The 114,555-nt window shown below is 37.5% G+C and overlaps 12 protein-coding genes and 1 long non-coding RNA gene across 16 annotated transcripts; 7 read left to right on the plus strand and 6 right to left on the minus strand.

The window, feature by feature from the left end:
* Window positions 1–634: 634 nt before the first annotated feature.
* Window positions 635–11,971, plus strand: LOC130710211 (RNA polymerase II C-terminal domain phosphatase-like 1). The gene is made up of 17 exons (XM_057559392.1): window positions 635–1,434; window positions 2,119–2,589; window positions 2,978–3,188; window positions 3,430–3,587; window positions 3,695–3,765; window positions 3,971–4,076; window positions 4,226–4,309; window positions 4,406–4,975; window positions 5,075–5,132; window positions 5,585–5,715; window positions 5,843–5,896; window positions 7,387–7,483; window positions 8,080–8,315; window positions 8,422–8,511; window positions 10,679–10,744; window positions 10,859–10,932; window positions 11,192–11,971. The coding sequence occupies exons 1-17, from the start codon at window positions 1,153–1,155 to the stop codon at window positions 11,298–11,300; spliced, it is 2,868 nt and encodes a 955-aa protein (XP_057415375.1). The 5' UTR covers window positions 635–1,152; the 3' UTR covers window positions 11,301–11,971.
* A 1,714-nt stretch (window positions 11,972–13,685) lies between these two features.
* On the plus strand, window positions 13,686–17,026 carry LOC130711825 (clathrin light chain 1-like). The gene is made up of 3 exons (XM_057561585.1): window positions 13,686–14,101; window positions 15,978–16,131; window positions 16,346–17,026. Exons 1-3 carry the CDS (start codon window positions 13,785–13,787, stop codon window positions 16,775–16,777), a joined length of 903 nt encoding a protein of 300 aa, XP_057417568.1. The 5' UTR covers window positions 13,686–13,784; the 3' UTR covers window positions 16,778–17,026.
* Window positions 17,027–17,890: 864 nt separating this feature from the next.
* LOC130712114 (uncharacterized) lies at window positions 17,891–19,124 on the plus strand. The gene is made up of 2 exons (XR_009010855.1): window positions 17,891–18,728; window positions 18,804–19,124. It is a non-coding gene; the product is annotated as an uncharacterized LOC130712114 (long non-coding RNA).
* A 2,084-nt stretch (window positions 19,125–21,208) lies between these two features.
* LOC130712191 (SNF2 domain-containing protein CLASSY 1-like) lies at window positions 21,209–26,585 on the minus strand. The gene is made up of 9 exons (XM_057562029.1): window positions 26,553–26,585; window positions 26,297–26,405; window positions 25,775–26,058; window positions 24,347–25,400; window positions 24,019–24,284; window positions 23,742–23,876; window positions 23,291–23,357; window positions 21,692–23,209; window positions 21,209–21,552 (listed from the first exon to the last, which is right to left on the minus strand). The coding sequence occupies exons 1-9, from the start codon at window positions 26,583–26,585 to the stop codon at window positions 21,209–21,211; spliced, it is 3,810 nt and encodes a 1,269-aa protein (XP_057418012.1).
* Window positions 26,586–35,522: 8,937 nt separating this feature from the next.
* LOC130711621 (cold-responsive protein kinase 1-like) lies at window positions 35,523–40,712 on the minus strand. The gene is made up of 7 exons (XM_057561316.1): window positions 40,385–40,712; window positions 39,664–39,774; window positions 39,092–39,204; window positions 37,911–38,121; window positions 37,573–37,810; window positions 36,765–36,915; window positions 35,523–36,161 (listed from the first exon to the last, which is right to left on the minus strand). Exons 2-7 carry the CDS (start codon window positions 39,737–39,739, stop codon window positions 35,847–35,849), a joined length of 1,104 nt encoding a protein of 367 aa, XP_057417299.1. The 5' UTR covers window positions 39,740–39,774; window positions 40,385–40,712; the 3' UTR covers window positions 35,523–35,846.
* A 5,472-nt stretch (window positions 40,713–46,184) lies between these two features.
* Window positions 46,185–70,359, plus strand: LOC130711611 (mediator of RNA polymerase II transcription subunit 16-like). The gene is made up of 17 exons (XM_057561301.1): window positions 46,185–46,876; window positions 47,354–47,422; window positions 50,737–50,825; window positions 50,980–51,092; window positions 51,280–51,381; window positions 57,512–57,602; window positions 58,784–59,377; window positions 62,188–62,806; window positions 62,968–63,047; window positions 63,463–63,545; window positions 64,393–64,629; window positions 65,274–65,445; window positions 66,040–66,542; window positions 66,670–66,846; window positions 67,212–67,586; window positions 68,609–69,037; window positions 69,928–70,359. The coding sequence occupies exons 1-16, from the start codon at window positions 46,614–46,616 to the stop codon at window positions 68,753–68,755; spliced, it is 3,714 nt and encodes a 1,237-aa protein (XP_057417284.1). The 5' UTR covers window positions 46,185–46,613; the 3' UTR covers window positions 68,756–69,037; window positions 69,928–70,359.
* A 1,239-nt stretch (window positions 70,360–71,598) lies between these two features.
* On the plus strand, window positions 71,599–79,011 carry LOC130711618 (uncharacterized). The gene is made up of 12 exons (XM_057561314.1): window positions 71,599–71,938; window positions 72,027–72,111; window positions 73,135–73,265; window positions 73,352–73,454; window positions 73,609–73,623; window positions 75,414–75,559; window positions 75,711–75,906; window positions 76,270–76,344; window positions 76,598–76,714; window positions 76,903–76,947; window positions 78,273–78,371; window positions 78,513–79,011. Exons 1-12 carry the CDS (start codon window positions 71,634–71,636, stop codon window positions 78,531–78,533), a joined length of 1,338 nt encoding a protein of 445 aa, XP_057417297.1. The 5' UTR covers window positions 71,599–71,633; the 3' UTR covers window positions 78,534–79,011.
* Window positions 79,012–79,253: 242 nt separating this feature from the next.
* LOC130711623 (stem-specific protein TSJT1-like) lies at window positions 79,254–81,401 on the minus strand. Of its 3 annotated transcripts, none has more exons than XM_057561322.1 (5): window positions 81,335–81,401; window positions 80,850–81,189; window positions 80,520–80,760; window positions 80,295–80,415; window positions 79,254–79,864 (listed from the first exon to the last, which is right to left on the minus strand). In XM_057561322.1, the coding sequence occupies exons 1-5, from the start codon at window positions 81,384–81,386 to the stop codon at window positions 79,677–79,679; spliced, it is 942 nt and encodes a 313-aa protein (XP_057417305.1). In that variant the 5' UTR covers window positions 81,387–81,401; the 3' UTR covers window positions 79,254–79,676. The 3 variants fall into 3 exon arrangements, with proteins under 3 accessions (XP_057417305.1, XP_057417303.1, XP_057417304.1); XM_057561321.1 differs by having other exon boundaries at window positions 79,258–79,864; window positions 80,850–81,178; window positions 81,305–81,341; XM_057561320.1 differs by lacking the exon at window positions 81,335–81,401 and having other exon boundaries at window positions 79,256–79,864; window positions 80,850–81,255.
* Window positions 81,402–82,958: 1,557 nt separating this feature from the next.
* On the minus strand, window positions 82,959–85,619 carry LOC130711626 (uncharacterized). Its single transcript, XM_057561325.1, has 4 exons — window positions 83,500–85,619; window positions 83,319–83,420; window positions 83,173–83,238; window positions 82,959–83,082 (listed from the first exon to the last, which is right to left on the minus strand). The coding sequence occupies exons 1-4, from the start codon at window positions 83,860–83,862 to the stop codon at window positions 83,023–83,025; spliced, it is 591 nt and encodes a 196-aa protein (XP_057417308.1). The 5' UTR covers window positions 83,863–85,619; the 3' UTR covers window positions 82,959–83,022.
* LOC130712192 (PKS-NRPS hybrid synthetase cheA-like) lies at window positions 85,045–87,487 on the minus strand. Its single transcript, XM_057562030.1, has 3 exons — window positions 87,347–87,487; window positions 86,080–87,257; window positions 85,045–85,945 (listed from the first exon to the last, which is right to left on the minus strand). The coding sequence occupies exons 1-3, from the start codon at window positions 87,485–87,487 to the stop codon at window positions 85,045–85,047; spliced, it is 2,220 nt and encodes a 739-aa protein (XP_057418013.1).
* Window positions 87,488–87,629: 142 nt separating this feature from the next.
* LOC130711624 (uncharacterized) lies at window positions 87,630–89,408 on the minus strand. Its single transcript, XM_057561323.1, has 2 exons — window positions 88,846–89,408; window positions 87,630–88,752 (listed from the first exon to the last, which is right to left on the minus strand). The coding sequence occupies exons 1-2, from the start codon at window positions 89,389–89,391 to the stop codon at window positions 88,447–88,449; spliced, it is 852 nt and encodes a 283-aa protein (XP_057417306.1). The 5' UTR covers window positions 89,392–89,408; the 3' UTR covers window positions 87,630–88,446.
* Window positions 89,409–89,441: 33 nt separating this feature from the next.
* Window positions 89,442–95,285, plus strand: LOC130711622 (uncharacterized). Of its 2 annotated transcripts, XM_057561319.1 has the most exons (9): window positions 89,442–91,786; window positions 92,897–93,126; window positions 93,220–93,452; window positions 93,552–93,770; window positions 93,864–93,956; window positions 94,034–94,138; window positions 94,223–94,519; window positions 94,889–94,961; window positions 95,112–95,285. In XM_057561319.1, exons 3-9 carry the CDS (start codon window positions 93,249–93,251, stop codon window positions 95,123–95,125), a joined length of 1,005 nt encoding a protein of 334 aa, XP_057417302.1. In that variant the 5' UTR covers window positions 89,442–91,786; window positions 92,897–93,126; window positions 93,220–93,248; the 3' UTR covers window positions 95,126–95,285. The 2 variants fall into 2 exon arrangements, with proteins under 2 accessions (XP_057417302.1, XP_057417300.1); XM_057561317.1 differs by lacking the exon at window positions 95,112–95,285 and having other exon boundaries at window positions 94,889–95,098.
* Window positions 95,286–110,421: 15,136 nt separating this feature from the next.
* Window positions 110,422–113,993, plus strand: LOC130711625 (E3 ubiquitin-protein ligase AIRP2-like). Its single transcript, XM_057561324.1, has 5 exons — window positions 110,422–110,726; window positions 111,333–111,483; window positions 111,578–111,644; window positions 111,742–111,976; window positions 113,441–113,993. Exons 1-5 carry the CDS (start codon window positions 110,644–110,646, stop codon window positions 113,649–113,651), a joined length of 747 nt encoding a protein of 248 aa, XP_057417307.1. The 5' UTR covers window positions 110,422–110,643; the 3' UTR covers window positions 113,652–113,993.
* The last annotated feature ends 562 nt before the right edge of the window (window positions 113,994–114,555 follow it).

Consider the following 114,555-nt stretch of genomic DNA (forward strand, 5'->3'; position numbering starts at 1 on the left):
GCCCCGTCTTACTTAAATAAATGTGAATCACATATACTAAACCATGAAGACTTAAAGTAAGTTATTATTATTTTTTAAATAGGAAGATAAAAGTAGCTTGTCGGAATGAGATGTGTGATTAACAAATATCCTATTAATAAATAAAAATTTAATACTAACAATAAAGTTAAATAAATAAATAAGGTTTGAAAAAAAAAAGCTTTTCTTTGATTTTACGAGAGTTTCGTTCCCGCACTTTGATTGTATGAGAGTTTCGTTCATGCCCTTTACCGTTGTGTAATTATTTTCTATGATTGTACTTTCCTTCATGTAACCCAAAAATAAACAAATAAGTATGTCTTGTTTTAGTTTTAGTTCCTTTGTTAAGTGGTTAGCTATTTGCTAACTTAACTTTCTCCCTTGCACTTGATTGAAAGTACTTCCTATTATATATCATTTTCGTATATCTAAAAAAACTTGTTAAAGAGAAGAAATAAATTTTTTAGAATATATATATATATATATTTTTGAAATTAGAATATATATTTAAAATTGAGGAAAAGGGAAACTACATATATATTTATTTTTGGCACTAAACTAACGAATTTGAAAAAATTAACCTTATCTTACACATTATTTTATAGCAGTGGCTTACGCATTAGGCTGCATCAGTACTGTTTTTTTGACCTTTCGTTTTCTGGATCTAGGGTTTCTCCTGTGACGACTCTTCTCTTCAAATTCTCAATCATCATCATCATCTTCTTCTTCTCACGTTCCCAATCTTCAAACCCTAGAAACCACCGCCACCAGAAATCAAAACAACCATCTCCGGCAACCACCGCATCGGAGATTCACGATCCCGCCGCAAACCCTGCAACTGTTAGGGTTCCGACCTTGCATAGTACTACTTGTTTTTTCCCAAATCACCGTCACCATCACCTTCAAATCACGGATCTAAAACAAAATGGCCTAAATTTTCATTTTCATTTTTGGTTATATACATACACACATGTTTCTGTTCCTGGTAATGCAAAAATCAGATGAATCTTAAACCGATCTTGACTAGTGTGATTATGATGAACACTTTTTCCCCTACTTGTTGTTGTTGATGAAATTCCAATTCCAATTTCAAAGACTTTGTGTTTGAAGGTGGGAACAAGAAAAATTTAAAGAATGTATAAATCGGTGGTTTATCAAGGGGAGGTGGTGTTGGGTGAGGTTGATATATACCCAGAAGTGACCAACAACTTCAACTACAACAAGAACCACCTGGATGATGATTTGATGATGAAGGAAATCAGAATAAGCAACTTCTCCCAACCCAGTGAGAGGTGTCTCCCACTTGCTGTGCTTCACACTGTTACCTCATGTGGTGTTTGCTTCAAAATGGAGTCAAAGACACAGCAGCAGGATGGCCTCTTTCACTTGCACTCCTTGTGTATCAGAGAGAACAAGGTATATAGCAGCAGAAAATTGAGAAATTAATAATAAAAAGAACCTTCTAAAACCCTATCTTCCAATCAATATGAATGAATCACTCTGGACTTAATCTAAAAGAACTTCACTTGAAACTTGTGTGTTAATATTGCCAGAATTTTTTTAATAATTTGCCTGAACTTAACTTAATCTGCTGTTTTGAACCCCAGTTAGATGGTGAAGGAACTGGCTAATTGGCCACTTAACAGATACCCTGTACTCAGCATTCCTTCTAAACTGAACTGAGTTTCATGATTTTTTGAGAAGACAATTTTATGACAGACTCTTGTTTGGTTGTAGGTTGAGAAGTAAGTGGTGATAGTGTGCTGCTGGTTAGGGTTTTAGCTGATCATAATAAAATCTTAAAATTTATTGGACATTCCAGTTGCTAACTTGCTGTGTATAGTGCAGTGAAATGTTTTATCTAACTCTAACTTGAACATAATAGTTGATTTGCCTGACATGTATCATTATTGAGAAGAGTTGTTTGGTTGTTTATGATGTCATGGTAGCCTCCACTTGCTTACACAATACATTGTTTCTTATATGGATTGGCTATTCAATGCCTATCGCTTAAATTTTGTATAGTTATCAGTTACCTTTTTTTCTGTCCTCAAATTTCTTACTGGATTTTAACAATGGTCACGATATTGGCCCTTGCAGACTGCCGTTATGCCACTTCGTGGGGAAGAATTACATTTGGTCGCAATGCATTCGAGAAATGATGATAGACCATGTTTCTGGGGATTTATTGTTGCTGTGGGGCTTTACGATTCGTGCCTTGTGATGTTAAATCTTAGATGTTTGGGTATAGTGTTTGATCTGGATGAAACACTTATTGTAGCAAACACAATGCGCTCATTTGAGGATAGAATTGATGCACTCCAGAGAAAAATAAACTATGAGGTAGATCCACAACGAATTTCTGGCATGCAGGCAGAGATCAAGCGTTACCTAGATGACAAGAGTATATTGAAGCAATATGCTGAAAATGATCTGGTTGTTGATAATGGGAAAGTGATAAAAGTTCAGTCTGAGATTGTTCCAGCATTATCGGACAGTCATCAGGCTATAGTTCGACCCCTGATAAGGTTGCAAGAAAAGAACATTATTTTGACACGTATCAATCCGCAGGTATATAATTTTTTGTGTATCCAATCATTGAGTTGTTTGTATCACATCTGCCTCATCCCAGGGCTGTGTATTTTCTTGACTAGGTTTATTATTCTGCTGCAGTCTTTTTATCAAATGATATTTCATATTTCTAGTTATTGACTGATTTCTCTATTGGATCAAGTAAACACTTGAGTCTTTTCATCCTTCCTTGTACTGTTTTTTGGAAGAGTGAGTAATGGGATTTTCACATTACATTGCTTTATATATTCTGTGCGTGAATGTTCTATTTGATGGTGTTGCCATAAACTTTTAATCTTATGTTTTATCTATCTCCTCAAGCATATATAAGCAGATGGGCTTGCCAAATCATTAGTCTAACAAGAACTATATTTTTTTTCTTCTAAAGATTCGTGATACAAGTGTTCTTGTGAGGTTGAGACCTGCATGGGAAGATCTTCGGAGCTACCTGACTGCCAGAGGGCGTAAGCGATTTGAGGTTTATGTTTGCACAATGGCTGAGAGGGACTATGCACTAGAAATGTGGAGACTTCTTGATCCAGATTCAAATTTGATAAATTCTAAAGAACTATTAGCTCGCATTGTATGTGTTAAGTCTGGTAAGTTGCATGGCTGTTTTCCTATTCTACTAGTTTTTATTTATTATTCCATGATAAACTATATATTTGGAAGGTGCCCCTATAAGAGGCAGAATGTGAGGATGAAGACTGATTATATTTCAAAGTTCACCCATCTGAGTTTGATGCTTTATTTTTATCCTATGCCACATGCCTGTGTTTCTTCTGCTGCTGTTTCACTTACTTGTAATGCTTCTTTTGTGTTTCAATAATATTCTTATAGGTTTGAAAAAGTCATTGTTCAATGTCTTCCAAGATGGCTCCTGCCATCCAAAGATGGCGTTAGTAATTGATGATCGCTTGAAAGTATGGGATGAGAAAGATCAACCTCGTGTGCATGTTGTCCCTGCATTTGCTCCATACTATGCTCCTCAAGCTGAAGTAAATTTGCTTTCATACATAGCTGGAAGCCCAATGCTCTTAGTTGCTTGAATCGAATTTCAGCCCTTTTTAGTGATATAAACTGACTAAACTTTTTTGGCTTGCAGGCAAGTAATACTGTCCCTGTCTTGTGTGTTGCAAGAAATGTTGCTTGCAATGTTAGGGGTGGCTTCTTTAAGTAAGTTTAAACCTTTTAAAAGTTACTTTGAATACTTTTTTGCACATCTGAAAGAAAGAGGAGTACAAAAATTCACTCATTTTCCTTGAGAATCTCTATTGAATAGTTAGAGGTTGATTTGTGAGCAGTTTAATCTCCTATTGGTATAAGGACTATTACTAAATAGGATTTTTGGACCTGATTATACCTTCTGTTTCGGTGCCAGGGAATTCGATGACGGTCTTTTACCAAAGATTTCTCTAATTGCATATGAAGATGATATCAAAGCTATACCTCCTGCTCCTGATGTGAGCAATTATCTAGTTCAAGAGGTTAGTGCATGTCTATCTCCAAGCATACACGTTATTGCTTTTAATTTAGTGGGGATATACTGTGTTGAAATTTAAAGAGAACGTGTATAATTTAATTTGCTGTCATATGAATGTGTGTGTTTAACTATTTGTGTTCTACGGCTACTCAGGATGATGGATCTGTTTCCAATGGAAACAGAGAGCCTTTAATGTTTGATGGCATGGCAGATGCTGAGGTAGAAAGAAAATTAAAGGTAGCAACCTAAATCTGAATGAAAATATGAGAACTATGATTTATGATTAAACATGAAGCATTTGTTAACTTTTTTTGTGACTATACTTGGTGCTAGGATGCAATATCAGTCGCCTCTGTTATGCCTGTGACAACGGCTAATCTAGATCCCAGACTTACTTCTTCTCTTCAATACACAATGGTGTCCTCTGGTTCAGTCCCCCCTCCAACAGCTCAAGCACCTATGGTGCAACTTTCCCATGTCCAATTCCCACAACCTACGTCTCTAGTAAAGGCACTGGAATCCAGCTTGCATAGCTCTCCTGCTAGAGAAGAAGGTGAAGTACCTGAATCAGAACTAGACCCAGATACCAGGCGCAGGCTTCTCATATTGCAACATGGACAAGATACAAGGGATCATGCATCTAGCGAGCCTCCATTTCCCATGAGACATCCTGTACCAGTTGCCACTCCTCGTGTGCCATCACGTGGGGGGTGGTTTCCTGCAGAAGAGGAGATTGGTTCACAGCCACTGAACCGGGTAGTGCCTAGAGAGTTTCCTGTAGATTCTGGTCCATTGCGTATTGAGAAGCACCGGCCTCATCACCCCCCATTTTTCTCTAAGGTTGACAGTTCTATTTCATCTGATAGAATCCTCCATGAGAGCCATCAAAGATTGCCGAAGGAGGTAATGGGCGTGTTTCAGTATTATTGAATATTTCACAAAGCGGGTCAACTTTTGGCTTATTTAGTGAGTTAATTTTACTATAAGATAATTTCCTTGCAGATGTATCATAGAGATGACCGCCCAAGATTGAGCCATAATAGTTTTCATTCATTATCTGGTAAGCCAAAGAACTTTTTGCTACTTGTTGGGTTGTTTGTCTTCAGTCTCTTCCCCAAGTATTCTCTTCTCATGTATTAATGGTGTTAGCTGCAGTTTGGCTCTGAAAATGTTTAGTTTGAGTGAGCTTTTCATTAAGTTAATTCCATTGTGAATCAAGATGATATTTTTATAGCTTTTATTCAAGTTAGTTCCATGGTGAATCAAGATGACTTTTCAGTTTGGCTCTGAAAATGTTTAGTTTGAGTGCACATCTATATTTTGTCTTTCCTTCATTTACTTTTCACTGGACATAAACATTCAAAAAAACTTCATATAACTTGAAAATGTTTTCTCATGGGCTAGTATTTGTTTCAACACTTTGCTTTGGTGTTCATAAAAAATGTGTTTTTTTCAGTTCACTTTGTTTTGGTGTTATCATTAAGATGATAATATCTGATGGTTCTTTCATAGGTGATGACATCCCCTTCAGTAGATCATCTTCCAGCCACAGGGATGTTGACTCTGAATCTGGTCATTCTGTATTGCATGCGGATGCTCCTGCTGTAGTTTTACAGGATATTGCACTAAAGTGTGGAACTAAGGTGAGTTGAGATATGTCTGTCTGCAAGAAAATAGTTAGATGACATCACATCCTTACATAGATTCATATCTCAATGTCATGTTTGATGTTTCTTTACATTTTGTACCCAATTGCCTTGGTTTGAACAGGTGGCATTTACATCATCTTTGGTTGCTAGCACAGAACTACAGTTCTCCGTTGAGGTATCTTTCATTGTGTGCAGCAAGACTTAACCATTCCTAGTTGAATATGTTTGCATGGATTTGTGTAAACTATTTTTCTATAGGAATATGAATTAGACTGACTTTTATTCATTAGGGATAATTTTTTTTCTGAATCCGTGAAACTACTATATGTGATATGGTAGTCAAATCGAGATGTGTATATCGTGTGTATCGGACCACCCTAATTTCTGATGAATCGTATCGTAAGATACAGATTCAAAAAAATTAAGTCATAAATTAATAGTAAATTGGTATATCATATAAGTGTACACAAACACAAGCCATATGAAGAAAAATAGTTGTAGGTTACACAAAGTTCAAGTGTTCAACCCCTCTAAAAATTTCACTAAAATAGAGAATATTTAGTCTTTAATAAAGATTTATTATAATGATTTAATTAGATAATAAATAGTCTTATCTTGGGTTTATTATAATGATTTAATTAGATGATACGAAATGGTGGGTTTATTATTATAATGATACGGAATGATGTTGATTGAATTATTATAATGATACTAAACGGTGGGTTTATTAAAGACCCATTAATTCATCGAAAAATTAAAGACCCACTAATTCATCGAAAAATTAAAGACCCACTCACTAAAATAGTCTTCATTTAAGACCCACTCACCCACTGTTTCGGAAACTATGAAACGGTGGGGAAACGAAACAGTTCTAAAAAAACTGCAGAAAAAGGCATCTCATGCTCGCAGTGTCTTCTCGGAACGAATTGGACGATACAACGGGGCGAAACGATACATGCGATACAGTTTAGGATTCCGACACAAAAAGATATAGAACGCCGATTTGCATGGTTAAACGATGCATATCGCAATGTGCATAGCACGATACTTGCGATACTAACTACCATGATTTATTTTTTTAACAAGTTTAATTAGCTGGGAAAATTGAATTTGTCCTACTAAAAGGTAGACTATAAATGGTAGACTATATCCAATATTTGACTGTCATAATAAACTCAGTGTTGGGTGCGTTAATGAGTAAATATGGAACTGCCATTATGATTGATTTTTCTGGAAAAGCAAACCTAGAAATTTAATACGATCTTTAGGTTGTAGGTTGAAAGCTGATTCATCTTGCTTCCTTAAGAGTGGTGTCACTTGTTGAAATATGTTTTCCATTCTATTTATTAGGAATTTATTGATATGCCTTTATTAGAGTATAAGGCAGTTATGCTTTGTATAAACTCAAAGTTTGTTATGAGTCTGTTATAGTTAGTTGCGGTTGTTGTTAACCCTGGTTAGCCAGCTGTCAACTCTAGTTAGTTCAGTTAGAACTATGGTTAGTCCAGATAGCTTGTTTAGCAAGCTACTCTCTCAAGTATAAATACTGAGAATCACTCTTGTAATCATACCTTTGATTCAATGATAATTTCTATTCAGTTTTTCAGTTTCTGTTTAGGTTCTCAACAGCCTTGGTCAACCCATAACTTTAATTTTTATTTACAGGCATGGTTTTCAGGAAAAAAGATTGGTCATGGATTTGGCAAAACTAGAAAAGAAGCTCAAGATAAGGCTGCTGAGGATTCTATCAAACATTTGGCGGGTGAGACACTATTTTTTTTTTAATTTGTGGCTTGCTACAGCCTTAAATAGCACTGTTTACAACAACACCATAGTGAACAATGTTCTAGGATAAACCATTTAAATCTAAATACTCCCCTGTCCCCATTTATAAGTCATTTTTTCCTAATTCTCTAGGATTAAGAAAAGTAGTTGCTACTTGCTAGTAATAAATTTGTAAAAAGTTTTGTTAACTTTCCTAGATTACCCATGATTTCTGTCTCCAATTTTTTTTTCAAAAGCACATATTCTCTTTCATATTAAATGAGGGTAAGTTTGGAAAAAAAGTATTTAATGTTTCATTGATATTATAAAGTGACTTATAATTTGGGAAAAACAAAACACTCAAAAAGTGGGTATGTTTGGGCCGCTTCATATGGGTATGTTTGTTTTAGCTAGGAATGGTTAGATTCTGGGGAACATGCCACACCATCTAAAATCTATTCAATAATTTAATGGATTATTTTTGACACCCCCGCATTGCTTGCTGATGTTATTTTGGAATCGCATATTTCCCTTTCCTTTTATCAAAAAAATTGTTTCATTATTAAATTTTGACCTTTCTGAATGTTTTTGAAGATATATATTTGTCTCGCGGTAAGGATGAACTTGGTTCCACTTATGGTGATGTGGGTGGGATTCCCAATCCAAGTGACAATGGTTACATGGGTAATGGTAGTTCTCTTGGTAATCAGCCATTGCCTAAAGAGGTGTCAGTCTCGTTTTCAACTGCATCAGATCCATCAAGGGCTTTAGATCCTAGGTTGGAGGTCTCAAAGAGGTCAATGGGTTCAATCTCCGCCCTCAAAGAGTTGGTAAGATTTTTAATAAATTGACTGAGCTATTTCTCCCATCATATTCTGTGTCAAGTGGAAATTTGTGTTATTAATATGCTCTAACTTACTCATTCAATTTCTTCAGTGCATGACGGAGGGTCTTGGTGTCAGTTTTCTATCTTTACCGGCTCCAGCGTCAACAAATTCTGTTCAGAAAGATGAAGTGCATGCACAGGTTGGTTATCAAATGCTTCGGTAGTCTGAACGAATAGAGTTGAGTTAAAAAATGAAATCTTCAATAAATTGCAGGATGATTATACCTCCTTTGTGAACTTAGGCTTGTTTGCTTCTGTGTTATAGATATCCCTTCCTTTGAAGGACAGGTTTACATAGACATATTGCTGATGCTTTTACTTTTGTCTTTATTTTTGGTCTGTAATGCAGTTTGGTGCCTCCAGGATGAAATATCAGAATTTATGTCGCTTTCCCTTGTATTTGGGGTTGTTAGGAATTAAATAAAAAAGATGAAAATGGAAATATTCTGTATTATTTATCTATTCAGGCCTGATAATGCCTGATAATAGAATCAAGTCCTGAGGCACTTTAGAAAAGAAAACAGGACATATAATTCCTTAGGTACTTTGAGAGGCCTAGTTAGTTACAGCTCCCTAATTAGTTCCAACTACCCTCCCACCTATAATATCTCTATCGGTTGCATTGCCCTTCTCACTCCCCCCCAGGCATTGCCACTGGCCTTAGTTATAAATTTTCTCTCTCTCTCTCTCTCTCTCTCTGGTTTGATAAGGTGCATCCCACCTTTTATCCTTCCTTACACACACTTCAGTGATAGTAGGCCTCTTTGGGTCCGTGTCATCTCTCCCTCCTTCAACCAGCACCTTGTCACCAAGGTGAAAATCAAGGAAATTCACCTGGAAGTCATATAAGGCTTCCCCCGAGTTCTCCCATGCTGGTTGTGGCTGTCACTTCACCAAAGCCTCTGTGTCCCTTTGCTTTGTTGTCCTGACAGCCAACACTTCTTCATGGATGGCCTTAAGCTCCATATCAAACTAAGAAAGAAGGTAAAGGTTGACAGGGGCCATCAGCAGTGAGTGATTTCTTGAGTAATGAAACATGGATTGGAACACAGAGTGGACTTGGCTGCTGGCTCGTAACTGCAGCCTATAAACCCTTGGACTCAGTTTCTCAATGATCTTGTAGGGACCACAAAATATGGGGCTTAACTTCTGATTTATTCTCTTGGCCATGCTCCTCGGCTTATAAGGCTGAATCTTCAAATATACCTTGTCTCCTACCACAATGAACATCTCTTCTGTGTTTGTTGGCCTCTTGGCTCATTCTGATTTGAGCTGTAGCCAATTGCTCCTTCACTTCACCACAATCTCCATTTTGCGACTCCCCAGAATCTGAGATAGAAACACCGTATCATTTCGAGACCGGGATTGTGACTGACCTCACTCCTCTTGCGTCCGGCTTCTGACAATCTCAATCAACTTCGACGTTCTGGTGAGCGCTCCCTCATTTGCTCACAATCTCTTTGACGAAGCAATTGCCCGATTTCTTCCTTCAAGTTATTCATCGCAATATGAATCATGACTGATTCTCAGCTCCCATCTCCAGTAAGTTCTTCTCCAAACTATCAACTCTGATTTCCATGAACGCACATGTAGCTACCATATGAGCTCCTTTGGAACCAGGTGCTCTGATGCCAAAAAGTTAGGTATTAAAGAAATAAGATGAAATTGGAAATATTCTGTCCTATTTATGTATTCATGACTGATAAATAATAGAATAAAGTCTTAAGGTATAGTAGTTTTTACAACACATGCTCTGGAAAAGAAAACATGAACTATAATTCCTTGCCTAAACTCTCCTAAGAGTCCAGCTCTTAATTAGTTCCAGCCCAACCTCCTGACCCTCTCCCCTCTAATATCTTTTCGATTGTGTTTCCCTTCTCACCCATCCCCCCTCCCCAATTCACACGCACTGCCACTGGCAGTTAGTTACAAATTCTCTCTTGGGTCTCATAAGCCCCTTGTTGCCCTCTTTACATATCCTTAGTGATTTTGGGCCTCTTTGGGTTCATTTCAGTGGTTTACGTTTCTTATATTTTTGAGGTGGGAAGTTGAAGGTTGGGTGTTGGATGGAAATTCTCTTTTACTATGTCTATATGGAATCTGGGCTCATGAGTCAGTTTTAAAAGTAGTAATTTTGTTTACAGCGTACTATTAGCTATTGGACTTATTAACGAAGACAAGACTTCTCTCTCATAATACTAATTTTTTTTGTCTCTTTTATCCCTGCACTTTTTGTAGTTCTGGAATTATTCTTATCTCTTTGCCCCTCAAACACAAGCTCTGTTAAATATTTTTTCTCTATTTCAGGTTGAAATTGATGGTCAGGTCTTTGGTAAAGGGATTGGATTGACATGGGATGAGGCTAAAATGCAGGTATATATTCTGTAATGATGAAATGTAATTTATGGATGTTTATGTTTTATTCCTTGAATTTGATTAACTTTGTCACGTATGATATTGGAGCACTAAGATGCATTCTTACTTCAGGCTGCCGAAAAGGCACTTGGAAGCCTAAGAACAATGTATGGTCAAAGTATTCAGAGACGGCAGAGTTCTCCCAGGTAACTTTGATTAGCTTTTATTTACATGTTTTGTTGCATATTGGGTGGACTTCAGTCTCTACTCTCCCATGCGTCGTGCTTTCTTGATTTGGCATGTGGTGGTTTGCATTCACGTAAATTAGCAGCTAGCTCCATCTCCACTAGCTACTAATGGTGATGATCTGCCATGTATTTAGCTATATACTGTTACTGCCCCTTTCAGTTTTTTCCTTGTAGTGACTTTTTTCTGACTGGTCATTATTTTTCCTATGTGAATCAGGCCACTTCAGGGAATGTCAAATAAACGTTTGAAGCAAGAATATCCCCGAACTCTGCAACGGATTCCCTCTTCTGCGAGATATCCTAGGAATGCTCCGCCAATTCCATGACAAGAGTAACGGGTTTTTTCAATCACGCTTACTGGTATAATTGTTGTTGAGCCATGTATATATTACTATTTCAACAAATGTGGAGAATGGCCGTGGAGATGGACCATTTCCACTCAAGTGGGTGCTTGGCCTCAATCTCATTGTCACCGTGCTCAGAGCCAAAATAGAGATCACCCACTGTTTGTACCAATGTAATACCATCATTGAAGTGGCATAAAAAATACCGGTCAAAGACAAGATGGAAATGCTTTGAAACCGGTTCACAAGACAAGATGATGAGGAAAGTCCCGTGCTTAGTTCCATTTCTGTGGTTTGTATACATGATGATGCAGCATAGTCAAGAGTAACCAAACCTATTGGAATTGAGAGTTGATTCAGCGTTTTTTTTAACTAAAGTGATGTACAACCATTCAGTATAGGTCCCCCTTTTTTATTAATGCATTGAAGTCGGGTTTCGGGTTTCAGGAACCTTTCCGGCCATAGTTTTTCATTTGACTAATTCTATCGCCCTGCGACCCTTTGAAGACACTGTTATTACTGGTGTCTGAGGTTGGAGGATTTGCACAGGGTTGTAACTCATTGAAGATGTAATACAACTTCTCAATTGTGATTATGTGTCCATTTTTTCTCCTGGTGAGAGTTGTGCAATATATATAAGTGCATGAACCAGAGCGCGGCTGTAAAAGTTGTGGGGGGGAAAATATGATAGGATAATATACATTTTTTTATTACAATTATAATATATCATATATATTTTTAGTATTTAGCTGACAATCTCTGGTTCCTCGCCTTACCACTGTGCTGTCACAGACAAGCCTTGCCCTTGTCTTGCCCTGTGCTAGCTTGTTTAGGCCAGATTTGTTTTGTGCTTTTGATGACTTTTTGGTTGGCGAGGAGGATGAGCTTTGGTATTTAAGAAAGGAGAAGTCTTTCTCCTCCGTCTTCTCTGGTGTAGGTGCGACGGCGTTTGTCGCGTGGTTTTTGGTTGGTGGGTTGTTCTTGGTGGTTCTTTGTTGTTGTTTTTTACGGCGAAAGTGGTGTTTGCTGGGTGAGGTGTTGTTCGGGGTTCGGGGTGGTTGCTGGTGGAGTGCATTTTGGTTGGCTAGTTGTTCTCCTTTTCTCTTGAAGATCGTTGAGGCGATGATTCCCTTTCGGCCTCTGTGTTTTTGGCTTCTTGCAGATTTTGGTTGTTGGTGCTCCGTGGCGGGTGCTACTTAGGTCTTGGGGGGATTGGGTGGATGTGTTGGAGATATGGTTAGTGCTTTGCTCGTCTGGTCGTTGTATTGTTGCTAGTTTTTTATTTTTTTATTTCTAGTTCTTTAGGCTTTGGGTCTCAACTCTATGGTGGTTGTTTGGATGTTGCACTGTCGCAATTTGCACGTTTGGGTTGGTTCTCCATCTTGTAGGTGTCGTGCGACTGATAGGATCTCATTCGATTGAATCTACTGTTGTTTTTCAACTTCAATAGAGACCTCTCCAAGTTGTGTGCTCGTCATCGGTTGTTGGTTTGATTTGACATTGCTTGTAGGTTTTTAGATGTTTTTGGGGGATTGCCACCTTCACCTCAAGAGGTGCAGAGACAGCCTCCTCAGATGCCAAAGAGTAGCTCAAAGTCGCGGAAGAACTCGTAGCAGTCAGAGTCACCCGAGGTCCACAAGTGTCATCCACAGGGGATTAGACCAACGCAGGGATCTCCACACACGCTTAGCTGAGATTGGGGTATCATATTCATCAAAGCAAGCCTCCTCAATCTGTCCATAGTAGGTCAGACGTTGGTTTGACGATAGTAGTCTCAAGCATCTCGCGAATCCGCGTCGATGAGCTCAAACTCGATCGACTCTGAGGGCCATACCGTTCTTCACCCCCAATCATCATCTTCATCCTGAATCATCTTAGTTCAAAACCTTCTTTCAAAACTCAAAAACTCAAATTAAACACAAATGGAACACAATCTTAAACTTAATCATACAACCTTGTCATTTATTCATTTTTCCATTGGTTGAAAACATCAAACTCAACCACCACGTTTTGGGACATGATTTTTCATATCTGTGATCCAGATTTGAAGCGACTAGATGTCAATGAACCCTAAAATATATTTTCCTCTCACAGTCTCTTAACCTCTTTTCCTCCTCGGTGTTATCAACAACGAAATCTGGAGCGACGGTTTTTTCTCGTAGAGGTCATGGATCGTATAAATCCACTAAGAGATTGTGAGTTTTAGGGAGGAATTGTGGTGGCTGATGACAAAAAAACATAATTATGCCAAACTAAATAATAAACAATTACTATTAATAAACAAGTTTTGCTGATTTTCTCTTCTCGAGATTAATTTCTATTTTATTCGTTTAATTTTCACCGTTAAGTATTTAAAATGTCAAAAAGAAACAACGCAGAGTGCTCTCTCTATCTCTCTCAACTTTCAAAGCGTTTTCCTAGAGAGAGAAACTCATTTCTAGAGAGAGAGTGAAAAACCACTGAACCATGTCCTTCGCCGTCGACGACCTCAACTTCGACGCCGCAGACGACACCTTCTCCGGATACGGAGGCTACTCCAGCTTCCCCGGCGACGATGCCCCCGTCGAACACTCAACAACGGCGGCACCAGAGTCGCCGGATATCTTCGGCTTCAGCGATCCAAATCCGAATTACTCTCAGTCTCCCTTTGAACCAGAGCACGTAGTGGAGAACGGTGATGAAAACGGCTACGATGATGGAGTTTTCGTCTCCGACGGGCCTGTGCTTCCGCCGCCTGGCGATATGGAGCCGGAGGAAGGTTACGCTCTTCGGGAGTGGCGCCGGTGAGTGTTTCAGATTGCTATTCTCTCTGGTTTTTGTTTGTGCTTTGTGAATTTGTCAGATCTTGTATGAATCTGCTTAGATCTATGGTGATTTTGCTTTCATTCATCAATTCAACGTGCTTGATTGATCCCAATGTTTGAGATTTAGTGTGATTCCATATACTCTATGATTTTTGTGTGGTGGTGACTGGTTTAGAGGGTGAATTCAGTTGTTGGATGCCTGCTTGGACTGAGCTGATTTTTTGGACTTGGTAGGATCTGTATTCTATGCACATTTTCATGGAGATGTTCTACTGACTATTGAGTGTTCCATCTTCCATGATCATCTATTTTCCTTAGTTATACTTAGATCAAGGAAGCAATTTACTAGTAATAATCAGATGATTGAAAAAGATTGACTAGGATTGCATAAAATCTTCGTGATCCTGAGCACATTTCTTGGAATATACGACACACATATTCCGCGTGCTTTTTGAATTGTATAGTTGGCCGAGTCTATTTTTTCTTCCTTTAATTTTGGGATCATGAAGGTTAGCTCAAGTGGTAAGAGCTAGGGACATAAGAGTTTGGGGGGTAAAGGGTGAAGGGTCCAGGGTCCAGGGTTCGAACCCTGAGGATGACTAATTTACTAACAACTAACATTTGCCTATAAAAAAAAATTACTTAGAAAAGTAGCTGTTTCGTGGGGTACCCTACCCCTGTCACAAACTTCATGTTGTATTTTACAATTTTGTTCACCAATTTAAATGTTTATTTTACTAATACAGAGATAAGAATATTGCAATAATTACATAACTATTTGCTTTTTGTTGTTTTTATAATGACTCGTGTTAGCTTATATTATAGTATTGATTATCTCGTTTGATTTAAGATTTGTGTTTTTTAGTAATTTTAAATTAAGTTTATATGTTCCATTACGGCTATGATGTGTCCTATATATTTTTTTAAATCAGTCATATCTTTGTAAACGTGTCTTGACTCTTGAAATCATACCCGTGCTCTCTAGATAGTAAATATTGGACAACTTGGTAATGTGCATATAAGCATATTCATGTTGTATTCTGCATTAAATTAAACCTTAGGTTAGGTAGTTTTACAATGTTCTCACCCTGAATTTTAATCAATTTGCTCTTTGTACATCATGCACTGAGCACCTGATATATACAAAATGACTAATTAATGTTGTGTTGATTCATATACTGCGGAATTCAAGCTTTCCTCTAATATCTGGTAGCCAATACCAAAATGAGGATTCTTGTGCCGATAAATGGTTCATGACTTATGCAGGCTATACTTAGGTAAAATTTCCCCTATTTTTATTATTTTTGAACTTTTCTCTATCTTTTTGAAAAATACATTAATATTTCATCACCTACTTTCACTTCCAAGTTACTGCTGTCATAGCTTCTTAATTATGCCAAACGCCCAAACCTATTTATTTTCTGTTTGCTATCATATGCGTAAATAACATGAATTTGAAGTTGATCATGAATCAATAAAATTAGAGGACCAGAAATGAGTTGTGGTGGCGCCTGTTTTTTTAGAACTATAGGCATCAAATGTGCTTCAGTTTGCATCTTTTAGATTTGCAATCTGTACCCAAGGCTAGAGTAGAGAAATATAGGTGGTGCATAATTGCATAAAAGATAATCAGTATAGTGTATAATTAAATGCTATTATTACAATGTATCCAAAAAAATGTTAATGTGACCAGTAATACAAACCCCTGCTTGTTTCATTTCCTGAGGCAAAATTATTCTTGAACCTAGACAGTTGGACAATAAATTTTGCAGTCTGATCTTTTGCCAACTAATATTTAAGATCAATTGCGTGTTTGCTGAACTCAGTTGTCAACAAAAATCAATATGTTATGCAGTCAAAATGCCATTCAGCTAGAGGAGAAGGAGAAAAGGGAAAAAGAAATGAGACTAAAGATTATTGAGGAAGCTGAGGATTATAAGGTGGCTTTCTATGAGAAAAGGAAGCTTAACGTTGAGTCTAACAAGGTTCAAAACAGAGAAAGGGAGAAGGTAAGATATACAGGTATCAGTGCATCACATTACTTAGCATGTTTGGAACAACTTATTTTTTCACATAATCAATTCTGCCGCCTAGAAGCTTCTTCCCAGAATTGATTTTGGCTTCAGAATAAATTATATATGAATTTCCAAACATGCTATTATTATCTTAAAATAATTTCTTTCTTTTATTAACTCTCAGAAATGATCTTTGTTTGTGGAGCAGTTATACTTAGCCAATCAGGAGAAATTCCACAAAGAGGCTGACAAAAATTACTGGAAAGCAATTGGGGAGATCATTCCTCGTGAGGTTGCCAACATTGAGAAGAGAAGAGGCAAAAAGGATCAGGAGAAAAAGCCATCAATTACAGTCATCCACGGCCCGAAGCCTGGCAAACCCACTGATCTTTCTAGGATGAGGCAGATATTGTTAAAGCTGAAACACACACCACCCGCTCACATGATTCCTCCTCCTCCTCCTCCTGCACCTGCTAAAGACTCCAAGGATAAGGATGGAAAAGAAACAGCAAGTAAACCAAATGGAACTGCACCAGAAGGTGCACCTGAATCACAACCAAGGGATGCTGCCACCAATGACAGTACTACAGATTTACCCCAGAAAGAAGCTCCTGCCACTGAGGAGCAGTCTGCTACATAGTTTCTCTCTGTCTATCATCCTTAAGCTCACAATTTTTCTCCTTCTGCTATCTGTTTCCCCTGCAGTCTTTACGGATCTTTTTGTCATGCTATTAGTTTCTATGGGTTTTTGAGTTTTCATTTTATTTCCAGCATTAAGGTTTTGTATCAATTATTAAATCTGTCATTGACTAGTATGACCTTGGAAATTAAAATGTTCATGGGTTTTAATCCCTCTAAAAATAAGAAAGAGTATTTGTTTATATTTTTACATTTATGGTTTAGGGTTCATTCCCTTTGTCAGTTAGTTTTTTTTCTTCCCATTCCAAGTTGCAATTAGGTGGATGAACAGTTTCTCGAATCTCTTCCATTCCATTGTATTTGTACTAGTGTGTTTACCGGTGACTTGCATAGGGGGATTTTATTTTTTGATTTTATCCATGATGATTGATATTGAAGAAACAGTAGTTCCACGGAAACGAAGATAAGACTTTCGTGATTGAAATATATGATTAAATTATTATTCGCAATAATTGGGACATGGACTCAAATTTTCAATAGATTGTGCGTTTTTGTTAAACATGCTAATAATCACCCTTCTTGTTTAATCTCTATGGTATTCCTCTTTTGCACCTGATGATTTTTTTCGAACTCATGCACGTCGTTATAGACGGTGAGGATCCCCTATCACATCTGCTAGACAAATAAAATATGGTAGAATGCAAATAATTTTATAGATGTATACAGTTTTAGTTTGAAATCTCATCAACTAACAGAGTTTGATCTGAATCACTGAATATTATATCGAAAATAGGAACAAATGAATAGGGACCCTTAGTGATGAAAACGTCGGTAAAGGTTTGAACAACTTAACCAAACTCAAAATTTATCTTGTGAGCACGAGACGTTGTGCGAATATCAAAACTGCTATCACCAATAGTGAAATATGATAGCAGGTACACTCAAACCTCAACTAACAAAGGTCGAAACTATAAACATGAGTCATCCGCACTGTGTCATGAATCTTGTCGCCCTATAGATTGAGAACATGTAAGTGAACATGATAGACATAAAAAAATTAAACCAACATCGAATCGAATAGATATAACGATTTTGAAACAACATTGAAGTCGAACCTTGGCCTCCATTAGAACCAACTCTATCGAATTAGGAAGTTTTAAACCATTGAAATTTGGAGTCAACCACAACCGCACTACCTTCACAATAACCTTCCACACATCCTTTTCCTTTGAAATGGAAGAGACATCGTCAACACTAAGACCGTCATGACAATTTTTAGATTGAATAGTGATAGATGGATGCACATCCGGAAGAGTGAATCATTTTTTCTTTTGTACTATTATTTCTTTTGTTTTTTCCAGTTACTTTTTTCTAATTTTAAGAATCATATTTTTAAGGCTTAATACATCATAAGACCCCTGAATTTGTAAAAAAAACTCAACCACCAGATCTGAAACCGAAACCGAAACCAAGCCATGCCGACAGATGGGTAGATCGAACCAAGCGAAAAAGGTGGTGCCTTTGTGAGGATGAGACCTTCTTGAGCAGCAAATCTGGGTTAATCATGTGGACCTTCTTTATCTTGTTCGTTGTTCCAGATCAAAGAGAGCGGCCGTGAGTTTGACACCTTAGCCTACGCCAATCACCACGCCGTCATCTCTTACTTCTGGGGTGTGGGTTTTCTGGGGTTGGGAGTGGGTTTATGGGTTTGGTGTTTTTTTTTGGTGGGGATGGGTTTATGGGGGCTCGATTTGTGCATAGATTTTCTGGGTTGTGTGAATTTGATGACCAGATCTGTTAGGTGAGGATGGAGGCGAACCAGTTCTGTTTCCTCGACGGCGACGGCGACGGCGTTAGGCGGCGGAGAAGGCGAAGCAGGTCCATTCCATTCCATTCCTTCGCTTCCCCTTCCCTTTCCATGTTCATACAACGCCTCCTATCTCGTAACCATGGTACTCTTCTCTTCAACTCGTTTCATTCACATCTCTTATGCATCATTGTTGTGTGACCCTGCTCCGTTTTTGCAGACCAAGAGAACAAAGAAGGCTGGCATCGTTGGAAAATACAATGTGTATTGCTTTTTTTTGTTGTTGTTAGCTCATGCTGATTATTGATGTATATAAGCTTGAGTTTCCAGAGGAATGATTGTTCCATTTCATTCTTATTGATAAGTATTGCTAGAACACTTTTTGTGTACGCACTTTGATAAAAGATGTTAACTTTTCCCCTTCTGCATTCTTTGATGAAATGAACAAATTTCAGTCTTTTACATGTGATGATTAGTTTCACAGCTTCCTTTTGTTGTTTGCTGCTACTGCAAAAATAAGAATATATGTCTGGATTTAAGATTTTTGTTATTGTTTCTGGGTTTGAAGGTATGGTTTTCTGGGTTTTTGTCCTTAAGTATGGGTTTGGGATTTCAGAGCTTTTGCAGATTTTTTTTTTTTTAAATAAAATGTAACCCAAATAAGAGAAGATGGAGTTTTTTCCATGGAAGAATGAAGATGCAGATGGGTTGATGATGGCAAAGTGAGGATGAGTTGGATTGAGTTAGATTTTTAGATTTAGGTTTTTATTTACATTAGAGATTTTATTAAGTTTTTATTTTTTATTTATGCTTTAATATATGAGTTGGATTTAAAAAATTAAGTTTTAGAAATTTTTTCAATTAAAAAATTTGAAAATGCCACGTGGAAAAGCTGAGTAGGCTAAAATTAAAGCCACTTCAGCATCAGGCACACTTTGTCCTTAATTGAATTAAAAAAAAATTATTAGGGACCCAATTTGATGCGAAAATTTTCCAGGCCCTGAAATTAATTCCCTTTACAAATTCAGGGACCTTCTGATGTATTAAGCCTATTTTTAAATAATATGCACATACGGAAGAGTTATTAATAAATAAAAATAATATCATTTAAAGTTTTCGAAAGTATTTTTTCTATTATAATTGTTACTGAACATAATTATTTCATTAAATAATTTTAATACTTAATATATTTTATATAAAAATATTACTTATTTTCATTTTAAGAGTAATCAAAAAAGAAGGGTATGGGAGCTTATATGTATGAGAAGATAATGAAATGGAATCTACCTGTAGCTCTCACAATAACAAGGAAGTAGTGGACAACCTATGCTTGATGGTTAGTGATAAACATATATTTTGTAGGATTTTCCTATCTGTATGATGCCTAATTAATTGTTGCATTACTTTTATATAACCATAGACTTCCTAGCTAGTAAGATACATCCCTAGTAAGATATTTTATTCCCAAGCAAACCATACACTTTGGATATCGACCCACATACCATAAAGATTACATTCACATAGAGCCAATGGGGAGGAAGGTATTTCTTAATATTTGAATCTTTCACCCTAACCGTAAGGAAAATGTGATACTGAATGTGTAGGAGGATTGAGGAACCATAAGAGCTCGAGAACCTAACATGGCCTCATGAGGAGCAACATGCGCTACTAGTTCACCAGCCAGATTTGCAGCATGTTGTGTAGGTTAGAGGTGAGGCATGTATATCTTATTTAATATGTTCCATCTCAAAATAAAGTTCAAATAAACAATGGCTTCAGATGAAAGGTTGTTCCATTTCGAGGAAGAATGGACTCCGTGAGTTGATGGAAATAAAATAATCTATCTAATGATATATCACAAAAAAACAGATAGATATTCCACAATAAAAATTCTTTTACTAGCGAAACAAATACCACAATACTAACTTGTTCAACATGGATTTCAAAATAAAACATGAAGGTGATTAATTTTTTCCCTCTTAGGAAATGCATTGCAATACATAATAAAACAAGAAATGATTGGCTATGTATCCATAAGCAAGCTAGCTTTTTAAGAAGTGACATGACACCTTTGTTGCAGCTCCGTCTGCTGTCCAAGCTTTGTGAATGATCCTGTAAGGTAGTATAGTATTAATATTTACAAAGAGTTTGAATAAATTAAATTACTTAGTTATTTGGTGTCTAAGTCTCAATTTATATCAGACAACAAAGTAAAAGAAAACTATGAATACAATTCGTTCTATTTCAACATCAGTATATGACAATCCGTAGCTTCTAAGTACCCCAAAAGAATAGCTTTAGGTTCATGATTGATATCAAACAAGATGCATTTTTTCACGTGAAAACACATTTTAAAACAACATATATGATTATTTTTTAAAACATTGAATATGCTTACATGTGATCTAGTGGAAACATTACACAATACACTGGTAGAATTGGAAGTCCTAACCCAAAATTTAGATACAGATTAATAAGTGTAGGTATAAATTAAATTTCAAAAATACTTTATTTTTACACCACCAACGATAGACTTTTAATTTTAACAAGAGAAAATTTGAGATATGTAAATACTAGCTAATCACACAAGATTTGATATGGAAGAAGAGTAAATACATACCTGGTTCATAAGTTTGTCGAGGCCTTTTCATTCTTCACAATTTGATGGATTGATTTATACTTATCCACCTCAGCCATTTCTCTCAGCACATCATCTTCAATTTTCTGTGCTTGCCATTTGGACGGGTCCTCCACAAAATCCTCACTGAAAATCATCCTGGAAACCCAATCTTTCCAATTGGTTTTCTTATATTTATCCTCTTCAAATGACCCTGCAACTAATAGCTGATAAACATAAACGACTTTTTCTTGACCAGGACGGAAAGCCCGTGCAATAGCTTGCTTTGTTTTGGACGGATTCCACTCTGAGTCCAAGAAAATCACACGTGAAGCTGCTGTCAGACTAATACCTGTTAACATCATGTTTATTTAGTATTTTAATTGAATATTTATATAATTTTTATGAGTTAATCTAATATAAATAGAGGAAAAATTAACTTCATATGTGCAGTGAAATAATAGAATTTATCATTTTCTATTTAGCAATACCTTCTGCGCAAGCGCTGATTGAAGCGAGGAGAACCTTTGAGGCTCCACGACGGTCCTCAAACTTATCAATGACTTTGCCGCGCTCAAAAAGCTCTTGTTCTCCATGAAGTGTCAAGATTTCTACTCCCAATTTCCACTTGAAGTACGTCTCAAACAACTCTAGAAGCAGCCACATTGGTGCAAGGTTGCGACAAAAGATAATAACTTTCTCCTTCATCTTGACCACGCGGAAGACAAGACTCATAACAAATTTCACCTTTGATCCTATTTTCATATCAATCTTACATTTCTCTAGCTGCTCCAAATGGCTCGAAGTGAAAAAATTTTTGGCACATCTGGTTGTTGAGATCAGCCATGGATGTATTGACACAAGGGTTATGAGAAACTCTACCTCAAGAGGGTACCCTCCGCTTCGGTTCATTTTCTTCTGTAGTTTCTGCAAGATTTCACTCTGCTTCTCAGTATTATTCATCAGCAAAGTATAGATTTGTAAACCAGGTAATATACTATCCGCATTCCCGCTATCATAAACATCAATAAAACCACTTGTGATTTTCTTCAACATATTAAGACCCATCATCTTCTCCTCAACATTTTCATTACCTGCATCAATTTTCACTGTAATTTTATCCATGAAGAATTTCCTAGCCCGTGACTCGACTAAATGAGGAGCTTTTTTTTCTGCTTCACTCTTCATATATTTTGGATCTAACTCTTGCAGAACTTCATGAACAAACCTTGGTCTTGCCAAGGAAAGTGTGTTAAAATACTCACCAAAATTGTTCTGAAATAATGTGCCAGAGAGGAGTATTCTCAGTTTTGTATTTACTTTCATCAACCATTTCCTCAAATTCGATTTTGTGCTTCTCGGATTGTGCCCTTCATCCAACACAAGAATCCCAGGGCTTTCCCTCAAGGCTTTAGCCATGTACTTTCTGTGTTCATACTTTGAATTATCATTCATTAATGATAAAAATGAAGTGTAGCCCATGACCAAAACACTAGGGTGTGCATGCCAGTTTTGAATCTTTTCCAAGCAATCCATAGTGTGTTTTACATCCTCATTCGGATTTGGAATTCCAGGAAGAGCAAATGAGTTTTCACTGAAATTTCTCTGGCTTCTACGACTGTGAATTAGATGCACTGGCATTGGAAAATTCCACTTGATAAACTCTTGGTACCAAGTGTAAAGTGTGGTTTTTGGAGCAAGGATTAAGGGTTTCTTGTTTGGGAATAACTTCAAATAGCTAATAAGAAATGAAATTGTGAGGAATGTTTTTCCAGCTCCAGGAGCATGAGATATCACACAACCTCCTTTGTTTTCAGATTGTGCTTCCATATGGGTTGGGTTCATGGACCCTGCAATGTTTTGCCAAAGAAACTCAAAAGCTTTCTTTTGGTGGAGGTGCATTTTTTCTCTAAGTTCAGGAATGAATCCCCACACACTTTCATTTTCAATAGATATAGGCTCATCACAAGTAACATTAGTAAGAAGCAAAGGGAGATCATTATCATTATCATCACCCTTTGGAGCATCATCAACATTTTGCTGATCATCAGACTTTGGTTTATCATTAGCATCTGACTTTTGTTTATCATTAGCCTCTGGCTTTGGTTCTTCATCATTGCATTGCCTATCCTTGTGTCGTCGTGATCGACGTTCCGCCTGCCAATATGAACAAGAATTTTTAGATGAAGAGTGTTTGTATCCACTTCATATAATAATTTATAAATAAATATTTATAAGTTAATCGAATCCCCAACCACATGCTTACATATAAGCACTTATATCTACTAAAAGCTCTTTTGAATTCATTATTTAATGTATTTTGAAAATAATATTATGAATAAACTATTGTTGTTTAGTAAGCATTTGTTGATCTAAAAAGTCATTTAAAAAAAATGATCTAAAAATTTGGTTGATTCTTTTTATGTAAATGGACCCAAAATATCTTACCAAATCAAGAAAATGTTGACAATTGGAGATGAATTTTAAACAGTATTAAAGAAACCACATGGAGATTCAGATAAAGTTTTGAGGTTCACTTACAAAGGATGGCATGATGTATCTTATCTCTTCCTTCACAAAGCCGCATCTATGACAATAAATTCCAAGTTGCTCATCTAATCTATAATCATGCTCACAAGTTCTGGTAGTCTCTTCCTTAGTTGGAGCACTTGAATCCTGGTTTAATAAATTGAACAAAGAATTAAGTTCTACTCACACTCTTAAATAAGTGCAAATGGAATGGATTAGAAAGAAATAGGAAGAAAAAAATATTAAGAGATGTGATTGAAAGAGAAGAGACATATAGAAGTTGTTACACCTCCGTTTGTTCTTGAAGAAAACCTTCTATCATTGCATCATCCATTTCCCTCCATAACATTTCGATTTCAGAAACTTCTTCCTTCACCTGCTCTTCTCTTTGAGTTTTCTCAGTTTCCTTGCCTTTGCCAAAGTTGATTGTTTCCTTCCATTTTTCAGTAATAGGTGCTTCTTCTATTGCTAGTAATTTATCCATATCCTTTAAATATGAATCTATCATTTCCTTGGATGCATTTACATCTAAGGTCCTACGTCTCCGAGCTCGTTCTTCATCGTTATCTTCCTCATTATTTCTATTTTTAAAAAATCTGAACGACGTCGCCTCTTACGTTCTTCTCCTCTTTTAGAATTCAGCCCATCCCATTTGGGTTCCAGATCCACCATCATATCATCCGAGTCAAACAAATCCTTCCTCTGATACTTCTTACCGCTTCTGAGATTATAATAACGAAATGAAGAGGTTTCTCCGATCACTTTTTCATTGCCACTGAGCTTAATATTGCACATGCCAGCATCACCATTGTTCTTTGATCCCCAAATATCATGAAAGTGGGAAGAACTTTCACCACTCTCTTGGAGAATTCGGGGTTCAAGAGCATCTAAACCAATTTTTTCATGAGCTAGAAAAACAGAAATTGGTTTAAGATGTTCCTTTTCTATGACATCAGCATCACAACTCACCTTTGTATCAACCTTTTGAACACTAGTTTCAACATCCTCTTCAAAAGTGTAATTCACTGGTGCCAACTTTTCATCATTTTCCCCTGTGTTCATCTTGGATTTCCCAGTTCGATTTACGAAACCTGAACCAACATCACAATAGCCCAAGTAACGTTCAGGTTCCTTGATTCGACGTGTCGAGCGTCGTAATGGTGGAAACACTTCTGCTTCATTATTTTGCACAAAAGGGACAATGCTCATAGTGTCAAGTTCAAAAATAGAGGACTGTGACATACGACCTTTGAGTTTGAAGTTCATAGCTATTATGTGAAAATCAGAATACCTTGTATCAGTTCCCATGATTTGGTAGAGAATCTTGTTTTGCAAAGATCTCACACAAAAGCACATGTTCTTGATAAGTGATATAGAAGCTAGACAGGAAATGTCGCCAACAAATTTTCCTAAGGACAACCTTGTTTGTTGTCTGCTGATGTAGTCTTCAGACGAGTCCCACCGGAATGGTTGATCTTCGAGGCTTTTACGTCCAAGCTTTTGAAGGATGAAAATTTGATTTAATCCAACTACTTGGACATCCTTACTCAAAGTATTTTTGTATGACCCAAAGGAACCTTGATTTGTATAAAATCTTACATGATACACACATGAGCATTCATGATTGTGGGGTTTCCTCTCAATGGAATTTATTTTTGCATCAGCCCACACCTACAATTAAAAAATTGAGACTATATCAAATTTAAGATTCCACAAACTAGGATTTGGGTCACTTACGAATCCCTAAATTCACCTGGTCATCATACCTGAATTATATGGTTAAAATTGGTTAGCTCATATTTTTCATCATGTCAATTGTAGACATGTCTAAAATTTAACTCGTACGATCCAGGTCAGATGACTCACATTTGGTGAATACATGAATGTAGGGATTCTTGATTGTAGGGAACTCATGTCCCATAAACCACATCTCTTAATTTAATGGATATCATTAATACATGCCAAGAGATGTGAAAAAAAAATATCAAGAAAAGCCAAAATGACCATCTAATAGATGCACGCAAATACCAATTGTCTCCACTTACCGGATTGGAATTTGATTGATTTGAATCATCACTACTTTGAAAGTTTGATAGCGCACACACATCAATCCCACTTCGTAAGAAGGATGCACAATCAGATAAAGTAGCTTTCCTTGACCTTATTCGCATGTCTGCAAAAGTAGTTATCTCTGACTTTGGTCGCATGTCTGAAAAACATTTATCTATAGCTATCTCTTGTTTGTCCATAAAATGTAAGATCACCATTCCCGATTCAACTTTAATGAGCTCCACGGGTTTCCATGAGCCAAACGCAAAAGCCTCAAATGCTGTTCAGAGTAAAGAATTTGAGCAAGTTAATATGTTTTAAAAACTGTCCAAGTGTGTTTATGGAAAAATTTGGTACACACTATAGAAAGTAAAAAGTTAGTTATCATTCAATAAAGTACATATTTTTCAATATTATAAAATTGATTTTGTATTCTATTGGTATTTAATTTTTATATAATTTTTTCCTTTTCTTTTTTCTATAGTGATGCATCAACCAAAATAAGAGGAAAAACTTACGGTAAACATTTAATGGATGATTCCCTTGATGAAAGTATCTTTTTCTAGGCGCCCTTGAATTTGACTCTAACAGATAACAAGTGTCCATTCGATCTTGTATGATGTTTATCTGCATTATAGGTGATTAAAGAAACAAATATAAGTCCACAAACTCCAATTTAAGACAAAGTCTTCATTATGTTTGCATAGTAAGCATGCTAAATCTTGGAAGCTACGGATATAAATCATAGCATTATAAATATCTTCCAAGATTTACCTGGCAACCAACATGAAAATGTATTGCTTTCATTAATGTTCATTTATAAATTATGTTCACCGATAGAACCATTGTCCCTAGAAGATGATGGAAAATTTAATAAAAACTATGAGAACGCTATAATTCATTTGATTTGTGTCCAAACACAACGTTTTAAAATAGATGGGGAAGGTGATAAACAAAACCATGTTTAGTTGTTTCTTTTTCCTTAAAAACCTACCTTTTTACATTAATATAAGAAAGAAGTATGTCGTCAAACTATAAAAAAAATCATTATTCAACCCCAAATTCGATCGTACAAAGAAAAATGTAGAAATTGAGGGAGAGAATGAGAGATATGATAGCCGATGTGATAATGAGAGAAAGTGAGATGTTATAAGGAAGTTTTTTTGGATACATCGAAAAGATAAATTACACATTGCAGGGATTTAATCTCAGACCTTCCCCTCCCAATCCACATGTCCCCTTACTCTTACCACTTAAGCTATCATTCGAGGACTGACAAGGAAGATTAAGTGAGTCTAAAGTCTCAAACCCCTTATCAAATAAGTGTCATTTGCATAAGTAAAAAAATCTCCCAAAATAAATTATTTAAATGCTCAATACTTTTAGAATGAAAATGAATGCATTTTGAAAACAGGTCCCATGGACAACCAGAACCTCAAGGTCTTCTTTTCTAAAACCATAACAAGTAAAAAGTTTTCAAATTTTCGACCGGTTGAGGTCGATCAACGAAATGATCAAGGCAACATTATGAATTAACATTTCAAATGAAGAGCTTAGGCAAGCAAATATGTGGAAATTCCTAACAAAAATAATAGGACACACTAAATTGGGGACAATCTTTACCTGAAAATCGCAACTCAAACTGTGTGCTAGATCTCAAGAAGAAGCAATGTTGCGTTCAAGGAATAACAGAAAAAGAGAGAAGCAAAATATGGGAGAAATCAATTTAGTTCAAACCAAAGGCTTGAATGCAAGGAAAAATAGGGGGTCTTAAATATATGCCTCAAAATTATGGTGCGTTTATTAGGAAAAAAGGTGGTCAGTGAAAATCTTCATGAGTAAATGGTAGGAATTGAATGAGAACCTCAATTTTCAACACTCATTACTCAACAATTACTAACACATTTAATACGAATAGTAAATACATATTTTTCTATGAAATTATCTTCATAATTTTTAATAACAAATAATATAAGGTAAGTTTAAATATGTTGTTCCCGTTTAAAACAGCAGCCATGCCCCCCTCTTTACTGTCAATTAAATTATGCCAAGTGTAATAGGCTGCCATGTCATCTGGTAGCTTAGCAAGTCTTGTATTTCACATTTTGGTCCCTTTACTTCTTAAAAATTTTATTTTATCCCCCAGCTAATATTATGTTTTAATTTGTTTTTTTGAATTTTGAAATATCTGATTTAATCTAAATTCTTATTAACTTTCAACTAAATAAGTCATGAACCCTAATTCCTAATTCTCATAAACTGAATGAACCCTAATCCCTAATTTTCATCTCACTAGCCACCTCGTCGGTGTAGCTTCAGCGGCGGCTGACCACCTCCGCCCTTCCCCTGGTGGTGCGGCCACCTTCGCAATCCAACCGAGGTCGATTTGCTTCCATCGCGATTTGTTCCATTGCTAATGCAGGAGACCAAGGGTTTGCAATGGAAGAGATGAATCGATGAACCCTAGCCGTTTTTTACCTGGGGGCTGTGGTTTTGGTTCGAACAGTTTTTTTTGGACAAAAACAGAGGACGAATTAAGTGAGAGGGAGAGGGTCTAGTTGAATCATTCGTTGCTTTGCCTTAATTCGAAGCAAAATCACTTATGGAGGTGGTTTGGTTTGCTGTGATGTGGTCGTTGTGGATCGGAAGGAATAATTTGATTTTTAGAAATTCTACAGTGGAGGTAGAGAGGATTGTTGAGAGGGTGCAGCTCTGTTCTGGGAATTGGCTGGTTTGCAATTCTTTGTCTCAAGGATCCTGTTAGAGTGGATATCCAGCCCAATTCTTTGTCTCAAGGATGCTGGATGATCTTCGTTCCTGTGGCTTCGTTCCTGGGAAACCCTCGACTATGTCCTTAATCGATGTAAAGTAAACACTCCAAAGTGCTATAAGGCAGCCCTCGACTAAGTCCTTAATCAATATAAAGCAATCACTACAAAGTGCTATGGGGCAACCCTGGTTTATGTCCTTAATCAATATAAAGAAATTATTATAAAGTGTTATAGAGCAACCCTTGACTAAGTCCTTAATCGATGTAACGAAATCACTACAAAGTGCTATAGAGAAGCCCTCGACTATGTCCTTAATCGATATAAAGCACTACAAAGTGCTATAGGCAACCTTCGACTATGTCCTTAATCGATATAAAACAATCACTACAAAGTGCTATAGGAAAACCCTCGACTATGTCCTTAATCGATATAAAGTGATCACTCGAAGGTGCAATTAACAAGATGATTTTAATTTATTAATGGTAACAGAAGTATAATATAATATATGTAATTAACTAGTGGTTTACATTCGAAATGAAGTTCATTGGCTTAGTGGTAAGTTCCTTCCTTTATCAATGTTGTGACTCGAGTTCAAACCTCATATGGGTATGTTTTTTTGTATTTATAAACAAATAATAATACTTTTGATTTTGGTTAAAACTTAAAATGTGGGCACCAGTTAGAAAAGTAAAAATCTTACTTCAGTCGAGATTCGAACACAAGACATCAAATACACCAATTACTTTGCCTACCACTAGGCTACATAATAAGATGTCAAAAAATAGCGTTAATATATATTGTTTAAAATCAATAACTTTTATAAGACCTCTATTGATACAGTATGATATAGAAAAGTGCAACTCTCGATTAAAACCTTAATTGATATAAAGCGATGATTCTATGTTCCATAGGAAAATCTTGACTTATACCTTAATCGATATAAAGAGATGACTCTATGTTATATAGAGCAATATTGACTTAGACATTAATCGATATAAAGCGATAACTATGTTCTATAGAGGAATCTTTTACTTAGACCTTAAACGATATTTAACCATGACTATAAGTGTTATAGGGCAACTAAGACCTCCATCAATATAGTACGATTAAGAAAAGTGCAACCCTCAATTAAGACCTTAATCAATATAAAACGATGAATATATGTTCTATAGGGCAATATTGACTTATACCTTAATCGATATAAAGTGATGACTCTATGTTATATAGAGCAATCTTGACTTAGATATTAATCGATATAAAGCGATGACTCCATGTTCTATAGAGAAATCTTGACTTTGACCTTAATCGATATATAGCAATGACTATAAGTGTTATAGGACAACTAAGACCTCAATCGATATTGTATGATTAAGGAAAGTGCAACCTTCGATTAAGACCTTAGTCGATATAAAACGACGACTCTATGTTCTTTAGGTCAATCTTGACTTAGACCTTAATCGAAATATAGCAATGACTATAAGTGCTATAGGACAATATTGACTTCGATCTTAATCGATATATAGCAATGACTATAAGTGTTATAGGGCGATATTGACTTATACCTTAACCGCAATGACTTTAAGCTCCATTTAACTTATTATAAAATTGACCTAAAAGAATTTAAAAAACTCAAAATAGAATTAGGAGATTATTTTAAAAAGTTATTTTTTTTTTGAAAAGATTTTCAAAAGTTATACTTGAAGATTATTTTATATTTATCTTTTTTTTAAAGTATTTTATATTTATCATAAAAGAAGAATATTTTTTAAAAAAACTTTATTAATACATTTTAACTTCACCTTCTTATCCTAACAAAGCACACTCTTTCTATCTTATCCTAACAAAGCACACTCTTTCTAGAACTGGGAAAAAAAATAGTAAAATGGTAAAATAACAAAAAAACTGCTACAGGTTGGACTTGAAGCTTTGACCTGTAGACAAATTGAAAAGCATGATACCACTGGGACATGAAACACTTCCAGTCTTATCTGCACCCTAAATATATATATATATATATATATCTTATAATTTAACTCGCAATAAAATGTTAAAATAATTTAAAAAACCGTAGCAGTGCGGACTTGAGCCTGGGACCTGTAGACTAATTTGAAAGCGACCTACTACTTCTGGAACACGACCATGTTTGTACGTTCAATCGCACCCTTTGTAATTTATTATATAAATTTGATGTTAACGAAGATGAAGAACCCAGGATGAATAACCCGACGGCGGCGAGACCACGAAGAAGACGAACGAAGGATATGCATAACGCGTCATCTGGGCGAAGAAGATGATGAACACAAGCGGTGAAGAGAGAGCAAGACGATGATGATGAACACGAGTGTTTGTTGGATGAAATAGACGAAGAACACAAGCGGTGAAGAGACGGCGCGGCGGCGATGCAAAGATGATGAACACTACGGCCAGATGAAAGGGATGAAGAACATTGTTGAAGATTGGGATCCGATTGAAACACAGGCGGTGAAGAGAGGCGCGACGGCGACACGAATTTGATGAACAGGTGCGGCGGTGATGATTGAAGTTGCAGAGATTGGAAATTTTGATTTTAGGGTTCTGAAAGATTATCCCCAAATTTAGATTTTTCAGATTTACTATTTTTTGGCTAATTAAATTAATATCTGATTAAAAGGAAATTATATACTATTATATTAATTTATATAGTTGGGGGACCAAACTCTGATTTTTATTGAGTTGAGATGACATGGCACCCACTTACACATGGCTTGCACACATTGGGCAAAACACAAACAACATTCCTGCCCTCCCTCAAAAACCATCATGTAAAAGTCTGCCATAATATAATGTACAGTGTTGGTTTCATTTTTATATATTGAATATTTTTATTTATTAATTATTATTTAAATGCTAAATCAGTACATTTGAAATTTATTTATCTAGATAACCATTAATGTTGGGAAAAGAAGTCATATAAATTCTTAACAAATATATGTAAAGTAAACTTGACCAATAATATTAAATTCTATAAATAATTAATTTAAATGATAATCTTAAAGAATGAATCTTTCATAAATAATAATTTTAAATAATAGAAAAATATAATATGTTTTAAATATTTATTTTAGTAAATTTATATTTATATTTATTGCAATACCTATAACTGTGTGTTACACTGGTGTGTGTTTATTTTTCATTTTTAAAATACTTTTTTATAAATGCATATATAGTTATAGTTCAAATTTATGAATGATTTATTTAGGAATAAAATTTCGAAATCAAATTTAGTTGTATTGAGATATTAAATCAAATAACTTAATACTAAGAAGAACTTTTAATTAATTTTTATGATTGTTTTTTGTTCAATATAATAGTGATTAATAATTTGGAAAAGTTATACAAATGATAAATATAAGTGTGTTAAAAAATTAATTTTATTGTTAATAATTAATATTTTATAGGTTTAAATTATTATTAATTATTTTTTAATTAATTTTCTTTCTCAATAAATTCATGATAAATTATATAATATAAATTATTTTTGAATTTATTTTGAATATTTCAACTCAATAAATTATTGGTCAATATCAAAATTAAATAGTTCAATATTGATAGATAATTTTAGATATTTAAATTATGTTATTATTAATTATTAAATTTTTGGTATATATTTTTTGCAGTTTTTTATTTTAAAATGATAATGTTAATATCTTATACTTCTTATACTATATACTATTTTTTAACAAAAAAGTGACAACTCCGACAAGTGTCACTTCTTCATTCTATGTTTTCTTTCATAAGCTTTCTCTCTCATACTATAATTAGTTGGTAGATGATGTCATATTTAGATTTTCTAATTTTTTTGTAATTTAAATATAAATAATTTCACATTTTCAAAAATAATGAATTTATTAATATTGCATTTAATAGTTATTCATGACATTAGAATAATCAATAAATGTCAATTGTTACTTTTTTCAAAAATAATTATGGTATTAATTTGACATTTAATGATTTTTAATGACATTAGAATAATTAATAAAAGTCAACTGTGACTTTTTTAAAAAATAACTGCTATATTAATTTGAAATTTAATGATTTTTAATGATATTAAAACAATTAATAAAAGTCAATTGTGACTTTTCTACATTTAAGATGTATGTTGACAATTTTTTTAATGATTATGTTTGTTTTGAATATTACAAAATAAATTATTTTTTTAATGAATATTCATATTTTCTGATTTTTTTAGTAATTTAAATATTAAATTATTTCATATTTTTGAAAATAATTAACGTATTAATATTGCATTTAATAGTTATTAATTAAATTAGAATAATTAACAAAAGTCAATTGTGATTTTTTTTTTCTGAAAATAACTAATGTATTAATTTGAAATTTAATGGTTTTTAATAACATTAGAATAATTAATAGAGGTCAATTGTGACTTTTATACCATTAAGATGTATGATGACAAAGTCTTTTTTTTAAATAATTATGTTTATTTCTTATATTACGAAGTAAGAAAAATTGAATGTAATATTTTACGTTCAAAATGATATTAAATATGCTATAAAAATTGATATCAAATAGTTTTAAAGGATTGATTTAGAAATTAACTCAAAAAATTTGTATTTTATGTGTCGATAAAAGACTAAAGTCGTTTTCATATATTGATTTAAAACAAATAAAAAAAAGAATTAGAATGTAACTCGGATTATAAAAAACTTAAATAGATGATATATGTATTTAAAAAAAAGAAAAATGAGAGAAGAAATATGAAATAGTTTGATATATGTCAACAAAGTAGTATATAACGGGATGTATCTCATGAGAAAGGTAACTTTATGTGAGAAAATGAGAATAAATCATGACCGTTAAATTTAATCATGAACGGTCCAGATTAAAACATAATTGAACACATGACTATTAATTTGTTTTAATCTTGACCGTTCACAATTAGATCTAGCTAACGGTCAAAAATTTATTCTCATTTTCTTACATAAAGTCACGTTTCTCATAAATACATCTCATATATATATATATATTATTTAATGGATTTATGAATTTTAACACATATAAGAATTAATTTTCTTCTTATTGTGTCTTTAACTCAATTTTAATCATATTTATAGAAAAATATGGTATTTGATACTTAATTTTTTTTTTCTGGTGCTAAGGAAAGAAAACAACGACAACAAAAAGAACAGAACAAAAAACAGAAGCAAACTAACTAATCCCTTTATCCGAAGCTAAGAACGACACCACCGCCGGAGGAGGAGAGTCGAAGTAGATGAAAGGACATTGGGAACCATGGGCTAGTTTAGCTAGCTTGTCCGCCACAGAGTTACAGGAGCGCGGGGCCACTAGCAGAGAGACTTCCCAATCCAAACTAAGGAGCTGAAGCGAAGCAGCAATCTTCGGGGAGTAGACCGGCACAGCCCCTACCCCCTTATTTTGGAGAACGGAGATAGCAGAACCACAATTCGATTCGCAAAGGACTCGACGCTAGCCCTTCTGCCAGCACAACAAGAGGCCTTGCTTGATCGTTGAGAGATCAGCAAGGAGGGGGTCACCCTGGCTGATCTTGGACATGAACCCAAGAAGCCAAATACCAGTCGAGTCACGGACCAAGCCACCAGCCGAGCACATCGAGGACGGAGGAATGAGGCTACCGTCGACGTTTAACTTAACCCACAACGCTGGAGGAGGTTGCCAAGTCGATGGCATCCCCGTATGCTGTAAAATTGTTGAAGTCGCAAGGGAGACCTTGACATCTTGAAGGGACGTAGCGATTGCATGTTGCACGTGGTGGAGATTCCAAGGGGTTTGCTAAAAAACAACATTGTTCCTCCAGCACCAAATCCACCAAAGGTGGGTGAGGAGCGTCGCACTCCGAGTACGAGTCACCAAGAAACGCAGCCACTCCACATGATTAGAGAGGAAGAAGCTTGGGGCCGGGGGGAGCCTAGCATGAAGCCAGACCTGGCGCGCCTGAGAACAATCCCGTAAGCAGTGGAGGACATCCTCCGATGGACAATGGCAGCAGGGGAAGCTAGCGGTCTCAGAAAGATGGCAATATACGCGCGATGGCCATTGGTGGGGAGCCTGTGCAACACCGAAAGCCAAACACAGAACTTGACTTTCTCCGACACGTTCACTTTCCACAAAGCGCGCCAGGGGAATGTGATCGGGTTGATGGAATCAGCTTCCATTAGCCAATTATAGGCATCAGAGCAAGTATAGCCCCATGCGGCTAGAGTTCCACGCCCAAGTGTCTCGAACTGGGTCATATGAAGGCCCAGAAGAAGCAAGAATCACGTCCTTGCAAGTCTGAGGTAACATTGTGGAAAGAACCGAGAGGTTCCAGGAACCCTCAACCCAAATGTCTGAAATAGTGAGATTGGTGTCATTGATATGAACAAAAGGCACCAAGTTGCATAGCTTTCCAAGACCAGTCCAGTCACTGTACCAAAGACTCGACCTGCCATCATGGATAGCAAAGGAAAAACCCTCACGCAGGGCACCATGAGCTTTCACAACTCCTTTCCAAACATTATTATTGATACTTAATAATTAATGATTTATAATATTACTCTTATTTTGGTACATCGGAAAGATAAATTGCACCCATCAGGAATCGATCCCTGGACCTCTCCCTTACTCAACCCATATGTCATTCAGGTCCTACCACTTGAGCTATTCTACCTTGCCCTTGAACATGAGCCCAAATTCTTACCACTTGAGTGAGTTATCATTAATGTACAAGTCCATTTTCACTTTCACAATTTGAGAGAGGTATAATTGAGAGTCTTGGTTTTGAGTCTTTTGGCCCAAAATAGTAATGAAATCGTCCATCACGTCTTCTAGAAATAAGTAATTCTCACTGATCAATCTCATGTCAGAGTAAGAACTCCGGCATGAGCTCATATCTCTTACAAGGATCTTCACCAGGTTAATGTGACGATTAATATATAAACTTTTTAGAAGCTCAACATTTGCATAATGTGGAACCATAAACTTTTGGAATACTCTATTTTTTTCGAACAATAACTTCGTTGATCATTGCACATGGCTCATGGAGTTGGTTAGAGAGTTTCTAAATGAAACTTTCTTTTCTATATATTCACAACACTGTAATCAGAACTCAATAAAACAATACACAGTTTTTCTCACCTAAACTCTGATTCCTTCCCTTTCTCACTTACACCTCTTCTACAAATCTATAAAAGAAAAAAGAAAAAAATTCTCTCTTTGGTTTTTTCCCTTGTCTTATTTTCCAACCCTGCACAATTCAAATATCATGAATTTGGTGTAGTCTTCAACGTGGGGCCACATGAGTAATACTGACAGGGGCAGAGCTAAATTGATAGCTTGTGGATTCAAGTGTTGACTTTTTCAGAGAGGAATCTCCTGAGTCCTGGAAGAACCCTGGTGCTGTGAGTTGCTTTTCATTGAGCCTGATTTTCTTGGTCAGCATGTCAACAACCTGGGACATCAGTGGCCTTCTGCTTGCTGCTGCCTGTGTGCAAAAAAAAGCAACCTTCATGTACCTAATTACTTCTTCCTCAGGAAAATCATCCATGTCTGGATCCACAAGCTCCAGCAGTTTCCCCTCTTCATGAAGTTGCCAGGCCTGTTATTGAAATATAAAAAACATTATGTCCAGCTAAGGTCTCACATTGAGAATACCATGCATATCTTGCATGTGTTTGGTTAGAGAAAACTTCTGAATATGGGGATCGAGGTAGTTAATGTTAGAAATATAATATTCAATAATCATTCATGTGTCTTCTCTTCACCCAACTTAAACTTTTGAGATAGTTGGTTCATAACATGGTTCAAAAAGAAAACATGAGAAACTTTTAGTTAGTGAAGTTAAAAAAAAAAAAAAAACTTACGGTCCATTTGAGGTTTCAAAATTAACAATTTTCTTTCATTTTACTGTTTTTTGGGCTCTAAAAACATGAGAAACTACATTCTAGTCATTTTCATTCCTCTCAATTCAATCAAGTACAAGCAAGAAGTGAAAAAGTCACATTCTATCTTCCCCGGCTTTCATTTATTTCTTTCTCATTCCCCTCTCAATTTGCTCCCAACATCAAGAGCACCAAGGTATCAGAATGACATACTCAGATTTTGTAGGTTGAATAGTATTATTACCATACAAAGTTACATAACATGAAACGAATGATGAGGCAATACAACTCATAAATATGGGAAGCTGAAAGCTACGTACCCATTCCAAGAGGTATTTGTTTGACCCTCCCCAGTTTGTCCTCGCACTGCCTTTGCCACTTACTACTTCAAGTATAAGAACCCCAAAACTGTACACGTCAGCCTTCATGGTTAACTGGCCACCCATTGCATACTCCGGTGCTAAGTAACCGCTGTGTATGGTGAAACCAAAGCAGGTTATAGTATAAATCAGTTCCACGTTCCAAGAAATAATTTTCAAAACAGTATGTTAAAATGTTAAGGAATATTTTTTAACTATATGCCCAACCATAACTATGAGGACATGTTTCCCAGAGCTGTTTCCCAATAATATCACCTTCGAATTTTTAGTTCAAACAAATGGGCCATGAAGCTTTATATTTTTTATCAAAACTACAAATACAGTTTCTCTGAAATCATATTTCTTGAGATATACCAATAGAAACTGGTAGCATACTAAAAAAAACTAGGGATTAACCCCAATTACAAATATAGAACGCACTCTTCGAATTGTAAAACTTCGAGGGTCTGCACGTATTAATGCCCAAAGGCGCCAACTCTCTCACCTTCTCAACCCCTCTTCCTATTTATAAGCAACATGCCTCCTTCATTAAGTTACTAACTAAATATTTTTCTATTAATAGTTAGTTAACGAAAAATGCACGTTCCTTATAAATAGGAAAATGGGTTGAGAGGGAGATGAGTGAAGTTATTTTGAGAGCATTGGAGCCTTTGCACATCAAGAAAACATGGCAAAAGAGAAATCTCCCAGAGCAATGGCAAAAAAGAAAAACATACAAAGTTAACTAGAAATCTGAAACATAACGTACGTTGTACCAGCAATTCTCGTGCTAATGTGAGTGATGTCATCTGGAAATAATTTAGCCAACCCAAAATCTCCTATTTTTGGATTGAAGTCTCTGTCAAGTAGTATGTTGCTAGCCTTAATGTCTCTGTGCACAATGTGTGGCACAAGTTCTTCATGGAGAAATGCAAGACCCCTAGAAGTACCCTTACAAATAGCAGATCTTTTTTCCCAGTCTAGTTTGATGTTTGTACTTCTTGATCCTACAAAAAGAAAATTGAAAAAGATTATCATTTCATCCTTTCATCAGCATATGAATCTTAATTAGTCATAATTCACACCAAAGCATTTCGTCAAACTTACCAAGTAATGCGCGATCAAGGCTGTTATTTTCCACATATTCATAGACTAATATACGGTTAGGTCCTTGCACGCAGCAACCGACTAATTCAACAAGGTTTGGATGCTTGACATTTGATATAGTTTTTATCTCAGTTAAAAATTCACGAACTCCTTGTTTTGACCCAACTGAAAGGGACTTCACAGCAACCTGTCTTCTATTCTTTAAAGTTCCCTAGTAAAATTTGAACATAGATATTTAGCAGTGGCTTAACCATCAATAAGATCAAAACATGAGAATAATGTGCCTTTATTTCTTGGTATGCTGTGCTATTACTCCGCTTGAGTAAGCTAGAGTATACAGGGTCCTCACAAAATATAACATTTTATTTTTTTCAATTACAAAGGAGGTCTAATATCAGCAGAGGGAAAGGGTAGGAAGAAGCAAATATTTTTCAATCAATTCTATAGACAGCCTTTGTTTTTACAGCTTATCAAGTATAAAAGGATGGAAGGATTTACCTTTTAATGCTAAATTAATATTTTTTATTTTTTACTGAGTAAGCTGAAAATTGAAGAACTCCTTGTGCCCAGAGCAGAAAAGCTCTTTCACAATGTTAAGGGGACCCAAGTCCTGAACCTATTGACCAATTGTCATGAGGAGTGAGGACCGAAGATATGGAAGGTTTACAATAGAAGGCCAAAAGCTTGAGATATGAGTCCTCAAGTCATACATCCTGAAAATGGGGCATTGGTTATTTGAATGTGTAGGTGGGCACCATGGGGTGAGTTAGTTATAATACATGGCCATCATCTAGAGCGGGATATTCTTGTAATCACCCCTTCTGTAGAATCTGTTTACACACACACACACACACACACACACACACACACATATATATATAGAGAGAGAGAGAGCATGGAAAAGACTTTTTTGAATGTAATGATGTTTTACTTCCCCAAATAAAATTAATAATAATATCTTCCATTGCACATTATAGATGCCTAACTGGTAAGAGTGACACTTGCATCAAAAATGGAATCTAAATTCAACATCTAAGAAAGAAATAAACAAATCACAAATATAAAAGTAGCATTTTTAAAGCATAAGCATCCCTGATGAATCACTTTGGTAAGTTCAACTAACCAGCTATCATATAGTTCCTTAATATTACAACTTATACAAGAATCTGTGACCTGAATACCTGGTAAACAGTTCCAAAACCTCCTCGTCCTATCTTTTTGCTTGGATGATAGTTATCAGTGGCTAGTCTCAGGTCCTTTTCAGAGAAATGCGTAATATTATCAAGGGGAAACCCTAACGAACAAGACAGCAGAAGCAGGCATTAAATGTAGTGATAATTGGGGGAAAATGTAGTTACAAAAGTATTACTGATTATACATTCTTATCACATATTTTCACTGATGTGCAAAATAAATAACATAATTATCATTCGAAGCCTACAACTTTATGGGGATTTTGTCTTGCTCTTGTTAGACCTTCCTATGCCTATGATAGTGATCAAAATGAAAGAAGACTTGATTGGCATTACTCAAATTGAACGAATAAAATATATCACTCGGAAAGGAGATTAAAGCTGTCATAGTGAACCTAGATCCTCTCATTCCCTCCATTTATGATTAAATTCCAAGTACCAGTTATAGTCAGAAGGAGCAGGCTCATGGCTAAGCTGATAAAAGGACCAGGAAATTATACAATGGCCTAGCATTATTGAAGGGTACAGGATACTAAAATAAGTAGCCACCAGGTCCTCACCATCAATTTCATTAGTAGCATGAGAAATGCTTTTTTTGTTCTTGAGAGTTGAGGCTCCAAAGCAGCCACAACTCATAATGATCTTCAGATGTGACTGCTCTACTCTGCAGTCTGCATTAGATACCATATTCCAACATAAGTGAAGTTCCATATGTACATTATAACTGTAAACACTTAGATAAGTAACCATGCAAAGACATGGAAACTCAAGCACACACGCTGGAAAGTAAGAATAGTCTATAGATGATATGTTCACCTAAATTGGTTCAAGCCTTTATTCAAATTGGGAATTTCCTGGATAGGGAATATGAAAATCCTAGCAAACTAAAACTAATATATGGATTCAAGAATAGTAATCTCAAAAAAAGTCAACTGTTTGATGCTAATCGTTTCTCATAATTCTTTTAAGCTCAATCACAATCAAGCCTCATATCCTTCCTTCATAAGATTTAGGACTGAAAAAATTGAAGCATTCAACTTTCCAATTAAACTCAAAAAAGGATAATTCAGCTTGCAAAACTGTCCAATTCCATCACAAAATTGGACAATTTTGATGAACCAAAAAAGCAGGGCTTCCTAGAGAAAACCCATTTCCAGATTCTGCTCATAATCCATAAAGATCAAACAATTAAACAAGTCAAACACAGAAAAACCCTTTACATAAAATCAAAACACATGAGAAAACAAAGCAGAAAAAGAAAAGAGAGAAAATAAAAATCACCTTGAAACACAGGAAGAAAAGAAATGCAGAGATGCAAGCAGAGTTTGGTTAAATAGTTGAATTATGGAGAAGGAGTGATGGTGTGTCAGGTGGTTGGTCTATGGGGGTGTGCTCTGGCGGCTAGTAAGGTGCGATCGCGTAAGGCAAGTTAGGACTTTGTTAATCTTCCATTCACATTCATTCATTCATTTGGGACCAACTGTTGCAGAAAATGACCGTTTCTGGTTGGAACCAGTAAGACTTCTACAGACTGCTGTATGAGAGAAGTCAAGAGTGTCCCCCAACAAAAACATCATTCAATGCGATCCCTGATGTCATCAAATGTTGTTTGTTTCTTGTACGGTCTCATTATTTCTTGTACAAAACAAAATTTGGTATTTTTTTTTACATGATATGGTTGAGGAAAGAAAACACTACTGGCTACCACGTTAATGGTATGATGAGGATTCGGAGATTACCGAATATCTATTCCTAGGTAGGAGCGTCAGAGACTCGTAGGATCTCTATGGGAGGGTTGCCCATCAATTGCGATTTTATTAGACAAGTGAGGTTCGAACCCTCCATCTATAGGAAACTAATAGTTAAACTTGGAACCTGTGGTAGTTATGTGAACTCAAGTTGGCAACAAAAATTGGGTTTTGTCAGCACAAAGTTAGGGACTTGCCATGAAATTTCTTCTACTTACGCAAGTTGGGAATTGAATATTCAACCAATTTTTTATGACGAAATGCTGAACTATTATGTTAACTCACTAAATTAAAAAAAAAAATTTTTAATGAACTGCAATAAGTGTTTATTTACATTTAAATTGCACGTCCACCATGAGAGATAAATGAAGAAATGAAAAATATGTGATATGTGAAATGATAAGAAAATAAAAGAAATTAAATGCAAATGAGATGAAAAATAAAGTTGAGAATTCTTCATACATATTTCATGAGTTTGTATGAATATGTTTGGAGTGCAAAAAAAGCTTGTAGCAAACACGTTTGCCCTAAAAATTGGGATGAAGATGGACAGAGAGTTGTGCATGTTGGCATTTCAGTTGACATTAAAATGAACCTACGTTTTGTCCAATGACCCTCCTCATACCTTCCCTTCACGTTTTCTCTAAAAAAATGTGTTTTTTCAGTTGGTTTTTGGGGAATGTGTGATAACTATAGAAATACAGACAGAGAAAATAAAATGTTTTGGAAAAAAATTACGTTACTTTAAAATACATTCATTCATATTCATCTCATAATTTATTAGGTTTCATAGGAAACTAAAAATAATCAAGCATATTTTCATCTCTACATATTACCTTATAATCTTTTCCGTTTTTTATAGATAATGTTTTTAGCATATTTTAACTCACAACTCATTAGCCTTAAGTCTACTAACATATTAATGTCTCATTATGAGAAAAGTTTTAAATAAACTATCAAGTCATGCTATACATTAAGGTCAAACTAAACTAATGTCTTAACATTTTTAAACATGACCGGCCTAATTATGCAAAACTTAAGCCTAACATATTCCCACCTACTCATGAGTCAAGAATGACTAAAACCACATGACTTGAGTTTTGTATACACTAAAAATGAATAGATATTTTTTAAAGGACTAAAATCGACAATTTAAAATTTTACAAGGATAAAAACATATTTAAGCATTTTTATCAAAAAAAATTTGTATGTTTTACCGCACAGGGCGCCTGTGGCATGAAGGGAAGGAGCGTCGAAGGTTCTTCTTAAGGGAGGGGTGCCCACCAATTAAGAGTTTACTAGACGCAAGGGGATTCAAACTTTGGACTTATGAAAATGTGAGGGTTAAACTCGAAACCTTTGGTCAATTGGGCTAACCTAAATTAGCAGACTAACTTCTTGTTGATATTATATATTTACAACAATTAAATAAAGATAAAAAATAATGTTAAAATTTAAATAAGGTTTTTTTATATGCGCTTATGACACTGCATATTGAGTGTGAATATAATTAATTTGATAAATAAAATTAATTATGAAAAAAGTTAGCTAAAAGTTAATAGATTTTATTTTTGTATACATCTATAAAATCAGATATTATGTAATGTAACATGGTGAAGTTTACCCTAAAAAAATTGTGAGGTTTAATTATGAAATTCCTTCGTGATAGTAAAATCCGCCGCTAAGACATGTTGTGGCATAATGGCCCCTGGTGCAACAACAGGGTACCAGTTTGACTTGGGGTGGTGATCTAGTGGCTGCTGTGATCACTCCTGTTATATATTACTATCAGCATTAGTTTCTAATGTGACAGGAATTCTTCATGTGTGTGTATTGTTTATTGGCTATATAGTATATACTGGGTCTTATAAGGACTTTTCTGCTTATAGAAAGTTAGAAAGTGTGTCCATATGTGTACTACAAGATTATTAAGAATTTTTAAATATCCGTCAATTTCATTATTGTCCGGTGTCCACACGTTCATAAGACTCTTTCTCCATTGATCTCGTCACAAGTTCAACAGTGTTGGATAAATTATAGAAAAAATTCATGTGAATCTATAAATACAAGTAGTCAATAGGTCCCATAAACGCGCTTATTATAGCAAATTCATCGGCACAGAATTTCTAAAATGACTCCTGAAAACAAGACTATAAAATTATAAATAGAGTAAAATACATTAACACCTTCTAAGTTTGTCATATTAACACGAAACCCTATTTTTATCTAAATTATGCTTCCACCCCACCTGATTAACAAAGTTAATTCATCATTAAATTAATCATATTTTAATTTTAGACTAACCACGATGTAACTCTGATCAATTATGCCCAACCTACACGACAACATTAAGATAAGGAACATGCTTTCCCTTTGTCCCTTTTTGTCTCGTCTCTAATTTCTACGCTCTAAGTTCGAGTTATGATATATATATATATATATATATATATATATATATATATTTTCACTTCTTTTCCACCTTAATTTATATCTATTTTTCTTTTCTTTATCAATCAAATCAACTATCATTCATATCTTTATTTTATTTCTCCTTTCTTCCTATCTCTCTCATCTTCCACCTCCCACACCTCAAAGATGAGGTGTGAAGATATAATTATTCCTCCAAGTTCGTTTGTTGTTGCCCCCATTAGTAATTTTGCATCCTCCTAGTCTCTCATGAGCGTGTTGCTTTGTCTAGATTCAGCAATTTGAAGCAGGAAGATGTTTGATGCTAATTCACATTGAAAAGTTGTTTAAATAACTCCACATTTCCTGGGGGGTTTGTCCTTTCAGGCATCAGTTTTAGTGGAGTGGATGGGTTTGTTTTCCAGTAGTAGATTTAGTTGTGTCATTCTTTTCTCTAGAATTGGGAGATGATCCTTAGTCCCTAGGGTTTTTTTTTTATAAATACGATATTTTCCTTGGGTGGATTAATTCTTTGAATTGTAACCCAGCTTGTTACGTGTTCATTGGGTATAATTTTCATTTAGGGGTCGTCGTGTATGATTTTGTGGTGTGATTTAGTTTGCTGGAAGTTTAGTGTAATATATATATACTACCCTTCTTGAGATTTTTGTTTGTTGTCAAGCGTTTTATTCTAATAAATAACTTTTTGTTTTTCTTAAAAAATTGGTCCCCATCCAAAACTATAACCAACAAGCAAATAACTGGGGACAAACAAATCGATCTTCGAATGATAGCTTAAGTTGTAAGAGTTAGGGGGATATAAGAGTTGAGTGAGAGGTGAATGGTACAAGGTTTGAACACTGAAGATGACCAATTAACTAACATTACTAACAACTAACATTTGTCTATAAAAAAAATGAGGGAATTGAATAACATGTTTATGGTAATTAGGATTTATCTAGCTTTGTCTTCTTTTATTTTCTGAGCATGTAGACTTCTTTTCTTTTATCTGATTTAACCTTATACTTTTATAGGTTTATTCATAAATCTTCATTAGTTATTAAAAACTTACTTTTTTCTAGAAGTTGAAGGAAAGTAGCAACCACGCGTGATTATTTAAAAAATTGTTACTGTGCATTAATTATTTAAAAAAATGATCATAATGAAATTAAGAGAACACAAATCCAATTAAATTGTCATTTATATATAAAAAAAAATAGACAAAAGAAAATCAGAGGGCAGGGGAAGATCAGAACAAAAATAATGTATGCAAGCTCGAGACTTTAGAAGGAAAAGATATCCCAACTCCCAAGGCACCAGAACTCCTTCAATCTCAAGCATTACTTTACTTAGTTATTGCCTCTTTTGTGCCATCATTAACTGAAAATACGTGGTATCGAGCATCCTTTTGTAATCCAAGTTTAAACACTCGACTTACTAGTTAGATTCCCCCAGACTTATACCAGGTCTATCTAAGAATGTAATGCCAACCTTTTATATACTCGGTTACCCATTGGCAAAATTAAGCTTGAAATATAATTGGTTTTAGTACAGAGATCATTGTGAACAAAAATAAACTCTTAAGGTATAAAATCTAATCAAGTAATGACAATTAGTTAAAGGACACTCGCTCTGATAAATGAAAATAAAACTCTTAAAGTATAAAACCTAGTTTCGTAATATCGAGTTAATGGACACTCATCCTAAAAAATGAAAAAAAAATTCTTAAGGTATAAGACATAGTCAAGTAATAAAAAGTTAAAGGGTATTCACCTCGTAAATGAAAATAAAATTCCTAGAGTATAAAACTCAATCGAGTAATAACAAGTTAGAGGATACTAGTCCTCGTAAATGAAAAAAAAAACTCCTAAGGTATTAAATCTAGTTGAGTAATAACAAGTTAAAAGACACTCATCCTCGTAAATGGAAATAAAAGTATAAAACTCGTAAGGAATGAAACCTAATCGAGTAATAACAAATTAAAGGACACTCATCCTCGTAAATGAGAATATAACTCCTAAGGCATTAAACCTAGTCGAGCAATAACAAATTAAAGAAAGACAGTCCTCATAAACAAAAATAAAACGATACAAAACCTATTCGAGTAATAATGAATAAAAAACCACACAAAACAGTCGCCAAATACATGATAAAAGTGAGAAATAAATAAACCAAGTCGTTGCACAGAAACTTTATAAAAAAACCTAGTCACCCAAAAGCACATAAGTTTAACAAAGGAAATAAAAATTGTCCAAGTTACATACATTGCAAACCTACAATAATATGAAAAATCAAGGAGGAGGCAAAGGAGGAGTGTTCCAGACTTGACCCGCAACCAGAACCATTTATCCTAAACGAACAACACAAATTCAACCATAAAAAAATGCAATGTTTGTGCGAGACTTTCTCAACGATCAACCTTAAGTTACTATAGCAAGTTGCGAAACTTCATTAGCAAAGATAAACTTGTTCAATTCTTCACTCGAACTCCTTATTTTACGCCTCCAACACTGTAAATGTCTCCTTCCACTCGTCAACCACCTTAGCATGGCCCGACAACCGCCCGCTTCGAAGCATTATTCCCCTCCTTCATAACCCAAATAATATCTACAACAACCTCCAACTTCTAACTTTCCCCATCAACAACTAAAGCCACACACTTCAATTGTTACAACTTTCATTGCACTCAACCGTTAACCAAACCTTCTCCTCATCTATCGAGCAATCGTCTCGATCGGTGCATTTCCATTATAATACCTGCTGCACTCTACCAACTTTTCTTTTATCCACCCTATAAGGACCCTCGAGTCAAGTAGTAAACTTCCACTTGTGAGTTATGGTCAAAACTTGTACAATGCCTTTAAAATCAAAATCTGCTCATCTTTTCTCACTTGCATAACCCATCACCTAACCCTTTCTGGAATTTTCTGTGCTTTGCTATCATATCCACTCACACAGACACAGTGCCACAGCACAACACAAACAAGTGAACAACCTCAACAAACAAAAAGTGCTCATACGTCACCTTTGAAAAACAAAATCCCAATTCCGACCCAACAAAAACACTAACCTGCTTCCTTTGTCCACCACCACCACCCAACACAAAACCCTAAACCTCAGATCCTATCAAAATCTTTCCTTTACATTAAACAAATCAAATAAAAACCTCAATTTCCTCAAATCCCCATCTCTCTCTCTCTCTCTCTCTCTCTCTCTCTCTCTCTCACTCACATTCTCCCCACTCTCTCTCTACAGTGGAATCTGTCACCTTCAATTGCAACTTTCCACCACTAACCCCATTCCCATTCTCTCTCTGGCTTTTTGGTTTGGTATATAAAAGATTTGAGCATTTGGGTATGAGTCAAATTGAAGGAGAGGGAGAGCTAGAGGCTCAGTCTATGCCCCAACAACCCCAAGAGGCTCTGAAGAAGGGTTCCGACGAGACCGAACCGGTCACGGAAGAACAAGAGGTTGTGGAGGAGGTGAAGCCACCGTTGGATGATCCAATGGAGGAAGATGATCAAATTAGCTCCGCCACTGTTTTCACCATCAGGCTAAGACAGTCTAGCTCCAATTTGCAGCACAAGATGAGTGTCCCGGAACTCTGTCGCAATTTCAGGTCTGTTCCCTGCATTCATTGGTTTTAATTTATGGAAATTGGTACAATTATTGAAGAATCCTTATTGTTATTTAGTGATGGATTCTAACCTTTTTTATCAATTGCCTCACTTTCACTTGATTCCAATATTTAGTATGAATAATGCTTCTGTGTTTTAACAATTCACTCATTGAGGGCTTAGTTTTCTGATCAAAATTGAGCATATGGCACCAAGTTTGTTAATAACAGCAAATATGATAACATCATAAGTTGTAAACTACAAACTACATCTAGTTCCACCTATCTTGGCAGTGAATTACTGATTGTCATGTTTTTATAAAATTTATATGCTGACGTTCTATGTTTGGTCTTCTGATGAGTTTCTGTAAAACGAATTAGTTTACGTACTATTTTAAGCCCTATATGGTAGTATTATATGATAAACTCTGGTACCATCAATTTTTTCAATTATTTAGGTCTTGTTTGTTATTTCTGCAGTGCTGTTTCTTGGTGTGGAAAACTGAATGCTATAGCTTGTGCAGCTGAAACATGTGCCAGAATACCAAGGTTTGTGTTTTTTATCCATTTGGACATGTTTCCTGCCTGAATTTCATTGTGAACAAGACTTTCTGTTTATGTAAATGGTAATTGAAGGAAACTTTCTGAGAAGAAAAGCTGATAAAAGTAAGAAAATTGTATTGCAGGCCATGATTTTTTTGATAATATTGGAGAGTACATGAGTTGTAAGTACTGTAGTAGTGTGTCCTAGCTCTAGTAGTCAAGATGACTTAGAATATGAGTTAGGCCTAACTCTTCCCCAAAATCTAGCTTAGAGGTGAGACTTCTTAACACACCCCCTCATGCCCAAGGCTGGAAATCTGGAGCTTGAAGTTTGTAGGGTTGGACATCTGTGAGTGACCCCCAATTATGGGTGGCCCAATAAACAAATTTAGGATAGGCTCTGATACCAACTTAGAACTCTCCCCCAAAAGTATTAGTCGTGAGGATTGCTTTACTCTTTATAAAGACTAATTTGGCCATAATGCCCATATCTCTAGTCAATGTGGGACTTCTTAGCAAGATGGAATTAGTTAACTTAAGTGTAAGCTATAATCAGTTAGAGTTAGTAGTTCTTTTGGGATCAGTAACTGATCCAGCTATCTGTACATACTGTTTCACTTTCTCTTGTAGTAAATCAACAGAACTCAGATTCTGATTACGCTTCTTTCCTCTCAAATTTCAATGCATAAAGTCAAGACTCCACAGGTGTAGTTAGGTTAAACATTTTAGGGTTTCTAATTTATTTTTTTGCTATATTTGCTTATATTGAATTCTAAATGAAGCACTGGAAGAGATATTGTGGATATATATTGTCATATGTTTACCAATGTCTTTGAATTTATTTCATTAACTATGTAATATATTTTCTTGTCTTAGCCAGTTTCATTATTTGCTGCCTGATGAATTTGGCAATGGAACTTTTTATGTTTTAAGCTTTGGATTAATTATATTAGGATTTAATTTAGGAATCTATCTTTATAGTATCTTTTATATTAGGATGTTATCTATTATTCTAGTAGTATATCTTCTGTATTTCTTAGGGATTAAGTTATTGATATTAGGATTAGTTATTATAAATAGGAGTGCCCTCCTTAGGTTAGGGTTATGGATTAGATTATTGAGTTTGTAAAGGGAACCAGCCCTATTGAAGAGGAACCAGCCTCTTGGTTCTAAGAGGAACCAGCCTCTTAGTTCTCATCTATCTTATTTTCCAGTCTTTTATCATAAAATACAAAAATATTAGCCTTTATTATATTTTTCCCTTATGTTTCACCACGTTAGGATTTTCGGGTCCTAACAATTGGTCCGACCTGCCGGATCGAAATTCCACCAGCCACCGCACGCACCATTACCCTTCCTCTTTGACTCTACCGCACCTGCCACTTCCGGTTGTCACTTCGCTACAAAAAAAAATTAAACAGAACTGTTCACCTGTTACTGTTCATCGCGCACTGTTCACGTCACTGTTCATCTGCCGATTTGGGTTTTCTTTGCACGAAGGTGTCCATTTACACATTGATCTGCTGTTCTGGGCGTTTATTGTTTTATTTCCAGAAGTTCTTGCCATCATGGTCCTTTCAATGGAAGAATGGCAAACTATTGTCCAGGAGTTTCCCAAGTTTGACGGGGTGGATCCGGTTTCCTGGATTGCTCGAGCCCAGAAAATCTTCGAGGTACACCGTTTGCGGGATCTAGATAAGTTGCAATTGGCATCCCTTAGCATGGACGGGGAGAAGGCCACTAATTGGTTTTATTGTTGCTGTTATCAAGATCTCGATCTCACTTGGAATCGCTTCATCTCCCTCTTGCTTCAACGTTTTGGTGTCGGGTATCGTGCTAACGTTTACAAGAGGCTGAACACTCTCCGACAAAGCATTACTGTTGACACTTATGTGCGGGAATTTGAAGCTTTGGTGGCCCATGTTCCTGATCTTTCTGAAGAGCGGTTGTTGGAGTGTTTTCAGCGGGGCCTCAGACTGGTGGTTCGTCTTAGGTTGCGTTCTTTCCATCCTACAACTTTGTTGCGTGCCATGGAGATTGCTCGAGAAATTGATTCAGAATTTTGCCGTGCTGAAGAACAATCACTGACTCCAGAGGCTTCTCTCCCCTCGCCTTCTAACACCGAAGGGGAAACCGTTGCTAGTATTTCGGTGGAAGAAGAAGGCATACTCAAGGAGGACTCAAGCGAAGACGTACTGACGGAGGACTCAAGCAATCAACATGTTGCGCTTACTTCTGAGATTTCTAATGAGTCCAAGCAAGACACTACTTTTCCGCTAGAAGGTCTCCAAGAAGATGCTGCCAATATGCCCCACATCTCTAGTATTCAACTTTTTGGAAGCACAATCTCTAGGGTAGATGCTCCATTGTCAATGGCTGTGAATGCTATTATGATTGAAAAGTTTGGCAATGCAAGCGTTTCCAAACATCCGGGTACACAATTAACTATGGGCTTTGTGGACAAAGATGACCACTCGACGCGGAGGGGTGAGCCCTCAATGCAGATGCAACTATGGGTCCTCAATGTGCTGTCCCAGCAACCTCCTCCAATGCCGCCAGATATGGACACTTGGACAGTTGCTGTTTTGGCGCTTCACTCGGTTTGCCGTCTACAATGGGACCCGGGAGGAGAAGTTTGGATCTACTATGCTACTTCCAACCTTGAGGACAAGGTTGATTTTAGGGGGGAGTATTGTTAGGATTAATTATATTAGGATTTAATTTAGGAATCTATCTTTATAGTATCTTTTATATTAGGATGTTATCTATTATTCTAGTAGTATATCTTCTGTATTTCTTTGGGATTAAGTTATTGATATTAGGATTAGTTATTATAAATAGGAGTGCCCTCCTTAGGTTAGGGTTATGGATTAGATTATTGAGTTTGTAAAGGGAACCAGCCCTATTGAAGAGGAACCAGCCTCTTGGTTCTAAGAGGAACCAGCCTCTTAGTTCTCATCTATCTTATTTTCCAGTCTTTTATCATAAAATACAAAAATATTAGCCTTTATTATATTTTTCCCTTATGTTTCACCACGTTAGGATTTTCGGGTCCTAACATATTGGAAAATGCAAACGGGGTTTTTCAGTTGCTAAATAAGCTGAGCGTAGTTGTCTGAAGCCTGGATCATTTATTAAATGTTTCTTTCATATTTGTTCAGGTACTGCTATATCTTTTTGAAATAGGCATACATGATGCATGTGGTCTCTTCCTGCTCAATCATGTATCTATTGCTCATTTTTCTGCTTTGCTGGCACTATTTGTTTTTGGTGGGAACTTGATAATTGTAATGCTTATCAGCATTTTTGTTTTTTCATAGTTCAAATGCTAATCCACCATTTTGGATCCCTATACATATTGTGATCCCAGAGAGGCCGACTGAATGTGCAGTGTTCAATGTCATAGCAGGTATTTTGATGCCATTGCTTCATTCTATGAATTTGAATTTGTAATGTTTTCATTAGCATTATTTGATGGATTGCCCACCATCTAAGTAACATTATTTCCCAAGCGAACTTTTTTTTTTGTTGGAAATTTAATGTTATATTTATATCTTCTACAGATTCTCCTCGTGATTCTGTCCAGTTTATAGAATGGTCCCCGACCTCTGGTCCCTGTGCCCTATTGATTGCAAATTTCCATGGGAGGGTGACTATTTGGACTCAACCTTCTCAAGTAAGTGTTAACTATCAATCTCATCTGCAGGGCTATAAAATTGGGTTGTACTGTGACATATTCTAGCACATCTTTCAATATAGTATAGTTGACTGGTCCACTGGCCACCTTTACATTTTCACGACTTCTCTATTCCATATATTTTCTTCTGCTGTATGTTTTTTCCTCTGATAGTTTGTCCATTCAGGGGCCACCTAATCTTGTTCGTGATGCTAGCTGTTGGCAGCGTGAGCATGAGTGGCGGCAAGATATTGCAGTTGTTACAAAGTGGCTATCAGGAGTGTCTCCGGTATGCAATTAACTAGTCTTTAATCTTCACTGATGTCATGTTCAAATATTTTGCACATTTCTCTTGATGGGAGTCTTATAAAGATTTTTATCTGTCTAGTCTATCTTTGCCGTTGAACTTTTATGGTTATGTAAGAGACAAGTATATATTCTCTTTCTCCTATCTCTTCAAGTTTCGTAATTCTCAACCATAGTCTTTCAGTGGTACAAACTCTGAACAAGTAGCTCAGCATCTGCACACGATAGGCCATAGTTTCAAATTGTTATATGGGTCTACTTTCTGCAAAATGATCTTAAGCATTTCTTGAGACTTAAACCCAAGTGTTTTTCAACTTATGATTTTCAGTGCCCTTCTTTTTTGCTTACCCTGAAATTGAAAAAAAAAGGGAAGTGTTGAGTTTTATTCCTCTTATCATGTTTTATTAGAGTAATATAGTTACTGCTATGTTAGTGTTACTGTTTAGTGTTATTAGGTAAATGCTGACTGTGTTCTGTTCAGTTAGTTATGCCTAGCTGGCAGGTTTGTTAGAGAGTTAGTTACATGCTTAGCTGTCAAAGCTTAGCTGTCAAGGTTAGTTAGAGTTAGCTTCTTCTGCAAGCTAACAAATCTCATAGTATAAATACTGTAATCTCTCTTGTATTCATCATCTTTTCAATCAATGAAATTCAGTTGAAGATTTTCAACATGGTATCAAGAGCTGAGTACGATCCTTGAAGATCTCTCTCTCTCTAGATTTTCGTTTTTCTTCTTTCTTCTTCAATCACCATGGCTGATGAAGGTCATGCACAAGAAACTGCAGTTCCTGTTCCAGTTGCGGTTCTTCAACCACAATTGGCCTCTTCTTCTCTGGTTCACAAGCTTGTTCTGAAGCTTGATGATTCCAATTTTCTCTCATGGAAGCAGCACGTTGAAGGCATCGTTAGAACTCATCGATTGCAGAATTTTCTTGTTCATCCTGATATTCCTCCTCGATTTCTCAGTGAGGAGGATCGCGTGAATGCAGTAGAGAATCCTGCATATCAGGTATGGGATCAACAGGATTCTGCTTTGTTCACCTGGCTTCTCTCGTCTCTGTCTTCATCAGTGCTTCCAACTGTTGTCAACTGCACTCAGTCCTGGCAGATCTGGGAAGCTGTGCTTGATTTCTTTCAAGCACAATCGCTTGCACAATCGACGCAGTTGCGATCGGAATTGAGATCCATAACCAAGGGATCAAAGACTGCGTCTGAGTTCCTCAAGCGAATCAAGGCCATCGTCAATGCTCTGATCTCGATCGGAGATCCTGTATCGTTTCGCGAGCACCTTGAAGCGATTTTTGATGGTCTTCCCGATGAATATAGTCATCTCATGACTATCATCTACAGTCGCGAGTTCCCTTGCACGATCTCGCAAGCTGAAGCTATGGTTATCGCGCATGAAGCGCGTCTTGAGCGTTCTCGCACGCGTCAGTTGAGTGCGAATCCTCCGTCAGCGCTCCTTTCTCAAGCTGCGCCACCGGCGACGCAACCTGCACCGGCGTCGTCGTCTTCTTCATCAACGTCGTCGCCGGCGACCTCTGAGGCTAACTATGCTTCAGGTTCCTCTGAAAACACCTACGATGATCGTTCCTATGATAATCGCGGCAGTTATGGTGGTTCTCGTGGTGGTTATGGTGGTCGCAATGGCAGTAACAACTCTCGCGGTGGAATAGGAGGAAATCGAAGTGTTCAATGCCAGATTTGCAAGAAGTATGGGCATGATGCTAGTGTTTGCTATCATCGCGGTTCATCATCTGGTTCTACTGGTTCTACTGGCATGTTTGGCATGCAGCCAACTGGTTTTGGTATGCCACTACCTATGCATTCTCAGATGATGCCTCAGTTTGGATTCTCTCCCTTTTGTGGTGTTCCACAGTTTGGTGTACCTTCTCAGTTTGGTACATCACAGTATGGAGGCTTTCCAAACATGTTTGGTCAATTTCCTCAAGGTTTAGGCATGGGAAATTTTGCTCAGCAGTTTGGTTTCCAACCATCTGGAGGTTCACAGTGGAACTCTTCTCAGTTTTCTGGTGGATCAAGACCTGGAAATCCTCCAGTTAGAGCTCCACAGGCTATGCTTACTGGACCTACTTCATCTACTACTGGTTCTCACACTCCTGCTGCAGCGAATCTTAGCTCATGGTTTCCAGATTCTGGAGCTACACATCATGTTACCAATGATGCCTCAGTTGTTTCTGACAGTGTTTCCCTAAATGGTAATGATCATATCTACATGGGAAATGGACAAGGTTTGCCTATTATTTCTGTTGGACATGCCTCTTTTCCATCTCCTTATCATAAACACACCACACTCACTATGAATAATTTGCTTCTAGTTCCTAACATCACAAAGAACTTAGTTAGTGTAAGCAAGTTTGCTCGAGATAATCATGTCTTTTTTGAGTTTCACTCATCCTATTGTGTTGTCAAATGTCAGGAAACTTCTAGGGTTTTGCTCAAAGGAACTGTTGGTCCTGATGGTTTATACAATTTTGAAGGGATGCATGTTCCAACCCTTCCTCCAGCTTCATCTGTTTCATCTACATCTGTTTCACCAGTAGCTGCTCCATCTGTCTTCTCTGTTTCAGTTCCTTTGTCAAATGTATCTAGTGCTAGTTCATCTTCAAGTGTACCTAGTGCTAGTTCATTTTCTCTTGTGTCTTCTGTTAATAATGTAGATCCTACTGCCTATGATTTGTGGCATTGTAGGCTAGGTCATCCTCATCATGAGGCTTTACATTCTGCTTTGTCCAAATGTAATATATCCTTGTCTAATAAAGCAAAATTTTCTAAATGTTCAGCTTGTTGTGTAGCAAAGTCTCACAAGTTACCCTCTTCCTCTTCTACTACTGTTTATGCTACACCTTTAGAGCTTGTTTTTGCTGACTTATGGGGCCCTTCCTCCATTGAGTCTTCTTGTGGTTACTCTTACTTTTTAACTTGTGTTGATGCTTACTCTCGTTTCACATGGATTTATCCACTTAGGCACAAATCTGAAACTTCCTCTGTTTTTCTTCAGTTCCAAGCTATGGTAGAGTTAAGATTTAATCTGAAAATTAAGGCTGTCCAAACAGATAATGGCACTGAATTTAAACCTTTACAATCTCATTTTGCTAAGCTTGGCATAGTGCATAGATTGACTTGCCCCTACACACACCATCAAAATGGTAGTGTTGAAAGGAAGCATCGCCATATCATAGAAACTGGCCTTTCATTACTTGCCTTTGCTAAAATGCCTTCTCAATATTGGGATCATGCATTCCTGGCTGCAGTTTTTCTTATTAATCGTCTTCCTACTACTGTTTTGGCCAATGAGAGTCCTTATTTCAAGTTGTTCAAGACTCTTCCTGATTACAAGATACTTAGGGTGTTTGGTTGTGCTTGTTACCCTCACTTAAGGCCTTATACACACTCTAAGCTGTCTCTCAGGTCCAAGGAATGTGTGTTTGTTGGTTACTCATCATCTCATCAAGGGTACAAATGCATGGATGGTGATGGTAGGATTTTTGTGTCAAGGGATGTTATTTTTGATGAAGTTAAATTCCCCTATCCTACCCTGTTTTCCTCTGCTGGGTCTGATTCATCTGCACATGGAATCACTTCAGAAATTCCTGTTTTAGCTTCTCAAGTTCCTGTTCAGCACCAGCAGCCCTTTCAAGGTCAAGACTCGGTTGCAGCCTCTTCTTCTGGGAATTCTTCTCAGGCTGAAGCTTCTGTTCAGCAACAATCTCCACCTACACCAGCAGCTACTGCCACTGAAGTAGCTTCAACTGGTTCTTCCTCTTCTGCTCCTCTTCCTCAGCCAGTGGGAAATACTCACCCTATGCAGACAAGAGCAAAATCTGGCATAGTCATGCCCAGATTATTTCCAACTTTACTGCTTACTCAAGCTGAACCAGCTACCACCAAGCAAGCACTCAAAGATCCTAAGTGGTTAGCTGCAATGAAGGCTGAATATGATGCATTGCTTGCTAACAATACATGGACATTGGTTCCACTTCCCAGGGATAGGAAGCCAATTGGTTGTAAATGGGTTTTTAGGGTGAAGGAAAATGCAGATGGCACCATCAATAGGTATAAGGCCAGACTTGTGGCCAAAGGTTACCATCAAGTCAAGGGGTTTGATTATTCAGAAACCTTTTCCCCTGTGGTGAAGCCTATAACTATTAGGCTCATTCTTTCCCTGGCCATTACTAAGAGGTGGCATATTCATCAACTTGATGTGAATAATGCCTTTTTAAATGGAGCTCTTCAAGAGGAGGTATACATGCAGCAACCAAGTGGATTTCAGCATGAAGACAAATCTCTTGTTTGCAGACTTAACAAAGCTCTTTATGGCCTTAAACAGGCCCCAAGAGCTTGGTTTGACAGATTGAAGTCAGCCCTTGTGAAGTATGGTTTTAAACCAAGTAGATGTGATCCATCTCTCTTCACTTTCTACACTCCAACTTGCTGCATCTACATACTAGTCTATGTAGATGATATTATCATTACAGGCAATTCCTTGCCTCTGGTTCAGAAAGTAGTGCAGAACCTCAACTCTGAATTTTCCTTGAAGCAATTAGGCCAACTTGACTACTTTCTTGGTGTTCAGGTGCATCATCTTCAGGACAGGTCCTTGCTTTTGACACAAACTAAATATATAACTGACCTTCTTGAAAGGGCAGAAATGGGAGAGGCCAAGGGGATCTCTACTCCCATGGTTAGTGGAGCAAAACTCAGCAAATATGGAGCAGATTACTTTGCTGACCCAACTCTCTATAGATCAATAGTTGGTGCTCTCCAATATGCAACTTTAACAAGACCTGAGATCAGCTTTGCAGTTAACAAGGTCTGTCAGTTTCTAAGTCAGCCTCTAGAAGAGCATTGGAAGGCTGTTAAAAGAATCCTAAGATACCTTAAGGGTACTCTCTTTCATGGCCTGCACCTCAAGCCTTGTAGTTTGCACACTCCAGTCCCTCTTGTGGCCTTTTGTGATGCAGATTGGGGATCAGATCCTGATGACAGGAGATCCACCTCAGGCTCTTGTGTCTTTTTTGGTCCAAACCTTGTCTCTTGGAGCTCCAAGAAGCAAACCCTGGTGGCTAGATCGAGTACTGAAGCCGAATACAGGAGCCTAGCTAATACCTCTGCTGAACTGTTGTGGGTTCAGTCTCTTTTGCAGGAGTTGCAGATTCCTTTTTCTCCTCCTAGGGTGTTTTGTGATAACATGGGTGCAGTGGCTTTGACTCATAACCCAGTTCTTCACACTCGTACTAAACATATGGAGCTTGACATCTTCTTTGTGAGGGAAAAAGTTCTCAACAAGTCTCTTTTTGTGCATCACATTCCTTCTGTTGATCAGCTGGCAGATTTGCTTACCAAGGCTCTATCACCACTTCGTTTTGAAACTCTTCGTGACAAACTCAATGTGATTGAGAAATCACTTTCTCCCCCACCTTGAGTTTGAGGGGGCCTATTAGAGTAATATAGTTACTGGTATGTTAGTGTTACTGTTTAGTGTTATTAGGTAAATGCTGACTGTGTTCTGTTCAGTTAGTTATGCCTAGCTGGCAGGTTTGTTAGAGAGTTAGTTACATGCTTAGCTGTCAAGGTTAGTTAGAGTTAGCTTCTTCTGCAAGCTAACAAATCTCATAGTATAAATACTGTAATCTCTCTTGTATTCATCATCTTTTCAATCAATGAAATTCAGTTGAAGATTTTCAACATGTTTTCCTCTCTTCTTGTTTGTCCTCACATGTACAACTGGTTCTTCTATTCCTCCTCTGTACATTTGATTCCATGAATGGTATGTGAAGGTTCTCTTGAAGAGCTTGCTTATCATTCTTTCATAAGGATGTTTCAGGTTTTCAGGTGTTTCTTTTGATAAACTTTTCATCCTATTTCTATTTCCTTCTGTGTATGGCATTTCTTTTAATAGTTATAGTAGTGTCTACATCTTATGATTATAAGCAGATCTTTCAAACACATGCCAACATATGGTGATAGTATCTTTTTGGATATCATTCTTTAAAAGTTGTGGAGATTTTAATCACATGTTATTTAAATTGAGCACATTTATTATTATTTACTTCATTTTAAATCTGAATCAATTGCTTTTTGAAAAAAAGTAGTATAGGTGGCTCTCATCCAAATCTAGTGCTGCTGCCAATTCAAAGTTGACATTTGAGGAAAAGTTTCTTTCACAGCAATCTCAAACTTCAGGTCAAGTATTCTGTTTGCATTGCTTTCTGATTGCCTTTTTTTTGGTGCATTGGATGTGCAAGGACATAGGTAGGAGAGGGGGATAGTTTCCCTGTTGGATGGTTGAACCACCGACATCATACCCAAGTTTTAGACCTTAGGCTGTTGCCAATTGAGCTACAAGGTCATTGACTCTGATTGATTGTATTTTTTTCCTCAGTAAATTGAGTTGCTGGTGGTAATTTTGTGTCTTGAAAAAAATACTACTTTTATATTACTTTTGACTTTTAACCAATTATGTTTCCTCGTTTTTCTTTCCATGGAAAACTGTGAGAACCCATCAGCTAAATTTTTTCTGTGCCTTTTTGTATTTTGTGTGTTGGAGATGTATTGTCTGCAGGGTTGCTTTTGTCATCACGGGCACAATGTTTCTTTATGAAGGCAAGCCACACTAGAGCTTGAAAGAGAAAATAAAAACTGAATATTTCCTATGGTTCAAATGTATAAGTATTTTACATAATTTAAATAGAGCAATACTTATCGCTAGTGCCCTATATTATAGGCTTCAAATGTGTCTTAAGACAGGAAATTAAATCTTTGCTAATAAATGACGACAGCACAGAAGTAATACAAAATAATAATAAATCTCAACTCAAGATGAAGGTTTTCATTTAGCGACAGATGTGTTTTCTTGTTTTCATGATTATACTTATTTTGATCTTTTTTGGGCTTTTATTGCTTATAAAAAGGGGAAATTCTATGTCTGCATTTAAAATTGGCCCTCATCCCTCAGGCTTTTATCTTCTTTCCACTTTTGATTTATTCTATTTAGCTGCGTTGGAGCTGAAGGGGAGGGGAATGGGTGGCCTGGTGATCAAACCTTTGGCATCATCATCTCACCCTATTATTTTCCCATGTCATGACTCATGAAGACTTGAGTTGATGCCAATTGAGTTTTAAGCTCATTGGCATTTCATGTTTAATCATCTTAGCACCATCATAGTGATTGGTTAATACTAAGACTCGTTATACGGTGATAATGATGGTGATGATGGTTGCTTCCATGATAAAGCCTGATATTTCCTCTATTTGATTGCATATTTGTTGTTCTTTCATTTTATTGTGTGCTCAAATTATACTCATCTATGTGTTAAATATTACTATGCCTGTGTATTTGATGTATCCTATTGTTTTTATTTCAGCTAGATGGCCCAATTTTCTTTGCGTCTGTTCTGTGTTCTCATCAGGCTCAGTTCAACTTCGCTGGTCCCAGTGGCCTCCTAGTCAGAATGGCGCCTCACCTAAGTGGTTCTGCACTAGTAAAGGACTTTTGGGTTGCGGGCCCAGTGGCATTATGGCTGGTGATGCTATCATAACAGACAGTGGTGCCATGCATGTGGCAGGGGTACCGATTGTTAACCCATCCACCATTGTCGTTTGGGAGGTCACACCTGGGCCTGGAAATGGTTTCCAAGTGACTCCGAAAACAAGTACAACATCTGGTGTCCCACCTCTGAGCCCACCCAACTGGGTTGGTTTTGCGCCTTTAGCAGCATATTTATTTAGTTGGCAAGAATATCTATTATCTGAAGAAAAGCAAGGGAAAAAGCTGACTGACCAAAATCTAGTTGATGCTGTACCTCTATACTGCTCACCAGTTTCAAATTTTTCAGCATATGTGAGCCCTGAAGCTGCAGCTCAATCTGCCGCGACCACTACATGGGGTTCTGGTGTAACAGCTGTGGCCTTCGATCCAACTTGTGCCGGTTCTGTTATAGCTGTTGTTATAGTTGAGGGTATGAAGCTGATTCTGATTATTTTTTCCCCTCAAACATGTTTGCAATTTTTTGTTTATGTTAAATGAATTATGAATTAATTCTCCATCTTCAATTTGATTTCGACCTTTTTGTCTTTTTTCCTCTTCCCTACTGGTGGTGTTTCAACCCTCCTCCTCTTTGACATTGTATTTTCATTGAAATTGATGGTACCCATTTTCTATTAAGCTTTCCATGATGAAGGCCTTTTAAGATCTTTGAGTCTCTATTATATTTGCATTTATGAAAAGTTAAACTGAACCATATATGAGGACCTCAGGATCCTTTTTTCCCCAATGGGAACATCATATATAACCTCCTTTATTTTACCGTCTACTGTTACGCTGCATTACATTCCTCAATTTAGATATTTTTCGCTACATGATATGTATTAGAGTATATACACTGTGATAATACATTGCTATTAGTTAGCTTGTTATACAAGCCTCATGAGGCTTGCACAAAGATATGACCAAATAAGTCATTATAAAGAGTAGAACAGTTCATCACCCTTGAGCTAAGCTTTTGGGTAAAGTTTGGCGTAAGTGCGTAACCCAAATTCTAAGACTATCTCTCTTTCTTGATTTAGTTTTGTCTAACTTGCTCTCTTTGGTCCACCATTCTCCCTCTGCATCTCACTCTTTATGTGCTTTATAGTAATAGCTGATTTAAGTAAATCTGATTGGATCTGGGATTCGCAAGTGGAACCCATTTAGGTAACTTTATTTTGTGGTTAAAGCCATCTGTTGCCATTTGACAAGTAATTAATGTGCATGAAACAAAATAATTGTAAGTTTCCCAATTAACAAGAAGAAATCTTTTAGAATTCACAAGTTAGAACCACACCACCACAAAACCTTAAGCTTAAGGCAATAGGTGTGTGTGTGTCCTTTATTATATATACACTTGTACACTAGCTAATCTACCCAATGTGGGACTTATTTGAGTGTTGAAAACTGTAAATGAGAAAACTGATTAACATTGATTTGTAAAAGCTACAGATTCAAGAGATTACATCAGTATTTATAGAAGAGCACTTAGCTTGTTGATCAAGCTAACAATCCTAACTGATTCTGTTATGACAGCTGTTATGACAGCTCAGCATAACTAACTATGACAGCTAACACTAACTAACCCTATAACTGACTGCATACACAGTCAGCAAGCTAACTAACAGTAGCTTCTCTTACACGTTACATAGTGTACTCTAATAGACCCCCTCAAACTCAAGGTGGTGAGGAAAGGATTTTCTCAGCCACATGGAGTTTGGATCGAAGAAGCTCAAACCGGGTTGGAGAAAGAGCCTTGGTAAAAATATCTGCAAGCTGGTCTTCAGAAGGAATATGGTGAACAAAGAGAGAGCCATTCAGCACCTTTTCCCTGACAAAAAAGATATCAAGCTCCATATGCTTTGTTCTGGTGTGCAGAACAGGGTTGTGTGTTAAAGCAACAGCCCCCATGTTGTCACAGAAAACTCTAGGAGGAGAAAAGGGGACCTTGAGCTCTTGCAACAAAGATTGTATCCAAAGTAACTCAGCAGAAGTATTGGCAAGGCTCCTGTATTCAGCCTCAGTACTGGACCTAGCAACTAAGGTTTGCTTTTTAGAACTCCAAGACACCAAGTTAGGACCAAAAAACACACAAGATCCTGAGGTGGACCTTCTGTCATCAGGGTCAGAACCCCAATCAGCATCACAAAATGCAACAAGAGGAACTGTAGAGAACAAGGAACAAGGCTTGAGGTGAAGACCATGATGAATAGTACCCTTAAGGTACCTTAAAATACGTTTGACAGCCTTCCAATGATCTTCTAAGGGCTGGCTAAGAAACTGGCAAACTTTATTCACAGCAAAACTGATTTCTGGCCTTGTGAGAGTAGCATACTGCAGGGCACCAACAATGGACCTGTACAAGGTTGGATCTGCAAAATAATCAGACCCATACTTGCTCAACTTGGCACCACCAATCATAAGAGTAGAAATACCCTTTGCTCTGATACCATATTAGAAATTGGGAGGCCTATACTCAACCACAAAAGCTAGCTCAAGAGTTGAGGTTTGCACAACCCTTATAAACACTTGATTGGCCTTATCTCTAGCCAATGTGGGACTTCTAACACACCCCCTCACGTCCAGGATTGAACAGACTGGAACGTGGGAACAACAACGGGTGGCCCAAATATGGGAGGTCTCCACACAACAAATGGATCTAGGATAGGCTCTGATACCATGTTGAAAACTGTAAATGAGAAAACTGATTAACATTGATTTGTAAAAGCTACAGATTCAAGAGATTACATCAGTATTTATAGAAGAGCACTTAGCTTGTTGATCAAGCTAACAATCCTAACTGATTCTGTTATGACAGCTGTTATGACAGCTCAGCATAACTAACTATGACAGCTAACACTAACTAACCCTATAACTGACTGCATACACAGTCAGCAAGCTAACTAACAGTAGCTTCTCTTACACGTTACATAGTGTACTCTAATATTGAGTCTCCACTTGGTATTCTCTAATAAAATCTAATATCGAATGATTGCTAATGGATCAGATAAAACTGTATCTAGTTCCCTCCTCTTAATATTTGGTGCTTCCAATGTTGCACTGTTCATTCTTGAGCAAGCTAACATTCCTAAGATCCACCAAATTGGAAGCGCCGATGTTCCTATCTAGCCTCATTTAAATAACACCTTTGGCTGGCTGTGGTGCATGAATATCATGCCAGAGGTTTCACGTGCACAGATAATTGAACTAAGAAATTGATGTATAACTGATTTTAATGTGCAGGACAGTACATGTCCCCTTATGATCCGGATGAAGGCCCATCAATTACGGGGTGGAGGGTGCAACGCTGGGAATCATCTTTGCAGCATGTTGTTCTCCATCCGATATTTGGGAACCCTACTTCTAATATGGGTGGACAACCTCCTATGCAAACTGTTTGGCAGTCCAAAGTGGACCTGAGCATACCCCCAACCAATGATTTTAAGAACCATCAATTATCTGCAAGTGGGATGGCTATTGATGTGCAAAAGTCATCTGAGCCTGTTTCTGACAAGTCAAAGAGGGTCAATTTCGATCCATTTGATCTTCCAAGTGATGTTAGAACACTTGCAAGAGTTGTTTACTCTGCTCATGGTGGTGAAATTGCCATTGCTTTCCTTCGGGGTGGTGTCCATGTCTTTTCTGGTCCAAATTTCACACCTGTAGACAACTATCAGATTAATGTTGGATCTGCCATTGCTGCTCCTGCTTTTTCTTCAACAAGTTGCTGTTCAGCTTCAGTTTGGCATTACACTCTTAAGAACTGTACAGTACTGAAAATAGTTCGGGTTCTTCCTCCTTCTGTTCCTATTAGTCAAGCAAAGGCTGATTCATCAATTTGGGAGCGTGCAATAGCTGAAAGGTGAATTCTTTCACCCCTGTTTTTAAGTCCTATGTTAACTGTGTGTTGATATTAATTTTCAGCTTCTGCCAATTTTTATCAACTGTGTCAGGAAGTGGAAGTTGTTGTTTGTTCTTTGTCAATAATTTGCATGGATTTGCTAATATCTGTTTGGAAAACAGGTTTTGGTGGAGCCTTTTGGTTGGAGTTGATTGGTGGGATGCTGTGGGCTGCGCACAAAGCGCTGCGGAGGATGGTATTGGTAAGTAGGTTTTGTTATTAATTCTGTTAAAGTGTACTATGGTAATTTTAGTTGTGACAGAGTGAAGTTTTTGTTAAAACGTTCAGTTACTGTCAAGAGTGTTAGCTAATTGTTGGAGTCTGTTGTAACAGAATGACGCTAGCTAGCACCTTCAACTTAGTAAATTTGCATCACTGAGCTCTCCGAGATTTTCTTCTACTTTATTTCATTTTCTTGGGTCATTGTATTGCAATTAAGTCCCCCTCCCCTCTCTCTCTTTCTCTCTTTGTGCTGTTCAAGTGTGTGCCATAGAAAGAAAGGAGAATATGGTTTCATGTTTGATATGCACTCTGCTGGAAATGGAAAGTATCGGCATAATATTCTTCAGTTTTGGTGCTGTATCTTGACAAGTGAAAATTTTTTCCCCTGGTTTCAGTTTCGCTCAACAGTGTTATTGCAGTTTTGGATGCGGATTTCCATTCTCTTCCTTCTGTTCAACACCGGCAACTTTACGGTCCCGTATGTTACTGTTGAACTATCACTATTTCAGCATCCTATAATTTGCTTTCCTAGTTTACCGATTTGTTTTTCAACTTTATTGTTAGCTCCAGAGGAGTCTTGTTATTCTATTAATTGTGATGAGAAAATATATTTCATAATATTGACTTTTGGTGGACTTTTTCATGGATATAAACATTACCTGGAATTTTGGACCCAGCACGAATGCTTGCTTGCTTTCTTGTATTTCATGTTGAGACTCCTACTTACATCATTAGGCATAAGCGCTATGGGAAATGTTGACAACTTACTCTTTTTGACATACACTTCAAGATTAGTCCACTTTATAAAGTCAACAAACTGCCTTGTAAATTTGGAACTTTTTAAAAAGTGTGTTGATTACTTGATTAAAAGTTTGAACAATCCTAAAGTGTGTTAATGAGTGTGCTTCTAGCATTTCTGCACTATATGTATTGATTGTCCTCGCTGAATAGCCTGTGGATTCCAAAGAGCTTAATTTGATCTTGAACTGTTCATAGTTGATATTTGAATTGAGGTCTGTTCGATACTATAAATCTTCATATGGTTTTCAGTTGTTTAAACGTCCATGTGAAATTCAGTCTGAAATCTGAATCTTATTTTTAAACTTCTAAAAAGTCTGCAAAGGTCCAATTTATAACCTAACTTGCAGTCTTGCACCGTCCTTATACGGTGTCTTTTCAGATGAGAGGATTCCTGTTATAATTTAAACAATATTGAGATGCTTCTTTCAGTTTCTTTTGTTTACTTTAGTATTTTCAGTCAGGCATGTGGTTGTGTGTGTTAGTGCTTTATAAGCTAAATGAACCTAGTTTCTCTATGATTGCAGAGTCTAGACAGGATAAAGTGTAGGCTACTGGAAGGATCAAATGCCCAAGAGGTCAGGGCGATGGTTTTGGATATGCAAGCCAGGTTGTTGTTGGATATGCTTGGGAGAGGAATTGAGTCTGCGTTGATAAATTCTTCTGCTTTAGTGCCTGATCTGTGGCAAGCGTCTGGTGAAACATTATCCGGCATTGACCCTGAATCAATGGCTGTTGAACCTGCACTAATTCCTAGTATTCAGGTTTGCTTTGATTACAGTTTGAAAACATCTGTTCCTTATTTTGGCTAATCATAAAATATAAAATGCAAATGTGTTGTGGTTCGCTATTGGTCTTTCGATATGATCATTTGTCCTCAGTCTTGTCATAATATAGTTGTCAATCCTTGATAGCAACCACAACCACAACCACTATTGGATAACACAGGTTATAATGCACTGATACAGCCTTATCATAGTTCTAACTGTCAGTTGATAGTTAGTTAGGCTATGTTAATTTGACTGTTGAAAGAGTTTGTTATTTTGTTAAGTTCGGTTATCTAGCCTAGTAGTAGTAAATATTTTGCAACATTTCACTTTGAATTCAATAACAACATTTTCTTCAGATTCTCTCTTTCTCTCCTTGTTCATTCTCTCTTACTATAATATGGTATCACAACTAATCCTAGATCTGTGATTAGACCACCCATAATGGTCCACCTGCTAAAGTTTAAAGTTCAATAATTAACTTGGTCCGCGGTTGTTCTAGGTAAAATTAATGAAATCAATATGACCCTGTAGATACTCCATGATGAGCATGAGGATATTCTGTTCAGACAGTTGTTCAAATTTTATTATCTATTTAATTGTCTGGGCTTCCTGTTTCTGAATTATTTCATTCTGTTCAGGCTTATGTTGATACAGTTCTTGATCTGGCTTCACATTTTATTACACGTTTGCGACGTTATGCAAGTTTTTGTCGCACATTGGCAAGTCACGCTGTGACTGCAGGCAGTGGAAGCAATCGCAATGTGGTTACCAGTCCTTCCCAAAGTTCAGCAACTCCGGCAACGAGTCAGGGTTAGTGTGCTCTTTATTAATAATCGGTTGCTATGATAAAAACTACGAGTGGACTCTTCTAGATTGAGAAGCTTTCTCAATTGATTCCTTGAATCCAGTCTTCAATTTGAAGTGTTTTTGCAACTGAAACTAGAGACCAATTGATAGATTTTCAATCGAAAGGACCTATTGAGAAATTCACAAAGAAAAGGATCAACAAATAATTAACCTTTTTTAAAGTAAATATTCATTATACAGTTTGCTTTATCAAATAACATGCCTCTATATGGATATCCTTAGGCACCCATGGGATAGTTAATTAACCTCCTTATATGGCATTAGAAAACAATCAATGGATGTAATCCGCTGGTTGGGCTTTTACTGCTCCTCTGGGATCTTGGCATGCCCATAACACTAACATTGGTAGTATTAGTGCAGCCTATCCTTGCTGCAGTTCTAAGTTCTAACCATTGAAAAATCAAGTATAGATCCACACTTTTAAATTGCAAATTTGTTTGCTTCTTCTCTTCTAATACTCATGCTCAATTATCCTACCCTGAATTAGTGTGATCGTTATTTACAGACATAACTGAAATGATTGAAACATTTTTCCAGGTCAAAATGGGACCACTAGCTCCATGGGAAGCACACAGTTGCAAACTTGGGTACAAGGGGCTATTGCCAAGATTAGTAGCACTACTGATGGAGGGTCCAATTCAGCTCCTAACCCCATCAGTGGTCCTTCAACATTTATGCCTATTAGCATTAATACAGGAACGTTTCCAGGAACACCGGCAGTTAGACTTATTGGGGACTGCCATTTCCTTCACAGACTATGCCAACTTTTGCTCTTCTGCTTTTTCTTTCGGCGTACACAGCTTCCTCGATATATGGGGGTTGCAAATAGAACTGCTGATACAAAGCCTCAATCTAATGCATCTGCTCCTGGGAAGGTGGAGGAGATTACAAAGCCTGTTTCAGCTGTGACCAAGTCAGATGATGGCCTGACAGGTCGAGCTGGTCAGCTTGTGCCTGGGGCAAAAGGAGGTGAAGAAGCACCTTCTGGACGTTCCAGAGTAGGTAGTGGGAATGCTGGCCAAGGATATACATTCGAAGAGGTATATTTCTGTTGTGTCTTACATAGATGTGTTTTCAAATATGTACTAATTCTTAAGTTTACTTAATACTTTAAAAAATTATGAAGTAGACTATGATTTTACTTTTCTCTGTGCACTAATAATGCAGGTCAAGGTGCTTTTTATGATGCTCATGGAACTATGTCGCCGGACAGCTGGCCTGCAACACCCATTGCCAATCTCTCAGGTAGGGAGCAGCAACATTCAGGTTCGGCTGCATTATATTGATGGAAACTATACTGTGCTTCCAGAGGTTGTGGAGGCATCCCTTGGTCCACATATGCCGGTAACTTTATGTTTTTCCACTTATTTAAATTAGTTATTTCTAGGACACAAATTAAACTAGTTCGAATTGGTATTTCATGATATTGTTGCCTTGAGTTTTCACTATTTAATTGATTATTTGCTTCGCTGATATGTACGGAGGGATGGAAAGTGGCTAAATTACCTTTCTTTACACATTGATTCCTTTTTACAGTAAAAACTCATTTCCGGTTCAGTGATACATTACAATTTGTTAGATTATGTAGGTGCTATTGATGGTTTAAACTCTCGATACCCTCTTGTTTTTGTTTGACCCTCTAATTGGTCTTCCTTTTTCTTTTTAACCTTTCTCTGACTGCTCTCGGCTGAAACAAAAACACTATGCAGAATATGCCCCGTCCTAGAGGTGCTGATGCTGCTGGTCTTCTACTACGGGAGCTGGAACTCCACCCTCCAGCAGAAGAATGGCATCGGCGGAATATGTTTGGCGGACCTTGGTCTGATCCGGAGGATGTGGATTGTGCAAATGATAAAGCTAAACTTGTTTATTCTGACCCACTTGATTTCTGCTCATCGGAGCATGATGATGTATACTCCGGAACCCATCGCTTATGGCCAAGGAAGCGGAGAATGTCTGAAAGAGATGCAGCTTTTGGGTTGAACACTTCTGTGGGCTTGGGAGCTTATCTTGGTATAATGGGATCTCGAAGAGACGTCGTTACTGCAACATGGAAGACTGGCCTTGAAGGGGTCTGGTACAAGGTTAGAAAAGTAATCTTGTTTGTTTATTTATATTGTTTTTTCTGTTCATATGTACATGTAAGGATTGCATTACCTGGAAATGCTTTTATTTTATTTGTTTTTGTTGTTGGAAACTGTCTTTTTCTCAAGGCTTAACACCAAATATTTTGCTTCTTTGGTTGGTAACACTTTGAATGGACATATGGGGTAAATAAAGATATATGTTTTTTCTACAACGTGCTTGTGTAAATCAAGTCACTTGACAGAAGAAAAGCCTCACATGCTGGAGTTTAGATGGGCATCCTTCCTGTTAAATGTTCAATATATATAATCAGTGGGCATCCTTCCTCTTAAATGTTCAACTTTATCTAACATTCAATCTTGGGGATTGTGGGAGTTTGCATTTGACTCTATTACTTTCTCAGATAGACTTTGTTAACATGTTAGCTAATAACCTAGACTTTCTTAGGACTCTAACTGAGCCCTTAATGTGAAAGGAAACTCTGGTTGAAATGTGGATCAACAGTTTCATTTACCGAAAACCAAAGTAACTTTCTGGTGACTTGGGTCATATTCAATGAGGATAGAGTCTTAATCATTTGTTTACTGAGTTTCTGACACCTTATGAAAACCACTTGATTATTTGTCATTTTGACTTTTTGAACTACATTTTGTTTGGTTCAAGAATGTGCAATATCTGTAACATGATTTTTATCCCAAAAAAAAAAAGAAATCTTAATGTAGTCTATACCTGGTCTTCTAACTTTTTGACATTGTGTACATTTTTCTCTGTATATCCTTTCTTTCTATGTATAGAAGAAATATTTTTATGAGTAGAACTGGATGTAAATGTAGATAGTGACTTGGGAACTTTAGAATAATCATTAGTGTCAGACTTGCTATTGTGATGAGTCCTAACTTTTGGAAACTTAGTCATTCCCTTGATGATTTTTTCAAGTTATTTAAAGACATTTGTTTATTCTTCCTGATATTTTAATTATTCAACTTTCTATTTTGTCTTCTTGTTTACTTCCATGGTGCAGTGCATAAGATGTCAGCGGCAGACTTCGGCTTTTGCTTCACCAGATTCTACTACCTCTTCTAATCAGAATGACCGGGAGACGTGGTGGATCAGCCGCTGGGCATATGGCTGCCCAATGTGTGGTGGAACATGGGTTCGGGTTGTCTAGATGGCTGACTAGGAAACTGAAGTTAACATGCAGATGGAGTGCTGACTGGATTTGTACAGAAGACGTGTAGATTTTCCTGACAAGTTGGTTATCAGTATCTTTGTTTTTGTTGGTGGCTGTGTTATCTTGGGATTCCTACTGGTCACTCCGCGGGGTTTTAAATTATTCAAAAATTCAATTCATTCAGATCTGAATTTGTTTTGAGAATTATGGTCAAGTTACTCCACCAACAGTAGGTGTTAACATATGCTTGGAGTTTTTGTAGTTTACTCCTTCTTGCAGGTATGTAATATCTCATCTAGTACTCTATACTTCTAAATTCAGTAAATGCATCCCATTATGTATGGCCTATGTAGAAGTTTACATTTTTGTTCGAAGAAAAAAAAAATTCTCCTGAAGGCAGATTTTTCAAGAAATGAAATTCTAACTGTTAGAAGTCCCACTAATCTTTATAAGGGTAGTGCAAACCTCAACTCTTGAGCTAGCTTTTGTGGTTGAGTATAGGCCTACCAATTTCTAATACTAACATTACATTTCAAATTTTCACATTCAAACTTGTCAAAGCCACCCTTGTTTTTGGTAAATTTCTCAAATTTCTTGGAGATAATCTTTCTGTTTGTTTATGACGCTTGGGAGACAGTGATGAAATTTGTGTTACATTCATACTTACTATATATTATATACAAATAATTTGTGATGTGAACTTGGTCATTATTCTTTAGTTTCAATTTACTGCTCAGGCAGTGTACTTGTACACCTTAACGCAAAATAGGCGAAGAAATATTGGATTTACTTGTGAACCTTCTAAATAAGATCATGAACTGTTAATGCTAAAACGGTGGAATGATTTTTCTTTTGTGAATCCCCATTGGTTGTTTAAGGTTCCTACCTATTTTCAGATGTATTCATATTTCGTTGAGGGGCGTGATCATAATAAACCATTTGCAAAAACACACTGTTGCACTAGAATGCAAGTTTGGGAAGATACTATTTAAGTTCTTAGATTTTTACTGTCACTATTCCACAGTGGATCATGTCCATCCAAGAGGTTTTTCTTCTTTGTAGTCCTTTCCAGTTTGCAAAGCTTGCTCTACATCTTCCTTAGATTTTGTCTTGCAGGCTCCTTACGTAACATCAACGGCTTTTAATAAACTTTTCGTTCCGTAATGCAGGTTGTAAACCCTCTGCCTGGTGTTTCATGCATTGCTGATATGGGAGTGGATATACAGATAGGATTATTAAGAGGCTGCTGCTGGTGAATTGGAGATCATTAACCTATATTAATGTATAACTGTCATGACTCGTATTATAATGTATAAGATTATACTCTCCATCACATCTACACATTCTCGATTTTGTGTGGAGCTGGCAAGTAGACTCTTGTGCTAAAGTAGTTTGGACAAAGTCCATGTAATTAGTAGCTTAGCTTAGCATTTTACTATCTCCATGAGAACCCTGTAACTTGATGAAATGTTTTTTAAAGTTTTGTTGGGGGGCAATAGTGGTGCATTAAAATGAGTAATATGTAATTTTCTTAAACTGACTATGCAGCATTGGAGCTGGTTGGTTGGTGGTTTGACATCAGCAGTTTTAGTCGACCCAAATGGTTTCGTCTCCCTTGTCTTGTGCGGTCTAAGCTTTTGGTCCCTGCGTAATAGGAAACGTTTAAAAATGGTCCCTCATTGGAGTAAAGTTTGGCTTAGTCCCTAATTTTTTGGAGACTATCTAGTTTTGGTCCCTGTCAGGGATGGCAATCTGGTGGCCTTGCCACATTGTTTCACCGGTCCTACGTGTTAAACGTGGTTGATTTTTTTTTCTTTATTTTAGTTCATTACCACATCATTCCACTATTCACTAATACTAAGCACAAATTAAACCTAATTAACCTCATTTTTGCCAATCTTAACACTAAATTAACCTCAAACTAAATTAAAGAGACAATTTCGGAAACCCATCCCTAATTCATTTGACCTTGAACCCCCAAATTTACTGTTCATCATTCAATGTGCAAACATCATTTTCTTCTTCTTCTCTTCTTTTCTTCATCATCTTCATTGTTTGTTTTTAATCAATTTTTTTCTTTTCTAGTTTTCTTCTTCCTCATCTTCTCCGAGCCTCCCCCAGCCTTTCAACCACAACAAAACCCTTTTACACAGGACTTCTCTGCACAAGCATTCTACATGACTTCTCCTCACAAGTAATCTACAAGACTTCTCCTCAACAAGTATTATCCAGGACTACTCATAAATTCGAAAGATGATTTTTCTTCTACTTAGATCTCTTCACAAAGAGGGGTATAGAAAGTTTAAAGATCAAGCTACTCTTCTTCAAGTGTGTATACATGATTTGACATTAAAGTATATCAAGAGTGTTTTAGAGAGATTAAACGCGTATGTGCAATGATGATGTTGATATGAGATTTCTTAAGACTTTTCACTTTTGCTTGTTGTTCAAATTGTTGAGTAAGTTCGATGGTTCTTCATTTCTTCAAGTCTTCATAGAAGACACTTCCGAAAAAGTGATCCAGAAGGTAGGTAGAAGCTTTGTGCAATGAACCTACCTTTCCTCTTTGAGTGAAAGTTAGAGTTGATAAATAGCTGTCTGATGTGATTTGTTGTGATAATGTTGTACTTTCATTTTTTTCAACTTGCCTTGTGTAGTTCACTTAGGAAAAAAATAATAAGAATGATTTAATATTAATATTACTGAAAAATGTAAAAAAAATTATTCGAACAATATGTAAAATAAAATAAAAATCTTTTCAAAAAAAAATCTTTAAAGAAATGACTGCATTTTAATTTTAATTTCGAACATATCATAAGGAAGCTTGGTGTGATGTGAAGAAGCATTTGAATTTCATTCATTCGCACTTTACAAGATGAGTGGAGGAGGAGGAGCTGGTGGTGGCGGTGGCGGTGGCGGTGGTGGCAGTGGAGGATCTCATTCGGTGGCGTTTCGTGTGATGAGGCTATGCCGCCCTTCCTTCAACGTCGACCCTCCTCTTCGCCTCGACCCCGCCGACCTCTTCGTCGGTGAAGACCTCTTCGACGATCCCGCCGCCCCCGCCGTCGATTCCCTTATCGCCCCCGATTCCGATCCCAACTATCGCAACCGCTTCCTCCTTAACCATTTCTCCGATGCGCTCGGCCTCTCTGGCCTCCTCGTTCTCCCTCAGTCCTTCGGGTACACACACACTCACACACTCTCTCTTTCTCTTTTCTCACTCAGTTATCAATTTCATGATATTCAGTTACCAATTTGCTTGATGCAGTGCCATTTACTTGGGAGAAACTTTCTGTAGCTATATTAGCATTAACAATAGCTCCAATTTTGAAGTCAGAGAAGTGATTATCAAGGTAATTCTACATCTTCTTTGTAAATTGAAGCATTGCTACTTCACTGTTTGCGAAACGCCGAAACATAGTGTTACTATTGCCTTGTGAATAGTTTTTTATTAGTGTGTGGTGAAACCCCCTTTGATAGCAGTTTAACTGCTACATAGTACATACACACAAAAAAGTGTTGTTAGTCGTGGATCGCGGAAATTAGCGGAAAGCCAAAAATCCGCTATGTCAAGCCCTCAGAGTGGAAAATAGCAGCAAAAAAAGAAAAAAGTGGCAAATAGAGGAAAGTAGCGCGAAATAGTGGATAGTGGTGATCCCTCGGTGCATGCGCTACAATCTAGTGCCACTATATTGGCTATTTGACGACACTGCACGAGAATCTTGTACAATAATTGCTGATGCGTGAGTCACACATTATATGAGGGCAAGGTGTTAGTCTAGTTTCTTGTATCCATTTTACTGTTTGGAGACTTATTACAACTTACTGGTGAGGTGATCAAACACAAGAGTCTTGACCTACATTTTATTTGGCTGAGTTAATCAAGATAACTTCAGAAAGATCTCTGCTCTCTATCTTTGATAGATCACTGTGGGAAAACTTTATATTTACGTATTTGTCTTCCATGTTGAGAGACTTTTAGGTCTTAACTGTATTGGATCCATTTGACAGCCATTTGAGCCTCCTGTGATTTCATGAGATCACCCTCTTATGGAATGTTTTGCGGTACACTTCAGAAAACTTTTGAATCAGGTCACGTATGAAAACCCTCTTGATTATCCTTTGGGGTTGACAGGTGTATGAGGGACTAACTTGCAGCTGAAAATGTTTTGTGCTGATCTGTACATAGCATACCACACCCATTCTTGTTTTGAGTCACTTGTGTTGGATAAATACATAAGTAAAAATATTAGAATATCTTAAGGAAAGTTAAGCTCTAGAAAGTGTAACTACAATTTCATTCATAATAGTGGGACTGCTTATTCCTTTAAAACTTTAATTTTCTTAATACTTATTCAAACCTTTGTAACTGGCAGGCTGAAATCCAAACAGAGAGACAGAGAATACTTCTTTTAGACACATCAAAATCACCAGTTGAGACGATACGTGCTGGTGGGCGTTATGATTTTATCGTGGAACATGATGTTAAAGAGCTTGGACCTCACACGTAAGTTGTAATAAGTCTCCAACATGCTTTTTCTTCTTTCCTTTGATTTGTATTTTAATTAATTTGACCCTGTGCATGTCCTTAAGGCTGGTCTGCACTGCATTGTACAATGATGGTGATGGTGAGCGCAAATATCTGCCCCAATTTTTCAAGTTCATTGTTGCTAATCCACTTTCTGTTAGGACAAAGGTACTGATCTCTTTTTTTTTAAATGATATCAAGTGAATTTGAAAATAATCACGTTCTCAAATTAAACAGTTATACAGTAACTGGGTTACTGAATGCCCAATAACTGTTTCTTTCTGCATTTACATGACTCTGCTTGTTGAAATCTTTTTTGCAGGTCCGTGTTATCAAGGTATGTTGATGTTTGAATATTCAGTATGCTATTCAAATGTAAGTAATTTCTTTTTCCTAGACAAACACGCCAGTGTTATTGTGAAAAACAGTCTAATTGTATTCAAAGATACCCTTTTGCCTGTTCAAAAAAAAAATGATACCCTTTTGCCAGTGTTTGAAATTTTCAGATTACACCGTGTCACCAAATTAAATAACTGTTTTCAGTTTTGTTTGCATGTCCCGGTTCTTAAAATGGACAAGGATAATCAAACTTATGATTATAAAACCACCAACTAAGGTCCTCAGTAGCATTACCATTTCACCACGCTTCCTTTTTTCTTTTTATTGTGTTGATCACATTTTCATCCGAAGCTCTTAAGATTAGAAATAGTCAGTCAGTTCCAAAGGATCGATTTTCTTGTAAAACCAGGGTAGGATAATAAATATGCATACAACTGTATATCTGTTCTTTTGTCATTTCAATCATATCCTCTTTTAAGCTATAGTTTATTGCTTCTTTCTATTAATTTCTTGATAGCACCCCATGGAGCATAAACTTGGATTTAGTTATATGCTCTCAAAGATAAATTTGGGTTAGTCAATAGCAAAACACCATGAACTTGCCCTCTATATTTTCACATCCATTGAAAGTATCCTTTTTTTACCAAGATTCTTTTGGTTAGTGCGTACGTGCAAGTATTTGTTGCCTTTGTTGGTGAATGTATGATTCAATAAAGTAGGAAGGAGTGCGGACTATGGCTATATTATTTTGCTCTCATGAGAAATAGTGATGTTATAAAAGGACAAACCTTAGATGCAATACTTTGGCTGTTTTCTGTTTTTTAACGGACAAACCTTAGATGCCCAATCAAAAACTTAGTTACCCACTTTCTTAACTGTTTTTTAATTTGATAACTTCCTCAACTACCCCATTCCGGTCTGCATGTAATTTTGTTATTGGGCAATAGAAAAAATTGCACATGGAACTGTATCTAAGTGTTATCCTATATAAAAAGCACAAATTATACAAACCTTCAAATCTAATGATTTATCATTTTTGATTTATTATTTATAAATATACAATGGATCTGGTGTTAAGATTTTCTTTTATTAGATTATTAGTTATGCTTAAGTGAAATATTTAAGTATTTTTAACTTCTGAAATTGCATGAACATAGTTTATGAGTACATTTTTTTGGGCTTTGTCCCAGCTCCAGTCGGACCAGTGCTCAATATTGGATTGATAATTTGATATCAAGTCATGGCAGTTTTTTAAACCAATCTCTCTTAATCAATCAAAATACTCTCTATAGGGGATGTCTAGTTTATTTTATTTTTTTCCATTATCAGTTCATATGGGTTTCATTAATAATTACAAATATGTCGTCAGATTTTCATTTATAGCCTAGTTTCAATTTTTTTTGGAGGAAATGGCCATTTCCTTCTTTTCCACTAATTCCTTCATAAAATATTAAAAATAGAAAAGAAAATGATAATAAGGTGACATTTTGAAATTATCAAAGGATATAGAAACAAACCAAACACATCCTACGCTTTTTAACCTTTTATTTTAAAAATATTAATTAGCCGCTCCCTCCTTTTATTTATTTATCCAGAAGATACTCTTGCATGTTAAGCTACCCCTGACTTTAGACATACATATTTATTAGGTTATGTCTGTTCTCAGTATTTACTTTAGGTTAAAAAATGTCACGTTTTAGTCTTCAATTTAAGGCTTTATGGTCTTGAATTGAAGTGCCTGCCGCTACCTAAACCTTTGCATCAATTCATCTCCTTGATGTGTCTCAGGAAACTACCTTTCTGGAAGCTTGTATTGAAAACCATACAAAATCAAACCTTTTCATGGACCAAGTTGATTTTGAACCTGCTCAGTATTATAGTGCAACAACACTTAAAGGTGATGGGCACCATTCTGAGAAAGATAGTTCTGCAAGGTCAGTACTATATATTCCTTTTGGAACGAAGCATTCTAAAATCAAACAAAAACAAGTTCTGGTCTTTATTTCCACCTATATATTTGGCTTATCTTTTGTAAATAGATTTTATAATTATTGCTATGGATTATGAAGTAAGTTATTTTTTCAGGGAGATATTTAAGCCGCCAATTCTAATAAGATCTGGTGGAGGAATTTACAACTATCTTTATCAATTAAAATCGTCATCGGATGGTTCTGTTCAAACTAAAGTTGAGGGCAGTAATGTTCTTGGTAAACTCCAGATAACATGGCGAACAAATTTGGGTGAACCTGGTCGCCTGCAGACCCAGCAGATATTGGGAACTGTAAGTGTTTTTTCTTCTATAATGATAATCAATAGAAGAATTGATTATCTTGTGTGTTCTTGTAACCTTGTTAAATACCAGTAGACATTGACAATGTTGATGGTTAGGCTTCTCTGTTTCCACAGCACATTCATTGGAATCACGTATGCTGTTTTTCCTTTTCCCTTTCACTTTCAAAACAATAATAGTTGATTACATGTTTAGCATCAAATCCTTCTGGATGCACGTATACTTATCAATCAAAATTTAGTGCCTGTTTTATTTTACCCCCACTCCCCCTGAAGCATGCTTTCAGTTTTCTGAATTCATGGTTAGTTAGTTTTCTCATACACTAGAACTTTGACTGGAAATGTTTCTTTGCAGCCGACAACAAAGAAAGAGATTGAGTTGCAAGTTATAGAGGTTCCATCTATCATTAACCTTCAAAGACCATTCAAGGTAATATATGATCCACTGGTCTTCTCATCATGCTACTCATTGTAAACTAGAAATCTACAGCTTAAGTTACCTAGGTTTTTTGGCTAACGGTCATTTTTTCAGCTTATATAGCAGCTCTTGGTAGAATCTTTTCAATTTTAGGGAATATGGAGACTAATTTTTTAACATATTCTACTTGTAGTCCTTAAGTTTAATTTTCTAACAGAAATAAATATAAATTTGGAAGCTGAAGTGGATTGTCTGTTGTTTGCAGCTAAAACTGAATCTTACAAACCAGTCAGAGAGAAATCTGGGCCCCTTTGAAGTTAGCTTATCCCAAAATGGTTCTTCTGGGGAGAGAGTTGTTGTGATTAATGGCCTTCAAACGAGGGTAATTCATTTTGTCTGCATCATCTTTGCCTTCTATTTTGAACATTATATTATACCTTTTTATCCCCTGTACACGGTGTTTTTGTATCATAATTCCTTTTGGAGTTTAGATATTGCCATTATGCACAATCCTAATGCTTGAATTTTGCTGGTTGTTAAGTGACATACGATGTTGAAATCTATGTACAGGTTTTATCACAGGTTGAAGCTTTAGGATCCACAGATTTCCACCTGGTATGAGTTTAAAGAATTCTGCTTTTTATATCTATCAGATACCTGTAGCAGTGGTATTGAAAATTTGAAGTCATGTTTGTTTTTTACCACATTAAGTCAGATCCTAGCATGCTTACTTGAGTGTGTTTGGAAGAGCTTATCAGTATATATTTATATCAACCAGGAAGGTCTATGCCTAGACATGTCTATTTAGTTTTCTACTATCATTTGATTATGGGACAGTCCTAAGTTGTGTATCCTCCAGAATTCCAGATATCAAATCAATATTACTTGTTATTAGTTTCCTTCTTTCTTTTTTGGCTGGGGAAAACTGTTATTATTATCTTAGGTAAATTTTGTGGTACCCATAAAACATTCTGGGTATGGTACCCGCGTTGAGTAATTTAATAGATGATTATTATATTTTTTTTAGGTAAATTTACATTTTCGCATTTCATTTTACTATTCAACTAATTTCATCTCATGAAATTTGTTTTTTAATGAAAAATGGTTTAGTTGTAGAGATGAACGATGATGGTTGAGATACGCGCAAAATGACTATGATTGACGGATGAACAAAGCCTAAAAAAACACAACCTACAAATCTCATGTCTCTAAGAATGAAATATCATATCATTACGATAAAATAACATCAAAGTTATAACTTGTACATGCTTCTTTATTATTGAATTATCTCATTTTCGGTACCATACCTTGATTTGAGTTAAGGTACCATAGCAAACACCATTATCTTATACAAAACCACCCATCAAATGGTGTATTCTAGGAGTGCTATGATGGAAAGTAGAGGAATTCAGCTCCATGAAGTAAGTGGGTAAAACATGAGAAAAATAAGAATCTACACGTAACTTACCTGCACACGTAGCCGGTGAGCCATGATTAGCAGGGAAAGCATTTAGTTAGCTAAGGGATTAGTCATAGAATCATGATAGAAGGGTGCATGGAATTTGAGTAGGAAATAGTTGGAAGGGAGGCTGCCGACCCCTCAAATAGTCTGCAACCATTTTCATTCTTTTTTAGATCTTTGTTCGTCAATATCCCCGTGTGATAGATGTTTGGATGCTCATTTCTGTCTGGGACCAGTAGCTTGAAGAGTTTTCTTTTGATAATTCATTGAAACTAGCCCTATTTAATATGTTTCAATCATTATCGTTTCGAGCTATTGAAATAATGATTTATTATAAAATATACAGAAGTAGTCGACTATAATTTAAAGAAGAAAAAAAACAAGCCAAATTTCAATTTAGTGCATTGCATTGATTAGATACATCATCTATTTAGAATACTTGTTGTTTGAACTGTTGGTGATACCATGACATATGCAGAATCTCGTAGCTACTAAACCTGGAATTCAGAGAATTACGGGTATTACAGTGTTTGATACTAAAGAGATGAAATCTTATGAACCACTTCCTGATCTAGAGGTTAGTTATACAAATTGAATGTTTCTTGAGCAATTAGATTTTCCGCATGATCAATTTCTACAAATTTGATGTGGTGCATTTCCTTTGCCCTTTAAACCCCAAAAGTTGGATAACATTCTGGTTTCTCGTGAGTTATTGCAGATTTTTGTGGACATAAATTAAAAAGTGTGGTCACTGCTACGAGTTTGGTCAGAAATGGTCGACAGTGGTATCTTTTCAGAAGGTTGATCTGCTGTTTTCCGCTGGTCATGTTCTGTAACGTTGATGTGCCTAATCAGATCAACCTAGTCTCTAACGGGTAAACTCTCTGGTGCCCCTAGGCTTAGATTCTCTTACAGGTAGGGCCAACGAATCCTAGATGATCATCAAAGACCTATTGGACTAATTGCAAAATTCTTTAACTAAATTGGAGTAATGGGTGGTTGTAAGAGGCATAGTCCTTAGTATTTTTGGTTTAAGGCTTGGTTGCTTTGGTTGTCATTAAATTTCAATCCCTTGTTACATCACAGTTTCTCATATTGTAGGTCAACTATGATGATGTCTCTAAGTACTGTAAATTTATTATGAAAAAAAAAAAACTTCATTATGGGTTATAAACATTGGCTCATACTGATCAATTCATATGGTGAACCATTTCATATTTGAGGTGTTTGAGTCTGCTTAATGGAACAAATATGCATGCTAGCTAGTATGGACTGCAGTGCGGTTTTGGTAGAACTGGTTTGGCGATTCTGAAGAAAGAAGAAAGGATAGAAAGGAAGGAATCAGGTCAGATAAATTTTGGTCTAAAATAAAATTATAGACTTTTAAAATATGTTCAAGTTCAAACAAATCATGAACAAACCTGACCCTATGTTGTTGAATTCAGATTTTCTGCAGTCAAGTGATCCTACATTTACTAAAGTGAAGGGTCTGTGACCCTCCGAAGGTCTGTGACCCTCCAAACTGAATTGGACAGCTCTGATTTTAAGTGGTTAATGTGCACTTAAATCGACCTATTTGAACTTGCACTTAAATCGACCTATTTGAACTAGAGCCCTCTGATTACAAACAAAGGATTATCTTAAACAATACATGTAAACTTTCAATAATTACACATCTGTGCATAGCACGATTCCACACTAGTATGTATACAACAATGGAACCAAATAAGCAAATAAAAAGAGAAGAAAATCCCAAAAGAGCTAATAACAGAGACACCACCCCTGGCTCTCCTCTCTCTTAGCATTAAAATAAAATAAAGTGGAAAGAAAAAGAAATCGATGTTAGGGGTCATTGCTGAGATGATGGTTGGCTAAATCAGGCTCATGTGCCCCAAGTAACACAATTGGCTTCGCTTCCGACACGTGGCATCATTGACTTCCTTGATTGAGAGTCAACAAGGAAGGTGGCCCCACACATAACTCCCTCGCTATCAATCCTTTGCATTGCCTTCAGCTTCCTCGTAGGATGCTCGTAGCTCGTTAGACCATGCTCACTATGGAACATGCACCCTGCAATTTCATCAAACACCTTTCATGCATTATATTCCAAATAAATCATGAGCCATTGTATACTAAGTCTGTGCTTCTAGAGTTATACTATATACTAGACCCCAGTTAATCATGAGCCTTTGTATACTAGTTTTATTTGATAAAAAAGTTTAATAATTGGACATTTAAATTGTGGCAATGAGTGACATCCTAATTAATTCTACAAGAAAATTAGAAAACATGGTTAGGAGCTCTCATTATGAAGTCTTTATTATTTTTTTGGGTTTGTAATATGGTCGCACAAATCCGACCCAGTGCAGACCACAAATCCTTACAAGAGTGCGGTTTTTAAGAATTGAATTTCAACATTCAAACCGCAGCTTTTAATCACTGTAATCGGTATTCATTGAGTATTATGAACTCATAGTTTTATAAAATCAAATTTACATACCACTGGGGAATGGTGCGTATGATTTAGCACAACTTGCTTTGATCAGCTCCAAATTTTCAGAAACAACTATAGAACCATCAGCTGCAACACCCCAGAAAAGCCCAATCCCTCCATTTGAATCCTGCTCAATTTAATATGTAAATATAAGCACCATAACGGTTTCAATGTTACATTATAAAATATCACATTTCCTGTGCGGATATGGAGATTCAGAAAGGGTCTTACTGATGCAATGAAAACTGTGCCATTCTTGTTGTCATAGATCACAAATCCAAAACTGCCTTCAAGTTCTTTGAGGACCTGATCAGCAGGGAATGGACCTCTGTCACGTAGTGTCCTGAATGCTTCAATGATAAAAAGGGCCTCATTGGTTGCCTTTGATAGGCCATACTGCTTGATGAGCTTGCTCAGGTTGTTCAGACTCCCCATGAAAGCACAGTATATGTTATCCAAACCACAAAACAACCTGTGTGACAAACATATTATTTTGTATGAGAAATAGAAATGGTTCATAAATTCAGTTTTGCAATTTCAGAGATACCAATAGGCACATACCCGTTACCAATGGAGGGCTTGTTTGGAGGGGAATAAGCTAGAAAAGCATCATTTCCAAAGCTCATTGAGAAAGCATGGGAGGGATTGAAGGATACAAAATCCTTAATGATTTCATCAGGAAGCTTAGACTTTCTGGATGAATTCAAAGAAGCTTCACTGTTGAGCTCTTTGGGGGGATTAACCAAACTCTCCTTGAAAATTCCCAACATCTTTGCCTCTTCCTCTGGGTCTAAGTTCCCTTCAAATGTTACCACTTCTCTTCTTTTATCTTCTACAAGGAGTGTATACACTTTCTCAAAGAAATGAACCAATATCAACAGAGCAATTAGCTGCAAAAAGAACATCAAATCTCTGAGCTTTTGAACAATGATCAATTTTGCATATGATATGAACAAATAGACATACTCTAAAATGTGTGGAAGGAAGAAGAAAGAGAGAAGAAGAAAATAATTTACCAAAATCAGATATCAAAGTAGCTGCAGATAGAGAATGAGATTTAGTGATTGCCTTAGAAATCGGGCACTGATAGGTAGTCATTTAAGGTATATATATAGCTAAATATATATATAGGAACCTGAAGCAGCAGAATGTAAAATAAGAAACATTATTATTAGATATAATTAAGATGCTTATAATAGAAGGTTTTGTGTTTGGTGGGGATTTGATAAATAGCTTTGTAGACTGGGAACTAATTTTGTGTGTTTTATCAAAGACAAAGCTAATACCGATATATTTTATTTATAGACACATTACATTCCTATTTATTTACGCATTCATAATCCATTTTAGGAACATATTTCTTGTTCTCTTATAGGACTGACCACTTAACCCATCTTAAAATAACTTTCTTAATTTTACCATTTTATAGTAGTGTTATCCTAGCACCATTTTAAATTATAAATTCACCTTTAAACAAATTTAAAATATCAATTATGCCATTGATTTTATCAAACTGATGAGTAGGCATGCTAGCCTTAGCTTCTTTCACAACATTTGTTCCTTCATGAGCTCTAGGAAGCATTTCCTACATCTCCTTGGTAGTATCACAACCATGAACTTTGACATACTCAGATTTGCTCAATAAACAACAACAATATGTGTTCTATCAGTTCACTTAGGAACATAGTCTCCCTCAGTGATTATATCCAATAGCTCATAGTTTGTAGACTTGATGAACATCTTCATTCTGGCTTTTCCATAATCATAATCTCCTGGACTCCTGGTTCATCCTCAACAGGCTGCATCCAGTCCTCTTAATCATCTAAGTGTTTTTTACTAACTTCACAAAGTTACAAATATTGACCCCACTACAAAAAAATTGCCATATACCAACGGACAGCTTTAGTGACAGCAATAAAAAGCGTAGGTATAAATGTTATTTACCAACAGACTCCTTATTAACCGTGGCTATAAGTAGGATATACCTACGAATGATTATTACTATAACTAATTCATTTAGTGACAAAACTTCAGCCATGGGTAAAAGCGTCGTATACCAACTGTGGGTATAGATTACATATATCTACAAATATAATTTCGTCGCTATAGGATATAGTGATAGATATAAATAGGGTGAGAATAGACATCGTATACCAACGAAATTTGACTTACCGTGGCTATAAGTATTATATACCAACGCTTGTTTTTGCCGTAGCTAAAATTTGCCCGCCAAAAATTTCATAATTAAGCGCTTATTTTTTTGCAAAGGTTATTTTTATCATAAAATAATCATAAAAGACTAAAATTATAGGAGAAAAAAAGCCTTTGCTCTCTCTGAAACGCAAAATGACTTTGAAATCCCTAGCTTTGGGAATTAGATTTCCCACCCCCTGTTTTAGAATTGCCACCCTAGCCTTTTTAAAAAAATGTCGGGACTACCCTCCGGGACTTAAACCTCCATACCAGTCCAGAGGTTGATGTTCTGGACTAGTCCGAGAGTTAAAAGTTCGGATTCTTTAATTACAGTTAAAATAACATGACTTTAGTCCAATTGCAGCAAATATAACATGACTTTAAAATTGAAAAGTTACATAATCCAATTTAAAAAAAATTACAATACATAATCCAAGTTAAGCATTTGAAAAGTAAAGCAAAATAATAATACATAATCTAAGTTCAGCATTTCAAAAGTTACACAAATAGTCCTTAATATAGAATTAGTAAAGAACTAATATTAATCTTTTGTTATGTTTGTGAAGCTTCCAGGTGGAGGTGCACTGTCCTTTGGAAATACCTGTATAATGAAAACAGATTCAAATGCTTTGTTGTAGATGTGGAAAATATTCAAATGCTTTATTGTAGATGTGGAAGAAGATTCCCATACCTTGACTACATTGGACAAGGTTATATTCAGATAACAATTAGACTTTCTAGGAGAGAACACAGCGACCTGAAAGCAAAGTGAAGAAACGATGTGATGTCCAAGTTGTCCAAAGAAGCTTAAAATGTTAAAGTTGCCTATAGATTAACCTTTTGGAGAAGCAGAACAGATCCAACAGTTATGTCTTTCGCAAATACGCTTTCAGTGAAGACCTTGTGATGGATACTAGCGCCAACAGTGCCCGTAGGGTCCTGAATCTCAATCTCAGATGTCATGAGAGAAACATGAATACAACATTTCACTGAAATATAAGGAGGAATAAGGAAATACCTTGAGTGTAACTGTTGCATCTCCAAACCCATTGGGATTGCAGGATTTGATAACACCGATGACGTGATCTACTCTTTCATGATGGTGAGTGATTGCGCCCAGAGGAGTGGCAGATCCGTTTAATTGCAGAGCTGAAAGCCAAGCATTGGATTGGAAATCGGGATCGGTGTCGTGGCCGTCTTGGAGGACTTGTCTAACGAATTGTTGGGTTGAAATGTTTGGTTTGTCGTCGGTGGATCTGCGGTGAATCATGGCGGCCTGGACGGGGCCAGCTGGGCCGGGAATGAGAGGACGAGAGCTGGAGGAAAGGTTGTCTTGGCGTTTGCAAGGGCGGATGAAGGTTGATGGTGGATCTTGTTCCATTTCTTCTGGTTATTTCCTGCAACAAGGGAAGAAGGGAAGTAATTTAATGGTGTAGGATGCCTTTGGTGCATAGGGGACTAATATAGGAAGTAAAGGGATTTATGGTGTAGGATGAATGAGTAATGGGGTTGGTGGTGGGGTTGGTGGTGAATATTAATGGTGGTCAGAGTTGGTTGTGTAGGCAGTGATGGTGGTTGAGATTGTAATTGATGAATATGCCTTTTGGTCTGGTCTTATTGCATTCTGCTGCTTGGTAAGGGTGATCCAGGACTATAAGTTTCGGATCAATCCAGGACTATAAGTTTCGGACTGAGTCATAATTAAATTTACCACCCCCTTTTTAAGACGTCCGAGAGTTGAAAAACCAGATTAATATGAAACTTCAAGATTCGGATCTCTCAAACCAGATACTGTCACAAAGACAGAAACGTGAAAATGCAGTGACAATAATATGGGACAAACAGACCTCGTTACAGTACTGGAGCATTGTCTTAATACATGTAGGAAAATATTCTTGCTAATAATATGGTTACAGACATGGTTACAACATTACAAACATGAATCATATTATCAATCTTCTGTTATGTCTGTTAAATCAAAGTTGGTAATAACACGAGGACCAATCCAAACAGTGTGTTCGGCCATAAATCTATCCAAACGCTCTTTATACGGTATACACCATTCGGACTCGGGTTCTTCAACGTTGTATTCCCATTGGGGAGCAATTGGCGACATAGGATGTCCAGACACCAACTTCAGCTACATTTAAGAGTATAATAGTAAAATTAGATATATTTCAATATAAATTGTTTAACGTGACAAGAGAGTGTATTAATAAAAAAGCAGAGTATTTAATTGAGGATATACCTATACAAAGTGATTGGTCACATGACCAATAGCTATGACAGGATGTTCTAACGGTGGGGCGCCTCCTCTCATCGGAAGGTAAGTGTAACTAGATTTTAAAGAGATGGAGATGAAAACCACCCGAAACCGGTTAGCAATAAGGTACCCCATCTCCGGTAGATGCATCCATTTGGCTTTAGTGGCTCTACCATCAGGAGGGAGAGTGAGACGATTGTGCATGGCTTGTACCACATCATAACCCCACATGCATGTATAGTGTTTCTCATAGAGTGTGAGTTCTACAATCAGCTCTTCCCTAACCCGAGGCCAACCATCCTAACCGTTCTGAAGGTCCAGCAATGCAGCGACGGCTCTGTATCCACAATTACCATCCCCGACAACATCTATCACTTCATGTATATATGGCCATAAAAAAGATGGCAACTCCGGTAAGTAGATTTTGGAGCCGGTGGCCGTCATAGCCTTCTTGTTCTTTGACTTAGGAGCTTGCGATGTTGGAGATGTTTTAGGAGTTTTGGTGAGCCTAGGTTTCCTCTTGCTAGCTTTCGCTTCTTGTTCTTTGGTCTGATTGTCAACAAGTTCCCAATGTGAAAGGTCACGCTGGGTGGATCCTATTGATTGACCTCTGGGAGGTTTGGTTTTCCTCTCCTTGGACGATTGATTGTGCTTTATCTTCACTTCAGGAGGACACAATGAACTGATTTGAGGACAATAAAGCTCTTTAAGCTTCCTTCTCAACATACTTTGGCCTGCATCATCCAAGGTATTGAAATGAGCAATCAAGGCCTCAATCTCTGGCGGCATGCTACTAGATTTTGAGGTTTGACTCTCCACAACAGGCACTTGTTCCCAAGAAAGTATCTTCCAGAATGGATCAACTGCTGCATACGGAATTGAGGCCATACTCTGAAGTGCACAAGCGCAAGGTAGTCCATGAGTGACTTGCATCACGCAACCGCATTTCTCACCATGACCCCAAAATCTGTTTTGTTCATCATACATTAGGTGAAGGGCATGTGTAGCAACGAATCCTCTCATATTCTTATACATCGGAGACTTGAAACGGTGCTCTACAATGTTAATACTGCGCTCAAACGATGCTTGTATTGCATTGTGGCGTACAATGGTCAACCTATCAACTGCTTCCCATGAATCGCACAAGTTACCCTTGCCGTTCCTAAGCATCTTCTTCAAGCTTGCATGTGCACTTTCAGCCCTGCATACAAACATGAAGCTAGTCTATCAAGCCTATCAAATGAAACAAGTCTATCAAATGCATACAAAAAATGAAACAAGCCTATCAAATGAATCAATTCTATCAAATGAAGCAAGATTGCATGTGCGTAGTACCTGTTACTTGTGGTCGTTCCAAAATGCTTCACTCTGTTTGTCCATGCCTTCACAAATTTCTCCTTGTGAACCAACCAAGTGTCATAAATGTACGATGTGAACTTTGGATGATCCTTGCACATATCACACATGTCGCTCCATTCCTCCTCAAATTGTGTAGCTGTTTCCGCATATACCACTTCATTCCACTTTTGCATCACTAAGGCTTTAATATCTGTTGTGTCAACCCACAATTTGCACTTTGCCTCAACATTCTTGTTTATGTGGAATAGGCATAGTAAATGGGTAGCCTCAGGAAAAATATTCCTAACAGCACTGAGTAAAGCCAATTCCCTATCAGTCACAATCACTCCAGGTAATCGGGCAGGGTCAGCAAGCAAAGACTTCATGCACTCCAAGGCCCAAACATAGTCAGGTGTGCGCTCACGAGTCATGTAGCAAAATGCAATGGAGTAAGTCAGACCAGTAGAAGTGAGGCCAACCATTTCAAGCAATGGAATTTGGAATTTGTTTGTCTTGTATGTGCAATCCATGATTACTACATGAGGGAATGTGTTGAAGAGTTTAATAGCATTAGGATGATCCCATAAAAGTTCCATAATGACACCCAAATCTTCTTCATGTCTTTCGAAGTGAACATAGTTGGCTTCTGCCAACTTCTTCAGCAAATATTGCATCTCTGTAAGTGGCCCGCAGTCTAATTCTTTAACTTTTTTGATGCGATTATACACTTGAGTGATTGTAGACAAGTTACCCGGATTATTTTCCTTCAAAGTGGCCAACATGTGTCTCGGTGGGACCCAATTGTTATTCATGCTGTCGACTTGAACCTTCTCTTCTTCTGTTAGTCGACCAGCGTAGGAATGGCCAACCAAAGATCTAGCTGGTTCATGGTTGTGTACCCCTTCCAACACTTTCAGCCACCAATTTCTATCACCCTCCGTAGGTCGTCCTTTAAGTTTAAAAGGACAATTACATTCTTGTGATCCGGTGGAGTTGTACTTGAAGGACTTAGGGTCCTTGTACGGGATGTACACACCATGCTTCGAGCACCGCAGAACAATATACATATTTCCACCTTTTCTGGAATAATCAGACCTTCCAGTCACAATCGCATATTCATTGTCCTTCCGAACATTCTTAGCCCATTGTTTAAGGCCATCAACAGTTTCAAATATCTGTACAGTGGTAGCATATCATTTTAAAATTAGTAATCAATTCAAACATCACTAAACAGTAATGTCATTATGGTCTACGCAATGAATACCTGATCGGTCGACCATAAATGAGTGGTATCCACACTTATAGGCTGAACATTATCTTGTTGTTGAAGCAACAATCCTTCACTGACATCATTATCTTGTTTTAGAAGCAGCATTTCATCATCATAGAAAAATGTGCTCGTCATACTGCCTGCATAAACCAATCTGCCACTGGTTAACAGTCCGTATAATGAACATTCGTACTAATCCGAGAGTATAACTTTCGTACTACTCCGAGACTTGAACATTCGGATTTATGTCGAGGCAGAAAAGTTGAAGTGATGGTGGTGGCAAAAAATGAAGAGAAATTTAAATAGTAGAAAATTTAAACAAACGTATATATGTATATTACAATGGATGCAATGATACATACCAAGAGCACAATGAAAGGTGGTGCTGGTTGATGAATGTTGTTGGTGCTGGTTGATGAAGGTTGTTGGTGGTGGTGCAATGATGGTGGTGGGGGGTTGAGGGGTAGTAAGAAAAGAGGAAGTGAGGGAGTGAGGGTGATTAGAAGTGAAATGTAATGGGGGGTGGTTTGGTGGTTGAGGAGTTTATGCAGGCCATAATGGTGGTGAGGTAGGTGAAGCTATGGAGTAATGGTGCTGAAAAAAGTGGTAAAATCTGTCAGAGGTGTCCGGAAGTTGAAGTTTCATACTAATCCGAAGGATGAAGTTTCATACTGATCCGAAGGATGAAGTTTCGGATTATATCCTAAAGATTAAACTTCATTACAAGGGTTTGGGTTGTTGAGTGCCAGGTTTGAACCCACAACATGTTAGATGCATTGGATAGCCCAAGCCACTCATGCTGCAGGTTTTGGCTTCCATTACAAGGGTTGATTATTAGGGTTGATTATAAAAGTAATAGATTTTAAAATTAATAGATTTTACAATTATTAGGGTTGATTATAAAAGTGAAAAAGAAAAAAAAATGTTAAAGTGAACATAAAGCTCACAAATTATTAGGGTTTAGGGTAAAAGTGAAAAAGAAAAAAAAAATATACATTAAAGTGAACATAAAACTCATACTAATCCGAAATAGTAGTGCAAAATACATAGTCCCCTAATATCGTAATAGTAATGTCAACAAAAAGCTCATACAACTAATGTCCCCTACTGTCCCCTACCCGACGACCTCCCCTACCCCTACGGCCTCCCCTAGCTCCTGCCCTGCCGCCCTCCCGGCCACTTGCTCGGCCACCTGCTCGGCCACCTGCTCGGCCACCTGCTCGGCCACCTGCTCCCAGACCTCCTCTCCCAGCAGCGTAAGCAATGCCCTGTGTCCCAGCCAAGTCCTGGAGGATGCGAAGTGCTCTCTCCGTTAAAGCGCGGGCCTGTGTGCCTGGCAGCAAAGCATCATCCACCTCAAGTGACAGCTCAAGGACTTCTAAAGCCCTACGCAAAGCAGCCTGAAAGTAAATAATAAAAAAAACGTTGTTAGTAAATCACATATAGAAAACCACAAGTGCATAAAGAAAATATAATTAAAATTTAAAATTTACCACGGCACTGAGATCAATCCTCCTCTCATCCGGTATGATGAAACAATGAGACACTCTAGCGTACCAATCCATGTAACCGCCCACAGCCTGTCCCTCCTCTATAGCAGGGTCGCCCTCAGGGAACAAGTACTGCACATAATCTGCGAATGTCGCATCAACAGCCTCAGCTGCGGGAGATCTATCCATCTCACTAGGGTGGCGCAGGATCGTCTGTATATACCCAAACTGTCGCATGACCCGCTCCGGAAGATGAGGTCGCACAGCAGGGGGATAGGGACACCGAATGTAGCCTGAGAACAAAGCCCTCTCATCCCGCTGTCGCAATTCCCTGTGGGCCTCATATGGAGTCCAAGTGACGTTGTCGGCCGTCAACTCATCAAGTAGTACTCGCCTCTCGTCAAGCCTAGCATGCCCCGACCGTGACTCTGTCCACCTACAAGCTCTGGGCTGGTCCTCTGTGTAAGCCGGGTTCGCATACCGGCGAACGAGCCTGTCTGGAAAGTGCTCAAAGACCCAGGCCATCAATAGGGACGTGTAACCGCCCATCTGTTTGACCCCGCTGCGAGAAGACTGTCCAAGCTGGTCGTACAACGTGGCAAGGGCCATGGCGCCCCACGCGAACTCTGACACCCGCTCAAGATTCTGTAGCATGCCGATCCAACGGGCGGAGAATGAGTGCCCCCCACTCTTGTCGGCGAACAATGTCGCGCCAACAAGATGCATCAGGTACATCCTGGCTGCATGCTCGTACCGCCCCTCTACATTACAATGTAATACAAATTATGATTAAGTAAATATAAATAATAGTTGGAAAAAGTTCAGATAATGAATGAAACAAACCTGCAACAGCTGTCGGGTAAAGGTCTCGCAAGAAGCTGAACCTCATAGTCGGACCCCTCTTCACATCAAACTCAGCCATGTACAAATCTGCATCCCCCCCTAACAGCAAAGCGCGGGTCTCTGCCACATCATATCTCGAGGCCACTTCTGGAGTGTAGAATCTCCCACCAACCGGGATGTGAAGAAGAGCGGAGACGTCGTCAAGGGTGACAGTCATCTCCCCGAATGGCATGTGGAAACTACTAGTCTCCTCGTGCCACCTCTCCACAAGGGCCGATATAAGCCCTGGGTCCGTCTCTACATAGCTACACCTGACCAGTGGATACAGTCCGCTCCTCTCCACAATCAAGCGGACCTCCCTGTAATTGTCCCCCTCACACGTCATCAGCCCGAGCTTCGTACCAGCAGTGGCAAGCCTCAAATCACCTCGCTCAGAATAACGAGGGTCAATGGTGCCTAGTAGGGTATGCCACGTCCACGGCGCTATGTGATCCGGGTAATGCTGCAGAAGTGACAACTCAACCGGCCCACCAGGAAACGGTGGATCTCTCTGGAGCGGCGGCATATTCGGATCCTCTACCTCTACATCCTCACCCTCAATCTCAGACTCAGACCCCGACCCCGACCCCGACTCCGACTCCGACTCCAATGGCTCCTCAACTGCATCAATATCAAGTGAAGAGGTGGAAGGCTCAACAGTATCGTGGGCAGTAACCTCAGGCGTCGACTGAGGAGAAACCTCAGTAGCAGTAACCTCAGGCGTCGAGAGAGCAGGAACCTCAGTAGCACGAACCTGAGTAGCAGGAACCTCAGTAGCAAGAACCTCAGTGGCAGGGGCAGGAACCTCAGTAGCAGGAACCTCAGTGGTCGCCTTCCTAGCCCCTTCCGAGAAGTCGACACATCTGTATCATGATCACCTCGCCTATGAGAAGCGTGGAGATAGGCATGACGATCGGCCAACTCTTCAGACGATACCCTCTTATGTTGCTTTGTCCTTGCCATAATCTATCAAGAAAAATAAGGAAAACAGATTAATAGCTATGTAATGAGTAATCCACAAGTATAAATAGTAAACTAATGTTATGAAATTTCAATACAATTCAAATAATGTTATGAAATTCAAATGTGAAATCTCAAGTTGGTTATGTCCTTAACCACTACCCTAAGATAGCCAAAAGCATGGAAATTATCTTCACCCCATTCATCTTATCATGAAAAACAATAACAGAAGCAATAGGAGTTACTGTCATAGGAGTTACTGTCATAGAGACAGTACTGAATCTCTCAATTCCGAATCTTGAAGTCCTGAACTATTCCGAATCTTCAAGTCCTGAACCATTCCGAATCTTGAAGATTCGGAGTACAAATATCCCTAAATTCGCACCTCAGAACCCCAAAAACCCCAGAAATCACAATACAAATGAAATTTCACAACATCAACTCATAAAAAGGGATTCGAAACCTAATCTGAAATACCTAAATTTGAAACCCTAAATTTGAAATCACAACACCAACTCATCAAAATACAAATGATTCTTGGTCGTGGATTCCAACAAATTACCTCAGTGTGGTCGGTTTTGAAACACAGATGATTCTTGGTCGCTTTTGGTCGTGATGTGTGGGTCGATTTGGGTGCCTCTGGGTTGCTTCTCTTGAGACCTCCGAGAGTTGATGTTCTGTCTCGTTCTAAATGTGAATCTGAATTGATAGTTTTGTTCTATTATTAACGGAGTCCGACATTTGAACATTCGGAGGAGTCCGAATTTATAACATTCGGACTAAAACACGGAGGCGCAATTTTGGTTTTTCCCCACTTTTAAATGGGGTGGGAAATCTAAAACAGGGGTGGGAAATCTAATTCCCCCTAGCTTTGCTTGATGGCGTAGTCGTCAGTCTCCTCCTCTGTTTGTGCGCCGTCGTCAGTCTCCTCCTCTGTCTGTGCGCCCGCGTTTTGCCTTCTCCTCCACCCTTGTGTGCACGCCGTCCGTCTTCTCCTCCTCCCCTGTGTGCGGCGGTTCCAGCTTCTCTCCACCTCTGTGCGCGCGACTGGCTGTTCTTCTCGACGGCACTTCTTCTCAACTACAGAACTTGTACGAAATTGGTAACGTCTTTAACTGGTGGTTTTTTTAAATGCCTATTTCAGACCCTGCCCTAAATGGAGCATGTGCTTCTTTGATTCAATGTTCTGCACCACTTGATATTGTGGTATTGTGGTTTTATGATATTCTGGTTTTATTTACAGATATCTCTTTGTGATTTCATGTTCTGCGCCATTTGATATCTCTCTGTTGTGTTATTTCTTGCTAAATTTGTATACTGAACTAAAACTTGGTACATAATTGAAATGGATAAACCCAAAAGAGGTCATATAATCACTGTATTTTTTTCCTATATATCAGTTCATATAATTATTTACACTAGCTATTACAGGTTGTGGCTTAATCTAAATTAGAGGCTTCTCATTTTTTGTTTCTTTTATCTAGTGGCACTAGATTGCTACTGCTATGTATCAAAGTTTAGCACTACTTGTGCTATGTTTAATAAAAACTTCTTTGGCCTTTAAGAAAAAAACACTACTGCCTTAGGTGTAAGTTATGGACTATGGTTGTATATATTATGTATCTATGCCTATATTTGTGTCCTGTTTTCTTGTTTTCTTTGTCTTGGCTTTTAAAAAAATAAAACACTACTATGTTAGCAATGGACATCATAACAAAATAGATCATTTTACAAAGCATCAAAATTGAATAGATTCATAACTGTTGATGAAGCTATCGATCTACCAAAAGTCCATAAAAGAAAAAGAACTAAAACAGTAGATAAAAATTCCCAAGATATGACCATTGGCACAAGTAATTAGAATGAGAAGCTTAGCTGCCACACTTGTAGATAAACTCCTGGCCCTTTTTTCTTTGATCTCTCGAACACTTTTCCATCCTAAAAGTAATTAGAACGAGAAGCTTAGCTGCCACACTTGTAGCAGCAACTTATATAGAAGGTTTGCTAAGTAATTAGAAGTTAGAACTAACAATAATGAAAGCTGAATTTTCAAGTTCCTATTTAAGATGACTATATATATTAAGCTTGTTTTAAGCTTGTTTTGAGAGTGTTTTTTAGTTTGTTATGGATGTTCTTGGTTGCTTGATTGAATGCATCATGTTTTTGATAGTGTTATAATTTATTATTTACTTGTTTATTTGAATGTAATTAGTATCAAGGTTGCAATGGGAAAGAAGAGAAAATTAAATATTGGACATCGTAGACTGGAAAACTCAAATCAACATGGTCAACCAAATTAAAATGATGGGATAGAATCTTCCACAAGAAATGCTGAAGAAACCCAATCTAACCCAGGACATGGAGAAAAGGTCATACATGGATCTTTGGAGTCTAACTCCATTCCTTCTGATATTGAAACTGAGGAAATACAAGCTGAGAAAGGTATACATGATTTCATTTATATGTTTTATTTATTCTAAATAATAAATTAATGTCTTGGATACTTATGTCTTTTTTCCACATGTGAATGCATAGAGTCGAAACGAGTAAGAGGCCCAACAAGAATGTTAGATGTTTGGGATATGCAAGTTGGTGATTTTATAATAGTTAATTTAGACAAATATGGTCGACCCGTTGGTGAAGAAGCAACAACTCTTACTCGTTTCATAGGTAGTGTCGTTAGAAGACCTCATTTTGCTCCCATCAACTACATTTCTTGGAAAAAGATGCCAAAGGAGAACATAGATGACATGTTGGAAGCAATAGAGGTATCATAATTTTTTTTTTGAATTACTTTTATATAATAAAAATGGTATTATGACTTATTTTGTACTATAATATATTTATTTTAACATTTATTGTTTTAGAGTAAATTTGAGTTTGTTCCTCCAATAAATGACACAATAAGAGAAATGTTGAAAGCGGAGTTGAATGAAAAGTGGAGGCAATGGAAGAGTGATATAAAGTCACTAGCATATAATCCTTCTAAAACAGAAGAAGAAATTGCATCCAAATTGCCTGATGATAGAGTTGAACCAAGTCAATATCGTGATTTAGTTCATCATTGGTTTTCAGAATCAGGACAAGTAAGTCCTAAAGCAAATAGATTATTATGCATATTGATCTTAATGTTTTATAAATTTCATTTCTTTACTAATATTAGTTTGTATTATATACAGAAAACAAGTGAGATTAACCGAAGAAATCGTGCCAAGTTTGAAGATGTTCATTGTATGGGAACAAAAAGTCTTCCAAGATTGATTGACGAAAAGGTTTGTATTTATTTGTACATGTCATTGAGTAAATTAATTTGTGCAAAATTACTTATAACTTGTTTAAATGAATTTAGAAAAAATTGGGCAAAGGAGTGTCGCCTAAACGTAAAGAGATATACATTCAGACTCGAACTCGTAAAGATGGGACAATTGTCAATGAAAAAGCTGCAAGAGTAATTGTAAGATTTACTTTCTTTCTTGTTTTGCTTAAACTTTTTTTGCATAGTTAACTTATTTTTTGTTGGCATATCTATGATTTTTAGGAAGAACTAAAGAAACATGATGAGGCTGAAACATCTCAATCAACTCAAAACACACAAAGGCATACATCTTGGAAGGAAGACATATTCTCTAAAGTGCAAGGACTTGATAAAAGGGGGCGTATCCGCTGCATGGGCAAGATTCCAAAATGTAAAAAAACAAAGGCTTCCTCATCTGAAAATGAAGAGCTACGTGATCGAATGAAGCATATGGAAAACTTGTTGGCAAATGTGTTGACACTAATTCAAAATCGACTTCCTGGAGAAGATCTTAATGAGCTTGTGGATGCTGCAAGACGGGTAACCTTTTTCCTTTTACTGTTTGTGTTATGATTTGTATAAATTGTTCTGTCCGGGTAATCTCTTAATGTTTTGTTTTATTTTGTGAATGATCATTGGTTACAATGTGTTATGATACTAAAAATTCAGCACTTTTGACATGTAGATTAGATTGGATACAACAATAATAATTCTGTAGTTTTGGTTGCACCCACACTTGTACAAAAATCTCTTATCTCTTAGTATGTTGCTATTTTTTCTTTCTATTTTTGACAGTTAATTAATATGTGTACTGCACTAGGGACTTTGTTATCATATTCTCATAAGGTGTTTTGGTCTTCTTTGCCCGATGTGGATTATAGTCTCTAAGCATGCTTTTACTTTTAATAGGTTTCAGATGCTTCGAGTGCCTCGAACCATTTGAATTCTCCAAGTTCAAACGCTAATGAAGATGATGAATATGGTATGTATCTTCTTAGCATGTACTAAATTTGATGATCAAACACTTTGATGGTCGAGATACACAGTTAGCTTAACTCATTGATAGTCTACTTTTGCCAATTTTTGTTTCTATATGTTATTGACATGTTCTTTTTAATACTTGCATATGAAGATGGTGAAGATTAAGAGGCTACTTTGTTCTTGGAGATTGAATATGCATGAGTTTGCAACATTTTTATATACATTGTTTTGATTTTATGTTGTTTTTGTGAATCATGGTTAAATTAGGATTATATGCTATGAATTGTTTGAATTGGGAAGCTACTTCATATGCATACTTTATGCTAGCTAGTATGGTACTCTCTGGTGGTCATTTTAATGTCACTTCATGTGCTCTTCACTTTTTTATGTGAGCTGAATGTGTATAGGTGCTTTTATCCTTTAAAACAATTAAGGGATATTTAACTTATATTAGTAAAAAAGTTTTTAGAACCCACAATAATTGAGTAATTTTGACAATTGCAATTTATAATGAGTAATTAAAATCTAAATCCCAAAGCAATGATATTAAATTCGTAGGTCTAAAAAAAACAATGACAAAAATATTGTCATTGGCACAAGTTAAAGTACTATACCAACGACGACTCTCCGTCACAAAAAGGTTACAGCGTCGGCAATATTTCCGTGGGTATAGTGCAACCGTAAATTGTCATGAAAGCCTATACCGATGGAAACAAAACCGTAGGTATATCGTATTGAGCTAAACTTACGAAGTGTTTACCGTCACTATAAGTTATACCGACGGAACCAAAACCGTGGGTACAACGAAATAAAAACCACGAAAATTTTTGCCGTCGGTAAAAGTTTTTCGAGCAATAGCGACGGTTTTTTACCCTTTACCTACGGCTTTCTGTCGTCACTATATGGCAAGTTTTTTGTAGTGCCCTCCCTCACCAGGCTCACAAATTAAAGTAGCGTTTTCATTAGCCTCTCCAAGCTTTCTTCTAATCAATAGAATTTGTGTGGATATAAACTTCTACAAGTTTTAAACTATCTCAAGTTTGCTAACTCAATACATAAGAATACTTTTTGAAGGTTAGCTCTGAGTATTACAAAGATTCCCAATAAATGATTGTGAGTTAATATGTATGAACTTTGAATACTATAGAGTATAGAGAATGTATAATAAATGAATTCAAAAAACTTAAGACTATTGCTCTTCATCCTTTACTCTTCTCTTATTTTTGTTTTTTGAAAGGAAACATGATATATATTAATTCAACATGAACGTTAGAGAGAAGCATTTAATACATATCCTTAAGAATTTAATGCTAAAGTCTTGCCTTCTTGTTGGTTGCATGATAAAGTAGGAGCACTTCAGCTTAACTCCACCTCTATTCTAAAACCTTTCAACAATGGACTGGGCGGGACATAAAGAAGATTATGTCCCGCCCAAAATGAACAATAAACCATTGAAGATAGCCATGGCGGGAAGTGCGACACAACGAGCTTCATTGCCCTCCCTTAGATGATGGACCCACAAGCCAGTTGGAAGATTCCTTTGGATTTGTCTTATATGTACAGGGATTTGGGCCCTGATTGTCAGGCCCAAATATAGGAAAGGTCCATATCATGACCACCCCCTCTATAAAAGGGGAGGTCGTCCACTTGTACAAAACCAACTTTTCAGCATTAATGAGAATATTCCTTTTATGGTAGTTTTGCTATTTTAGTGCTCTGCTAGGGTTTACTTTTTGTCTTTCTCTTACGTAAGCTTGCCCTAGTACAGAACATTGGCGCCGTCTGTGGCTCTGACTTAGCTCTTCCGGTGACAGAAGGAGGAATTGCGAGCCATGGAGACTCGTTCATGCGGCGTGGGTCGAAACAACAACCGTCCCGTACTGGACGAGCAAGAGCAGGAAGCTTCCTCGGAGGGGGTCCACTCAGTGGCGCCGTCGCCAGCGTCATTGGTGAATGCAGCTCCGGGAAGACCTTCAGATCTGATCGCTAAATCAGATCCAGGTGTTCGGCGGCGTTCAACGCCGCCTGACTATGTGAACTTGGAAGATCTTAAAACCACTGCTCCACGGAGAGCGCAAGAGGCAGTGACAGGTATCACGCCTGCGGCTTTGCAACAAATGTTAGATACTTTACAGAAGGTGCAGTCCCAAAACGAGCAGTTGCAAGCCCAAGTTGAGTATCTCACTCAGCGGCAGGATTTTAAGCAAGAACAACGCCTGGAGGCGGAGGATGTAGTTGAATTTCAACCTTTTGTTCCAGCCATCACTAGGGTGGACATTCCAAAGCACCTGCAAACCATGGCATTAGACGCCTTTTCGGGCGAATCTGATCCTATGGAGCACCTTAGATATTTCAATACCAAAATGGTGATCGGCGGGGCGACAGATGCGGTAAAATGTCGATTATTGCCTTCCACGTTCAAAGGCATGGCGATGCAGTGGTTCATTCGACAACCGCCCTTCTCCATTGATAATTTCACTGATCTGTCCACTAAGTTTCTGACTCAATTTTCCGCCAATAAAACCACAAAAGCAACAATGTTTGATCTTATCAGCATACATCAGCAACCAGGCGAGAAGTTAAAAACCTACATGGCACGCTTCAGCAAGATGGAGGTGCAGTTGGAGGAGGAAAATCCAGATGTCTGTTTGGCGTCATTCAAAAATGGCCTTCGGGCGGGAGATTTGAATAGAGACTTAACAAGGCGACCGGCGAAGGATATGATGGATCTTCGCGCTCGTGTTCAAGAGTTCATATTGATCGAGCAAGATGATCAGAAGAAACAAGAAAGAGAGGAAGGACGCAAGCAGTCTCAATCTGGCGGTGTTTCACAGGACAAATCCAAGGCGGGGAAGGAAACCAGGGTAGCGCAAACCCCCCGTGTACCAAGACCGGGACCATACCAAAACTCTAAACCTGGCTTTCAAAATACATGGCACAGAAATTCACAAGGTCCCACTGCTGCCACAGCTGGTCAGCCTGGTGCTTCGCCAACGCCAGTCCCACTTACTAAGTTGAATGCACCCTTAAGTACCATTTTAAGGGCAGTTGGGCAGACCAACGTTGTGCAGTACCCACCACCCCCACGGCGGCCGCCAGCTAACGTGGACACCAATAGGTGGTGCGAGTACCACAAGGCGTTGGGGCATACGACAGATAATTGTTGGAATTTAAGGCGGGAAATTGATCGTTTGATTAAAGCTGGCCATTTGACAAACTTTGTTAAAGACACAGCAACGCCGGAGGTAGCTAAGATCACTCAGGAGGACAAAGGTAAAGGTAAAGAGATAGTTGAAGAGTTGGGCGATCCTGTTGGGGAATGCTCATCTATTGCAGGAGGATTTGGCGGGGGTGCAATTTCAAGTAAGGCTAGAAAGCGCTACGTGGCGACAGTACATTCAGTACAGGAGTCGAACGAAGGCGAGTGTTGGGTGAATCATTCCCCTATTATATTTACCCCTCAGGATTTCGCGCATGTGATTCCCCATGACAACGATCCAATTGTGGTAACAATTAGGGTTAACAATTATGTGACAAAGAAAGTATTCTTAGACCAGGGATCTTCGGCGGATATCATCTATGGAGACGCCTTTGATCGCCTGGGACTAAAGGAATCAGATTTGAAACTATACAAGGGAACCTTGGTGGGATTCACAGGGGACCGTGTCAGTGTGCGGGGATACGTGGAAATTCCGACTGCCTTTGGAGAAGGAGAGTTTGTCAAGAAATTTCAAGTAAAGTACTTAGTATTGGCGTGTAGAGCCAATTACAATGTACTCTTGGGGCGAGACACCCTCAACAAGGTCTGCGCGATCATCTCAACTGCTCATTTAACTGTTAAATATCCCGCCTGCAACGGGAAGGTCGGGATATTGCGTGTAGACCAGAGTGCAGCAAGGGAATGCTATTTAAGAAGCGTGGCGCTCTATGGGCGAAAGGCCGCCAAGGAGAGCCATCGAATTACAGAAATCTTCCCACAAGAAGGATTTAGCTTGGACCCAAGGGACGAGGCTGATGATTTTCGCCCACAACCTCTGGAAGAAACCAAGCAGGTGCAAGTCAAGGACAAGTTTCTAAAGATTGGCAGTGGTTTGACAACAGAACAAGAGGACAGACTAATCACCCTTCTGGGTGATAATCTAGATCTCTTCGCATGGACCATCAATGATGTACCAGGGATTGACCCCAAGGTGATCACTCACAAACTAGCCATACGACCGGGGGCGACCCCAGTCATCCAACCAAGGCGAAGAATGAGTGAAGAAAAGCACAAGGCTGTACAATTAGAGACTGAAAAATTAATCAAGGCCCGCTTCATCCGTGAGGTACAGTACCCAACGTGGCTCGCCAATGTTGTGATGGTCAAGAAGGCCAATGGGAAATGGCGAATGTGCACGGACTACACAAGCTTGAACAAAGTGTGTCCCAAAGATTCGTACCCACTTCCCAATGTTGATAAGCTTGTGGATGGAGCTTCCGGGAATGAACTTTTAAGTCTCATGGACGCTTATTCGGGCTATAATCAGATTATGATGCATCCCTCGGATGAGGAAAGTACAGCATTTATGACCAATCAGGCGAACTATTGTTACAAGACAATGCCTTTTGGTTTGAAGAATGCAGGAGCTACGTACCAACGGCTCATGGACAAAATTTTTTCAAAACAAGTAGGCAGGAATATGGAGGTGTATGTGGACGACATGATTGTAAAGTCCGCCAGGGCTAGTGATCATGGTGGCGACCTCAAAGAAGCGTTTGATCAGTTAAGAACATATCAAATGAAGTTGAATCCTGAGAAGTGTTCTTTTGGGATCCAGGGAGGAAAGTTCTTGGGATTTATGTTAACATCAAGAGGAATAGAAGTGAACCCTGATAAGGGAAGGGCGATCTTGGAGATGAAAAGCCCAACAAGTGTAAAGGAGGTTCAGCGTTTGACAGGGCGAATGGCCGTCTTGTCACGTTTCTTGCCAATGGCGGGTGACAAAGCGGCCCCGTTCTTCACATGTTTAAAAAAGAATTCAAAGTTTCAGTGGACAGAGGAATGCGAACAAGCTTTTACCAAATTGAAAGAAACATTGGCCACATTACCGGTACTCTCCAAGCCAACACCAGGCGTTCCATTAGTGCTCTATTTAGCGGTTACTGACAAGGCGGTAAGTACGGTGTTGCTCCAGGAAGAAGGAAAAAAGCAGAAAGTTATATATTTCGTGAGCCATACTTTACAGGGGGCAGAGTTGCGGTACCAAAAAATTGAAAAGGCGGCTTTGGCGATTCTGAAAACTGCAAGGCGCCTCAGGCCTTACTTCCAAAGTTTCCAAGTCAAAGTCAAAACTGATGTTCCCTTAAGGCAAGTACTTCAGAAGCCTGATTTATCAGGGCGATTGGTTAGCTGGTCAGTTGAGTTATCAGAATATGACATACAATATGAGCCAAGGGGCCAAGTCACTGTCCAAAGTTTAATTGACTTCGTGGCGGAATTAACACCCACTGAAGGTGAGAAGACTCAAGGAGAATGGGTCCTGTCTGTGGATGGGTCCTCTAATAACACTGGAAGTGGGGCGGGAATAACAATTGAAAGTCCAGATAAAATGATCATTGAACAGTCTCTCAAGTTCGAGTTCAAGGCGAGCAATAATCAATCTGAGTACGAGGCTCTGATTGCCGGCTTAAGGTTGGCCATTGAGTTGGGAGTCCAGAAGTTATTTATCAAAGGAGATTCGCAGTTAGTGGTTAAACAAGTGAAAGGCGAGTACCAGGTGAAGGATCCGCAACTGTCCAAATATTTGGAAGTGGTGCGCAGATTGATGATGGAGGTCAAAGAAATCAAAATAGAACATGTCCCGAGGGGACAAAATGAGAGGGCTGATGTGTTGGCGAAGTTGGCAAGCACAGGGAGATTGGGCAACTACCAAACAGTCATTCAAGAAACCCTGCCTCGCCCGAGCATTGATTTGGTAGAAATAAAGTTGAAAGCTGTAAAGTCAGTCAGTGAGGGCGAGCTACCTTGGATGGAATCGATTAAGACCTTCTTAGAGAACCCACCAAAGGAGGATGATTTGAACACGAGAACAAAACGCAGGGAAGCCAGGGAATCATGTCTCCTATGCTCAAATGTGTCGATACCAAGGACGCTCTCGGAATAATGGCGGAAGTCCACGAAGGTGTGTGTTCTAGTCATATCGGCGGGCGATCCTTGGCAGTAAAAGTGATAAGAGCAGGATTCTATTGGCCAACAATGAAGAAGGATTGTTTGGAGTATGTTAAGAAATGTGAAAAATGTCAAGTCTTTTCTGACTTACACAAGGCTCCACCGGAAGAATTAACAACCATGATGGCGCCTTGGCCATTCGCCATGTGGGGGACTGATATCTTAGGACCATTCCCTGTAGCGAAGGCACAAATGAAATATATCATCGTGGCGGTTGATTACTTTACTAAGTGGATAGAAGCCGAGGCAGTGGCGACTATCACAGCTGCCAAGGTCAGGAACTTCCTGTGGCGAAGGATCGTTTGTAGATTTGGGGTCCCCATGGCGTTAGTAATGGATAATGGAACCCAATTCACAAGTAGTGTTACCCGGGAATTCTGTGCAGAAATGGGAATCGAGATGCGATTTGCCTCTGTAGAACATCCACAAACCAATGGGCAGGCTGAGTCGGCTAACAAGGTTATCCTGAAAGGGTTAAAGAAGAAACTGGATGAAGCAAAAGGGCTTTGGGCGGAGGAACTGCCAGGCGTTCTTTGGGCATACAACACCACTGAACAGTCAAGCACAAAGGAAACCCCGTATCGTTTAACTTATGGGACTGACGCCATGCTCCCGGTAGAAATAGAAAACCAAAGTTGGCGAGTGGCTCGGTTTAATGAGAATGACAACGGGGAAAATCTGATAGCAAATCTAATTATGTTGCCAGAGGAACAACGGGAGGCACACATAAGGAATGAGGCGGGAAAAGTAAAGGTTGCAAGAAAATTCTCAACAAAAGTCGTGCCAAGAAAAATGAGGGTGGGAGACTTAGTGCTCCGAAAAAACACAATACCTGACAAGCACAACAAGCTTTCGCCCAATTGGGGCGGGCCTTACAGGATTATAGGCGACGTTGGAGGAGGAGCTTATAAGTTGGAACAACTAAGCGGTCAAAAGGTTCCACGAACATGGAACGCCTCTCATCTAAAGCAGTATTTTAGTTAAAAGAAACAACAAAGGTGAATGAAGCCGCACTCTTTTTCCCTTTCTTTGTAGAGGTTTTTAATGAGGCGGCATGTATAAAGAATGGAGACAATTGTTCCCATGTATGAGTATGAAAAAGAAATGAAGATTATTTCAACAGAAGTTACTTTTTGATTTATATTACGAGTTTATGCAAAGTAAATCGTATCAAGGTATATAATACCGCGAATAAACCTTTCGGAATAAGAAAGTATCGCCATCCAATATTGCAAGCCTTGGCAATTCTAGTGGCCACTAGAAACCAAGCCTCGTCGAAAAATCGACTAAGGTATATAGACCTAAGTAACAACAATAATTGATAACAACTCAAGGTAACAACAAAATTTAAAACGGTCTTCATTAAAAGCAAGAAAAAGGGGCGACGCCCGTACATAATTTGGAATGAAAAAAGACAAAAGGGGCAAGGCCCCAAAGATAAAAGATGACTCAACAAAATAAAAACAAATTACAAATTCAAGCCAGATTCTCATTGTTGGCGTTGTTGCCCTGGCTTGTCCCAGCTTGAGGGTCTTCCTTCTCGTGATCCTCGTTCTTGTGCTGCTCATTCCCATCCTCGCCATCTTCTTCAGGCTCACTTTCATCAACGAATTGGGGAAGGAGGTCGAGGCTAATGTCATCATCACCAACTACTTGACCATCCTTGATCTCCTTCAGCCACCCAATACGGGAAAGATCAAAGCCCGGCTCAACCACACTAATTTGCTCTTTGGCCGCCAGAAAGCCTTGAGCAAACTGGAGAGAAGCACGCCCCAAGATGGAAGCACTTAGGCGTTCGTACTTCTTTTCCAGTTTTTGACACTTGGCTTGAACAGCAGTGTGTTTGTCGTTGATGGTTTCCTTTAGGGACTTGGTCTTCTGAAGGAGCAAGTCAGAAGCAGCCAAGTCATCAGCTAACTTAGCACACTTCTCCTCGGCGGCCTTCAGCTTCTTGTCGGCGGTTTCAGCATCGGCCTTCGCTCGCTCATATGCAGTCTTATAATCAGCCGCCTTCTTTTCATAACGGTTCTTGGCCGATATCAACTCCTTCACGCACTGAGCCATTCCCGCCACAGTACTGGCGGCAGAAAGCGCGTGATGGATCGCCACGGAAGCAATGTTGGGGGGGCCTTGACCGGAAATGTCCTTGTGAATCCGGTTGTCAAAAGTACGGGTCATGAATTCAAGCCCATTGAAGTGAGGATCCGACAAGTTCAGCAAGGGGGGAGGAGCCTCGCCACCAATGGCTGAGCTAGGGCCAGCTTGGTTAAATGGAGTTGGTGGGCGGTTGATTAGCGCGCTTGAATCTTGTTGAGGGGGCGGGACATTGTCATGTCCCTTCTTTTTCTCAGCCGGATGACTTTTTGGATCGAGAGTCGATTGGTGGAGAGGCTTACCACCAGCAGCACCTGAAGTTTTTTGACGTTTAGGGTCCCTGACGTTGTCAGAACCCGAAGTACCTTCATTCTTCTTCTTTTGCTCAGTTTCGGCGGCCCTCTTCTTCGTCGCCGCAGCAGACTGGGCGAGGTATTCCTTCATCTTGATTGGGTTCGCGTCAACCTTGCTTTTTCCCATCGTAGCTGTATGGAAAACACCAATTAGACGAGATACATGAACAAAAAGAAAAACAAGTTACGTGCAAAGATTATAAACTTACTAAAAAATTGATTTAAAGTGCCGGATTTCGACGCCTCAATCAAGTCGTGACCAGAAATTACTGGTAGTGTGCGGAGGTAATCGGCGACGCCTTGTTCAGATTCATCCAAGGCGTCGTATGAAACGGATATTTTTCGGCGAGGGTTCTTTGTCCAGTAAAAAGGGAAGAGAGGGTTATTGTCGGAATCTCGGAACAAGTTCTTTATTTCGGGCGACTCCATAACTTTAAAGTATTTTTTCTGCCATACTTTGTAATGGCTTTTAAGGGCGGTGAACCGACTCATGTTCTTACGGGCTAAAAGTGGAACCCATTTCACAGAAGTAGGTTTAGTGGTGACTGATTTATAGAAAAGGAAGAACAAAGGATAGGTTGGGGTGAAACTCAAGTGTTCACAAAGAATTTCAAAGCAGCGGAGAAAACCCCAGGCGTTGGGCTGGAGTTGGCAAGGCGCCACATTCAGAAAAGAAAGAACGTGACATATAAACGGCGAGAAAGGAAGTTTGATGTTCAAGTCTAAGAAGAAATAGCCATAAACAAAGAAGAAATCGGGCGATTCATCGGCTGGTTCTTTACGCAACAGAACACAGTCATCTTCGCCACATGGGAGGACATTCAACAGATGATCTTCATTATTCGAGGTGGCGGGATTTATCTTCGTGAACCCTTGAGCAGATATTCGAAGCGAATTAATGCTCCCAACGCTGCTCCAGATAGAACGCAACAGACATTTATCTTCAACTAAATGCGCGTCAGAGCGCCATTCAGGTGAAGACAAATCTCCATTAGAGGAGAGAATTGAGTCTACAGAGCCGGCGGGACCGGAATCATCATGGGTAGAAGGCGAGGAGTGAATTTCAATTATAGAGGGGACGACAACTTCCTCCTCCGTGGAGGGTGAAGAAAGTTCTAGGGAAGAAAGGCTAGCGTTTGGTAAAGACATGCGAGGCAGTTTCATAAAAAGAAGAAAGAAGATGAACAAACTAAAAGAAGAAAGAAGATGAACAGAGTCAGAGAAAAAAGAAGTAAACGAAGAATCTCAAGAAAGAGAAAAACTAACCAGGGGAAGAACTGTGGATTTGAGAAAGGAGAACGTCGGCAATAGGGGAGCACCGCGCAATGACGACGGCCGGAGGAAGAAAAGGTTTACCGGAGTTCAAAGAAGAGAATGAAAGCTGCGGTGAAAAGATTTTCAGAACAAAAGTTTTAAGAAAGTGAAAAATGAAAAGTGAAAAGGGGTTTTTATAGAGAGAAAGGAGGAGAGAGAATGAGTGGGGGAAGATCGTGGGATTGTGGGATTTGAAATTCGAAAAGGTAGGAAGCGAAAAGACATTACTCCTCGAGACGCACAACTGAAAATTGCATTTATAACAAATGATGACGAAATCCCGGAAAACAAGGATACGTGCGTCAGTTGAAAAGACGTGATTGACGGTTATGATTAGTGGCGACATATCTTTGAAACGGCAACAAAGGTGGCGAAGCGTGAAAATGGCGATGTAACAACGAAAGTAAAATGGCGATGAACGAATAAACAATAGAGGCGAACTACTAGGTAACATGATGAAGACATTTCGACTCATTACTCGAGTCTCATGTCTTGGGGGCATGTGGACTGGGCGGGACATAAAGAAGATTATGTCCCGCCCAAAATGAACAATAAACCATTGAAGATAGCCATGGCGGGAAGTGCGACACAACGAGCTTCATTGCCCTCCCTTAGATGATGGACCCACAAGCCAGTTGGAAGATTCCTTTGGATTTGTCTTATATGTACAGGGATTTGGGCCCTGATTGTCAGGCCCAAATATAGGAAAGGTCCATATCATGACCACCCCCTCTATAAAAGGGGAGGTCGTCCACTTGTACAAAACCAACTTTTCAGCATTAATGAGAATATTCCTTTTATGGTAGTTTTGCTATTTTAGTGCTCTGCTAGGGTTTACTTTTTGTCTTTCTCTTACGTAAGCTTGCCCTAGTACAGAACAAACAATAATATACACACAACTTATTTTTTAAACACTTCATTTTCACCTTCTTCCACCTCAAAAAGAGGAAAACCTTTGAAAAGTAGTCTGAAAAGTGTGCTTTTGCTTGGGTATTTTTCCTTGAACAATAGAAGAATTTTTCTTATACTCATATTTGTCCAACAAATAATAAGTTGTCAATATTGTGTCTTCTAGTGAAAGATTTTGATCCATTTCTTCTCGACGATTTATGAGTGCTTCTTAACGAATGACCAATGTTAATTGACTATTAAAATTTTATGTACAATCAACATTAGGCTAGCTTCAACATGACTTGATGTTCAACATCCGGTGTAAAATATCTTTGATAATTATTTATTATTAATTTCCATCATTTAGATGTGGAGGGACGAATCTCATTTAATCACTCTCATCCCTACATATGATTCGTGACATGTCTAATAACCATCCATTTTTTAAGTCAGTAGTCACGGATTAGATTAGGTGTAATACTTCATGAGCACACAATACTAAAATTAACATACTACATTTTTCAATCTTGTATATCCTTTTTGTAATGGCATAAGGGACCACAAAGGAGTCAAAGAGGGTGCATATATTATTTGCAAACAAACTTAATTGTTGATGACTGCAGATGGAGCAACAGGGGGAGCTACGTACATTTAATTCAGACCTACCATCTTTTCTTTCTCCCGCGGCTTCGCAGCTCCCATGATTTTGACATTGTGCTGCCGCAACAACCAACATTCAACCACTAATTACTTTGCAGTAGGGGTGTTCATAACCAAACCAATCCAAACAAAACCGATAAACCGATCCAAAAAAACCGAAATCCAATCAAACCGAAAACCGAACGGACTGAAAATTGAAAAAACCGAAATTATTTATTGGATCGGATCGGATTTCGGATTTGATTTCCAAAACCGAACCAATCCAATCCAAACCGAACATTCACAAATATGTATACTTTTAGTTATACATATATCATTCAATTTACACTTACATAGTACATATTTATTGTTTATATATTGATTATATCACACATGCTTATTTATAAAATTACGTTTTAATAAAAAAAGTTCAAGTAATTATTTGAACTATATACATGCATCAAAGTAAACAATTATAATCATAATTTAAAAATTTGTTACTATGTTATAATTTATGAATGTTATATTAATGTTATAAATTATGTATCATATATCATATATTTTTAAAATTTATACAACACAATTTCAAAATATAAAAAAGTGAAACAAAAACCGAATAATCCAATCCAATCCAAACCGCTATAGATTGGATCGGATTGGTTCGGATTTGAATTTAGTAAAAAATCCATTGGATGACAAAATCATAAAACCGATGAGATCGGATCGGATGATTTTTCTCCTCAAAATCGATCCAATCCAATCCGCGAACACCCCTACTTTGCAGCATAGAGGGATATATAAGAGGGCATATCATATGTTATATGTCTAATATATTCAATTTTTTTAACAAGCTAAGTTCACTGGTTGAACTAATAACGTACCCATCTACACGGAGTCTCAATCGAGTCGATCATCTAGCCGAGTTTAATAACACCGCTCTAATATTTTACGTCTTATAATTACGAACGAGAGAAGTATTATATATATAGCATTTGGTAACATAACTAAACATGACATAACATAGTAGAACAAGACAATAATGTTTTTTTTTCCAAAAACTCGAGCAACAAAAAGCGTGTTGGGAGAGAGGGTGACCGAAGTGATAATGAGAATGAACCATCTAAATAATTTATTGTTATATCTACAATGAATGATAGTGGTGCGCTGGGATCCCATATTTTACCTAGAAGCCTTCGTCACAATTTTCGTCTTTGATTAATTAAGATAAATTAATCTTAAATTTTTAAGTATGGAAATAATAGTTTATATAAAGAGCAATGTTATATAGTACGAGAGAGTAGGTACGAGTGATGCACGAGAGTAATTTTGTGGGGGTTTAAAACCGCCACAAAATTACAACCGCAAAAAAAAAAAAACAAAGCTACTGTTTCTGGCGGTTCAAAACCGCCACAAAACTACAACTGTCAAATAAAAAGAAAAGCTACGGTTTCTGGCGGTTTAAAACCGTCATAAAGTGCTTCGTGCGTGGTGCACGAGCCCCAAGGTTGTGCCCCACAGCATTTTCCTTATATAAAAGCTCAATTACGTATTATTCCCTTCACTCCTATACGTTCTTTTAGCTTTTTCTCTATTTTTTTAAAATATATGTTGTTTTACAAATGCAAAACATTTTATTTCATTTTCTTCTATTTGTACCCTCAATTGGTATTATAGCACTCATTTTTACTATGTAACCAAAAACTTAGTCCCTCATTAGGATTTGAACCATGGACCATTCACCCTTCATCCCGCTCAACCCTTATGTTCCCTAACTCTTACCACTTGAGCTAACTTTGGATAATTGTATAATTAAAATTTACACTGATAATGTACACACCTTTATTCCAAAATGTATCCATTTTTATTTTTAAAAATTTCAATTTAATTATTATATGAGAATAGATAGATTTTAAATTTCTAATTAAATAATTGTGTAAAGCATTTTTACACTAATAATACATAGTAGTTATACTATGAAAAATAGGCAAACAAAAACAAATATGAAGGTTAAAGGTAAAAACACAATTCAGTTTTGCCTGAAGAAACCAACTAAAAATGCATATCTCATCTATGAATTATTTAATTTATTTAGGTGCAACTAACATCATTATTTAGAAAAACAAATAGTTATGGGTTGTAGTTTGTTGTTTTATATATAATTGATTGTATTGTTTCGTAGTTTTATATGATTAAGGTTGTGCACCGCAAATTGTGATTATAATGTGACGAGAAAGTGTAACCCACCAACTGAAACTGAAAGAGCGGGTCTCCAAAGCTACCAAGCCATAAAGAGGTAAAGTGGCAAAGAGAGAGTGGGGAAGAGAAAGAGCATGCAAATTTGGATAACTGCCTCATTCACTTCATTTATCACGTTGCATCTCCTACTCCATTCCTCCAAACTTTACTCCCTTTTTTCTCACACCAATTTATAACATTTTTGACCCAAAATACAGGCTTAATTGCATTGTTGGTCCTCTACTTATACCACTTATGTGAGATTGGTCCCCAACAAAAGTAAATTGCCTTCGTCAGCAGAAATGAATTTTCGTACAAACTCCATGAGAAAACTAACTTGTCTCACTTACATACCTCTTCATTTATGACTTGACACTCAGATTGGAGAGAGAAAGCTTATTTTGGACCAAAATGAGGAGGCACGTCAGTGAGAAATGTTAGTTTTTCACTGAATCTAGATGAAAAATCATTTCAGCAAACAGAGGCTTTGGTTGAGGACTTAAAGTGCAATTTATTTTTATTGGGGATCAGTCTCGCATAGAAGGTGTAAATGAGGTATTAAAAATACAATTAAGCATACCAGAAATCAACGATTCTGCCAAATAAATTGTACAGTAAAAAAAGTAAGAACCTCACCTAAGCACTTACAAATATCAATTTATCTTTTTTTTACATCAATATCAATTATCAATGTATTGAATATTCTAAAATTATTATTAATCAACAGTCGCTTCCTCCCTTGATTTCTTGGTTCTGAGATTGCACTCAAGGGCTTCCACAATCAAAAGAAAACTACTCCCTCCGTTCCTATATATAAGTCACAAATAACTAATTCTCTTAGATTAAGAAAAGTAGTTAATAGTAATAAATTTGTAAAAAAAATGATTTACTTTCCTAGATTACCCTTATTTACTTTCCTATGATTTTCTCTCTCCAAGTTAATACTTCTAAAGTTTATCATATCTTTCATATTAAATATGATGGTGAATTTGGAAAAAAATATTTAATGCTTCCTAGATATTAGAAATTGATTTATATTTTGTAACAAAATTTTTTCAAAAAATGTGACTTATAATAGGGAACGGAGGGAGTATAATTTTAAAAGGTACTAGATAACGAGAAAACTAAGGTTGCTTCGTAGCCATCGTGTCAAAGATGAAATCATAGATTTCCTCCCTCACAACATCAACATCCATTAAGCATAAGGAACAAGCATCCACTGCAATGAAGCAGACGACCAAGATTGTAGTCGCCGCCATCGAGGAAGGGAGGGCAACAAAAACCTCATTAGAGAGTCATGCGCCTTCTCGCCCTATGCCTTATCTCTCAACTCACGTGAAGACTTATTGTAAACATTTAAAAACCAAGGATAATGATCATAATCACACATCTAGACTCGAGAAACTTTAGTAGAGGAATAAAAATTAAATGGATGTTATTCATACTCACTCTTTTTATTGTAAACATGTTATTCATACTCTCATATTTTTACCCCTCCAATGAAATGATTGATTCTTACACATTTCCCCCCTAACTCATATACCTACTCTTATCACTTGAGTTATCATTCGATAACACATGATTTGTTTTTACTACCATTTATTTATAAATAAAGTAAAATATTGATATTATTATTTATTTAATAATAATAATAATGGCGTGGTAAGGGTGTTGTGGGTACACGTGTCCTTCAAAGCTCACGGTCTTGGCTTACAAGAACAGCATAGAAGCAACACGAAGCACCCTTCATTCATCTCCACCATTTTTCTCTCTCTTCACTGTCTCAAGGTAGAGTGAGAAACAAACCCCAGCCTTCCAGGGTTTCAAGGTTTCTTCATTCATTCATTCACCCAACCAACCACCTCCTTCTCCTTCTCCTTCTCCTTCATTCACACAAAAAGTTTCCATTTTGAAGCTTTTTGCTTTGTGGGGTGTTCCTAATTTTGGTCATGTACGTGGCGGCTTCCATGCGTAAGTCCTTCAAGGACTCATTGAAACTCCTTGAAGCTGATATTCACCATGCCAATACCCTGTCAGTTCTCTCTCTCACTCTTTGCTTTCACTTTACTCCATCATTTTTTCTTTCTGAATTTAATGTAAAGGTGATCACTTTTCCTCTATTGTTGTTAAATTTCTTCCTTTTTTATTTTGGGGTAATTTCTGAGTGAGAAATTTTTCTGGGTATGTTGATTTTCTGTGATTTTTTTTTCTAATTTTTTTTTTTGATTGGCAAATTTTGGTTGGTAGTAATGTTTTTTGTTTTCATGTGTTTGCCTTTTTATCTTCTGGTCAGTGTTCATTTTTGGATTTTATTTCATGAATTGGGTGTATTTAGTTTGCTAAATTCAATTAATTTTGCTGATAAAAGTGATTTTCAATGTTGATTTTCCACTGAGTATTGCTTATATGTGTGCTTGTGTGTGGTGGAGTTGTCAATTAGTTTAGGTAGGGTTGAATTCCCCTGACTAATTTGGCTTGAGTACTATGGATTGTACAAATTTCTGATTAGAATCCTCTGTAATTGGCAAAGATAATTTTTTGAAAGGGGTGCTCCTTTTTTTTCAACCTTTCAATCCATTAATAATTATCAAATTTGTGCTAGTTAGTTATTGTTTTTTCATGGTATTTGGATGAGTAGGGCCTCAGATTTTCCTAGGGAATATGATGGAGCATGCCTTCAGATGAGAATGTCATACAGTCCAGCTGCACACCTGTTTCTTTTTCTGGTGCAGTGGACAGATTGTCACCTTGCTGGGGCCCTTGGATTGTTGAGAATCCTAATTTACAAGGTAAGGAGGAGTTTAGATTTTTTTTATATGAATATTGAAAATTTGAAATGAGGGAGTTGGACAAGGTGAGGAATTTGCCTCATGATGTGTGTAGGTGTATGTGGATGGGACAACCACCATGTCTACTCATGAAAGAAAAGCAAGCATTAGAGAATTCTATGGTATAATTTTCCTTGTGGTTTAATCTAGATTGAGTTAGTTAGTTTGCTTTTTAGCTTTTGTTGGTTGCTGACACTGTTTAGCTTCTGATTTGAGCAGCGGTCATTTATCCCTCTCTGTTGCAACTTCAGAAAGGCGTTACTGATACTGAGGATAGAAAGCAGAAGGCTGTGTGCATGGAGAGGTATCGCAGAAGAGATGATGAAGAGTACTGGCAATCTTCTGACTTAGACATTGAAAGAGAAGATGAATGTGGAATATGCATGGAGACGAATAGTAAGATTGTGTTGCCCAACTGCAACCATGCCATGTGCCTGAAATGTTACCGCGAATGGTACTCCCTCAACTCTCTGTGTGACTTTGTCTGTCCCTATTCTTTTACAATCATGACTTATAAGTATCAAGAAGACAGAGGATTTTAGGGTTGTTTGATTTTATTGTATTGACGTCTTTGGTTCTTTGTGGTTAACAATCAACTCTATGTCTATGGTTACATTTTGTTAGTTTTTGCTGATTTCATACTGTATAGACATGGTCACTACTAAATGACTACAGTGTTTAAGTAATAGTCCCATTCTTGAGTGAGCTGGAGCGCAGCCATCTTATCCACTGAACTAGCTAGAAGCTATCACTTGAATTTAATCCATTGAGCCCGGTTGGGTTTCCATAGGTTTTGACTTTTGAGTTTGTTCATTATAAAGTAAAATGTCTTTTGCCATGGCAGAAGCTGTAAGTAGTGAAAATTACAGGTCTTACAATAAGTGAGCCAGTGTTGTCAAATGCAGGAGGCTATGGCATGGTGGATTTTTGACAAATAATGGTCATGGCACGGCGGCTTTCATATTTTTGCTTGCATCTCCGCACATTTTGCTGTCTCCTCTCATTCACAAGTCTCTGCTCTTACCTCAAAGCCTCAAACTGCTCAGCTGCTCCCACATCTTCTCTGCCATCTTTGGCATCTCTACTTCTCTAGCCAATTGCAGATCTCTGATGAATGACTCGTTTTCTTCCTCATTCCCTTTTCTGCCTTTCTCTGTCTATATACTCTGTTCTGTTATCCATTCCTTCAGTTAATCTCTCTATTTCTTTCTCTCTTATGTCCTTTTGTTTCTGTGATTCTGTCCTTTTTGTTTAGTTGTTCAAGGGAATGATACTTTCAGCGAATTTTATTTATTGCAATGTTTCTAGTTTATTGACATAGGGTATTAGTGCTTTTTATTTTAGCTTGCAGGCTTTCGGTATCTCTCACTCTCTCTCTCCATATATATATGTGTGTGAGTGTGTGTAACATATATATATATATATATATATATATATATATATATATATATATATATATATCCGCTAGAAGCGTAAGCTGCAATGTCATCCGCTACTTTTATGGCAGATTTAAGGCTTAATTCCATCTGCCATTAATAACATTGAAGAGTTGACTGGTTTTAGAATCTGGTGCTTGATTGCTGGTGTAATTTCCACCAAAGGCACCATGCATGAGGTACGTGTGATGTGTCATCACCTGTCACATTTCATTATTGATACTCGAGTGTGAATTTCAAAGAAATAAACAAAAATAGTATTAGGCTGTGAAGATGAAAAGAAATTAGTTGGGACTGATTTGGGAAGCATAAGTAGTTACTAGAAGGATGTATCATACCTCCGGCATGCATAAGCAGCACCAGGTTACCCTTTATCATCCGAGTCTGGTTTATCAAATTCTAGCTGATGTCTCATACCTCCTGCATGCCTCGTGTTCTCTCAGTTTAGTTAAAGGTTTTAAGTGATTTGATATCTTTTGCAGGCGAACAATATCACAGTCATGCCCATTTTGCCGTGACAACCTGAAGCGAGTAAACTCTGGTGATCTCTGGGTGTTTACTGATAGGAGGGATGCGGTAGATATGGCAACAGTGACAAGGGAGAACCTTAGAAGGCTTTTTATGTATATAGATAAGCTGCCTGTGATTGTTCCAGAATCCCTTTTTGACACATATGACTCACACATAAGGTAAGTGATTGCAACAGATATATTTTAATGTACGCTGTTGTCTTGGATTGATAGTTACTAGCTTTCAATTCAAGTGAGTCACATAAAAGTCGAAGCTGATTTGGCAAATTTAGTGTATCTTATATATAGAGTTTCAGTACTTGCTTCCCACTTCTACCAGAAGAATCCAGCCCTTTGTTATTGTGGGTTGCTGGTGAAGTTGAGATGGTAAACTGTATCTAGCTAGCTCATTTGTATATTCCTGTACAGATGGAATTACTTAACAAGAGATTTGCACATCCTGCTCCTGTGGAATGACTAAGTTGTATCACTTGATTTATCTATGTTGCCTTTTCCTGCAACCATATATTTTAGTAGTTATCATTGTTGGTATCTATAATTAGTGTGTTTGATATAGAAGGTGCGAATTTACTTGTATATTTTAGATTGGTGTTGCTCTGGGAAGATTAAACGTGCCCTTGCACAAATGGTTTATCGAGGCCCCTACATCAATTGAGTATTTCATTAACGACCTCTTACCCTGGTACTGAACTGAGTAATACAAATATGGACAGTTTCCCCAAGATAAAAAAAAAAAAACTTAAGTACTGCATCTTTCAAATAGCCATTTGTTAAAGGCTGCCTTTGTTAAATTTGCTTAGAAATTCTCCTACTTAATTCTGTGAAGAAACTTCAATGAGTAGTTTTTAAATTTCAGAATTGATTCTAGGGGAAAAGTAAGCTCATCCAAACATGCTACTAATGTATTAAATGTTCGCCTCTTTATCTATTTTTCGGGCTCCGGTCCTTGCTCTTACCAGTTGCTACTATTTGCCATAGAGCTTTATCTAGTGGTCTTCCATTTTCTTTGCAATTTTTTTCTTGTATAGTAATCTTTTTCTAGGGGTCATTCGCCTTACTGTTGAACA

Source organism: Lotus japonicus, chromosome 4 (genome assembly GCF_012489685.1).
Source record: "Lotus japonicus ecotype B-129 chromosome 4, LjGifu_v1.2".
In the NCBI taxonomy this organism is placed as follows: Eukaryota; Viridiplantae; Streptophyta; class Magnoliopsida; order Fabales; family Fabaceae; genus Lotus; species Lotus japonicus.

Excerpts from the sequence above, each read along its gene's own strand:
- LOC130711623 (XM_057561322.1), bottom strand. The coding sequence starts at position 81,386 with ATGACTACCTATCAGTGCCCGATTTCTAAGGCAATCACTAAATCTCAT. Across the intron at positions 81,190-81,334 it reads AATCACTAAATCTCATTCTC|TCTTTTTGCAGCTAATTGCT; the intron begins TATCTGCAGCTA and ends GAGATTTGATGT. Across the intron at positions 79,865-80,294 it reads ATACGCACCATTCCCCAGTG|GGTGCATGTTCCATAGTGAG; the intron begins GTATGTAAATTT and ends ATGAAATTGCAG.
- LOC130711825 (XM_057561585.1), top strand. The coding sequence starts at position 13,785 with ATGTCCTTCGCCGTCGACGACCTCAACTTCGACGCCGCAGACGACACC. Across the intron at positions 14,102-15,977 it reads GCTCTTCGGGAGTGGCGCCG|TCAAAATGCCATTCAGCTAG; the intron begins GTGAGTGTTTCA and ends TATGTTATGCAG. Across the intron at positions 16,132-16,345 it reads AAAACAGAGAAAGGGAGAAG|TTATACTTAGCCAATCAGGA; the intron begins GTAAGATATACA and ends TTTGTGGAGCAG.
- LOC130711611 (XM_057561301.1), top strand. The coding sequence starts at position 46,614 with ATGAGTCAAATTGAAGGAGAGGGAGAGCTAGAGGCTCAGTCTATGCCC. Across the intron at positions 50,826-50,979 it reads AGTGTTCAATGTCATAGCAG|ATTCTCCTCGTGATTCTGTC; the intron begins GTATTTTGATGC and ends TATCTTCTACAG. Across the intron at positions 63,048-63,462 it reads CGCTGCGGAGGATGGTATTG|TTTCGCTCAACAGTGTTATT; the intron begins GTAAGTAGGTTT and ends CCCTGGTTTCAG.
- LOC130711625 (XM_057561324.1), top strand. The coding sequence starts at position 110,644 with ATGTACGTGGCGGCTTCCATGCGTAAGTCCTTCAAGGACTCATTGAAA. Across the intron at positions 111,484-111,577 it reads TGAGAATCCTAATTTACAAG|GTGTATGTGGATGGGACAAC; the intron begins GTAAGGAGGAGT and ends TGATGTGTGTAG. Across the intron at positions 111,977-113,440 it reads CTGAAATGTTACCGCGAATG|GCGAACAATATCACAGTCAT; the intron begins GTACTCCCTCAA and ends TATCTTTTGCAG.
- LOC130711624 (XM_057561323.1), bottom strand. The coding sequence starts at position 89,391 with ATGGGCGGTTACACGTCCCTATTGATGGCCTGGGTCTTTGAGCACTTT. Across the intron at positions 88,753-88,845 it reads GGATTGATCTCAGTGCCGTG|GCTGCTTTGCGTAGGGCTTT; the intron begins GTAAATTTTAAA and ends ATTTACTTTCAG.
- LOC130711626 (XM_057561325.1), bottom strand. The coding sequence starts at position 83,862 with ATGGAACAAGATCCACCATCAACCTTCATCCGCCCTTGCAAACGCCAA. Across the intron at positions 83,239-83,318 it reads CTGTTCTGCTTCTCCAAAAG|GTCGCTGTGTTCTCTCCTAG; the intron begins GTTAATCTATAG and ends CTTTGCTTTCAG. Across the intron at positions 83,083-83,172 it reads CCTTGTCCAATGTAGTCAAG|GTATTTCCAAAGGACAGTGC; the intron begins GTATGGGAATCT and ends TTCATTATACAG.
- LOC130711622 (XM_057561317.1), top strand. The coding sequence starts at position 93,249 with ATGTTAGATGTTTGGGATATGCAAGTTGGTGATTTTATAATAGTTAAT. Across the intron at positions 93,771-93,863 it reads GGTTTTCAGAATCAGGACAA|AAAACAAGTGAGATTAACCG; the intron begins GTAAGTCCTAAA and ends TATTATATACAG. Across the intron at positions 93,957-94,033 it reads CAAGATTGATTGACGAAAAG|AAAAAATTGGGCAAAGGAGT; the intron begins GTTTGTATTTAT and ends AAATGAATTTAG.
- LOC130710211 (XM_057559392.1), top strand. The coding sequence starts at position 1,153 with ATGTATAAATCGGTGGTTTATCAAGGGGAGGTGGTGTTGGGTGAGGTT. Across the intron at positions 5,897-7,386 it reads AACTACAGTTCTCCGTTGAG|GCATGGTTTTCAGGAAAAAA; the intron begins GTATCTTTCATT and ends TTTTATTTACAG. Across the intron at positions 10,745-10,858 it reads GGGATGAGGCTAAAATGCAG|GCTGCCGAAAAGGCACTTGG; the intron begins GTATATATTCTG and ends TTCTTACTTCAG.
- LOC130711618 (XM_057561314.1), top strand. The coding sequence starts at position 71,634 with ATGAGTGGAGGAGGAGGAGCTGGTGGTGGCGGTGGCGGTGGCGGTGGT. Across the intron at positions 76,345-76,597 it reads ACCTTCAAAGACCATTCAAG|CTAAAACTGAATCTTACAAA; the intron begins GTAATATATGAT and ends TGTTGTTTGCAG. Across the intron at positions 78,372-78,512 it reads AACCACTTCCTGATCTAGAG|ATTTTTGTGGACATAAATTA; the intron begins GTTAGTTATACA and ends GAGTTATTGCAG.
- LOC130712192 (XM_057562030.1), bottom strand. The coding sequence starts at position 87,487 with ATGACGAGCACATTTTTCTATGATGATGAAATGCTGCTTCTAAAACAA. Across the intron at positions 87,258-87,346 it reads ATTTATGGTCGACCGATCAG|ATATTTGAAACTGTTGATGG; the intron begins GTATTCATTGCG and ends ACCACTGTACAG. Across the intron at positions 85,946-86,079 it reads GGAACGACCACAAGTAACAG|GGCTGAAAGTGCACATGCAA; the intron begins GTACTACGCACA and ends GTTTGTATGCAG.
- LOC130712191 (XM_057562029.1), bottom strand. The coding sequence starts at position 26,585 with ATGAAAGCAATACATTTTCATGTTGGTTGCCAG. Across the intron at positions 26,406-26,552 it reads ATTTTCATGTTGGTTGCCAG|ATAAACATCATACAAGATCG; the intron begins GTAAATCTTGGA and ends CCTATAATGCAG. Across the intron at positions 25,401-25,774 it reads ATCAATCAAATTCCAATCCG|GTGTGGGCTGATGCAAAAAT; the intron begins GTAAGTGGAGAC and ends TTTTAATTGTAG.
- LOC130711621 (XM_057561316.1), bottom strand. The coding sequence starts at position 39,739 with ATGAGTTGTGGCTGCTTTGGAGCCTCAACTCTCAAGAACAAAAAAAGC. Across the intron at positions 38,122-39,091 it reads GTTTTGGAACTGTTTACCAG|GGAACTTTAAAGAATAGAAG; the intron begins GTATTCAGGTCA and ends AAATTTTACTAG. Across the intron at positions 36,162-36,764 it reads ACAAATACCTCTTGGAATGG|GCCTGGCAACTTCATGAAGA; the intron begins GTACGTAGCTTT and ends TTTCAATAACAG.